Genomic DNA, 144,179 nt, shown 5'->3' on the forward strand with positions numbered 1-144,179 from the left:
TGCTAAAACGTACAGTTTACTTATATCTTGTATTCCATACATTTTGATTGCCTAGAAAGAGGGACACCTACTGTTACATTCATTACAGAATATTGTATTCTGTATTAACGTTAGAACGTGGACAGCCCATTAAATAACATTTTTTAAATGTTTGTCTTCTATCCTTCTCCTTTATTTGTTTCATCGTCTCCATTTCTGTAGCTCATGATCCTGCTTAAAACGGAGTCTGTAACTGATGCTCCTTTTTTTCATTGTCCATTTCACTGGACATGGAGATTTCGGGAGGCCATTTTCAGCAACTTTCAGGTCATTTCTTCCTTTTTTACACTTTTTTAGACTATGGTTGACCAAACTCTTAGACAACCCCCACAGCACTTTGAGTCTGTGATGGCGGCATGTTGGTGCTACACCACCATCAGCAGGAAACTGGGTTATTTTGGGTGTTGCACATAACATCAAAATATACATAACATAAATACCAGGACTCTTTATAATATTAATACAAGTCATCCATAGTTGCAATTTACAAGGACAAGACAAAGTATCATTTTTGCATCAAAATGAATAACAAAATATAACCCAGTAAGGCTCAGAGCATAAAAAGTATGCAGCACACCCTTGAGAAATAAGCATTTGTCGGCCCGTACAAGCCACCCTCTTAAAGCCATGCCTACGATCATCAGGAACATTCACATCTGTTCATGACTCCCGGCGTCTGCCATCACTCACTCATGGCTGCATTACACGAGCCAGGGCACCCACTACAACATCAGCAGGCCCACCCATTTCTCCCATACCAAATTTGATCCACAATCAATCTCACCTATTGCATGCACACTCAACATCCAAATGGGGAACCACACTCCCTCACCCTGCTTCTACTAGGATTGCTGCACCCAACCCGGCCGACTCCACCCCAAAACTGACCAGCACCAGCAAAGCCTACAGGGTATCAAAGCAGCCCACTGTCAACCCTACGGTGAGCACCATTACACACGCTATGAAAAATCAGCCTGTCTATAGTAACTCGACCCAGGCTGTCCTCTTACCTCCTGCTCCATCTTCCAAGGCTGACTTGATTGTTGCTGGTGTTAAGAAAAGTGTCTGTATATTACCTGTATCGCCCATTGCCCGGCTTGCTAAAGGAACACTGAATGATGCCTGTAATGTCAGAAATGCTTGCATTCCACCTGTTTCGCCCATTACCCGGCCTATGAAAGGTACTCTGACTGTTGCCTGTAATGTTAGAAATGTTTGCACTGCACCTGTTTCGCCCATTGCCCGGCTTGCTAAATGTACACTGACTGATGCCTATAACGTTAGAAATATTTGCACTTCACTATGCCCCGCAGCTTAAAGGCACACTGATCAATGCTTATACTAATAGCAATGTTTGTACTTCACATATGATGCCCCACGCTTCCCCAGTCAAGGGTACGCCACACCGGTTGCCTAGTGACTCCTCCTCTCCCAACCTCCTACCTACAAAAAGGTGAAAGGCAGACGACTGCATCACCCACCGTCCCAAGCTTACCTTAACTCTGATTAACACACAGTAACTAACTGCGCATGCCCTAGACATCCATGACCGCCTAACATTGAATAACCCTGATGGCCTAGCCATCACAATCTTGGCTATACACAGCCTCAGGCCCGGCCTTGTCCCTTGCCCTTCCAATAGGCTACACTATCTCAACGCTAGAGGAGGCGGATGGGCCTTAAATCGCAAAAGAGCATTAGACCAGTAATCACCTCTCTCAACAACAACTTGAAACTCTCTCACTTAAAGTGACCACCGTCCCCTCGAACATCATCCCGGTCCAGATTGTATACCGCCCGCCAGGTCCCATGCTCAGGTCCCATGCTCACATACGCTGAAGACCTCTTCTGCATCCTAGGCGACAACATCAAACCCTTCTCACAAGTACTTCATCTAGGTGACCACAACTTAGGATTTAATGATTCCACCGACCCCCCAGCAATCGCCCTAACCATTTTGGGCTTCAACCAATGTTATGTTATGTTAAAGGTACTTGTATAGCACACCCTCACCAACGGAATTTGTCCCCAGGTGCTCTGGCGGGTCTGTAAACAAGAAGGCCGGTTGGGTTAGTCGGGAGGAGGGAAGGAGGAGACTGGGAGAAGTGGTGTGCTGTTGGCAGCTTCAGCTCGGTATACACCGAGTGTTGGGCTTTGGTGCTGGTATCGGATCGGACGAGGCCTTGAGTGCTGTGGGTGATGATTATGTGTTGTTGATGCTGTGTGGTAAAGTGTGTGCGGATTGCTGGGAGAGAGATAGTTGTGTAGCTTTGTGTGGGTTAAGTATGCAGAGGACTGAGGGTTGGGTTAGTGGGGTCTGTAATCTGGTTCAGATATTTATGGTTCCGTTAGAGTTGTATATCTGTGGGTTGGGTTGTTGCTGGTTCCTCGTGGGCCGAATCGCTTTGTTGGTGCTGCTCTGATCCAGCTATATCATAGTGAGTATTGTTTCGATTTGTAGATGCGTCGGAACCTTCTGGTGTGGGACTTTGTAGGTAATACCTATTCTCAGGTTATGTAGTGTGACACTGGCCGGTCGAGGCTTTGCATTCACAACCCAATGCAAAACAAAGGACACTCCCTAGAATGGTTAGCGGACCTCAACTGTCACATCTCAGTCATAATCAATTCTCAATACCGTTGGTCGGATCACCACATCATCACGTTTGCACTCCCCATCGGCACTCCACCTAAACTACCCACTTCAAGGCTACCCCCTGCGCTAGCATGCAGTTCACGCAAATTAACCAAATAGAACCTCCTTCCTTTCCTTAACACCCCCAATCTAGAGACCTTTGACAGCCTGACGCCAGGTTACAATTGGACATTTATACCCAAACTCTGACCACCGCCATCAACATCATCGCCACATTAGCCCCAAAAAAGCAAAATAGTGTACTGAAGCATCACCATCACCATCACAGCCATCATCATTACCTCCTTCACTATTGGCGTAGTCCCCTCCAGTCTTAAGGAAGCTTGGGTACTCCCCCTTTTAAAGAAATCAACACTCGGCCCGGCCTCACCCAATAACTATTGGGCCATTACCACTGTCCCCTTCCTCCTAAAAATACTTGAGAGAGCAGCATATATCCAAATACAACATCATTTAGAGAAATCTACATTCAGGGAATGCGCCAATCTGGTATCTGCCCAGGGCATGGGACAGAGTCTGTTCTGTTAGACTGATGGATGAGTGCAGGAATGAAGGGAAACCTGCCCTGTTGCTCCTCTTAGACTTGTCAGCATCATTTGACTTAATTGATCACAGCATCCTATGATAACACCACACGTTCTCAGCCTAATTTTCACAGGAAGCAGCATCCTGGATCCCTTCTTTCCTTGAAGGTAGAATAATTAAGGTTTTTGCTGAGAATGCTTGTGCAACACCTACTGCTATCAACTGTGGTGCATCCCAAGGCTCTTGCGTCTCACTTACGCTCTACAATATATTCACGAAACCCCTCTTCGACCTCCTTGACTCCCTTGGCATAGCCTACACAAATTACATAGATGACACACAAATTCTCCTCGCCCTCTCTTGTTCTTACTCCGATGACGCTGCTAGGCTAAACTCCATCTATGCCAACATCCAAGCCTGGATGGCGACCTATGGCCATGTTAGGTAAGAATGCGGTATAGGTAACTCACCTTTTGGTACATGTCTGTACTACATATGTTGGTAGTGTGACAGAGCAGCCAAGCCTATCTCACGAGGGGTAGATGTGAAATGTAAAACGGTACAGATGAAATCAGTCACTACAAGTAACCAAGCAACGTACTCAAGGTTTCAGTTATAAATATTTATTTATTTATTTAACATAGTTTTAAATAAGCGTTCTTTAAAATGGCAAATTATTCTAACCATACAAATATACTTTGAAATTACTTTTCAGAATCAATAAAGCCAGTGAAAAATCTTTGGATATGCTCAATACATTTCTCCTATACCCGGAGGTGACTTCAATCACAAGGACAGTATTTACATTTATCACATCAATATATTTTGTGGATAGATTCTGAGATGCAGAAAGGAAGGTTTAAGGGAAGTAAAACGGTTACAACACTTATTCAGGAAATGTGAGGACAACTGAATCCTCCAGTGAAATCTAGATAAGCCTTTCTCAGCAGTAACAGTGATTAACAAGCTACAACCTATGGGGGGATAAGCAACAGACAAGTCTATGGATTTAGAAGAATGCCTTTAGGAAGCCAGGACAGCCAAAGTCATTTGGAAACAGTCTATAGTTCTGATGCACTTCTTCAATGTAAGTCTTGCACAGGTAGAGAGTTCAGAACAATCACTTGTAGGGACACAAGCTGCTAAGCCTGTGCAAAGAGAGTTGAAATCAATTCAGAAAGTAAGCAGCTTCAAGTCTCAACTAGGGCGGCATGAATTAAGGCAAGAAGTTAAGTACCCCCAAACCTGAACATGTACTTTTAGTTAGAGGAACGGGGTTCCCATTCTGTCTTGCTACAGCCAAGCACACCCTGATTCTTGAGCCTTAGTCATGGGAACAACAGAGAGGACTTCTGCAGGGCTACTGCGGCAGTACTCATGAAGGTCGTCGGCAGCTATGGGTTTTCTTCGTTTCAGCAGCACTTTGCGGTTTCAGCACTTCGCAAACAGCACTGATGCAGAAGGATGAACACTGGTTGAACTTTCCTTTTCTCCCTCGGCCCTGCACTGTGGTGAAGGGACTCTGGATCAGGATTGTCCTTAGGAGGCTCCTGGAGCTTTTGTCTGGATTTGATCTGGTCAAGTGGCACAGCGAGTAGAGCGCTCGATTGACATCAGTGCAGAGCCTGCGAACGCAGGTTCAAATCCTGGCAGCGCCAAACTCAGCGTTTCATCCTTCCGAGGTCGATAAATGAGCACCACACACCGTGGGTAATAATAAGCAGCGCTCAGATACCTGAGGGTTCGTAGCGCTATATAAATGCCAAATTATTATTATTATTATTATTATCTGCGGCAGACGCTGCACTCGACTATGGACACTTGACCCCCTGGCATTGGGCTTCTGCAGCAATGGAGAGGCACAGCAAGAAAAAACTACATTGGCAAAAAATTGAGGAAAGCGTCAATTTCAAGTTTCTTACACGGGTACATAGATGTATCTTTGGAAAAGCCCCTGCCTACCTTAAATCCAAACTCATTCCATACGTGACCATCAGAAAGCTAAGATCGGCAGATCAAGGCCTGAGTGCTGTAGCTCCCCACAGACACAAAAAATGGTCCAGGCAAATCCTTCCCACTCTCAGCGGCTGGTCTATGGAACAATCTCCCGGTTCAGATTGGAATCAAATTATCTGCGTTTTCACAAACTACTGAAAACACACATCTTTAAATAAAAGCTAAGAATCTAATTCCTCCCAGCTCTTTATTATTTCAATGTCCTGTGCTCTGTGTTTTGCACTCTTTCCTTTGTGTTCATGTCTCTGTGCCCCAGCCTTTGAGCTACCGGCGCAATACAAATAAATAAACAAATAAATAGCTTCATCATCAGCCTACTCAACTAAACTACTAAATACCGCCAAACAATTCATCTCAAGTGACAGTTGCCTGATGATTGCCTGGGCTGTATTGGGTGCCAGGCTTGACTATCACAATATCCTCTTTGCTGGGACATCTACCCAAAATATAAAGCAACTCCAGATCATTCAAAATAATGCCCAGTGTGCCGCCTTGAACATCCCCTTATAGGAACACATCTCAGCTGCCCGCAGAGCTGCTCACTGGCTTTCTTTGTTGGCATACACTCACAGATTGGTGCAGACTAAATTCAAAGAACCAAAGTTGGTGGCTCCAGTTATCCAGTCATGACAGCCAAACACTGTCGCGTGCCCCCCCCCCCCAACTGAGAGCGGAGGAATCCTACTGGGTCTTCAGTAAATCACTACAGACCTTGCTGTTTGTCCAACCAGCTGACCCTGCCACCTGCATTAACTGATAGTTCCCTGAAGTAACCACCGTCATACTCTTTTGGAAGTCCTATGTATGCTGTTTATGTTCCTTTGGCCCCTGGGCTTCATGTAACTGGTTCTTGCTAGCGCCAAGATGCCTCAGGGCTTGTGTGTGCTATACAAACATAACATAATATTTTGAAAACAACAATTGAAATACATTTCATAGTAAGAATCAGACTTGATAAAAACACAATCAATATGAGAGTGTCAGGTGTGGAATGCTGTTTCACCATTCACTCAGCGGCACACTAACTTTCCTTTACCTGGTGAGAGCGGCTCATCTCTATTGGACTCCTTTTCCCTGGTTGGAGCTGAGGAGCGGCTTTGCAATCATCCTTCTTCTTTGGCTATCTTCCGCCCATAAAATCAAGGCAGGAGTGCATTAGCGTGTGCGTTCATGCTTATGTGAGTGCTATTGGAGTGTCAGGTGTGTCAGTAGCCCCTGCTGGAGCAGTGTGGATTGCTGTTTCACCATTCATTCAGCGGCACACTAACTTTCCTTTACTTAGTGAGAGCGGCTCATCTCCATTGGATTGCTTTTCCCTGGTTGGAGCTGAAGACCGGCTCTGCAATCGTCCTTCTGCCTTGACTGTCTTTCACTCATGAAATCAAGGCATGATCTTGTTAGCGCGTGCTTTCATGCTTCTGTGAGTGCTATTACAGTGTCAGGGGTCCACTGACTATGGGACTAATGAGCGCCCGCTTCCCCTTATCATTGGGGTAAGTCGTTATTCTTTTAGGATTAACACCATTAAAAGTTATGGTACGGAAAAAAAGTGGAATATTACATCTGAAAATCCACTCATCCCCTCAATGTAAGTTGCTGGGCCTATTATAATTAGATGATAGAACCAGCAAGAATGATAGCTATATAAACTTAAGTGAAACTGTATTTAAAGCAATACAATGGTATCTGTTGTATTATAAAAAGACCCCATACGAAAAGTTGAAAGATATATACTTAAATAAAATCAAAGCTTGGGACTGGATCAGTAATTACAAACATATTGAACAACTAAAAAAGTATACATATGTCTCTGATATAGTACATACGTTTCTGCAAACATATCATAATAAGATGCCCAAACCTGGCAGTTAGATACTTTTGATTAAGGATGAGAACTAACCAGCTTCCTTTACTGACACTGATGAGGGCACAATTAAAAATACCACAAGACGAAAGAACATGTAGAATATGTAAAAACAAATAACTTGGAAACACCTCAACATGTTCAATCACAATGTCCTGGGCTGGGCACTGAAAATGTAATAAACTTAGGTCATCTAGTACATGATTATGATTATATCAAAAGTGACGCTTTTTGGGCAAACTTCTTGAACACGGAGTCACAGGCAGTACATATAAGGTGGTACCAATTGTTTGTTTGTTTGTTTGTTTGTTTATTTATTTGGTAATGCGCTCCTAGCCCGAGGGCATTTGGGCGCAGCAATACAAGATGACTCGAAGCTTAGTTACACAGCCTGACATAGGCTATTACAGAAAAAAAAAAACGGTGGTTGGTTACAGTAGGTGATACAATGCATATAGAATATCCAGTTAAGCGCAATGAGAGCAGTTATAGCAGGTTTGTGCTGTTACCACTAGGGTGAAGGACGTTGCATGTCGTTGTTGTGCAGCCATTTGCGAGCGTAGGATCTGAAGCTCGTGTAAGGTAAAGGGCATCTAAGGTCTGGTGGGAGTGTGTTCCATGATTGAGCAGCTCTAACTGGGAAACTTGCACCGCCCGCTGTGGTGAGTTTGAATCTGGGGACTTCCAGAAGGAAAGTATTGGCAGATCTCGTCAGTCGGTTGGAAGGTCTCCAGTTGATTCTTTCCGCTAGGTAGTGGGGTGCTTGATTGTTGAGGCATTTGGACGTGAGGGAGATAGTTTTAAGAAGGATTCTGTCCTTTATCTTTAGCCAATGGGCTTCAATCCGATGTTTGGAAATATGTTCTCTACATGGGATGTTCAGAGCTGCTCTCAGAGCATTATTTTGCAGTCTCTGGAGTTTGTCGGTGACCGACTTGTTGGCACCTGAGTATAAGGCGTTGCAGTAGTCAAGTCTGGACATGACAAGGGCATTGGCTAGGGTGAGGCCGCTGGCACTGGACAGGAAGGGTCTGGTGGCACGGATGAGTTTGCATGTGTAGGTAGTAGAGGAGGCAAGGGAATTCACTTGCTTTTTGAGGGTGAGAGCTGAGTCAAGGTAAAAGCCCAGCGTTTTGACCTCACGCATAGCCTTAATAGTATTATTATCAATGTTAAATGAGGTGTAGTCCGGGGTAAGTTTGGATAGTTTGTGGTCTGAACCGAGGAGCAGGATTTCGGTTTTATCGTCGTTCAGACAGAGGCCATGTGTGGCCATCCATGCTTGAATGAGGATGTAGATTTTGTTCACCAGAGCCAGGTCCACTTCGTAGTTACCCGAAAGGGGTATGAGGATCTGGGTGTCATCTGCGTAATTAGTGTAGGAGACACCCAGACTGTCCAACTTGTCAAACAATGGCTTGGTGAAGATATTGTACATTGTGGGTGAGACACAGGAGCCCTGTGGGACTCCGCATGTGATTTGGATGGGGTCAGCACAGGTAGAGGCGGAGAACACTCTCATAGTCCGGTTGGCTAGAAAGGATTGGACCCAAGCTATGGCGTCTCCTGTGAAGTTGGCAGCCAGCTTGAGGTGGTTGCATAGGACCGCATGGTCCACCAAATCAAAAGCTGCTGACAAGTCCAGTAAAAGTAGCAGCGCTGTTTTCCCATTGTCCTTGAGTTCCTCAATTTTGGTTTTGAGGTCTATCAGGGCAGTTTCCGTACCATGGAGCGGGCGGAAGCCCGATTGGCGTGAGCCTAGTAGATGATAGACTTCTAGGTACTCTTGGATTTGGATATAGGCTACTCTGTCGATTATTTTTAGTAGGAAGGGCACTGTGGTGATGGGCCTATAGTTCGTCGGGATAGAGGGATCAAGGGTTTGTTTTTTGAGAAGGGGGAGGACCCAGGATTCTTTTAAGTTGGCTGGCACTGTGTTGGATTTGAAGGATGAGTTAATGAGCTTGGAGATGAAAGGGGCTAAGTCTCTGGCAGCGTCCTTTATTATTTGCGCTGGGCAGCTGTCACCCTTGCAGTTAGAGGGCTTCAGTGAGAGGATGGCCTTTTCAGTGTCGATGATGGAGATCGGTTTAAAGCTAAAAGGGGGGATAGTGGTCGGTTTGGTTACTGGAGGCAGTTGTTGGTCAGTAAGAGAGAGGGCATCTTTTTTGTTCTTTATTTTAAGTTGGAGGGTGGAAATTTTGTTAGCTAGGGCATTCTGAATATTCGTGCACCATATCTTGTCCTTAGGGGCCGTGTCAGAAGGTTGGATAGGGGATTCCATTTCACGGAGTATGGTAAATAGTTCTTTAGTATTCGATTTGGCTTTGGTAATTCTGTCATTGAATACATTTCTTTTGGTGTTGATGATTTCAGACTTGTAATGTTTTGTAATTTGGGTTAACTTGGCTTTGTTGTCGTTAGTGGGCGAATTGCGCCAGATAGTTTGGAGTTTTCGTTTCTGCTTTCTAAGGTCCTTAAGGTGGGGGGTGAACCAGGAGTTAAGGTGGGCTTCTTGCTTCGCTTTACGTAGTTTTGCAGGTGCAATAGTGTCTAGTGCGTGGGACATAGCTTTGTTAAAGGTGTCTACTAGTGTGTCTGGGTCGGTGTTGTCCTTCAGATCGTTAATAGTAGGGAGGAGGAGGGGGATAAGTTTTTCTGTCGTAATATCTTTTTTATTTCTTGTGGGGAGTGGTGGTATCATTTTGATAGTCTTAGGGCTGGGGAGGTCAAGTGTGGCAGTGAAATTTATTAGAGAGTGGTCAGTCCATGGTTGAGGGGTAATGGAGGTGATGACTATGTTGCAGTTAAGTTCTGAGACCCAGTCAAGGGTTCTGCCTTTAGCATGTGTGGGAGAGAGAATTTTTTGGGTAAGGCCTTGGTCGTTTAGGATAGCTGTTATAGAAATGGCATTTTTATTGCCTGGTTCGTTGAAGCCAATGTTGAAGTCGCCCATCAGCAACATTTGCGAATGCGCCTTTTGGGTATTGTTCGCTATGAGGGTAGTAAGGTCATCTTCAAAGGTTCCCAGGGCACCTGGGGGCCTGTAGATCAGGTGAATGGTTAGCGTGCGGTTGTTGGAGAGTTGCAATTTTGCTGATAGTATTTCGCAGGAGGCGCAAGGGTGTGAGGTGGTGAGTCGGATAGGCAAGGTGGTTTTCGCGATGATTGCTAGGCCACCACCTTTGGCATAGGGTCTGTCTACTCTGTAGATCTGGTAGTTGTCAGGTATGGCTAACATCAGTGAGGGTCCTGCTGCCTCATGGAGCCATGTTTCTGTTACAGCAAGGAAGTCAATGTTACTGTTGTTCAGAATGTCAGCAATTTCAATTGCATGTGCTACCATGGATCTGGCATTAATAAGGGATCCAGTAAGAGTTAAGGTGTTGTTAGGTATAGGATGACTTACGAAGCTTTTTGTGTGTTTGTTTTGACTCTGACGTGTCTTTTGGTGGGGGTGAGTAGGAGTTAGGATTGGAATTAGAGGTGTTGTAACTAGGGTTTGCTTATCCATGTGTGTCTGTGAAGATGGGAGTCGAGCAGTATTGTCCGTACTGTTTCTTTTAGGTTCGTAGATACAAGGTAGCCTTGCCCTGAGTCTTAGGTTTCTATCAGTAGGGGGGCGAGAGCTGAGGGTAGCAAATGTCATGATTGTAGCTAGGATGGTCAAGGTCAAGTTTCTGCACATGGTGGATTGGAATGGTCTGCAGATGCACTTTGCTTTCCTTGTTTGGTTGAGGTGTCTGGCTAGGATGGTATAAAAGTATAGTGCAGGTAGCTGGTTGAGGCTGGGGCTGCGTCTTTGTGATAGAGGGTGTAATGTTCACGAGGCACCGTGTGGGCTAGAGTGCATAGTCTGTTGATGAAGATAGGGCACAGCACAAACAAGGTGACCCGCTAGCGACCATAAGGCACAGCACAGTTCAAGTGGTCCGTTAGCGACCATAAGGCATAACACAGTTCAAGTGGTCCGTTAGCGACCATAAGGCACAACACAGTTCAAGTGGTCCGTTAGCGACCATAAGGCACAACACAGTTCAGGTGGTCCGTTAGCGACCATAAGGCACAACACAGTTCAAGTGGTCCGTTAGCGACCATAAGGCACAACACAGTTCAGGTGGTCCGTTAGCGACCATAAGGCACAACACAGTTCAGGTGGTCCGTTAGCGACCATAAGGCACAACACAGTTCAAGTGGTCCGTTAGCGACCATAAGGCACAACACAGTTCAGGTGGTCCGTTAGCGACCATAAGGCACAACACAGTTCAGGTGGTCCGTTAGCGACCATAAGGCACAACACAGTTCAAGTGGTCCGTTAGCGACCATAAGGCACAACACAGATCAGGTGGTCCGTTAGCGACCATAAGGCACAACACAGTTCAAGTGGTCCGTTAGAGACCATAAGGCACAACACAGTTCAGGTGGTCCGTTAGCGACCATAAGGCACAACACAGTTCAAGTGGTCTGTTAGCGACCATGAGGCACAACACAGTTCAGAGTTCAGATGGTCCCTTAGTGACCATAAGGCACAACACAGTTCAAGTAATCCGTTAGAGACCATAAGGCACAACACAGTTCAGAGTTCAGATGGTCCCTTAGCGACCATAAGGCACAACACAGTTCAAGTGGTCCGTTAGAGACCATAAGGCACAACACAGTTCAGGTGGTCCGTTAGCGACCATAAGGCACAACACAGTTCAAGTGGTCTGTTAGCGACCATGAGGCACAACACAGTTCAGGTGGTCCGTTAGCGACCATAAGGCACAACACAGTTCAAGTGGTCCGTTAGCGACCATAAGGCACAACACAGATAAGGTGGTCCGTTAGCGACCATAAGGCACAACACAGTTCAAGTGGTCCGTTAGAGACCATAAGGCACAACACAGTTCAGGTGGTCCGTTAGCGACCATAAGGCACAACACAGTTCAAGTAATCCGTTAGCGACCAAAGGGCTCAAGTGCATAGGATCATGGGTACCTAGATCAAGTTAACAAGAGGGTAGGTACAGTTCAGAAACATCTAGATGCGAAGAGGCACAGATGGGCGACCAACAGCAGTGCAACGCAATTTGCTGGGCACAGTGTAAAGTGTTCTAGGGTGTAGCCAGGTGGCACATTTATAGGCAGGGGCCGCCGAGATATATGCGAACGTGTGAGGTGGCAACAAGTTAGGTTAGACAAGAGCGTAAGTAATACTCTGTAAAATTATACTTTCTATGCAGCAGGTGGCTTACCTGGAGCAGCACGGGCAGAGTTTGTGGCCCTGGCTCCTGAGGCTCCAAACAGGCACACAACAGGCCTTAGGATGGCCTTTGGGTTGGCCGGCGATCCGCCTGCCGGCGGTTCCTGTAGTGAAAACGAGGTTTAGCCTCGCTTTCGTGCCGCGATGCGCCCGGCATGGGCAAGTCAGGCACTTGTTGGGACGGGGTCAGGCAGGCCCTGTCCCTCGGCGCGCTCGCTTCCTCTTTCTCCTCGGGAACCTCTGCTGGGCTGGGGGGCTGGGGGGGCTCCTGCCCTCACCCCTCAGGATGGATGTTAGGAGTGGAAGTGCATCCAAAAAAGTTTGAAAATGAAAAGTCTGGCAACAATGTTGAGAATAAGAGTGATAACTAGATGGTTTAATTTAAAGGAAAAGAAAATGTGGTGAAAATTAATACAGAGAAAACTTGGGTAAATTTGAAATATAATGAATTATCTGATTCTGAAAAGACAGATGCATATTGTTTGTTAAAACCCACTTCACTCGAGTTCACAACCAAAGCTCTCAATCTCTTATTGACAAAAATATATGCTGTATCCTCAATGTCCAGGTGGCCAGGTGACCAGGTGGTCCTTGAGGCTATGCTGACAGGAGCCACAGATATAACCACAACACCCTCAATTACTCGCCCTCCTGTGCCACCGCCCCTAAAAACAGCTTTTGAAGATAGCGGGCCAATATCCATCTTGACCCCTTCATCATCTGTCAGTGACAGAGCACTATTATCTCCAAGCCCTTTCATACATAACCATGAAAAGAAGTATTCTTTCCACCGGAAATGGTAATTGAAACCGAAACCCAAAAAAAGGTACACAGAAACCCTTCCAAATGGTTAAATTTGGCTCTAGGAAAACAAGTCCAAAACCAGGACCGAAAGCATGAAAAAGACCGGAAAAAATGAACTCTGAGCCAAGCCTCATGGAAAGGAGAGAGCCCACGAAAAAAGAAAACAATTATAACAACCACCCTTCATGATGGCTCCACTCACCAAGTCTTACTAAATGTTCTCACTAAACTGCCGTGCAAATGGTGTTGCCCTCTCAAAATGTTTCTGATCCACATTCAAACTCTCTTTCTTCATTCAGCTCTTTAAATCCAGCTTATTCTCATTGGAGGGATGGCAAAACTGCAACAGAGAATGAAAAACCTCTGGGGTCTCACAAACCAACTCCCCAGTTAAAAAAACAGGGTCTTGCAAACAGCCTGCAGGGGGGCTTGCAACAATTCTCTAAAAGCGATAGCAAAGGTTTGGGCAAGTGGACAATTTTAGAGGAACTCAGCCCCTTCCTAAATTGCACTTGTCTCCTAGCCATGTTAGGCCACATCTTGACTTGATCAATTCCACCAACATCACCTGCATTGAGCTTCCCAGGATGGGCAGCAACACAAATTGGGCCCTAATCGAATTCTTCACCTTCCTGATAGTTCCTCTCCTAAAACTTAACATCGCTGAGCTGACAAGATTGGGCTTGTCCCTTACCATTGATCGAAAGATATGACTACGCCAAACCAAGCGGTACATCACAATCTATAAAAATGCTCTCATCACAACTGATCCCAAAAAAAAAATTGTCCGAATAACATTCCAAGTGCCTCACATGCACAAACTTCTGGTCACTGAAAATTGCTCAATTGACCACTTTAATAAAAAAACAAAAAAAAAAACTGACCTTCCATCGCTGAACACAATTTGAAGAGGAGGTCATGAAATACTCAAGGATATCAATCTTTCTCGTCCATCCCAGTGGCTTAGAAACAATTGTAATGTCCGACATTTTTTATTTCTTTAAGCCTTTTACTATAAATGGTTTTAGATCATTTTCTACTTTGCCACTCCATCAAACGGAGGGCGAGCTAGCGGTGGCCTAGCAATCTATGCAAAGTTATCCCATGAATTGACTGCCGTTCCAGTCACAGTGAAATCTCCTTTATTATAGCCAGCCATTTGCAGACCTCGGGGTAAACTTGTATCTATATTGATCACAAATGTTTACGACCCACCTGGGGGTGCCTATACTAAATTTATTCAAGCTGAATTGTATACAATTATTTTGGCATGGCATGACATTTTACCTACCTGCACTATGATTATAGATGGTGATTTCAACACCGAAAGCTTGAGCTCCCTGCATCCCCAGAACATCACATCAAAAATTACACAACCATGTTTTCCCAGTCTCGGAAAATAAAAATTACACTTGGACAAATGGTGTAAATAAATCACACTTAGACTATGTTATAGCTGACCCCTTATTCACAACCGAATGTGGCTTGATCTCAATTGATTTTAATAAGCTGAGCGACCATGGCAATTTAAGGTGGGTCTCTAGCCTTGATACACGCGACCATGCGCAAGTGTCACAACAAACACACAGGACAATCACCTACGCTGTAGAGAAGATGATATCAGAGCTATTAATGATCTCCTAGAGCACACTCTGGGAGATCTAATCGAAAATTGGTTGACAGCTAATTGGAACCTGAACCACATGATTTGCACTATGGCCATTAGTCATAGGGAAAACACTAATAAAATGGCATAAAAGAATGGGACCAAGGGAAATCTCCAATTTGATCCACGGATTATGTTTCTGTACTGGTATTTAGAGCCTTCATCCATTCATTGCAGTTATATTTCCATTTGTTAATTAGGCAATTGTGCCCAGCATTTGCTTTAGTTCTTAGGCTATCAATCGGTGGAGTGATGTCTTCAATTAGTGTTTTACAATATAAGTCCAATTATTTTCAAAGTACTATGGAATGTAGCAATTGCGTATCCACCTCAAATCATATTCTTGTGATTGGTAGTGAATGCGGTAGGGATAACACTTTTCTCCAAAAGAGACCTTCAAGTATATACAAGGTCTGCCATGGGAGGTTTAAAGTTGCTTCACCTCCATATGTTAGTATCAGTGTTACTTTTTGCCGGTAGAACGATACTAACGGGTGAAGCGAGAATTTGCCATACTTCTTGTAGAGGATCAACGCTTATCTAGCAAGGGAATCTACTTTTACTTTTAGAGCCATTACCCATTCTTGCTCACATATGCTCGCATTCAACTATACTCCAAGGTATTTGTAAGTGTACACCTGGGTGAGTATGGTTAAATGGAGAAAGTTTGTCCATTTTTTTGGCTTTTTCCTCCTCAATTTGCTCCGAAGATCATAGTCTCAGATTTAGTAATGTTAATGTCCAAGTTGTTAACTTTTACAAATTCAGCTAATCGATCAGGTCTACACTGTAATCCGATCTGAGTTTTAAAAATAATCAGATCATCTGCGTATATTACCATTGAACAGGTGTATTGTTCAAGATTGGTGGATAAGACTCCCTCTTGACTGAGTGCATGCTCAGAAATGTATAAATGAAACAGCGTTGCAGCCAAAGGACAGCCCTGTTTAAGGCCTCTCCTGGTGTCAATTGATTCTGTGACTGCTCTTCTGGTTGATAGTTGCACTTGAACTGAAGTGTTCTGATAGAGAGCACGGATGGCATCTATGATATCTGTGGGACATTGCCATCTACGAATGTATTGCCACAACGTCTTTCTATGGACTGAATCAAAAGTTTGCTTTAGATCAAGGTATACCACATATCATTTGGTTTTAGTTTTTATGGATTCAAACTTCAGTATATTCAAAATTAATAGATTAAAATTGGTCCCAACACCTTTAATAAACCGTGTTTGATGTGGGTCTCTTCTGTTGGATAATGTCGTCCAAGTGGTAAGCCGTCAGAGGAGCATGGTAGCAAAGAGTTTTCCTATGGGATCCAACAGGGTAATAAGCCTGTAAGTTGCTGGTACTGATCTAACATCCTGTTTAGAGATCGGGATGAGAACCACTTTTTTCCATGTGTCAGAGACTTGTTTGATCTTGATTATCACTTAGAAAATTGATCAACATAAGTCAGCCTGTACCTCTGGATTGAATTTGAGGCTTATGTTCGATAGTCCATTCGGGCCAGGAGCATGTGAATTATTTAGATGTTTTATTTGTGCTTATATCTCATCCTTCTCCCTTTGAAGATCCCATAAAGTCGCTACTGTCTGTATAATGCCATAGGTATCTTTCATGATCTTTGAATCATCTGTCTTAGGCCAAAAATCGTATTTGAGCCAGGGGACAAAAAGAGATGCATAATGTGAGATCCACTGTGCTTCTCTTAATTAGTCTTATTTCTTGCTTCTAATGGTTATTTAGCAGAGACCATAGATTGGGTATTATGGTTTGCCAATGCAGAGAGCATAACTTCAGCATCCAATTGTATGCGATAAGCTCTCGACATCATTAGCCAATTCCTGTATTTCTGTTTAATCATTTTTTGATGTCTCAATCATTCCTCTATAGGTAAATACTTTGTTTTCTTCAAAGCATAGCATTTGCATTTTCTTTTTTCCACAAGTTCTTGATGGTATATATGGTTGTAGATAGGCACAGTTATTCTGGGGTTCTGAGATGTAACTCTAAAGGGGACAAGTAGCCAATCACAGTCTAGGCAATTGTCTCTCACTCGCGAGCTGATGAGGAACTTGGTATTAAAACTTGAGACATTTTCCAGTCTTAATCACTGTCGATTGTTGCCAGTATGCAGCGAATAGTGAAGGTAGAGGCAATAGGGCTCTTTGCGATTGTGGTGTTTTCCATGATAGTGATAGCATCCTTTGGTCACTCTTGGAGGTACAACTGATCTGCAAGGAGTCCAATTCCTCAATCAATGGTGCTGACGCAAAGACGTAATCCAAATAGGCGTACAAGATACCTCTCTGCCAGGTTGGCTATGCAGGTATATCACCCTTCAACTGGCCATTCAGCAGAAATATATCCTGCATTTTCATTTCTTGTAGCCATAGTTTAGCTGTAACAGGTAAATTATAATCTGCAATCGATTCTCCGCTCCATCAAATAAGTGCACATTCAGATCACCACAAATGATGTGGTTTGATATTGGATATCTAAGTTGTATTTCATCAATGGCATTAAGCAAAGTGTCCATGAAGCTGCTCTCTTTTATCCCGTGGGGCTCCAATATAGATTGCATATGACCAGCATCTGTATAGGAAGATCACATTTCTTCTGAACTGAGATAATAGTGAGGTAATAGTGATCTGAATGAAGAGGTTTTGGGTTAAGTGTTCCTTTAAGATTAATCACCAATTTAACGAGTGTCAATAACCCAGAAGAGTGGCGCCCCAAAATTTGAGTAATTGCTGGATTAAGGAGTACTTGGTATCCATCGCACAAAGGCGGATGTCACAGCCACATTTCTTGTAGGCATAAATTGTCAAAATCCTGCAAATCTAGGGTGTCTTCCGGCAATAAATGGGTAAATCCCTGCGTGTTCCAAACACAAAGTTTCAAAGGAGATGGATCAGTCTCAAATAATGGCTATTGTGAATGGTTTCAAGAAGTGTGCTGGAAGATAGAGTGAGGTGATACAACCTGTTTTGTCACTCTACTTGTCATCGGAGGATGCAAAGGATGGAATTTGATCACTAATTGCAGATTATGAGAGTTTTCTTCTACAACAGTCCCAGTTTGAGACAAAGGTTGGTCATTACATCTTGATATTGGAGAACGTGAGGGATGAAGCAACCTTGTATAACAGTCTGCTCCATCTTCCTTCCTGTGGTTTTTCGAGTCTTCCAAGGTCTAGGATGCTATCTCAAAACCCAAAGGTAGGAATGTATCACTCTGAGCCAGTATTGTTAGTGAAGTTATTCGTGCTGGAAGTTGATGTGTCGCTCGGTCTGTTCTGGCTTCATGGACAAATTCCACTATTTTGATATCATTTGGTTCAATTGAATGTAATGTTGGTATTGCATGTAGAAGCTTCAACACATTTCTCCGATTTAATATCAGACCATCCTTTACTTTCTCTAATCTCTCTATTCTTATAAGTAAAGAATGGTGATTGACGTCTTTAGTCAGCTTCTTTGATCCTATAGAGGGATTTCTTTTATCGATTGGATAGCGCTTATCTATCACTACTGATGTCACTCTTTTTGCTCTATAGTCAAGAATATATTAGGTCTCGATGCTGCAAGATAATCAGATACAGGACTCATGCATCAGAGGCTATCAATTCAATTTCAGCAGTATCATAACCAACAAGATCTACCTTTTGAATCTGCTCTTGAGTATCTATTGGTTCATTATCTGAGGTGTAAGTTGATAGTTCCAATATTGCACTTCTAGTTGCAAGTTCTTCCTCAGAGAGAACCTCAGAATTGTAGGTCATGTTATGTATTTGAGAGTTGTTTCTTCTATTTCAGTCCTTCGTGTTATAGTAGGCTGTCGTATCTCTACAGTTGGAAGTTAGGATTGCACAAAAATGCCCTTTATCCATTCATTCTAGATTTTCTATTATTAGGTAAGTTTTTGGGTTCCTTAAGCCCAGTGTTTTGCGCAAAAGAAACCTGCCTCAATGTTGTTACTTGTTTCTGACAGATGGTAAATGAGTCCTTCGATACATTCTCGTCATTGGAGATAATGAAGAAGCAACCATGGATTTAAGGGGCTCATCTACTTCCTTACTTCTTTTGGATATCTGCAACCTTAGATATTTCTTTTGCAGAAAGCTGGAATCTGGTAATAACATCCAACTGTGTTTTGCATCCGGTCATTATTATTTACTCTCAAGAGGGGGGTAGACTCTGAGTTTTGATGATCAATCGCTATTGACGATTGCTTTCTTTTCCTTTTACAGTAGAAAAGCCACTGAGTGGGTTCCACCCAGGCAACATCAAGGGAAATATTTGAGCTTGAACTTCTCTTCAGACTAAATTATTGGAAGTTTGAGGGTTTTTTCTTACTGTAGAATTCTCAGCCACCGTTGGAGTAAGATGGTGAGGGCACCTTTCAGAACATAAAGATTTGGCGGTTTCTAATAAAGCAGTCCTGATGGTATCTTTTCTGACTAGTCGTCTCTTGCTATGTCAAATAGTCTTGCTTGCCACATATTAGATTTTTCTCCCTCAAGATCCAATCTAGTTTGTAGATTAGCTGCAAAGGATTCCAATAATATTTGTTTATAGTGTATAAGGGCAAGGAGAGTTGTTTGGTCTTTCATTGCTTCACTGTACCTTTCGTAAAGTTTTAGAAAAGGTGCCGGTGAAATTGACAACATTGCCTATAAGATGTTTTGAAGCTCTAACATCGATTAGGTAAGCGTTGAGGGATGCTATTTTCATGGTGGGAAGCCATTGTTGATGTAGAAGATTGTTTTAAGTTGTCTGATCCTGTTCCGATAACACTTAATGCACTTGTGATTCATTCCAGACAGACTCTGCCTTAGCAGACTGTGGTATGTTGTCCGCAATCAGACTTGGGATGTCAGAGTTCTGAATATAATTTCCTTCCACAGCTTTTGCTACTTTTACTCTTGCCAAAGGGGTTGCTTCTGTATGTTGGTATGTTGATCTGTAATTTTGCAAGGGCCAGAGGTGGGCTTTGTTTTCGTGGCTTCATATCACAATTAATAGATGCACTATGCACCTGAGTTTGCAGATTTTGCAACATCGATTGAGCCGAATACAAGAGATCTTTTTTCCGCATTCTGTATCAGGCTGTTGATCTCTGCAATATCTAGTGAGAGACGTTCTGAGCACAGTGCCGGAAATTTAATTTTGAGTTCTTGCAAAATAATAATTCCAAAGTACTACATGCAGTTGAGGATGCTGACTATACCACCACTAGCACCCTAAACATACTTTTTATCACAGAGACATGGTTCACCCGCACGTATACACAAATCAAGGATGTCCTCATCTCCACAGGCCATAGCATCCAACAAAAGCACAAAACAAAACAGGTGACGGCCAGAATAAATTGATTTGGTGTGTTTTTTGTCCTGCAAGGGTTACACTATTGCTGGACTTCATTTATTCTGTTTTCTGCTGTATCATTGCATTTCTTTCTTTATGGTCTCTTTTATTTTTATTTATTTTTTCTTCTCTGTTAATCATATCATTTAATGTACCATCTCATTAATTCATTGTGAAGTGCATCAGCGTAAAGCACTATAGAAGCAAAATTATCAAACAAATAAACAGCATTTAGGACTAGGCTTTCAATATTTTGTCACCTCCCTTCTATACGAGACCACAAGCAACCCCATACATTTCTTGACAAAAGCACCAATGAGGAATGCATGGTGGAGTGCTTGGTTTTGTCCACAAGACCTTGAGAACATGCACCCTCGATGAGTACACCCCACGTGCAACCATGAAACTCTTCATTTCGACTACCCACTGTAAGGAACTCATGGTAGCAACAGTAAAAGACAGACACAAGTTGTCATGATTCAAGGGTGTTTATTTTAAACAATATGCAGGTAGGAAAAAGTCCTAATCTAACCTAAATCTAAGATGGGAGCAAGAATCAGCCATCAAATGAAAAATATGGCAAGTCCTTGTGGTGTCTGGTCAAAGTAAAAGGGCCTATAATAAAAAAAATATATATATTGCCAGTCGTACAACTAAAATAGACAGAGTGTGGGATGGGGTGTTCAGTAAATAAAGAAGTGTTCTTAAATTATTAGTCAGGATGGGCTTTAGCCAGGGCTCGCCCTTCCCCACATTATGAGCATTGGATAAGGTGACAGTCCTGTGGCAGTCCTGTGCACAGCACACACTCAAGCTTTCCCAGCACGTGCTGACAATTCCTTGGCAAGTATCAGGTTCTTCCTTGGGTAAGTCTCTTTTTAATAAAAAGTCTCTTGCCTCCAGGGACCTGATGGGTTCCAAAAATAATAAAACAAAAGTTCCTTTCAAATGTTTGGTGGCTGATGCCTTCACCCCTGGATCCCCCTCTTCCAGGCGCCAACCCACAACAAGTTTCTAACAGAGTCAGGACCTTCAAGGTTCACATATCTTGAGGTTCGGAGCATCTGAAACAACAAAACAACAAGTCCCTTCTCGATTGCACTCAGGGTGGTACCTTGTCACCCCTAAATCCCCCTCCTCGGGGGTTAGACCCATCTTGGATGCAAGCCTCCCTCCGCCGGGTTCACTCTGGCTTGTATTCCAAGATAGTTCTGTAACCAAGGTTCTTTTCTTTTTCACAATTTTTAATGTCCTTTTAACCAGTTCATGGTGAGCTTCCCTTTCTGGGGTTAACCCTTGTCAGCACTACTATTCATTGGGGCATCATATTCCACCCCTTTTATACACAATTTTGGGGTGTGGTTCTTCACTGCTGGGTCCACCTCCACTGGGCGCATACCCCTCTCGAATCTCAGCATTCCTCCGCCGGGTTCACTATGGCTTTTCACACGATTTTAGGGCTCTTCACCCTTGGGCCTCCTTGTCTGGGCACAGACCCCTCTCGATGGCCTCCCTCTGCCAGGTTCCCTCTTGACAATCTTCTCTCTCACCATGCAGGATTAATTTCCTTTAGCTTTAAATTGTATGCCGGTCAAAGACTTTCGACTGTACAGCGGATGTTGCTCAACCTCCGTCTGACCACTTTGACATTCTTCTTGCGGCTCTCACACGACCTTCTGGTTCTTGTTGTTTCAATGCAAAACAAAGGGGGGGAATCGGCCAGAGTCCTTCCCACAAGCACCCATGTGGCACTGGAACACGCTGCAGCTGGTCTTGAAGGTTTTGTTTGTGTCTTGTAGTTTCACCACTGGGTCTCCCTCTGTCAGGCTCAGAACCTTCTTGAAGTTCTTCAAGGTTCTCCCTCTGCCGAGCTCGGACCCTGCTTCCCAAAAGTCACAAAAAAAGTTTTGGGGCTACTAGTCCCAGAATGCACTGGGCTGATTTTTCTCCCACTTCATTGCTCCCCGAAATGGCATGTTCTGTCCTTGGGAGCTACAGAAGCCAAACAGGGATGACTGTAGGAGGTCAGGGTCTCTCCCTCTGCCCCTCAGAGACCTGGGTTCGCCTGCCTGGCCTAGGGGAGGTGTTCAACTGTGGGTACCACCAGGCAACCCCAGCTGCCCATGGTCTTGCCTTCTGGAAGGACAGTTTCTTCCTCCACGCTGCAATCTCCTCTCTGGTAGCAGGGCCAGTATTTGGCCAGTTTTCTTCTTCTCCTCCAGGCTTCCCAGGGTCTCTCCAGCTCATTAGGGCGCTTTCCTGCTCTATGGTACCTTGATCATCCCTAACTCACTCACTATGCTGTTTCTGGCTGCTGTTTTTATATTCCCAGCTGGAGTTAATTTGAGTCAGCTGTGAATAGTTGTCCCTCCCTGCCTGACTCTGCCTGACACCGTTATCGGGACAATATGGAGACTTCTCTTAGGAATCCATTGCCTATTGAGTCCTATGGGTAATACCCATGACTCACATCTGCCACTTCCTTGTCCCAGTCCTTGTGGATTTCAATAGGGGAATGGGATTATGGGAGTTGTAGTGTTGTGGAGAGGTAAAATTTTCACTGACTTTCAGATGTAAATTGGAGTTTCCTGTGGCTTTCTCTGTCTTTTCCGTAAGGGAAAGTGCTGAGGGGAATTGGGATTTTGGGGACAACACCCCACATGGATACTGATATTTTGTTTGTATCGCGCTCATACACAAGTGTTTCAAAGCGCGAAGAGGAAATGGAGGGGAATAAGGGAGAACAAACATTGATCTTACTAGAATCAGTGACATTGAGAACGTGCAAGTGCGTGGGAAAATCGGTTAGGGGTGCATTGTAAAAAATGGTATACCGTATCTCGGCCAAGGGCGCTCCTCTCTCAGTCTCCACAGACCCCCTTCTCAGGTGAACCTCCCCCGTTCGTAAACCCCCAGGGTTGCAATCAAGAGCGATGGCACTCCCCTGGCCATCTGAACAAATAATCCCCGGGAATAACCTGGGAGAAACACCTCAGGTTTCTCACACTACTCACCCACACTCAAACAGCTACTTTCCATCTGATCTACCAACCACCCCAAGCCAACATGGCCTTTCTCAATGAAAACACACACCTCATTACACCACATCTTTCAACAACATTCATTCTCAGACACCCCAACCTCCTTGCAACCCAAGCAACCAAGATTCATACAAATGTATCCTCGTTATCTTGTCCTCCGCAGACAGCCCCTTGGAGAATGTGAACGCCCAGCTCAGCACACTCAACAATGCCCTTACTGAGACCACCAACACCCAGGCACTACTGAAACATTGACTCACAGGACCAGATTGACAGCAGGCATTTCATCTACAGGAAAGATGAGATATGGAGAAAATCCCAGCAACACAGGGAGAACCCTCTGATCAAAACTTATGAGACTCATTACTTCATGCAATACAAGTTACTACACAACATCCATCATGGATGAATCCAACAAGAGCAAGCAGAGTGCTCTTCTGACAGTGAAGCACAACATCAATCCGCTGCAAGAATCTGCAATGCACAATCAACTGACAAATGCAAAGCCACCAGCAGCTACTTCACAGACAAGATTGGCACGATTAGGCAACATATTGGTATCTCCACACATGCCACAGACCTCCAACCCATACCTGCCCCCAATACATCAACTTGCAAGAAATTCTGGGAAATCACCCCAGAAGACCTGACTCCAGAAGACCTGACCCATAGTCTTTCATCCTGCAAACACATCAACTATCAATATGACACCACAACGCACCACAGAATATTACACCATTGATGGTAATTATGATGCTCTGCCCATCCTGGACAAAGAGATCCTTGCTTACTCGTCCTACTGATGCTTTCAATGTTGCCTTCATGTTGACCATGAAGATCTTCTCAATATCCTCATCACACACATGGGATTTGAATGAATAGTGCTGCGGTAGTTCACCAAATACCAGTGTAACTTAGACTCACCCAGATGGGCCCAAACAGATTCCACCCCTGCACATTACCATTTGGAGTGCTGCAGCCTGTCATATTCAACCTCTACATGGAACCTCTGGGTGTAGCTCCTTGCCAATACCAACATCAAGATACATTAAATATGTAGATGAGACATAGTTTTAGCTAAGGATCAATTGTATTGACGGCCGCCATTAATTCAAGACGCGCTGTGCCTCATCCAAGTCAGGATGCCATGAGTCTACCTCACGCTCAATCCTACAAAGACCAAATTCAGTATCTTAGGGGATCCCACCAAGCATGCATAAGACCAGAAATGGCTGATTCGAAGCTGAACAGTATCACACATGAACTCCCACCAAGTGCAACATCTCTCACATTTAATTACTGACTGTGATTTTTTATTCAAAACACACTTTGCCCAGAAGATACATACAGCATTTTACCATGGTGTGCTTCTCTACAATATCAAGCATTTCCTCCTTGCCTTAATTCCAAAAACGTTTACAAGCCTTGGTAAAATACTATTCGGGCAGTGGCAAAATCCTGCTAGCAGGAATCCCAGATGTCACTTTGGCCGCTCTGAAAGTCTGTCAGCATGCTTTAGCATGCCTTTCACAGGACTACAAAAATGCATCCACATCACTCCTGACCTCAAGGAGTTACACTTGTTACCCCTTTAAGTGCACATCATGTATAGGATTGTCTTCATCACTAACAGAGTAATCACAACACAAACCAACATTCTACATGGTTGAGATACTCGCCATCTCCAGAAAGAAAGTGCACCAACAGAAGGCAAACAGTACTAGGCTGAAAACAAAGAACTGCAATAGGGAATACAACCGGAAACAGGTTTTCCCTGCTTTGCACCCTGTTTCTGGAAGAACTTATCAATGCGGATGAGAATGGCCCCTTCTAATATAAATGCTGGACGCTTCAAAGATCATCTCACAAATTGCTAATTACTGAATCATCTGTTAGGTCATCACCCTGGAGTCCCCAACCTAGCTCGCTGAGAGGTTCAGCATCACAAGGGGCCTACGATCCATCAGACGCAAGGACATTTGTAAACGTGAACTTTGCTGGTGCAGGAAACCCCAAAAGGCAGGACTTCTCTGTTTACACACTCAGATTCTGGAACCTCTTCCACATTAAAACTAGTTTCACCCACTCGCATCTACATTTCAGAAAGGCACTCATGCCCATCCTCTTCAAGGAATGGCTCTCCCTTAACGCTTAGATCCAAACGCCTTCCACTCCCCACTTAACCAAGACTGGGAAATTGATTTGCCCATGTTTTCTCCCCTGTTCCATGTAGATCTGCCAAATTACCTCCCTACCTCCACCTCCCATTGACAGCTCCTGCCTCTCCCATGTTCAAATCCCCAGTTCCTTGGATTTACCCCTTGAAATCTGCTTCCTTCACATGTACTTCTCCCCTATGGCGTGTAAAACAATCCATTGCGTCCCAAAGCCAGGTCTGCTCTCAATAAATACCCAAATAATAAAAAAGTTATTTCTCCTCTCAACACTATCATCTGCCTCAGCTACCCTTGCACTCATCTTGTAACCTCTGGGTGCAATCCCTTTTTACAGCACTCAGTTGCTTTCTGGCTGGCTTTGCTCTTTATAAATGCCATGCACACATACATGGATACATCAATCTGCACATCTCCTTCACAAACCACATAGCTGTAGTCATCAATGCACCCAACCTTCACCCCGACTTCCTATGCTATTTAAGCCACATCTTTGTCCCATAAAACGTACATAACACAGTTCAAGCACATATTCCTTCCAAACTGGACTACAGAAATGTCCGCAAAACTGGACTACTCAATAACCCCCATACCCTCTCCAAGTTATACAGAACACAGAAACAAGAATAATTCTAAATCTGCCAAAACATACATATGTCACACTAACTCACTCCCAGTTAGATCCAATGTTTAACAAAACTCCAAATAATCAGGCAACAAGCCCCTAGCTGGCGGGCCATTATCGCATGCAGTAATGCCCCCAGGTCCCATAAGTACAACAAAGGCTCAAGGGGCATTACCTTGTGTGGCAATGACCCGCAGGTGAGGGTCTTATTGCCATTAGTACCCCTGCTTGTTAGTCCAGGGTGCTAATGGTGTTTATTTCGGCTACGAGACGCGTCTGCTTTCTCTTTCCGTGGCGGCCATAGTACACAAAATGGCCACCATGGAAGGAGAGAAGGTACTACATTTAATCTTAAAAAGGCCTTAAAAAAAGTCTTAAAAAAATGACAGAACACCAGTGCAAGGGACGCACAAGAACGTGTGCGGGCTTACTGTCTGGTAAGGCTCACAAACACACCAATTTGTGAGTTTGTTACACTAACAATAACCTGTGCTGGGTACTAATTGCTTTTAAAGGCCACTATAACATCTAAGCAGCTTTATGCCGCAAGATCCCTCAGAACCTTTACGACAAATTCATGTTAATCACCCACACAAACAAATGTGTGCCCTGCATATACCACTCGGCAACGTGATTTGCACACAAAAATAGGTCTTTGCCCATCATGCACCCGGAGACGGGAATGCCCTCTCACTCCACATCTGCACCACATCTTTCCTTTGTACACACAAGTCCAAATCCAAGAGAACCTCTTCGTTTTTAGACAGATACATTTTACCTCTAGACACTACACAAATATAATCACTATATGATTTTCGGTCACTACGAGTAACTCTTCGAATTTCCATATTCTTTGGTGTTCATATCTGGTCTGATCAGAATGATGTAACATTTGGGTATGAAGATACAGCCCAGCAGCCCAGTACTGGAAGCCAAGATGGCAAAGATCTCCACAGCTACCATGTACCTGCCCTTAGTGCTGAGGTATGCTGGGATGAAAGATACCCAGACGCTGCAGAACACCAGCATGCTGAATGTGATGAGCCTGGCCTCATTGAATCTGTCAGGGAGGTTCCTGGCTAGGAAAGCCACCATGAAACTGGCAAAGGCCAGCAGTCCCATGTAACCAATCACAGCATAGAAGGCAGTGCTAGAGCCCTCGACACACTGCAGGATCATCTTCCCAGTTTCAGACTGCATGTCAGTGTGAGGGTGAGGTGGTGAGGTCAATAGCCAACAGAGACAAATGAGTACTTCCCCCAGAGTGCACAAGAGGACCATAGAGGCAGATATTCTGGACCCCAGCCATCTGCTCAATCTGCTCCCCGGCCTGGTGGCATTAAAGGCAATGACAACAGTTAGGGTCTTAGCTAATACACAAGACACAGAAACAGTGAAGATAATCCCAAATGCAGTCTGTTGGATCAGACAGGTACATTTTGCAGGACGTCCAATGAATAAGAGGGAACAGAGAAATGTCAACATCAGGGCGATGAGCAATGTGTAGCTGAGATCCCTGTTGTTAGCCTTCACTATCGGTGTGTCCCGGTATCGGAGAAAGATTCCCAGCACTCCAGCTGTTGTTGTAGACAAGATAACAGCTACAAAGGCCAAGCCCATGCCTAGGCTATCCTGGTAGGAGAGGTAAACAATGACCTTGTTAATGCAGCCGTTCTTCCCTGTGTTGGACGACTGGTCCTCAGGACATTTCATGCAGTTTGCCATGTCTGCAAAAACAAAATAAAGATCTGATTACAGGAGGCAGAGTTTGACTGCAGCTGACATTGCTGGCTCTGTTTGCATTACAATACAGGTCCACAAGTTATCTTGTAAGATAGCTCAGTGAGTTACACATTCACTGCAACAACCTTTTGTATAAACTGAAGATTACAGTTAGTAGTTACTACTATTAATGGAAGGCAACATTAAAACACATTCTATTATTACCACTTGTATTGTGTCTGCCCAACATGGGATTGAGGAGGCATTACCGGTGCGCATGAATTGTAAGTGAAAATACATGTGCGATCAATTTTCTGGGACTTCCTAGATGCACTCCCACCATTCCTGTCTTCCCAGACGTCGATGGACTGGAGAATTGAAGACACTATGTAAGTCCAAACCCTAACTATGTACAGATTGGCCATGGAAGATATTTTATTGCAGGATGGTGGTCCATCCTAACCTTGGATGAAATATCTAAAGGAAGCCTTCACTTTGTTAGGCCATTGTGGCTGCTGGTCAGAACCTCAGCTCATCAGTAAGAGCTCAAAAAAACGGATCAAAGAAGCCCTTTTGCATGATGAAGTAGGTGCAGTTCTTGCTGATATTTCAAGCAATGAGAGCGGAAGGAGGTACTGGGAGCTAAAGTAGATCCTTGGTTATGAAAGTTACTTGGATATTGTGTTCCCAAAATGTTCCAGGGAGTTATATCTTAAGCATCGCCTGGGTACGTTACCTTTGGCTGAATTACTGCTTAAGTGGAATTGTGTGATGTTTCCAACAAATGCTTTCAAAATGAATGTCCAGAATTTTCGTTGATTCTGCCATCTTTACCATGTTATTAGGAGAAAGCATCTTAAGCCGCTATTCAGGTGCAGAGCTGCCAGAACCACAAAGCAAGCGCTGGCACTGTGTGTAAACGCGAAAGTGACCTTAAATTGCACTCATTTGTACATTATTTGGCGAGGGCATGGAGGGTAAGATTACGTTGCATTATTTCACATAAAAGTAGGGACGAGATTGTGTGTCGTTTACTGAACCTGGTTTCTTTGAACTTAAGAGGCTGCCATTTTACTAGAAGTACATTTTAATTGGGCATAACATTTTTAGTCATATTATGTACCTTTTAAGTCTGTGTTTTAGAAGATTTAGATGAATTCATCTGAATTTTTTATGGACACGTCTGATCTTTATCATTTTTATTAGTCGTGATTTTGTGAAGGGTATGTTTTGTAATTGTTTTGATAATTTATTATGACATTGAAAAAAGAAGGAAACAAGTATCATTAACCAAGGAGTTGTAAGAAAGGTAAACGAAGTAAAAAAGGCGATGGTAAATAGTGATTGTATATTAATAGGGATATTTATCTACAAATCGCCTAAGTGGAAGAACATGGTGTCCATTAAGTTAGATCAAAACTATATAATTGGGTTGAGATTGGATAGCCTCAAATCACTCTTATGAGGGTATGGGTGGGTACCAAATTAAAATTAGACCTACACAACAAACACAATATGATACAGCACGCAGAATATTCTCTGAACTCCATATTCGCTTAAAGTATTGTACCTTGATTCAACACTCATGTGCTTGCAAAACATGTATAATAACAGTAATTGAAAGCATACAAGAATAAGGTGGTAAAGGCATAGGGCAATGGTTCCACTCACTCCAGGACTCACAATATAGGAGTATTACCTGACAGGTAGGTATTACGCCTGGATAAGTCATAGAAACAAAGGAAGAAAGGATTAAAACATGACCAGAAAGAGGCCGAAAGAGACAATGAAAACAGACAGTACACTTAGACTTGCCCTAAGTAGGATCCATGGCACTTAAGAAAGCAGGAGAAACACTTTCAGTTACTTTTACACTATTATTTACTATAATAATACAGAATTAACTGCCGCGATTTATTATATTATACATTCTATAAAGAAACAACACTTCAGTGCACCATGTGGGAGCGAGTAAATATGTCTCAGTTCAGGTAAGAACCTTTGTTAATATGTTTGAAGAAGTGTGAGAGCTTTTATGGGTCTCAAACAAGAACATCAGAAGAAACAACCAGCCACAGGTCCAGTGGGGGCTCTGAAAAGAGTTTGTAGTGATGAATTGGTACAGTCAGCAGTCATAGTTCAATATCAAAAAGACACCAAGATTGCACGCCTTGGGTGAGGGAGCAAGACGGTCAGATGGGAAGGGGCTAGGAGAGGGGAGGTGTGGCGTTGGAAGCTGGGAGAAAGATGATGTGCCTTTTTTAAGAGTTCAGCTTGAGGGAGCAGAGCCATCAATCTACATTGCAGTGAGAGGGAAAGGAGAACAAAACTTGATTGTCATCCGCAAGAAAGTGATAGTGAAATTCAAAGAATGAGATAAGTATTCATAGGGCAGTGGTATAGAAGGTAAAGAGCAGAGTTCAAATGACTGATGTTTGGGAGATATCGACAGGGAGAGAGGTGGGGTCTGAGGTCTGTGAGTCCCAACAGATTTTAAAGGATCAACCCTCCAGGTAGGATGCGATCCAAGCAAGAGGACATTCTTTAAAACTGAGGTCCTGGAGAGTACGGAGGAGAGAGGTGTGGTCAACATTGTCAAAAGTGGCAGAAAGGTCCAAAAGGAGGTGTATAGAAGAGAGTTTAGAGTGGTGAACATGAGAGAGAACGTGGGAGACATGCATGAGTGTAGCCTCAACAGAGTTTTTACTATAGAAGCCACATTGAAGTATATTTCCAAGGTAATTTTCCTCAAGGTACTCAGTGATCCAGTTGAAGAGCACCTGCTCAAATGCACAAGTACAAGGAATGTGGAAGGGGAGAAACTGGGAAACAGGGTGCTGGGACGTTTGGCTCAGCAGAGGGTTTCTTTAATTGAATTGCGGATTATTTGAAGGGGGCAGGTAGACCAGCAGAGAGAGAGAGTGGTTAAAAAGCTCACAAAGTCATGGGAAGTGATGTATGTGTGCTAATTGAAACGGTGGAGGTTGGGCAGAAGTAGTCAGACATAGATGTGGTAGAGGAAGAATGGCAGTGGACAGAAGGATGGTTGCTGAGAGAGAAAGAGAAGGGCTGTGACATGCATTTTAGAGATATTAGAAGAAAAGTGTTCAGTAAAGTCATTAGCAGAAAGGGCTGAGAGGATGGATACTGGCTTGGGTGGTGTGAGCAAAGAGCAGAGGGAAGAAGAAACCTTTTAGGAGTAACTGCAAAGGGAAGAGATTAGGTTTGTGAAGGAGGAAGATTTGGCAGAGTCCAGTGTAGCGGTCAGAGCAGCAAGTGATTTTTGGCCAGCTAGGAGTATGGAAGGTGTTCCTAATTTGCACCTTCATCATAGGTCCCATTTCCTCTTGGATTTGAGAGTCTGAATTTCTGAGGTGATCCGAGACTGAGGATGGGGATGGGAAGTTGTTTTTATGTGTCAGGGATAGTGTTGGTCAAATTAAGTCATGAGTGCATAGCTAAAGTGAGAAAAAACATAGTGAATGGAAGAGGCATGACTCTGAATGGGGAAAGATACAGAAAATGGGTCATCACATCATTAAGGTAAGGTCACCTGCCTGAATTTCCTCGTAATAATTGAAGAGGGGAGATCAGTAGAAAGTGGAGGGACTGAGATGATAAATGAAATAATGGAGCGATCCGAGGGTGAGGGGTCAATTGAGAGGTTGGAGGAAGGGAGTGAATTAGCAAGAAAGACAAGGTCAAGAGAGATCCAACCAGAGTGGGTAGGCTGGGTACACTGGTCATGCGGGAAATAGAGGGAATGGCCAGGAAGGAGGGATTTAATTTCAAGGCAGATCTTCAGTGGGCATGGAAAGGTTAAAGTACCCCAGTATGACAATAGGGATTTTGGTAGGAAGTTAGTCAAGGAGAAGGGTTCAGACCAGGAAAGAAGGAGTTGAGAGGATCAGTGGGACCTTTCCTCTGTCTTTAACACAGTCAATCATACCATCCTGATTAACCGACTCTGCGAGAACCTGGGCATCACAGATCAGGCTCTGGCGTGGCTGCCCTACTTCCTCACAGATCGACCCTCCCAGGTCCAACTTGGGTCCTTTATCTCCACCACCTTTCTCTTCACATGTGGTGTCCACCAGGGCTCTATGCTCTCACTCTGCCTCTTCAATGTCTACTAGACCCCTTTGGCTCACCTGATATTCAATTTCTCTTCTAACTTCCAGTGTTATGTGGCTGACACACACCTCTCTTTCAGGCTTCCCTCAGCCTCCTCTCCTTCCTGACTGTCAATCTGCGATTTAAGAATGTTTGCCTCCAAAAATCTCTTCCTCAATGCCAGTAAGATTGAGATACGTCTCATTGGTGCACCTTCATCCTCTTTCCCTCTCTCACTCTGGCTGCCCTCCATGTGCCCTCTATCCTCGCCTTCCTCAGAGGCTAAAAACCTTGGGGTCATCTTTGACTCCACTCTCTCCTGCTCTCCTCACATGACGGACCTTACCAACAAGGCTCACTTCCAGCTGCACTTCTCAGAAGTAGTCTACGTTTTTTCACCTTTGCCTAGAAGCTCACTGTCTCCAGAGCTCTGGTTCTCCAGGCTGGACTACTGCCACAGCCTCTTTCTCAATCTGACTAACTCTACACTCCGCCCCTTTCAACTAAACCAGAACAGGACTGTGAGACTTTTCCTTGGCCTCAAGCCCAGGCACTACATCTCACCAGCCCTGAAATCTCTGCACTGGCTCCCGGTGACTGCAAGGATCAAGTTCAAGACCCTTTGCATCATCCACAAAGCTTTCTGGGCACGGGGCATGCACTATATCCAACTCTCTCTCCCTAAATATCTTTGTTCTGTAGCCCTTCACTTAGCTACCTCAAACTTTCTGAGGGTCAAATGCTTCTCTAACCAGACTCTGGGGAGCAGGTCTCTTTCCTTTGCAGGTGCCTCCCTCTGGAACGGCCTTTCTACCCCTCTCAAACTTGAGACGGACCACCTGAAGTTCCAAAAGCTGCTCAAGACCTTACTTTTCTCCTCTGCCTTCTCTCTCCCTCTTACTTGCTAATCTTCCTGTCTGCCTGACCTGATTTGTTGCTGGGTACCTCAGAGTCTCACAGGCTACCAGGCCCCTCCATCACTAGTCTTCCTGCACTGCCTCTCGGCATACCACGCACATAGGGGCTGCAACTAACACCTATTGCCCCCTGCTTTTCATGCACTTACCCAGATCAACGCTGCCCTGGCTGCAATTACGCAGAGACATGGTGCCCTGTTTGCACTTCCCCCAAGCCTCATCCCTCCACTTCCCCCTCTCCCTTTCCCCCTTGCACTTTTGTTGTCGCACTTGCACGATCGGAATGACACCAGGGCTAGTAGTATCATTTGTCCTGTCTTCTCTTTGTCTCCCCCTTCCTTGTTTTCTGGTGCCTAGAAACACTTGTGCATAGGCAAGTTAAAAATACCATATAATAGTAATATAGAGCCATAACAGTGAGAGGAGTATGAGGAAGGAGTTTAATAGTGGCATATTCAAATGAGGAACAGTTGCTGTCATAGAGGGGTCAAGGGGGAGTGTTGAGGGCCTTATTAATTAGGGACCCGGCACCACAGCTCTTCCAAACAGGTCGGGGAGAGTGGGAGATGGTAGCAGAGTCAGTGTGGAAAGCTGCTAGTGTAGCAGAGACATGAGGGGAGATCCAGGTTTCTGTAATCACAACAAGTGAAATTTGAGAGTGAGAAGTAGCCAGTGATTCCATCTTATTCAGAGAGTGGGTGCTCCTTCAAAGGGTCTTCACAGTTATAGAAAGCTTTGGTAAAACTGTACACAGAGTATAACCTATGAGTTATTGACACACAGTGTGCGCATAGTATTGTGCCCTTCTGAACAATAACAGCTGCAAAGACATCACTCACCGGTGCTGTTTGAAAACTCTCCTTCGGCACACGGCACACAGTCAAAGCAGCAGGTGGGCATGTGCTTTATAGGAGCTTTTCTGTACCCTGGAAGGCAGCTCTCACTGCAGACAGAGCGAGGAGCCTGGGTTGAAAAGGGAACATTAAAAACATTGGAAAAAAGTGGGACACTTTTTTAATAGAACAGCGTAACCCATTTGGATGTTCCGGAAAAAAGTTAGGCACTAGCAAATGAATAAACACTTGGTAATGCGTGAACATTCTCTTGTACTGGGCATGGGAAAGCCCAGCATTTCTTATTGACTTGAAAGAAAGCTCAGTGCATTTGAATTAATGAAGATAGCCCACCCACCGACTCATGAATGAGACAATGACAATCAAGGTCTGCACTGAAAGTGGCAACATTTAGCCATTAAAGGGTACTAACGCTCCAGCTAGCTGCCATGTTATAGAGTATGGCCCTTATATTGTGTACACTTATCTAAATCAGTTTTTCGTGATTTTTCGCTATATTAGAAAGAGATATCTCATGCTGCTATTCAAGTATAGATCATTTACATCTTTAAACAACGCATTAGCATTATGCGTCAATTCAAAAGATGAACTGGCAGTGCATTCAGTTGTGAACTATCTGATAAACACATGGAGGGCAAGATTCCGTTCCATTAACCCACACCACCAGGGGTGCGGATTGAGTGCCTATTCTGCGAATTTGTTTTCTTTGTATGCGAGAGTCAATGCTTTTATTTGCTTTAATTACTACTGATTCCTGTATTTGTATGCATATTCTGCAGTTAAGCGGTGTTCAAAAAATGCCCAGAAAATGTGAAGACGAATTTCCTATGATGATGTTTTAGTCTTGCTTTTTAATAATTGATGATACATTTAATTCTGACTTTAGTAATGTTGGGATGAAAATGGGGCCATCCCACCCCCCTAGGCGCTTTCAAAGATGGTGAACACCATATAAGGCAATATAACGTACAAGGGGGAGCGATCCACCCCATCAGGCAACATCTAGCATATCAGCAGTGCATAGCGGTAGGCCCCTAGCACTAGAAAGGCCCACTGCTCGCGACTCCATTTTGTATTAGGCCAGAACAAGACCAGGCCGCAGGCCCCCACTGCCAGCGCTCCCAAGTCACAGAGCCCCATTACTGAAGAATATGCCAGCCCCGCTCGAGCCTTGTTCCCACGGAAGTCCATTTCCCTCTCATCCCTTCAGTTTTGCAAATATTTAGTATCACCTTCAGGAATGCACCCAAAACAGACCGCGAGACAGTACCAGGCCCTACCCTGCGTTCATTTAACTCCACCAAACTACCATTGAGCCTCAAACCACCACCCCTCCAGGCCGGAGCTGTTCTCACACCACTGACTTGACCCCCACACCCTTTCATTCCTGATACTGTGCCAGACCCCCCTAACCTCCACAACCTGTCCACCAGCAATCGAAGCTCATGCCATCATATTTCTCCCCAGCAGCAACACACACCTTCCATGCTATGGGGCATTCAGAGGGGTAAATCAAATTTTAAACACCAGAGGGGAGACCTTGGGTGCAGGGACTGCAGCATCGATGGAGCCCTGAATGTGCGGGTCAGCATTCCCTTTCTCTGGCACACCTTTCCTGTGCTGCCTAGATGCTGCCTGCCATAATGAATGTACAGTCCGTTATAGTTGTTTAGTTTAGTTAGATACTGTGTAGTTCATCCAGGGCCTGATCAATGACACCCAGGTTATCACAGAGGTGGTTGAGCATAAGGGCACGGTTGACCGCGTCGAAGGCAGTGGAGAGATCGACTAAGATGAGGACCGTGGGGAGATTAGAATCAGGGTTGTAGAGCAGGTCTTCACAGATGTTCAGGAGGGCCATTTCCGTTCTTCTGGCTGCTCTGAAGTCATAAAGGTGAGTCAGATACCCCTCTTTCCATTGCCCCAGTGTTCTGAAGTGAAAGCACAATTACACAATAGACAGATACCTATTACATTTGTTCCTATCTAAAGTCCTGAACCCACTGCATAAACAGTACTTACAAAATTAATTTCAATTTTATTATTATCACATGTTGTATAACATTAAAAAGGCAGAGATTGCCACATACACAGTATTGCACATTTTATAACAATTTGCCAATAATTAAAAAGCTATATAAATCTCAAAAAAGGTGCAGTAAGCACCAATTCGACAAAGGAGGGGAGGAGAATACAACAGGATTTTATATTATTCTGACCACTTTGTTTGCATGAAAAAAAACCCACAATTAATTGGCATGGGTATTCTAGATGACTGTCTGCATGTTCCGGCCGTTAATTTATTCCAGACACTATCCCTAGTGTTTTTAAACTTTCTTTTCTTAGGCCATCTTCATGACAGAATTTCTTCAAAGTAAGTCGAAAACGACTTTGTACCCCAACAGTAGATTTGTACAACCAATTTGTTGTCATCTGTAAGTTCTTTTTTTCAAATTTGTAGCCCGCAATTTTACATACAGGACCATCAGAGGAGAAAAACACGGCACTGCTGCACAACCTCTTTAGCTGCTGTTGTCCACCAGGAGAAAGAATACTGATTCAATGCTCATATGCAGTGCCCCGTTCACAGAGAGGACCACATGTTTTCAATCACGCGCAGATTGACCTTTTGGCTGTCACGGCAATTAAGCTGGCGAAGCAGAAAACATTACTCATTCATTCCGACGCTCGTCACAACTCTCGGCGGCAGTCTCGGTTCAAAACCGTCTTCTATGAGCATCCGCATTAACGCTGTGCTACTCCGCAAGCACGATAAAAAAGTTGAGAACTTTACCTGCTTTTGGTAATACTGCTCTGAAGTCAGACTGATGGTCATGAAGACAGCCAACAGAATCAGTGTGGAGGTTAAGCTGAGAGATGGCTAGCGTTTCCAGGAGTTTGCCCAGGAAAGGGGTGATAGAGATCGTGTGATAGTTAGCCAGGCAGGAGGGTTTGGCTGTGGGTTTTGTGAGAAGATGGTGTACAAGAGAGTGCTTCAGAGGGTAGGGGAATGCTCCAGCAGTGAAGGAGTGATTGCAGAAGTCAGCCAGGGCAGGAGCAAGGGTGTCAATATTGCCCTTGATGGTTATGGACGAACAGGGAGGAACCTTTTTTGACAAGATTTTCACAGATCAAACTTGTCTAGAAATCTCATTGGGGAAAACAGAGGAAAGAAAGAAAAAGAGGGAGTTTGGGCAGCTGAGGGGGGAGAGAGGGAGCAGAGTAAGAAGCGGGAAGAGGAGGAGAGTAGGAAAGGATGAGAGGGTGGACAGAATGTCCTGTTTTTTTTTAGATGAAATGAGAAGCCAGGGCCATCCAGAGGTCCTAGGAGGGCACAAGAGAGATAGAGACGGAAGCAGGATTGGCCAGCTCCTTGCAGATTTTAAAGAGTCTGGCCGAGTTGTTAGATGCTGTAGAAACGCGGGCTTGGATGCAAGCTCTTTTCTTAGTGTGGAACGACAGCCGATATTGCCTTTGGAGCTGGCGGCAGGCCAGTTTGTCAGTGGATGCACAAGATGCTTGCCATTTCCACTCGACAACCCTACACTTGCGTTTAAGGGTGACGAGGTCAGAGTCATACCAAGAGTTGTAATTGGCTTTGGGCTTCAGGCGGATCCTCGTGACAGGGGCAAGAACATCGAGGGTGTCAGAGATAGCAGAGTGGAGCTTTGAAAGGGCAGTATCAGGATGAGAGTCAGCCAGAGGTGGAGGCAGAGGGGAGAAAGTGGCAGCGAAAGCCTCAACTGATACAATCTTCATGGGCTGGATGACCGAGAAGGTAGGTGACAGTGCTGGAGCTGGCTTGGCCTGCGGGGTTGAGAGGGAGAGGTGGGAGTAAAGGAGAAAGTGATCGCTCTTGGAGAGTGGATTGGTGAGAGGGTTAGAGAGGGGGAGGTCAGAGGAGATGAGAACATCCAATGTGTGCCCTGCAGAATGAGACGGGTCAGAGGGAAGAATAGAAAAAAGTCTCAGAGATTGGGAAAGAGTCATGAGGAGGGGCAGGAAGCATCTAGGTAGATGCGGAGACCTCCACGAAGGAGGAGTTGAGTGGTCGAGGGCAGGAGGGAGCAAGAGAGGTCAGTAGATAGTGGCCACAGTGAGAGAGTGGCCAGGAAAGAGGGAACACCCACAGACAAGGCATTAAAAGGAGGTATAGGCTTGTAGAGGCAGGAATCTAATCAGAGAAAATCAAAGCTACACCCCCACCAGTGTGGTTGCCTTTGGGAACGGAGAGGAGCTTGTAGCTATCAGGGAGAAGAGTGTCAGAGCTTGTGACAGAGCTGGCTGTGAACCATGTCTCGGTGAGACCAAGTACATCAAGGTCATGTTCTTCCAGGAGATGGCAGATATCAAAGGAGTGTTTGACAGCTGAGCAAGAGTTTAGGGTGGCAAGGTGGAGAAGGTTGCCATCCTTGAAAGACTTTCTGGGAGGAGTACACATTAGATGTACTCCCTGCGGAGGTATAGGAGGAGCCTAAGAGAGGGCAGAAGAAGAAGGAGGAGAGGGCGGCCACGGTGGAGGAAGAGGGTGCCAGAGAAGAGGCAGAGGGTTGGGGCAAGAAAGCCGAAGATTGGAGAGAAGAGATAGCGGGATCTGAAAGGAATTTGATAAGACATGGGAAACGTCTGTCGAAGAGGAGGAGTTTGGTCTGAGGGACCAAGATGGTACCTTTCAGGTAAACATTAATGATGACCTTAGAGGAGTGGAAGGAGTAAAGGAGGGCCTCCTACTGGGTTTCACCATTAATGGGAGAGGATCAGTAAGGCGAGAGCACAGAAACCATATGAAGAGTCCATAGGTCTGGGAAAGGAACAACAAAGAGTATGTCGGTGAGAGTCTGTCTGGAGGAAGGATTGGTGAGGGTATCAACGATAGGTAGGCCTGGCTTAGAGACCAGGATATCCTTTTTGAACTTCTTCCTACCAGACTTAGTGAGAAGGCAAGGGTAGTCGATAGAGAAGCAGTTGGAAAAGATAGGAGAGACAGAGACTACGGTAACTGAAGTGGAGGGGGGGTGGGTGACAAATGAGGGAAGAAAGAAGAGGGAATGGAGATGAAAAGGGGGTTGAGGCAGAGGAGACAAGAGAACTAGGGTGGGAAAGCATGCAGGTAAAGCACAGTGGTCACCTGGCACACCATAATTTGAAAAGTGCGGCAAGGCAGATGAAAGCGGTGGTCACAGGGCACATGGGCAGGCTAACACATGAACCAGCAAGGGCAGGCTAAATTTCATTTTCAAATACGGCAGGCTAACACATGGAAAAATCACAGGCAGGCTAAATTTTTTCAGCAGGGCAGGTGAAACAATTAGTGACTGCAATGCTAGTTTAGTTGGAGTCCAGAATGAGAAGGAGTGAGAGGTTGAACAGTCCAGGTTTGTAGGAAAGGATCGATGAGGGTATTTAAAGCAAATGAATTGCAGAGAAGTTTTAAATGGACCATTTCTTTCTGCGGGTCCCGATGACATGAACATTTCCTTAGCACTCATGTGAAGCATGGGAGGAGGTGTAGAAAAGGGCACCCAGGCCCGGCCAGGCAATGGACAGTGGAACAGACAGGGCCCTAGGTAGTGGGCCTTTGGCGATGGGGGCTGGTTAAAGCCTGCCGGTCCCCGAAAGGCCATTTTCACAGTCTTAGTGTCCAACAGTATTTAAGGAGACAGGAAGCAGCCTTCAGATGACTTGACCAAGACAATAGATGCAGCCATCTTGGAAATTGCCACAAGGATGGCAATGCAAAGCACAAAGGAATGCATCCTCACAGCACGCAAATCCCCGGAGAGATGAAGGGCACCAGAAAAAATGAATACCGAGCAGAGCAGCGAAAATATGCATCATTTAAAAGTGGTTTAACAAATTTAAAACACTTATTTTTTTTTTCACTTATCAAGTAAACATTAAAAAAACATAATGTGGCACTATATGTTCAGGCTCCACAGATCCTCCTAACTCTCTACAGGATGGTTGGCGGCCCCAAAGAGATGACCCACAAACAGGTCTTCTCTTGTCATGCACCTGCTCTCTCGAACTCGAGCCCAGTGTTGGCTTGGAATGCCCCACAATTCTTCAGTTTTGCAAATCTCTCAAAACATGGCTCTTTCAACACCTGAACAAGGACTAATTCCATTGGATGCCAATACTGATGCACAGAGCTCACAGTAATGCTCTGCTTTTAAAAGATGGCAGCCCAACAACGCTCCGCTGCTCTAGAGCTAGGTCTGAGCTTCAAACGATAAAAATAAGAAACATAAAAATACAGTAATTGAGTAGAGACTTGGAAGGCGTGAAAAACGGGAGGTGGGTGGAGCAACTGAGTGGCAGGGCCTGGACACATGACCAGCAGCCCACTCAATGCCATCTGTCTGCAGCTGGCATACATTCCTAGAGTAGAGGATTCAAAGGCAAGAAAACTGGAAGTGGGTGGAGCAACTGAGTGGCAGGGCGTGGTCACTTGACCAGCAGCCTACTCAGTGCTGTCTCCCACTACAAGCACCCATCCAATGCAGACCAGTCTTTAGTTTGCCAAAGCATTTGGCTTGTGGCCAAGAAGATGGCGTAACATAGCAATTGCACGGTTTATAGTCATAAAGTCGAATGTAATAATGTCGAAAGTCATAATGTCTAAAAAATTCGACATATTTTTTTCCACATTATGTTTTAGACATTTTTGTAATTCGACATTATTTTTTGACATTATGACTGCACACCAATTGCACATACTGTTTGTATTTATGTTTAGATATTTTGCAAAGCAATCAATGCCAACTAGACTGTTGGCCTCATCACGAGTTTGGTGGTAATACAGTGGTTTTCCCATCGAGTGGTATCAGCACTAATGCCAAGCCCTCACGGCGGATAGTCCACCAGATCACAAGTTTGCGTGCCTGCGCACAGGGACATGGCGTTAGCGCAAATAGCGCTCAATGTAAAAAAGGGCCAAGAACCCGTAAATCCAGCGCACCGTGTGCTTTCGTCATCCCACGGTAATAGCGCGCGCCATAAGCGTGCGCTATTATCACATGGGAAACGCGTCAACGCCGGAACGGGAAACAACGCAGCGGCCATCTTGGAAATCACAATCCGTCGGATATCACTGCCCCTGCAAGCCATCCAACCCTGGGAAGAGTGAAATATGTCACAGGAGCGTACCAAGGGCAAGCCAGCCCTGAATAGGGTCAGGAAACCAGAATTCAGTGACCAGGAGCTGGCTGTACTTGTGGAGGAGGCAGAGATCCACCATGATGAATTACAGCAGCGCAAGACAAGCGCCAGCGTCGTACACAGATCTGGCGGCACATCAGCCAGAGGGTGTCTGCAGTGGGGTGCATGCCCCAGGATGGGAAGGACTGTTGCAAGCGCCTCAATGACTTGCGTGTCAGAGTATGCGGCATACTCTCACAACACAGGAGTGCAAGCAGGGGCAATGGAGGTGGGCCAGCACCACCACCACCCGAGCTCACACCCTGGGAGAAAAAGATGACTGTGGTAATCGACATGGGCACCATAGAGGGAGTTGGTGGAGCCGAGGCTGACACTGGTATCCAGCCGGCTGCAGGTGAGTCCCACCCCAAATGCATGCAGACCCTGAGTGAATGTGCATGAAATGTGTGTGAGGCACTGCAGACATCCATAACAGAGCCTTTGAACCACTGAACCGTAGAGTCCCCTAGACTCCCCTGCACGTGCACTGCATCAATACAAGGGCCCTGGGACAGACATCCATTCCCATGGCACAGCTACGTAGAGTGTGAGTGTGCATGAATAAACCTCCATGACCATGTGCATGGTGCATCCCCATCTTGCATGTGATGATGACATACAAACATTTCCGTGCAGTGTTCCTCTACACTGTCACATTCCACCAATCACTACATGGGGATTGGACACAATGCAAGTACCATGCATAATAGCTACTGCCTACAATCCCACTTGATGCTATGAACTGCATTATACTAATGTAGGCTGCCCTGAACTCAATCCACACCCTATGTACCCCATAGGCACATGGCGATTGTCACAGGATGACGGTGAGGAGGCCACTTCATCACAGCACCCGAGGCAGCATACCTCAACCAGCACCACCACCCCGCAAAGGGGCCACCCGGAAACAAACCGACGCTGGACCCATCCCACATCACCACACCGCAACCCAACCAGACGGCTGCAGCACCCACATGGCCTGAGGGTGTCAGCGCCTACCTCACCCCAAGCCATCATGCAGACTTTCGAGGCAGAGGGAGTCACCTGTGGGTCAGAGCCCAGTGAGTGACAGACACCTCCAGCTGTGCCTCAGACAGGACTGTTGCTTTTGTTTTTTTGTTTTTTTTGATTGGCTGATTAAATCAACCTTTCAAAATTCAAAAAGAAACAAGTTTCTTACAGCATATTTCTTACACAACACACCATACACAAATGAAATCACTAATCTTCAATTATATAAAACCTTATTGATGTACAAACTAATTAAAATATTTTCAAACCAAAAATACGTCAGTTTTAGACAAATTAACATAAATAATACATAACACAGAATTATTGTTAAAAGAAGTTCAAACCAGGAAATCCACATATAACAAATGCACAAATCTCTTATAACACAGAGTCATATGGCAAAATTGTTTTTATGAACTGTGTGAGTGCAATGTGGATAACAGTTTGATTGCTTGTAATTAAAATAGTCCAGATTTCAAAAGAAGAACGATCACATGATAATTGCAATAGATTGCGAAAATAAATTTCTCGCAAACTGACAAGAGCAGAGCATTCAACAACTAAATGCATTAGGGTTTCCACTTGTTTGCTGTTTTTACAAAACTGACAAAATTGTTGGTGTTTAGGAATTAATCCACGTCTTGCCAGGATTTGATTTGTTGAGTGAAAATTTAGACGTGATCTTAACATTTCTGCATGTACAAAGTTGGATGGGCACTTTATAAGATAATGGGCCATTTGTTTGAATTTTTTAGGTGGAAAAAGATTTAAGTCATAATCCACATATTTTGTACACAATTGATATGTTATAGCCCAATCGTGCCAATATATATTTTTTCTCGCTTTGTCTGGATTGGTTAGTAGCAACTCAATCGAGACGTTAGCTTCAACCACCATCCTCAAAATGCCCTTAACCCACTCTTTAGGAAAAACATCATGAGATGAACACATATACACTGCCAGCGATCTCAGAATATTCGTGTTGTTAAATCCAAGCAGACATTTACGGTAAAAGTTGCACAACTTCCAAACAACCAATGCAAACAACGAGATCAGACCCAACTCGTATCTCAATAGGCAAATCGGTGTACACAACGGTAATCGAAAAACTGCTTTCCAGAATTTACCTTCCAGGAGATCCCAAAAGGCCCTTTGACGTGGTAGAAAAGTTTCGACTCCGTATGAAAGAATCAGAACAACTTTCTGGTTAAAGAAGGTAACTACATGGGTTGTTGTGAATTTTCCATATTTATGCAGAATTATTCTTGCTTGCGATGTTAAAGTCAGAGTTTTTGCCCTTAATGTGTCTAGGTATATTTGGTTTTTTACAGAACCTGAGAAAGGCAGATCCAAATATTTGTAACTAGAGACAATTTTTAATGGTGATTTCTGCAAAACCCCCTGAAAATTTGGCATTTTTTTGTTTTCCTTCTTTTGGCAGATCACTATTTGCGTTTTGCTCACGTTAATTGGGAGATTGTTATTATCAACATATGTTTCCAATTTGTTTAGTAGATCATGAAGACCTTTTGGGGTTTGCGAGATTAGAACTAAATCATCGGCATAGAGACCCATATGATCTTTTGAGACCCTAATTTAGGAGCATCAGAGATTGCTTCTTCAAAGGAGATTCCAATGTCTAATAGAAAAAGATTGAATAAAGTCGATGCTAAGATGCACCCTTGTTTCAGGCCTCTTAAAGTTTCAATATTCGCAGAGAGAACACCATCAATGGACAATCTAACTTGCATAGTTGTATTTGAGTGAAAAATTTGGATTATGGTTAGCACTGAGGATGGACAGCCATAATTTTGCAATTTCTGAAAAAGTAACAATCTGTCAACTGAGTCAAACGCTGACCGAAAGTCCACAAATGCCATATATAATGGTTGTTTTATGTCGCCATATTTTGACTTTAACACATTCAACGTGATTAAGTTCACAGAGGTCCCTAAGTCCGCCACAAAACCAGTTTTGTAGTATGATGCGACTGTATAATTTCCCGCGGGCATCCAATAAAGCTATCGGTCTATAGTTCTCAGGCAGACAGCAATCACCTTTTTTATGGATAGGGACAATTAAAGAATGTTTCCAAGAGACAGGAATCTCTTGGGTGTTATTAGTATGCTCAAAAATAAATTTGATACAGGATCGATGACCAGAGTTCTGGATGTTGTTTGAAAATTTTATTGGACAGGCCATCTGGACCTGAAGCTCTGGATTCATTTATTTTGTTAATGAAGAAGAGTATGTCGGCCTTCGAGATGTTAATGTGAAATGGGTTGTAAGAAGGTATACTGATCGTTTTCACAGAATTTGGAGGAAGCGCATACATTTTGGAAAAGTAACTGATCCAACTAGCTTCCGGCACACTCTGAATTTGAGACATTGTTTGTACCGGGGATAAGGCATCAGTTAAAACCTTCCAAATACAATTTACTGCGGTGTTGTCGCCGCCAGTTTCTATATGAGGTTTTAACTTTGGTAAGAGCTTCATGTCTCGTGCACAGTGGAAGTTTTAAAGCCTATTTTGTGCTTCCCTGTCAAACATGTGAGTGTACTTGGGGGCCAGAGTTTTACGTGCCCTAGTATCAGGAAAATATTGCATGAGATCATAATAAGGAATGGTAATGGATGAAAGACTATCTCGTGAGTGACAAAAAGCTGCTCGCAAGGAATTATCACATTTTGTAAGACTAGTTTCATTCCACCGAATTCGATTTAACGAATTGGAAACAGACATATGACCATTTACCGGCATAGAGGGAGTCTTGATATAAGAAGCATCATCTACCCATTTGATGGAAAGAATGCAATGGTCACTATTTGCATTTGGATTAATATAAAAAGTTTTGATTTTGGAAAACAACCTGTCGTCTATATAGATAGATACGTGTAAGCTATTTTATCAGTATCAAATTTGCTTCCATCAAGCATACAAAACCCTCTATTTGACATCAATTGCTCCCACATCCTTTGTCTAGAATTTTCTTTCACCAACCTTTCTTGGACACAGTGCAGATTAAGATCACCGTCAATTATTGTATGCTGGATAGTCGGAACTAATACAATGAAGTCCAACATGGTGGACAAATCAACTAAAAACCTCCGGATTTCAAGGCCTTTGGTATTCCAGTATAAGTTTACGATCGCGTACAGGGTCTTTGCTATTGATATGATTGTAAGTTGAGAAAAAGAGTTTGGAGCATATGTAAATATTATGCTTGTATGAGAGGATAATTTAGCACCTGTCATAAAACCAGACATTGGCCGACCCTTGTCTCCTTTTATTGCTGGCACAAAATGTAAACCATGGTTGTCCCAAAGAGGGACAGACATAAACCTGGTTTCCTGTAAAAGAATCACATCATAATCAATGAAAGGGTCTTGCGTGTTGTTAATTAAATGATGAAAACCATGCGTATTCCAAGAGGCAAGAGTAATAAACCGTTCATTTTTGACCTTGCACGGAAGTTAACTTCTGGATTCACAATTACAACAGCATTGGGAGGGTATAGCCGCAAGTGTATCAGCCTCAGTAGAACTTTGAGAATTTGTGAGTTCTTTTAAAGCCGATTCAATCCAGGTTTCTGCACTCTGTGGTCCCTTAGTTGGATTAGAAGGACCTAATAGGAGTATAAACCCTAAATCTAGTAATTGATCTTTCGCATCCCATATGCGATTCCTAACAACACGGGAGGTAAGCCAAATACAGGCAGTACTTACTAGATTATCATTAAAGAACTCTACCTGGGCAATATCAGCAGATCCAATGTCCTGTAACATGGAAATGTCAGAGAACACTTGTAAAATGCTATGGCGGTTTGATACATATTGAGGATGTGGCGCAGGCCGACATCCCAACACTAAAGCAACATGAGATTTTTTTTATCTGCTTTTGTTTTCAAGATGGACTTTGTAGCGGATTTCTTAGGGGGCAATAATGCCTTAGGGAGAACAAAATTTCTTGTCATTGGACGTAAAGAATTTAGTAACAATGCTATTTCAGCCTCCTGAGTAGGCAGAGATGGATCAGAAGTTGAATCATTTTTGTCAAGATCACTTTTAAAGGTCACTGATCGTTTACGCTCAGACGCCTGAGAGGTTAAAGCTGAATGATTGCGTAACTCAGGGGTTGGAGCTTGGAGTGTCGGTAAAGCTGTAAAAGCACTCATATAGGCATCAACTTCCTTTCTGATTTCTGATCTACGAGCCGCTAGCAACTCTTGCTCGTGATCAGAAGATGGAGTCAGAGAGGAAGTAAAAACTTGACTCGATTTGGGACTCTTAGTAATTTCCTTAACAGCACTCCGTGACCTCACACATTTGTTAATAGTCGCTTGTAATGGAAGCTGAATCTTAGAACAAGCTAGCTGCTTTGGTCGTAGGGGCTGAATCTTAGAGCATGCTTGCTGCTTTTCAAGAAGTTCATAGTTCTGAACAGCTTGAACTAGATGGTCTAGTGGCGCATAAGGTTCCACTACAGTAGAGTTTTTGTTTGCGCAGTCAAGCTTTAATTTACGTAGTTGATTCAGTTGCGTATATTTTTTAGTAATAGCACATGAGATTTGCTGAGACTGCTTTTTAGGTAGGGTAAGCATATTAAAGAATTGTTTGTAGCTTACCGAAGCAATTATTTCAGTTTTTTTGATATTTTTCGATTTTTTGGATGGAGCAAGCGCCTTAGTTTTTTGTTTTACCTTGTCAGCCGGACCAGGTTTAATTCCTGAAGATGAGGAATTTTTACAAAATATTGTAAATGATTCTTGTAAAGGAGCATTATTCGTCGCACCACCCGGACTCTTGTTGGTATCCGGGGTTACTTCTCTGATGACTTGACCAATATAAGGAAGTGAACATAGAATACCTGAGTTGTCCACAGTAATTGGAGACATTGGGTCTCCCACCTGTTGATCTAGACTCAAGTTTTCCACCCAGTACTGCGGGGCTATTGGAAGAACAGGATTTGGATCAGAAGTTAGGTCAACAACAGGATTTGTAACAGCGGTTAGATCAACAACAGAAGCAAATATTATTGGTGAAGAGCACTGGTCAACGGTCATCTTAGGGTACAGTGGAATTTCCTTTGGAGCTGGTTGTTGATTAGTATTTCTTTTAGCCTGCCAGTTTAACAACGATAACAATTGAGCACTTTGTACGTCTAGTTTGGTATTCAGCGTATTAAACAAAGTGGTAATTGGTTGCATCGTTAGATTCATGGCACCCAATGTTTATTCCACCACTTTAGACATATTTTGAAGAGGTTGAAGTTTTTCTGTTGGGGAGCATTTCCGTGGGGTAGGATGGAGAAAAGAGGATGTTAAATTCGATCTTGTACAGCCCCCAACAGAAAATAACTTTGGTGAAAAGGACAATCCCCCTAAAGTTTGGTTTAACAAAAAGTCAGATTCAGGAGAAGACAGATCAATTAGTGCCACTTGGTCGGGCAAGTTAGCTGCGAAAGAGCTGTGTTTGGTCTCTGGTTTTGGGGCCAAAGAATCCCCTCTTAGGACTGTGCTGTCGGATAATGAGACATGCACAGTCGTACCACACACCTCTTGCATTTTTTGTAGGTATATTAGAATCGTCCTGATTATCGACGTTGGAGGACTGTGGGTTTAGTTTTTGATTAACACAGTCCGGATAAAAGAATCGTATATATTTTGAGTTTGAGGCGTTTTTCTTACAAATTGATTCACGAGAATTTACTCGATTTTTTAACTTAGATACGGGGGGGCTACAGTACCTGACCCTGATGCCCAAGGGGTCGTGACACAAGGGACTGCTTTTTCTGCGAGCAGTTAGAGTTCGAAGGCACTGTAGGCACTGGGAGCATTCCATCTTTAATACCCAAACTTACCCCACGAGGGGTTGAAACACACGGGACTGCTTTCGCTTTTGCCTGCATGCAGCTTGCATCTACAATCAATGTTGTCAACGGCGGCATTCCAGTCCGCAGGTTGTAGATATTTTGTTTCATGATGCCTCACGCGGCAGCCGTATCAGTCACCGGAGTCACACAACTCAGGTCTTTAGATTCACAAAAAGTTAGCGAATGCAAAATCAAATAAATAAGTCAAACCGCAACGTTTATCCCCAAGCTCGCTTTGCTCGCAACGCAGCGGCGAAGCGGAAAAGCGGGTCTTGATGGGACTTCGCAGGTGCGCGCACACGGTGCGCGCACATGGTGCGCGCGCGAGTCCTGTTTTATAGGCACGCCCACACAAGGAAGCAGAATGCCTACAATAAAGCAAATGCCAAGTTTAGTATATAATTATATATATGTCTAACATATATAAGGACTTTAAAGTTCATAATAAGTGGTGCTGAGGCTCCAATAGTCTTCACCTTGTGGATAATTGAGTTCAAATCCAAATCCACACACGGAGAGCAGCAAGCAAAGCGGGACTTGACGGTAGTTCGCCGGTGTTGCATTCCCCCAGATGCAGCGACACCGAAGGAATGGCCACACCACAGGGGATCCCAGGACCTGTCACACAGGGAGCACAAACCCCACGTGTGCATGTGCGTTGTGTCCGCACGCCAGAGCATATGTAGACACACCATCATATGGCACCCCAGAAGACCGGCACTCAGACCACAGCAGCCCCATCCAAGCTGCCAACATATCCCCATGCAGCCCCGCCAGCAGCGCACAGCTGCCAGGCCGGTACCCATCACACCAGGGGTAACTTTAGTCACGGGAGCAGCTGTGATGGGACGACTGGACATAATTGAGGTCAAACAGGCAAAAGTGGAGTCCATGGCCAAAGTGCACAGCCGGCACATCAAGGCCAGCAGCGGGTCCATATGGCATGGCTGCAAGTACATGGCCTGAGACAACGCGCGCACATGGAGAGTGGTGGAAAAATGCACCTCAGCCCTGACAGGTTTTGGCCAAAGGGTACGGGAGTTGTGCGAGGCAGTGTCTGCACTAGATGAGCAGACAAGGGAATCAAACAACCTTCTCCGCTATCAAACAACCTTCTCTGCCAGCATCTGCAAGTCACCGGGTCAGTCCCATCAACCTCCACTACACCCATGGAGGGATCCCTTGAGCCTTCACCTAGGTGCCGTTCATTGCGCTGAGATCCCACACACCAGATGGGCCAGGACATGGAAAGTGCCCGAGAACATCATAGATGGACATGGCATTGTTGTGGGTGCCCTGAGAACATGCACCTACCTGCACTGTTGTGGGGAGTTAACTGGGGGAGGGGGGATTGTGTGCTGGGTGTTCACTGGGGGGAGGGGAATTGTATGCTGTGTGTTCACTGGGGGAGGGGGGATTGTGTGCTGGGTGTTCACTGGGGGATGGGGGATTGACAATCTTTAAATAAATAAGCTCAAAATTCATACAAAGCATGGACAGCCATGATTGTGATAAGTGCTCTTTAATGTTCAAGTGACATGGGCAAAATTAAGCCATCACCCGTATCAAAAATAATTTTCAATCAAACCCTGTCTGGCCAACCTCCCCTCCCTCACCCCATTCCTGTGTACACGTGCAACACCTTCTGGCGCATCATCATCTTCACTCCCATCCTCAGGTGGCTGCACATGAACAACGGGCGGGCAGTGCCACATTCCTGCGACAGCAAATGTTGTGCAGCATGGCACATGTAAGTACAATTTTGTCAACTTTTTCAGGTGCATACATCAATGCCCCTCCCGTACGGTATAGGCACCAGAAGCGTGCCTTCTCCAGTCCAAATGCCCCCTCCATCAGATGTGTGTACATCCAAGGGCAATGTTGTATGCCTGCTCAGCTGCAGTGTGTGGATGACGCACAGCGGTCATGATCCATGTGTACTGGGGATATCCAGAATCTCCTGCAGGGGAGAGAATGCAGGTATGAGGACAAGGTAGGTTCAGTGGGTGCACAAGGCTCAGTCATCAGTGACATTGTCAGCAGGATCAAGTTTGTGTCGAATAGGTCATGCTATCTCATTGCAATGTTGGCATGTACCCTTTGACTTACAGGACATGCATGGTGTGAGGTTGCCATGCAGCTGTGTATCTATGTATATGTGAGTTGTTATGTGCATCACACTCATGTATTACATGTGGGCTAGTTATCATTTGGTCACTTACATTGTGGTGTGTGCTGTGCTAGGGGCAGCATTGAATCAATGGAGTACTTACAACTTGCAACGCCTCTGTTTTTAAATGTAACAGTACTCTGTCCCTTGTCACTGGAGGAGGGGACCCTTCTATCTGTTTTTTTCATGCAACATGTGGTTAGCCCATGTGTCATTGGCATTCCCTCTGGCTGCTGTTGCGTTTGCTGATTGTCACTATTTTGTACAGTTCTCCAGGCATGTGATTGGCCAATCAGGGGTCAGTGTTTCAGGAATGTATACTGTAGTTATTCAGAGTAGCTTTGTGTAGTGCTTTTGTGGATGTGCCTACTTTCGTGTAACATTGGCATGACTGTTGGGTGGCCAGGGTGGGATGTCTCTGCTGTGTCAGGGTGGGAAGCTATACTGCAACACACACAGGAGGCCTTGTGGTAGTTGGGCTTCCATGCGTGACTGTGCTGCCACATGTCTTTGCCATCCAGACTGGGTATGTTCTGCTGTGTTGGACATGTCCAAGGGTTCTCGTGTGAGGTACATGCATGGGAATGTTGCAGTGCTGGTGCTGCCTATTGGCAGGCAGGGATTTCACTGTGTATGTCCAGCCCCACAGATGTCATTTAACATGCATTACGGACTACATTTGTACTCACACAGCATCCATGTGTTTTGGCCTCAGTGACTTTCCATGTACGCTGGCAGGGTACTGTTGCACAGGACCATGTAGGTATGAGTGGATCCTGGGTAGCGGGCACAGCAGTGGCTGAAGGTGAGGTCAGGGCTACATGTCATCTGCACATTCAGGGAATGGTGATTTTTCTGGTTTCTGTAGGCTGCCTCATGTGCCTGGGGTGGTACGAGTGCTACATGTGTGCAGTCCAGGGCTGCTATTACATTCAGAACTTCAGTTGGTTCTCCTGTGCCTGTGTGACTGGCAGTGCAATGTGCTCATTCACATGGAGCAGTAGTACATCCAGCACATGTCCCAGAATGTCACTGAAGGTGGACTGGGCCATGCCATGCATCATGGTAAGGGTGTGTTGGTAGCTGCCAGTCCCGAGGAATTGTAGCATGGACACAAGCTTCACAAGCGGGGGCACTGCTGTGCTGATGGCTATACAGCTTACAATGTCATCCTGGATTGTGTCCAGCAACTGGGTGATGGTGCCCTATCCAGCCTATACTCGGTCACCAACTGGCCATCAGTCAGGGCCCCGGGTGTTGGCCTGACCCTGGGGATGGCTGGCCGCCTTGCTGGTGCTGCTCTTCTCCTCCTTCTCCTCATCCCCACCACACCCTGTTCTCCCAGGGCCCTGGCCTGGTTGGCTGGCCTCTGTAGCTACAGGCACAGCAAGTAGATGTCCACATCAAGGCTCCCGGCTCCAAATGGCAGCATGGTGTTTGGAAGTGTGCATTGGTTTCACCTGGGCCCTTATTGCTGTCTCCTCCCTGCTCCTGCTGGTTTAATGGTGTTGGGGAGGGTGTGTTGTGCATGGGTGGGTCCTTTGTATGCCTCTGATTTGCATTGATTTCACCTGGGCCCTTATTGCTGTCTCTTCCCTGCTCCTGCTGGTGTACTGGTGTTGGGGAGGGTGTGTTGTGCATGTGTGGGTCCTTTGTAGGCCTCTGATTTGCATTGGTTTCACCTGGGCCCATATTGCTGTCTCCTCCCTGCTCCTGCTGGTGTTATGGTGTTAAGGAGGGTGTGTTGAGCATGGGCAGGTACTTTGTAGGCCTATGATTTGCATTGGTTTCACCTGGGCCCTTATTGCTGTGTCCTGAGTTCTTTTACCTTAAGCATTTGGCTAGGGGTATTTTTGGCACTAATAGCACCTATGCCATACTCGTGATTGCTCTGTAACAGCGCAAATGGATAATGGTGCTTTTACAGCCGACGCTTTTACAGCCGGCTGTACCTGCTCCGGCAGTAATGGCATAGGTGGTATTTGTATTCGTGATCCGACAGATCCTTAAATCCAACCGTGATAGCGTTATCGCCAGATTTTAGGGTTACCGCCACACTCGTGATGAGGCCCTGTGTATTTTGAAGTTAAAGTCGTAGATCAGTATTTGTCAGGTTGTAGAATCATGTTGGGTTGGGGAACAGCAGCTGAATAGCCACAAGTGTCCCTAGTTCCCAATGTGGCAAGCTGGCAGGTGGGCGAGAGTATATGCATGTAAACATATCGGGATGGGATAGGCATTGATGTCTTGTCTGATTTGAGTATCATAGTCATGTAGAATACTTACTCAAGGTCCTATGTTCAGTCACTGGAGTGTCATGGGAAGTGGAAGTCCTAAAATACATCAGGTTGAAGAGCGTTGAGGATCAGAGCTTAGAGTTTATTCCACGTGCCACATGCCATTCCACACATGGGGGTGGGAGGGTATTGATGCTGCATGTTTCTTCAGGCCATACCAGCTTCTTCTCTGTCCAAGTTACCGCTCCTGTGGCATAAAGGGCCTTGCCCTATCTGCAAATCATACACTGTGTTTCCTGGCATGCCACTGAAGAAGACTCACATATACGTGAGGCAGAGAGCTGAGTTCCTCTATGGACTCAGGAACATTTAGCAGCATGTGGTGGGAGGACAAACTGCACAGAGCTACTGTTATTGCAATGTGGCCCAATATGTATTTTGAGAACGAAAATACACTTTATTTTCCCAACAATGCGCAACTATGCTACTGCTTATTTTGTAACTTTTTTTTATTTCATTGTTTTGGTTATACAGTAACCTTCACAAAAAAACCTTTACAAAAAACCTTTACAAAAAACAAGAATATTACATTCACAACACAAGATCATCAACTAATAGTACATTACAAATTAATCACAGCTAAAAGACCATACCTATTTAAAACAGAGTCAGTTCACAATATTTACAGAATAGAAAAGGACTCATTTGATCATTCTTAAAATTTCATATTACATGACTAAATATAACTCGATAACCTCCGAGCTAATGAGAAGCCAGACCAATTTTTTGGTTATACAGTAACCTTCACAAAAAAACCTTTACAAAAAACCTTTACAAAAAACAAGAATATTACATTCACAACACAAGATCATCAACTAATAGTACATTACAAATTAATCACAGCTAAAAGACCATACCTATTTAAAACAGAGTCAGTTCACAATATTTACAGAATAGAAAAGGACTCATTTGATCATTCTTAAAATTTCATATTACATGACTAAATATAACTCGATAACCTCCGAGCTAATGAGAAGCCAGACCAATTTTTCAGAATTCAAAACTTCTAAGAAACATGTAATATTTCATTACATTTGCATTAATAGGCACTCACCGAGCCACTATCTAAGGAGCTTTCTAAACCCAATACATAGAGCGTAGACCTCAACCTTATAGATCAGATTTTATCTTTAGAAAACGCAGGACCGCTAGTTGCAACCTAACCCTCGTCCCGTGTGACAAACCCAACCACAGTGCTTTAAGATTAACACTTTCTGCATTGGGTACAAGTTTAGAAAATAATTCAATGCTTACTTGTCTGAGGCCCACACATTTGGTCAATAAGTGTTCCAATGTTTCATCCTGAGCGGCATGATTACAAAATCTACATTTGGCAGAAGATGCATAATAGCCTGCCCTGACATTCATAATCAGGCCAGTCTTCAGAACATTAAAGCGGAATCTCAAGGTCCTGTCTCAGCACTTTGCTCGGGAATTTTATTAAGTATGGTTCAGTTGTGCCTATTTTTTTTTATTAGAGATCAGGTGACAGTGCAAACTTTTATTCTGAATTTCACTAACAATAATGTTCCAGTCCGAATGCTGCAGAAGTCTCTTGACCTTCATGGGATTCATGATGAGTGGTTCCCTGGAAACTCCTACTTTATCAAGAGACTCCAGGGCCTCCCTTTCCAAATCTCGAAGAACTAGCTATGTGGCTTCCCTTACAACCAGGCGCCAACCCATGATCCCATACAGGGTGTTGACCTTTCCCACTAACAGTTTCCTGTACAAGGAAACTCTTTGCCACTGAATAACACCTAAAATAGAAAACAGTCCTAGTTCATAGCAGATAGCTGCTACGGGTACACATTTCGGTAGATACCAGACAATAGTTCTTAGCAGGCAGGCCTCATATTTAAGCAGTTCCTTTCTAAACCAGCAAGTAGCACATTCCAGCCAATAACAAAACTGTACAACTGATTTACACCGATACATGTTAAGGCAAGGTAACAATGAAAATGTCCCATATTTGTTGTCAATTTTACGAAGTTGGGAAGCTAATGGACTGATTTTCTTGTCCAAATAGTTACATAAATTTACCCTTTTGGCATACTCGAATATGGCATAGCCAACGAAAAGCGTGACATACTGAAAGTTTAACGTGATCAAGAAACCAAGCATAACTAATAACGCTTTTCCTATAACTTCAACCCAAGATGACAGTTTTTGTCTGATTAATAACCAATGAATTTTCCAGAGTGTATTTTTTAAAGGAGGACAGCACACGTTGAAGACCTATCAGCGTATGGTCAAACAAAAGTACGTCGTCTGCATATGCAGACCACACAATCTTAATGCCCTCCACTTTGGGAGCTGCAATAGCTGTTTCTTCCAAATATGGGCCAACATCAGAAAGATACAGGATAAATATAGTTGGTGCAAAAATGCAGCCCTGACTGAGGCCGTTGCCCGTCATAATTTCCTCCGATAGTGATCCCTCAGTACAGAGTCTGACCCTGATTTTAGTTTCAGCGTGAAATTGGTGGAGAATCAATAGCAGTGGTGCAGGCATATCTAATGCATATAGTTTGCCCCAAAGAGTGGTTCTGTTTACCAAGTCAAAAGCAGATGTCAAATCAATTGAGGCTAAATAAATGGGTTGGCTGCCCTTGATCCTAGTCTGATGCTGCATAATACTAATCAATAGGCCCCCAGCATCCGTGCCCACTGATTTCCTAAAACCAAATTGCATGGGGGAGAGAACTCCTTGGGCATCCATCCAGGCCTGTATGTGTTCGAGAATTAAGGACGTAAATATTTTGGAATCAGTATCCAGCAAAGCGATAGGTCTGCAGCTATGTGGATCAGACCTATAACCCTTCTTGTAGATGGGTACCACATACGACAAATGCCTACTCATCGGGAATATCCTGGATATAACGATGTCCTTAAACAGAAGAAACAAAATCTTTGCCCAAAGAATCGGATTACCCTTGAACACAACATTAGCTAGCAGGTTGGGGCCAGGTGCTCGAGATGATATGAGTCTTTGGATATCAAACAGTGTAAAAGGAATGTTCCATTGACAGGAGGCAATGTCCTCCGGGACCAACCAGTTAGTAGCAGGTGGGCTATAAAGGGAACCAAAATGCCCTTCCCAAACCATGGAGGAAATGCACACTGCTTGATCTCAAACTTGGGTGTCACCTCGCCTATTGATAAGGGTCCAAACAATTCTGGTATTTGCATTGGATAGTGCCCGGAGCATAGTTTCTACATCCTTCTGAAAGAATTTAGCTCTCAGAATACGGGCTTTGGTTTTCCATTTATTTTTTGCTTTTTGTATCTGATCCCCAAGTTGATGACTAAATGGCATTTTTAAGAGAAGACGGATCTCCAGATTCCTTCTTTTTTGAGCAAATACATAGAAGGATCAAAAATGTGCCTATGATTCTGGCCTAGACTCTTGGATCTCTTAATCCCACTAGGTCCCAAAATAACACCCTTAACATAGCAATTGAAGTCAGTATGAGTATAAATTCTGAGTTTCTTGTCAAAATCATTCTTATCAAAATCCTGAAAAAAAACCTTCAGATATTCAAGATATGGTCACTATGCCAGTTGATTCTATTTCTGACGTTATTCGACTCCATAGTATAGGGGAATGTCACCTTGGGGGGGGTGCGCTGGATACATCAGCAAGGAGACATAGGGCAGTATTGTAAAATCTGATATCACATTAAATAAATGCATATTTATAAAAATATAATCAATAGTAGAGTACTCGGAACCATTTGTTCATGTGTAGCGGGTCGCACCAGTACTCATAAATTCATTTACACAGTACAAACAGAAAGTGAGACCACACCGCTCCCTGCAATTGCTTTCTGGAAGAGCCATTTCCCATGGCATACATGATAGGCCCCTCATGCACCCCCTTTAAACCTATTCCCACTTCAGCATTGAAATCCCCCATGATCACGATATTGAGTATTTTACAGAACATTTGGCATTCCTGAATCATACCATCGATCAATATAATAAATTCATTCAAATCCAAATCGGGACACCAATATACATTAATAATGAGAAGTTGGCCCAGTGGATCAGGGAAGGGAAAGTGCAGAAACATGGCAATACATCCCTTATGAATCGAAAAAAGCTTAATACACTTGGAAGCTAGCGTGTTTCTAATTGCAATGAGCAGGCCACCAGAAGGTCTACCTCTTGATTTCTTAACTGCCAACACTTGATGTACACAATAGCCATCCAGCACCAGTGGAGTAAGAGCCCAGGTTTCCTGAAGACAAAAAATACTGGCTTCACATAGGTACCTAGTGCTAACAGATTCCAACCTCAAAGCTTTATTTCCCCTTGAATCCCATGATATGATTGTCTGAAAAGAGACAGTTTATGGTTTCTCATTTAAAGATTGAAGTTTTGCCAGAGATTCACTCAGTGTTTGCGCCAGCCATTTCAAATCTGTTTCTGAGGTATGGGACTGTAGATTAGCCTCCTCAATCCTGTTTTGATAGACAGCCACTGTAGGATCTTTTGGTCAAAACTGAAGCGGTGTAAGGCGTCAGTTTCCAAGACCACCAGTTCCATGGCCTGAGAGAAGACCAACCTTGCATAGTGAAATCTGAATGGGTGCATAAAGTCCACCAATTTAATGTCTCCAGATGAGATAATAGATAATCTTGGGATCTCACTAAAAAGGGATAGAACTCTCTGGCGATTTAACGAACCGGGGCCACCCTGAGGAAGCATGAAGTATAACATAATGCAGGGGGAATCCATAAAATAAGGGACTCTCCAGTCCACTTTATTGTGTGTTTCATTTGTTGTTTCCTGATCATCAAACTTGTGAGCGATGTAATTATCCCCCCCAATGGACCGCTCAGCTCTTGACAATTTCTCCCATTCTTTCACTGGGTGGACTTTCCTACTCCTTTCAGATACGAGTATCTCTTTTTGCTGTTAGCGCTTATCACTCCTTCACACTCTATGCTCCAAAGCTCGACTCAATTTAAATTCTAAAGTCCACCCTGTACTGCATCACAATTCCAGCCCTTCACGCTCCTGGCTCATACCAGTAATTTAGGACATTCCAAAGTGGCTATATTCAAGACCACTCTTAAGAACTACATTTTGTCTCCTCTGGGGACCCCACAATTCTCCCCAGCCACCATCACCACTGGACCTCAGGACTGCATGTCTGCATAGATCTGTAAATATTGTAATAATTGAAGATGTATTTATGATCTGTTTTGAGCTGTCCTCATTGACAGTGTCTATCTACTCCCACCACAAACACGCGATGAACCTCAACCTCATGAAAATCCTAATCAGAACCACAAAACCTCTGTGGAGGGTTTGCTAGAACCAATCAGAGCCTTTAATCCCTTGATCGATTTGACTATGCAATAAAATATCCCGCTCACTTCCTGTTTCTTGGTGGGATTCACTTCACTGTTAGAGTGAGGAGCAGGGTAGATCCCCACCAGAAGAGAGCAAGAGAGTTATAATTTAGCCATTTGGACCATGTTGTGCTTTGTTTGTCCGATTGGTGGTATTTTTTTTTATTGCACCAGTTTTGGGAAGTTCCTTTTCACTACCCATCTGTGAAATAATTGTGTCTTTCTGAAAGTCTTTCTGACACGTGAACATATTTAACCCTTTGTTTGTTTTGTTTGTTTGTTCCCTTTCCCACACAGTCCCCACTCCATCCAAAAAACCAATCAAATAAAGAACCTTTTTTATGGGTATCATTTCCATTTCCTTTCCGGGCTCCAACCCCACACAAATAAAACAAAACAAAACACCCGTGAACTCCTTAGTGACACTCTTTTCCTTATGTCCTTACAGGTTACCTTGCACCTCTTTCCAGCTGTGTTTATTGTGAGAGCATCTTAAGAGAGGGATAGACAACAAGGATACTAGATATTTTGGACGGCAAAGTGCATGTTGGGAATTATGTGGTTGCAGAATATGCACAGCCCATTGAGATTGAGGCTGGAACATTGTGTGAGTATGTAATGAATCTGTGACATACTCTGAGGGATGACACATGTGCTCTGGACAGTTCTGTGGGCAGTGGTGGCATTAGTCACATGGTAGATGGCTGAAAAGCAACAGAGATGAGGAGGACGTGGAAATGAAGTGCCACTCGGTATTATGCAGTCATCGGGGCTAGTGTCTCAACTGATGTGCAAGGCCTAAGCGTTGGCAGGTCACTGAAGGATGAAGATGTTGGTTATGCAGCAGGAGGGGGTGGCTACAGCAAGTGACATGTTTTTGTGGCAAACTGTGGTGAGGAGCAGCTGGTGAAGAAAAACGACAAGCTGGAAGCGGATCAAGGGATGAAGGAGATGAAGCAGAAGAAGGAGGAGGGCCAGCAGGAGGTGGAACATGAGGAAGGAGATGGATGATCTATAAATAGCACCGAGATGTGAAACACAAGGTGGCGGATCTAAGGAAGCAGGAATAGGTGCAATAGTACATGGATGCTTTGAGGAAGAAGAGACAGCAGGAGATAAACTATGGAGATGCAGATGGGGGACGGAGGATGCAGGGCAGCAGGAGCTGGAAATAAAGGATGCACAGCAGGAACAAAAGGGCCACCACACGGTACACAAGAAGGCAGAAGGAGGAAGAGGAGTAGCAACAGCTGGTCTAGAAGAAGCCAGATGCAGAGCAGGAGGAGAGAGATGGGACCAGACATGCGGGGTGTGAGGAAGAGTGGCAGGAGGCAGAGGAAGGCTGGCACCTACAAGAGGAGGAGTAGGCAGACTATTTTGTAATTGATGACTCCCTTCAACTAAACATGTGCCAAAGGTCGGATCACAACACATACTCCTGACCAATACATCTTTAAAATTGACTCTTCGTGGGTTGGCAGCACCTCCTACTGCCTAAGGGGAAGAGAAATGCAGGGGAGTGCACCTTTGTTGGCAGGCGCAGTAATACTTTGTGAAGTAAGGAAAGTAGAGAGTCTGTTCAAAATTGGGATGCACTGCAATGTATCACCACATTCTGAGGTGTCAATCATCCTATAAGCCTTGTGGCATCCATTGCTCCCTACCTGCCCCTGTGGTATGGAGGAGGAATCTGCCAGGGTATAAGATAACAGGAGTAATTGCCTGACACCCTTGCTGCTAATTTGGGGCAGCCAGCATGATCACCATTTAAACCATTCAGGAATACGCTTCTTGCATTGTGAGGTGGTGATCAGTCCAGTGCATTCAAAAATGCTGTGGATGCTCTTCTAAATAACCTTCTCCTCAACATCCCTCAATAATGTGAGCAAAGACGGAGGACCAGCAGTGACTCTATAGAAAAAGGTTAAAGAGGCAGCTGTCATGTATCATGGGGTCCCAGGCACATTTTACAGTTGTAGCATTGGATTAGTAGTGTGACCACAATAAATATTTGTGGTTGCAGCTATGACATTGCAGTGGATCCTCCAAAAATATGTGTTTTTGTAAGTATGACAAAGGGGTGAAGAGCCAGAAAACCATAAATGTGGCATGCCTCATAGCAGCGATGTGGCTTTAGCGTGTGTTGGGAGTATACACTGAGAATCATCCAGGTTAGAAGCATCCAGGTTGATGTTGAGGTCTCCAAGGAGGAGAAGTTGTAAAGAAGAGGCAAGGAGAGAGGAGGAGTGGTCAGCCCAATCAGAGAGGAAGAGGGCAACCAGGCCTGCTGGCCTGTAAATTCTGGCAGCAGTAAGAGAGAGGCCAGGAGCAATAGAGAGCCTGCATGCCAAACATTCAAAGGAGGAATAGGCCTGCGTAGCAATCACAGAAACAGGGATCCATTCTGGAACGATCAGAGCTACTCCACCTCCTGGAAGTTTGGTTCTAGGCTTGGAGAAGATCTTGCAACCATTGGGGTGGAGAGTGTTGAAACTTGTGACAGAGCTGGCCATGGACCATGTCCCTGTGAGACCGAGGACATCCAGATCAAGTTCCTCAAGGAGTAGTCCGATGTCGGAGGAGCAGTGGTCGAAGTGAGCGGGAGTGGTGCTCCTCTACTTTTTCAAATTAAGGTTGACTGTTACTATACTTTCATTCAAAAAAAGAAACCGTTTATCAATGGTTTCGCTTCAAAATAAAAGTGTAGGAAGCAGTTGAAACTTGCACTTTCTGTGCACTGCACTGAACGTTGCCTCAAATAGCAGGTGCATGTGTTTGGGGGTTTGTATTGAGTGTGGGAGTGGGCATGGTGTTGGGGTTTGTGGGGAGTTGGGGCAGGCCAGCAGAGAACATAGTTCCACTACTTCTTTTCGCACACTTCGACCACTGCGGAGGAGTGTTTGACAGCAGAGCGGGAGTTGAGAGTAGCGACATGGAGCAGATTGCCTTATTTGAAAGACTTACAGGGTGGCGTACAGGCAAGAGGTATGCCCAGCAGAGGAGTTAGATAGTGAGAGTGGGCAGAAGAAGAAGAAGGAAATGCCAGAGTAGACAGAGAGGATGGAGAGGGTGCCAGAGAGGTGGCTGAGTCAGAAGGTGGCAGAGTGGCCAGAGAAGATGAGGAGGGTGCCAGAGATGTTGCAGAGGAGGGAGGTGGCGGAGGAGCCAGAGGGGTATAGGTAGGAGTATGTTGGGTGTGTCTAGAGGAAGCGCTGGTGTAGATATCAGCATTAGGGAGGCCTGGGTTGGAGACCAGGATGTCCATTTTGAACCTGTTCCTACCAGACTTAGTGAGAGGGATAGGATAGGAGATAGAGTAGCAGTTAGAGAAGATGGGAGAAACAGCAATCACCATAGAGGGTGCAGAGGAGGTAGGAGGAAGGAGACAGGCATGGGGGAAGAGAGTGAAGCACGGAGCCCTGTATCACACAACTCAGGATGCGCAGTGGAGGGGCGGGCCACATCAAAGGAAGACACAGTGGAAGAACAAGGAACACACAACACTGAACTGCACATCTTGCAGGGGGATCTACGGTGGGAGTGAGCCTAAAGAGACCCAGTGGCAGTGCCACAGTTACCACAATGCAAACACCCAGATTCAACCTTGTCAGAAGGGGAACAAATGCTCAGTTTTTAAGTACAGCATAATGTAAAACACCCAGATTCAAATTTCCTAGAAGGTGGAAAGAATGCTCAGTTTTTAAACACAGCACAATGTAAAACACACAGATTCAACTTTCCTAGAAGGGGGAAAGAATGCTCCGAACATTGGGGGGGGCTAAGTAAACAGGTTACTGAGATGTTGATTAGAGAGACAATGAGGAGTTAAAAAGGGGCATGGTGAGTCAGATTGTAATGGTGCAGGGAGTACTGCATACCCCTAACTGATTAGTTGCAGCAGGTCGATGACTGCAGGCTCCTAGCTTCTCTGGCAGACACAACTGGAGCTGTCCTTAGCCTCGAGTCCTTTGCAGAGGGGACTTCTTAGAAGGCCATCCGATTAGGGTCTAGTTCACCAATGGGAGATTGGGGGCGTGAGAGCAGGCGCTGCGGCTCAACAAGCCTAAAATAATGTTAAAAAGTAAAAGTACAGCAATGTGCTGTTAGCCTAGGCGATGCAGCGCTAGGATGATGCCTGAAAAACTACAGAAGTTGGAGCCCAGTGGCTCGGCTGCACTTCATTTATTGACACAGGGGATGACAAGGAAATGAGTTGAACAGAGCTTGGAGGGTGAAGACCCTCGATGACAATGGGCCCTGGAGCGCATGGGTGGTTGGAAGGAAGGGATCCTCAATGACAAATGGTCCGTTCACCAATGGGAGAGCGGGGCAGTGGGAGGGAAGAAGGGAAGCATGGACAAAAGGTGGAGGGGGCATGAGAGTAGGCGCTGCAGCGCAGCTGGCCTAAAATAAAGTTAAAAAGTAAAATCACAGCAATGTGCCTTTAACCTTGGCGATGCAGCACTAGGATGTCGCCCGAAAAATTACAATGGCTGGACCACGCTTCACTTACCCACACAGGGTAGGAATTGAAATGATGCATTACCTTGAGGATACATTTCTTTATGTATAGGGCAACTGGACGCTGGCAAATGGCGCACAACCGAGAAGTGCACCAGAAGTGCTGATTAGCCGCTGGGACCCCTGCCTCTTGTGGATGCTATTGGGCATCAACTGCTGTTGGTACGCTTATGCCCATGTCATTTATTTGTATACAACTTTTGCTGATTCCTGTCACCCGAGAGAAGTAACGATGCTATCCTGTCCGCTACAGATTGCGCCCTGGTTTTTCCACCTATTGTACAGCAGCGCCCTCAGTGTCACGGCCTGCATGCATGCAAGAGCGAATGCATTGTCAATCCCGACTCGCTAATATCTGCTGGGTTTACCAACAATCCTCCTATTTCACCTCGCTTCACCCCACCATTGAGAGCATCTCCCAGTGAAAGCAAAAACAAGGATTGAGGAGCGAATTAACAATCATGAGACTAGCAGAAGCGAACGAGAGCTCATATCTGGTAAACACATTCCTGCCTGCGACTTGACGACTGAGGCATCAGAGCAAATGATCTAGCTCCAGGACTGTACAGCTGCAATATTAAATATCACCGCCCTACAGACAACAGATCCAGCCCTAGCTCTCTCCATGTGCCTAAACTCGCCTGCAGTTCAGATTTTCAATCTCCCACCATGTTTGGTCTGTCATTTCAGAAGTCATCTACCCTTTCAATATCATTTACAAATCCTATTTCTATCAGTCGAGTCTCATACACCTAATCTTAGCCTGGATCGCAATTACAAAAGATAATAGTGAGAGCAAGGCAAACATAACATCGGCATGCACGCACAACTTGATCTCTCAAAGACTAACCACTGGCTGTGAGCACCCAACACAGTACTAGGCTTTAATACGTGTGCTTCAAATACAGAGAGAGCTGTTTTGCCAAATTTTACACAAATAATTTTCCCCCACTATTAGAATATCTCAGATATGCCCATATGCAATCTTGATGCAATCCAACCTTCAAACTCTTCTGAAGTTTCAGAAATGCAATTGAGGGGTGGTCAACAACCGTACAACATCTTTGCATGAAAAAGGGACAAGTTGAAATGTAAAGATGATTTTTCTGCTAAACCTCCTCCTGAGGATATAAAAAAAGACAAAAAATATAAAATCATCATGACCCTCATCGAAGGCAAGCTTGAAATAATTTATTTTGGCCATTACCATTCCTCAAAAAACGAACTAATAATGCCAGCCAAGCGGCGGTGAAAACATTTCAAGAATTTTGCACAAAGTAGTAAGGACTGTGTAGCCAAAAACCGTCAGCCTTCACTTATTCATCCTTTGCTAGAAGAACTTGTCATAGCTTTGCTGAACAAAGAAATCTGAACAAACCACCAGAAAATATAACTCAACCAGCACAAATCCTAGCGGCCGCCACTGGAGATGCAAAGAGTCACCAAGTATCAAGACAAGACATTCATTTATTTAATATACCATCAGCCACATGGATTTCTATATATATCATATCAAAACATCCATGATCACAATACATTCAAATAACATCAATTATTCCAGCTATTTGGGCGTAGGGTAGAGTACCGGTACATTGATCCTGTGCAATCTATCATGATTAAAAGTTCATTAAGTCAAGAAAGAAAGATTCTAAAATAATAAAACCATCATTCATATCCATTAAAAAACCAAAACACAAAAAGATTGGTTTCATTATCAGGATACAATGTTAAACATATCCACACAATTCCAATATAATTAAACTAGTTAGAATATCACATTTTCATCAAATCCATTAAAAAACTTAGTCCACAACAGTTTTAAGTCTTCCAAATTAACATTATTGTTGTATGCTTTCAGATAGCTGTGTCTCAAACCCACTAAACTTACACAACCTAGTAATAAATGCTCAAGGCTTTCTAATTCGTGTTTGCCACACAGGGCCTCATTACACGTAGTGCGGTAAGGGTTTACCGGTACCGGTAAGGGCACCGGTACCGGTAAACCCTTACCGCCTTACTACGAGGTCCCTTTGCGGGTTGGTACTTTAAAAACCAACCCGCAGAGGGACCAGGGTGCTAATTAGTGTACCGCAATTTGCAATACCGTAATTAGCACCTTCTCCATTCCCATAGAGCCCTATGGGGCAAAAATGGGAATGGGGAAGGGCAATGGAGGAAGGCGGAATTACCGCCTTCCCAACCTTGGACTAGGGCAGTAATTCCCCTTTCCTCCAAGGCGGTACCGGTAAATTACCGGCATCAACCATGGTGCTAGTAGCACCATGGTTTACCGCACTACGTGTAATGAGGCCCACAGTCTGCAATATCGATCTTGCCGTGCTATTCCCATCTTGGCACCTTGGGTCAATAAAGCGTCAATATTAAATTTCAGTCGTAAATATTGCTTTGCAATTGCACTTTCAAGATACGCCGCTATATATGATGGTTTAAATTCACGGCGAGAGATGTTTTCACAAAAATTGGTGCTATGGTTATCAGATAGAAGGTTACTGTATTCTGTTCTTTACTAAGTTCCAATAGTTTTGCTTTTAGTTTTGACTTTATCACATGCACCGCTGCATTGGGAGACCACCCACAGCACCCTTCTTGCCATTTCATGCATGTAGCTAGCATATTCCCCAAGGTGCCCATTTTGTGAGAGTTATCAATTGCACAAAAGACATCTAAGAAGGTACCTATCATTGTTTCAGGCTCAGATTGAAGCAATCTATCACAAAATGTGATTGCCTTCACTGTTGCATCCAATACTATTCCGACCATGTCAAACTCAAGATATATATACTCCACAGGGAGAGATGGTGGCAAACATAGGAGCCGCCTCAAAACTACCGCCTCATAACGCTTGAAGCGGCTCCCAAACTTGCCTCCCCGGATTTTTATTCTGTAAAACATAATCAAATGTACGTTAGTGTGATATAGCAACAATATTGTTTCAAAAGACGTTCCACTTTGTTTGCTGACAACATTTCTAATCATGTTAACAGCTTTGTTACACTTCACCCTGGCCTCCTAAATACTTATAACTAGTTACATTGTCCAGTTTTAGCACGTTCAACAAGCAACCAGAATTACAGTGAAAAGGTCATGGTCTTACTTTTGTCAAGGTTAATAGCTAACCCGTTCTCTTCAGCATATTTCCCTAAAGCATCGATCAAGCTTTGGAGACCGCAGGGGATGTGATCTAGCAAGACAAGATCTTCTAGCCAACTGGGAAGATGATGACCCACCTTTACAGGGCAGATTGCTGAGCTGTCAAACAAGCCCCAAATCAGAAAAGTAAAGGTTGAAAAGAGTCGCGCGACTATGCATCCCTGCTCGACTCTGTGACGAGTCGGTAATGAAGCTGATACATTTCCTTCCCCATCTAACCTTATCCTCACAGCAGTTTCCGTATAAAGCAGCATTAGCCTTTTAAGTAGGCCTAGTCGGATGTCCCAGGGCAACAATTTTCTCCACAATCTATTTCTCAGTACTGAATCAAATGCGGCAGAAAAGTCTATAAAAGCTGCATATAAATGTAAATTCCATCTTACCCATGCATACGCTATTGAAGTTACCAATAGCAACATGTTGGGAGCCATGTTGGACTTTTTTAGGAATCCCATCTGATTCGGTGGCAATATCTTATTTGTACTTATTCATTCATTTGATTCCAGCAACAGCACCTTGGCAAAGGTCTTGGATGGCACATCCAACATAGCAAGTAGTCGGTCATTTGATGCCCTTTTTGTGGACAAGCAGGATATGACTGTCTATCCATGATGGAGGTATCTTGCCAGTTCTACTGATACAAGAGAAGAGGAAATGAAAACATTTGGCCCATTTATCTGCCTCAATCCTAACTAATGCCATCAGGGCCTGCTGCCCGAGATTTGTTGAGGTGCCTGATGATATTGACAATTTTGGGGCTGGTTTCTGGCACGCCTGGGTCTGTTTGAAAAAAAAAAGCACAAAAAAAAGAAGTGAAAAAAATATATATTATTTTGCAGATGAATTTAACTGGTCTGCTGTTAAATCTGAGCTACCAGTTTAATGGTATCCACTACAGAATAATTGCTCATTTTACTATAGCCGATATGATAGCCCAGTGGGTTGAGCACTCGCTGCTGAGATGTGTGTGTGATCTGCAGGTTCGAATCCCCAAAAGGCCATCTCAGCCTTTCATCCTTCTTAGGTCGATAAATGAGTACCAACACAGGTTGGGTGATATTGTATGCATATGTGTTCTATAAAAAAGAGCTTAAGCGTAAGTGCTATACTATAACATTATCATTTGTCCTTGGATGTCTGCTTGCATTCACAGTAATATGACAATATGGATGTGTACACACAGATATTAATGATACATATGGTGATCCATGTAAATCATAACCATATTTTTCGTAGTGTACTTAAGAACAATGCTATTTGATGCCATATCCTGTTTTGCCAAGGGGTGTCAAGGGGTGAAAGGTCGTGTTTCATCTCATCCCAGGACGTCACTTTGGGGTGGGGTCAAATGACATCACTTCTGGTGATGTCATCAGAGGCCAAGGGTCATGAGGCGAGGGGTTGCACACTTTTTTGAGGCGAGGGGTGGGCCACTTTTTTTTGGTGTCCGGGCCTATTTCTTATTCCAGTCTGACCCTGTCCTGCGGTGCCATAAAACACCTCACTGGGTCCAGGATCAGAACTCCCCGCCCCTCGCCCGCAATGACACGCTGGGTGTTCTCTCTGCTGCCTATCACACACAGTGCCAGAGCACGGACACCTTTTCATCCGGTGTCTTTGTCACTGTAGTCCTGGGTCAAGGGCTGTGGCGAGGAAGGGGGGTGCATTGCTGACTGCCCCTGTTCACAATTGCTCTATCTTCCTTGCTTGCATGCAGTGGCAGACCACACCATATTGTTACCACTGCATTCAGTGCCCCAACAAAACCCACCTTTCTTTTCACAATGCATGCAGTGCCAGCAAACACACCATATAACGTTCTTCCCCACAATACATGAATTGTTAGATCACCTGAACTCTCCAACATAATGCATGAAACGCCTAAAGAAAGCACCCCCAGAACACACGCACCTTAGCTCCCTTTAACACTTGAATGCAGTGTCGAAACACAGCCAATCTATTTCACTGCATCCCCAACTACATACACTGGGCCTCATTAGGACCCAGGCGGACTTCGCGGTGCTAAATGCACCGCGAAGCATGGCGGAAAGCCGCCGATAGCGCCATGGGGGTTGGCGGATTTACCGCCCCATTCCGACCTCGGCGGAGCGGTAAATCCCCAATCCCCATTCTGCCCTTCCCCATTCCCATTTTTGCCCCATAGGGTATAATGGGAGTGGGGAAGGAGTTAATTACGCCACCGTAAAATACGGTGGCGTAATTAACAACGAGGTCCCGTAGCGCCATGGTTTTCTCCGCCTGGTAAAACCAGGCGGAAAAGGCCGCCATGGCGCTACGGGAACTCGTAGTATGGCGGAGAGGTACGCCATGCACTACGCTGGCGTAACACCCTCTCCGCCAGGGTCCTAATGAGGCCCACTGTGTGAAGACACACCCTTTCTCTCCCCCATCAAGCGCATGTAATGCCAGAACATAGACCCCTCCGACTCCTTTCACCCTAATGCCATTGCCGCACCTGCCTTCTCCCTTCACCCCTTGGCCACAATGCATGCACTACCACACACAGTGCCTCACCCACTGCTCCCCACTGTATGCAGTGCCACAACGGCACCCGTGTACCCTCCACTGCCCTTCCAATGCAGTGGTGCCTCCCTTGGCCCTCCCCCAGCGCTCCATCGCCTCTGCATGGAGAGCTGCGCGTGCCGCTGCCACGGATTCCCCCACTACCTCGGCCGGTCAATGCCAGGGTGCACTTTTGTTGCCAGGCCGCTGTGTCAGCATGCTGTCCCTTCTTGGCCACATCAGTCGCCATGCCGACACTCTGTATCGCCTCCTGTGAGATATTTTTGGAAGCATTTTGATAACAAATTATTCACCTTGAAAGACAAGCCTATTCCCAAAAGGATTTTTTCCCCCTCGTGGCAATATTGTAGCACTTTTGTATATTCCTGGCACTATACAATACTCAGATAGTCCAATATTTGGAGAACCAACATATACTGCCTCGTACAAACAGGGGGCGATACACAGCCTGGAGGGAGAAGGGGGGAGAGGATAATGGAACTGCAGCACAGCATTGGTAGGTGGAGGGGAGTCCTATAATATTAAAATACAATCATTTCTTATGCTGTTGTTGAAAGGCGGAGCTGGGGGAGAAGAGGCGCGTGTCAGGTCAGGTCGGTCGGGTGCGTCCATTTATCTTTCTGTGGGCAGTAAAAGAAAAACAGATTTATAATATTCCAGAAGTATTATAGATGCTGGTACTTCTGAGACTGTGCTAGGGCTGAGGCAGTTAAATGTTGGGTGTGCCTACATAACCTTTTGTTCTTCTGACAGCCATCAAATGTCTGCCACGGAATTGTGTAATGTATGAAGACATGGGTTTTAAGCATAAACTATGTGGAAAACAGCCATTGTACAAAGGCAATTCACCCAGGTGGCCATTATTAAACACATGTCCACATTAAAGACCAGTAGAGAAGAGGAGGAGTCAATCACATGTCACATGTGCCCAACGGAGCCCTTTAACTCGCTTAGAACAGTAAAAGGAGAGACATTCAAATGGGGAAGATTAACAGGTGCAGGCTTCTTACAAGGTAGTACTTAAGGCCATTCTCAAATGGTGTCGACTAGCATGGCTTTATTGCGCCCCTGACAAACTGGTCAAAATACAATGAATATTTCTCCAAAATGTGTTTACACAAAGTGCAAAATGTAAGCACCACACCTCTCACATCAACATCGTTTGAGGGGCACCACCGACACCCTCCTTGGGATCAGCTTCACCCTCACAAAAAGCCAAAGATTTTTCATAATCTAGAAAGGGGTGGGCGGACTAGTAATCGCTCTTTACCGCCAGAATATGTGTGATCTAATTTTCTTTTAACGGGATCACCACTACCAACATCTGAATTCGGCCATCTTGAAGGGACAGGTGGTTTAGCTGGTCCTGGAACACCAGACAAGTATTTGCAGCATGTAAAATATGATATCAGCTTGCAAATTTTAAAAGTAGACTGTCTGCAACTTCTGCTACAGTGCCTCACTCCTGCGCATAATGAACATGCCCAGGCCGGGGAACAAACTACACGTGCACTGCTGTGCAGCCTCAGCCTTCATTTTTCTAGAATGAAGGAAAAGCCAGACAGCGATTAGTAACTCTGGGACAACGTGTGTTATTGTGGGGGATAGAGTGAGACAGACTCTGAGTCCGACTGCGACTCGACCGCCACCTGAGACCTCAGCTACCATAAGGTAATTCAAGTGGCATGGCCCTCCTATCTTAGGTGCAGGGCGGCATGGGGAGGGTGTATTAAAGGCAATGTGCCACTGCTACGGTCAGATATGCAATTTCTAAACACGTGCAGTGCGTTGCAAAACTGAAGGGAATCCTGGCCTCTTATGTTTCGTGATGAAACTTTAAGAGGTCAGGTTTCCCTGATCAGTTTGCAATGCACCGCGCATGTTTAGAAACTGTATATCTGATGTTGGCACACTTTCATGAATTGAAAATCCTGAGGCCCTGCCGCCCTAAGGTTTTTCAATTCATGAAAGGGTGTCCCTGTCAAAGAGGAACATCACATTGGAACAGCTCTTTGTTTGTTCCTTACTGTTGGGCAGCCAGGGCTCACATTTAAGCTCCAAACATTGGCCAACACGGGCTTGCAAGGCCGCACAAACAAAATACAGAGGCCATTCACTGATACAGCGGAAGATCAAGGGTGCACAATGGGAGCTGGTATTTGTTAAGATGGATTTCTGGAACAGGGTAACCTTCTGTATAAGCCTGACCAATCAAGGTAGCTTGGCGGCGGTCAAGACTAGGTCTCAGGAGGGATGAGGGTGACTGAAAGACCTCAATGAGCACACAGAGTAAAGGACACTTACAAATCACTCCCTGTCAGGTGTAGATATATTAAACATACATATACATGTATTTCAAGGCCTTTGAGTTTCAAACACACAATCAAGTAATACTATTTAGACCAACACAATACTATCAAAATACATATATACAAGACCAATGGGGTCTAAAGGGTTAAAGCACAAAATGGGTCCACAACCTAAAGGGGAAGGAAACAGGCAGTGCAAATAGTCTGTAGCCCTTTCTACATCCAACACACTCCTAACTAAGAACCAGTCCAATCCCTAAGAAGAGAGGAGCCTAATGCTCAAAAGTACAGGGATTGCAAACACACGCAGTAGTTCCAATGGGCAAAACAGGGTCCCCTCAGGGGTCTCTAGCAGCTTGGAAGGTGATGAAGAATAGATTTCCACTATTCGAGGAGGGTCTGCACTTGAGGGCAGAGTCGATTCCAAGAGTTGGGAATAGTTTGCTAGTTTGCACTATCAGTGGAAAGGAGAGGGGCCCCCAGGGGCCACTCGTGTGTAAAAATGAATGGAGGTGCTAGGGACCACCGGTTAGAGTTGCGATTACTCACCGACCCCGGGCACACTGCAGAACAAACTTTGTCCAGGTAAACAACTTTGGTTGCAGGTCAAGTGCAGCACTTTGGCGGCTCTGCAGCTTTCAGCGACAAAGATACAGCGATGATTCTCAAATGAGACAGTGGCAATTTCTCTGCTCCTGGTGGACGGATTAGGCAAGTTTCACGGCAGCAGGCTTCAGGGCAAGAGGGGCACAAATGCAGCGCACATGCAAAGATTGTCACCACGGCTGGGCGACACGGTAACAGCGTATGATCCAGTTCTGGCACACTCGCCTCACTTCAGACCTGGGAATGCCAAGTGTACGAAATTTGGTGCGAGGGTGCCGTGATCACAGAGCAGTATACCAAGTTTTGAGGGCCTCCTCGAAACGGTGGCAGAGACAGAGCAAATGACCTGCGTAAGTTGGTCAGCCCACTTGTTAGCCTAGGGACACTTCCAAGAAGGCTTACTTACTTGCAATCAGATGCAGAGGGGTTCCACGGGACGACAGCGGGCTCAGGGTGCCAAACCTTCCAGCGGGTCACCAGCGGTTCCTCGACTCAGCTTCTTAGCTTCATGATACTTGGATCAAATGCTTTGTTCAGTGAGAACTCCAGAGATCAACATGGTACGGCTGTTTGGGGGCTTCTCTTATCCATAATCTCCTTCGCGCCAAAATGAAGAAGACCCAATGGGAGATCTGCTCACATTCAGGCATGCCATATGTGGACCAATCACGGACCACGGTGGTCCCAGGCATTCACAGCACTCTAGACTCTCTGGCACCCAGGATATGTTTTGGGGACAGACACCCCACCCCACTTCCTGGAGGCACACACACAAGGCATTAAGAAGCCTGCAAAAGCTTGGCGTTTCATGGGGAAATGCATGCCCAAATACGAACTGACCCGGGTCGGCTCGAACTGGGGAAGGCGAAGGGGCAAGATGGCCAAAGGACAGGACAAAGAACCATCATGGCATGGCAATTTTGGAGCCAGGCCACCTATTTGTGCCAAACGTGGTTATCGCTGTTTACCTGGCAGGAAAGGGTTAAAATTATATGAAAAGATAAGCTGCCACCAGCCCTGTCCGTGACACATCTATAAATCTCCTAAAACATCCTTCGAGAGTAACTAGGGCCTTTGGAAATGACCAGAACACCCAAGTACACTGTACTGAAAGGTACATTGTGCACTTGTTACATGTTGCAGAAAGGTTGCAACAAGTCAGACTATGGTGTTAAACAGCAGCAAAAAATGGGGGGTACACAACTGGAGGGAAAATTTTACATAAATGGAAATCTTTCCTAAAAGTATTGACATGTACGTGCAGTTTCTCTACAAATGCCAGAGGAAGGGCGTGATGATTATTTTTTGCTGCTTATACTAGTGCCCCGAAACTTTCAGGTTACTTTGAGATTGTTTCTAGTTTATTTCCTTAGAGTTGGATCACGCTGATTGCACCTGACATGTTTCTGTGCAAAAAAAAATTACAAATTCTATGAATGTATCTATAAGTGCTTCGCAAAATGAGACCTGGTCACCCAGCTGGAGGTGACATTTATTGCTGTCACGCTTTGTCCCTCTTTGCACTCACTCAACATGCTTAGCATACATGGAGCAACAAGAAACTCTGTTAGAACATTTACGATTGAGGCATTTCGTTATAGTGTACACTAACAACTTAGTCACTTCTAGTTGATCCCAAGAAAACCTATAGAGAAAATAATGCACAGTGGGGGGGGGAGTCACACGATTCACCCACGATCACACAATCCCTGTACACCAGGCCTGGCTTGCAAAGTGCAGACACTGCCTGAGATATCAGCTTGACATTGTATATGAAATCCTCATGAAACCATATAAAGTAAAAGGAGGATGAGCCAATCTCAAGATTTTCCATAGTAGTGTCTAAGGTAGGCAAGGGAAACACTTGATGTATACTCATATCAGTAGGATTTAAGGCACATCCCTCCACCTCTTCCCACCTGATCACACCTGCTTGAGGTTTGGATGGTACCACACCTAAAGCTTGGTCTCTGACATGAGGGCTACCTGCATTTCGCTAGTTCAAACCCAGCAGCAGCCAGTTCACTTAACCTTTCATAAATTCAGTACCGTTCAAATGAGGGTAATAATACCTGCTATTACATTGCCTAGAAGCTTAAAGCATCTAGCATGAAGCGCTATGACCAAAGTGTTATTATATTCCATAAAACAAACTATTACCAGCCCAGACCTGAACTCTGTCCCTGCCCAAAATAAACAATTTGTTGGTGCCAATCCTCCACATCACTCAAAAGAAATCAAGCGCTAATCTTCAGTAAGCTTCACCCTGTTTAATTCAGCATGGCTGTTTCTGTCAGCGTACTTGAGTGGTTGCAGTGTGATCATATTTTTGGGGAATAGCCTCGGCAGTACGTGAATTTACTGAGTCTGTCCCCCATCCAAATATCCATGCTCCTGACTATTTCTTAAGAGTTAATGCTTGCAGGTTTCAATGGGCCCTTTTAAGGTTATGAATCTGGCATGCATGTTCCAGCTTATTCTGAACAGCTATATGGAGTGGTTGGTCATGCAAGGCGGGCAAGAGAAAACCTGTGAAATGTAAGCCAGGATATCGAGGGTGCTCTGAAGACTGAGGAGAATGTTTACAGATGAGAGTTGTGTGCGCTGCTAGCCATGGGGGAATGGGAAGCGAGGGGCTGGAGTGCAGTAGAGTGTGGGATTGCAAAGTGAAAAAGGGTAGAAAGGGTGCAGAGGACAGAAAAAGAGAGGTGCAAGGGAGGGGAGAGATGGGAACAAGACCAGAATGCAGATGAAAGATAGGGATGGTTTGCAGCACGGGGGTGACCAGTGTGTGCTGGGGAGAGAGGGGTCCAGGAAAGACCAGAACACAAGGAAACTCGTTTAGGGCAGAAATGGCATCGGAGGTGCTTTTTGTTTTGCAAATGAGAGCGAAGTACAGACAAGTGAGAAAGTGTAGAGGGCGGTGACTTGGTGTGGGGTGCAGGGAAGGGACTTGGGAGAAAAGGGTGTACAGCAGACAAGAATGTGGAGTAGAGAAGTTTACAGAGGGGAGATTTGTACAAGGAAGAATGGTGGCTTGCCTCATTTTCCCAGATAAAGGGTGCAGTCACGAATACATTTTCTTCTAATACTTGATCCAGGGTCACGAGGCCTGCACGAGGACGATTAGAAGTCATTTGTTGAAATAATTGCAGATATATACACTACACCATATCTGTCTGTGCATTGATTGGGCCTGATAATACACACATTGGCCCCCCTCCCCCAGGTGCAGGCCGGCATGGGGTGGATTTGTTAGAGGGAACGTGGGAGCTCGGGCTCGGCACTCTATCACTGCCCCAGTGTCATCTGCACTCCTGTCTGGTTCCTCTCCACGAAGAGTTAGTCATAGTAGGCTGTTCCTGCATCAACTCCCTTTTCACTCAATCCTACCTGCAGCAAGGTCTGAAGTCAGGACTAACCTTAAATGAGGTATATATTACCTCTGACCTGTCCTGTAGTGGGAGCTGGTGCCAGGGTGCGTGGCATCTTGCCTTGCGACACAGCGTCATGTTATTTGGGCTATTTTAGCAACCTTCATGGGTTTTTGGTGGATGGATGCCACGCAGGCCGCCGGCTCATTTTACGCCATAACCTATTCCTTTATAAAAACACTAGAATGTTCTATAAAGGGCACGTAAAGTGCTTGTTCTGGTTTAGATAAAGCCACTGACTTAGGGATGTTTACTATAAAGCCCTGTGTAGTTAAAACTTAATTGGAGCTGGGAACATACTACTGGTGTAATACAAATGGCTTATCCATTATGCCTTCAGCCACTCTAATAGCACTATGCATTTCCTTTACTGAAGTCCTGCTAAAAACCAGCAATGGCAAGTGTTTGCTTGTGTATACGTATTGGACATTTGCCAGGCTCTTCTAGTAAATGTCCAGGTACTTGCACCATTTTGCAGCTGCCACCATCAGTGGGTACCTAATACCACTATGGCGGGGCTTGGCAAGTATCTTTTCCATGCCTACATTAAAGCCCAAACGGTTGGCATTTTTGGTAACTGAATAATGTGTTTTAGACAAGTTTTAATAGTGGCCGCCATAAGCAATCTGGGTGACCCAGAAAAAAATAAATCAGAGCCTCGAGATTCACAACAGCACTTAACCGCTATCCATGTAAATCCAGTGAATACCCTGGTGCCGAGGTATGATTGCAGCCCATACACTGCTGCAAATGGGCACACTCATGTTCCATCATTGAGGGTTCAAGTGGAATAGGATGGGCTGGGATAGGATAGGATGGGCTGGGATGGGATGGGATGGGCTGGGATAGGATAGGATAGGATGGGCTGGGATAGGATAGGATGGGCTGGGATGGGATGGGATGGGCTGGGATAGGATAGGATGGGCTGGCGAAACTCCATAAAGCATCTGCACTCAAAGCGCAGGTGAAAGTATTGTAAAAGATCTCTCTAAATGTCCATCGCTGGGAAGATTTTATACCATGAACTGCTTTTCTTTTTCTTAATTTTCTTCTGTTTTCTTTACTTCTTTTCTCTTGTTTATACCTTGATGATATATGTAATTTAATATGTACTGCTATTTTAATGTTGTGAAAAGTCGAGTTCGTTGACTAAAATACAATAAATACATTTTAAAAAAGCAAAGTCCCCAAGATGTCCCCTGTCCCCCCACCGCAGAATTTATGGGTCTCCTACGCCCCTGGTAGATGTCAGTATCATACATAAAGGAAAGTGATCACTTTCAGTCCATGGGTTTATTGCCATGTCCTTGACCAATTTTAGGCCTTGGGCATTTACACAAATAAAATCAATGGTAGAGGTATATTTGCCGCTAACTCGGGTATATGCCATAGGTGCATCAATCAGACAACACCTATTCAATCTAATCACCACATATTCATCAAGTAAAGCCACCCACTCCTTCACGCGTTTACTAGCAGCATCTCATGGGGATGCTAGGTTCTGATAGATAGTTCTCACTGTTCATTAGGCTAGTGAGCTCAATTGAAGCATTAAAAGCTGCAACCAGTATAAAAAACAGTGGGTTGTAGCATGTTAGTACAGATCTGACTGTAGCCACATTCACAGTAGTCGCTCGATTTTTGGGGGATCATATACATTTATCAGCACATCTGGACTAGAGCAGCGGTGCAGCACCGCTTCCAACACAGTCGGTACAGAGATGTGTATTTCCTTCAGAGTCCATGGAGTAAACACTGAGATGAACAAACCTCCTTTAGGACGTCCTTTCAGGCCTTTATGGACAACTTGGCAGATGGTTGCACGTCCATGAAATTCCACAGTCTCACATAACCATGTCTCTTGCAAGACAATTATCGAATAAATATTTAGGTGTGCTACTAAAACCATGGTCACTAAATATGTGTTCCAAGATACCACGATCTGAGTGTCATCGTGACTTCTGAGGAAAATGTGATTTAAAAATCACTGGTAACCATTGCCAGTATCCTGTGTCGTCATTCCCAGTGGTTGTCTAAGGAAGGGGGGCTGGTCATGTTCATTGTCTCCTCTGGCTATATTATGTGTTGGATTTGAATTTGCTGTCTGTGCAATTGCATATGAACTAGACTGTGTCGGACATCTCACACTGTTTAGATGTAGGCAGCATGAGGGGTGTGCAGAACGCTGATCAGTTGCTGCACTAAGATGTGCTAGCTTATCTTGCACTGGCTTTAACTGCACTGCACTGTCAGCATAAAGCCTCAATATCTTGTCAGGAAACTGATTAGGTGAACATCAATAACCCATTTTAAATATTTCATCCTGAAAAAATATGATGAAATCTACCAAAGAGTCAGATTTAATACGAACGTTAGAGATGTTCGTAAAACTATGGTTGACTTGATCGACCAATAAGATGACATCTGAGCAAATGATTCACAGTGGAGCAATGCTAAACAAACTTAGAACGACTGCACGATTTATGGGCTGGGGAGATCCATCTCAGAATATGGCTTTTAGTTGAAGCACATTAAGCATATTCTCAGCAGTTAAATTAGCATTCTTCTTAGGGTTAGTAACTACTGGTGCTACGTCATTACCACTTTCACTTCCCCACAAGAAAGGTAGACTAGATTGGACTGTATTTATGTCACACTGATTGCCTAAAGTTGGATTTTCTAAGAAAATATGCTTGGGGCTAGTAGATAGTTCATGATCGGCTTCAACACTCACACACTTCCCAGCGATAGTCAAGTTGAGGACCTGTGGAGTTGGGGTGGGGGCAGTGGTTGCTAAAGTGTTGTGCTCTACGCTACTCGGCACAGGTGTTACTACGTTGGTTGTCTGTCTAATGGTGGCCGTTTCGCAAACATCACTGCTTGAGATACTACTTTCCTTTTTCGTTTGTCCACTTTTTTATTGTTAGCCAAGTATTTAGCTACAGGTACTTTTACAGTAGGTTCCACATCACTCCGTTTGCACAGGGTTTAGCATTAAAGATCAAGGGGACTGGTTGGATCTTAGTTGGTAAACAGAAGCTATGAGTCTTGGACACGTCTCCTTCCACGATTAATGTTCTTATGGAGTAATAGTGATTGCACATCTAATTTATTTTCTATTCTTTCGTTTTTTTCAATAAGTGTTACGAGCAGGCGTTCAAATGCCTGGGACATTTCATCTGATAACAAGCTGCTGTTGCTCGCAATACTTTCTGCACGAGGGAGCGGTGGTCAATGGGGGGAACTTATTTCCCCTAAACTACCAGGGGGAACAGTACTAGCCGGAGGCCCGGGGAGGGGCATATGAGAGCTGCTGTCGCCGGGCTGTGACATTCCAAAGATGGGTTGTTGGGGACATTTTCGTCTACTGTGGCGCGACCTTCATCATTTTCAATGTCTAATCCCAGTTCTACTTGAAAGGTGGAGATCTGTTCATTGTCAGCAAGGATGGAATGGAATTATCTAGCAAAGATCCTAGGAATTCCCGATCTGTTTCTCCGATATGCAGGTCAATGTCTAAGGATGGTGAGATGATATGATGCGAACATGCAACAGAAATACAAGGGGCATGAATCTGATTACTCGTCTGTGTGATTACCAATGCGTGTCTTTGCTCCATATTCAATTCTGAATTAGAGTTCAAAAGGGTATGGACATGCCTGCATGCTTAGTAGTTGGCGATTGGTCGCTACATATGTCAGTAGGTAGTTTTGAACATGGGTGGATAAAATCTTGCGTGACTGGAACCCTTTCCACAGGACAATGATCCAAATCACTATCAGTCGTAGACATGATGAGGGTGTGTACAAGTTTTGTCCCTAAGCAGCTTAATGAAACGAGCTGAAATTCGAAAATCTGTGGATCAGTACTTAGCTTTGTAATTCAGTCAGGGGATGCACAAAAACAAATCTATAGGGAAGAAACCAGCACATCTGTAAATAACACAACCGGCGCCAGGCCAAAGCATATAATAAAATCATTGCTAAGAAGGAGGCATGTATCCCTTCTAAATCCCAACCCTTCCAATGTCATTGATTGATCATGAAATGCTGTCCTCTCCCATATATTGCAATGACCTTTGCAGGGAAAGTGTCCTTAGCATATTTGGAGACATCCCGATCCTCGAGGATATAATCTCCACTGATATTGACAAAGTTGAGTTTTTGAAATTAAGGTGACCTGTCTATTGTTATATTGTGGATACCCTCAGGAGTGGTTCTGAATGCCATTTGGAAGGCCAAGATGGACCTTTCCACTTTGGGTTTTATCATCGCCCAGGACTACCTAAAGGAAAAAGAATTAGTCCTTATACTTGAGAACAAGCGTCCTTATTACGCACAGGCTCAAATGCATCAAGCCACATAAAACCATACATAGGACAACAAGAGAACGCAAATCCAACGCATGTCAGGACTAGATTTCCAGCATAACAATACAAGCAGAACTCTAAATGAAATATGTGTTTAGCCAATTGGAACACACATGGTTTTGTGTGTTTCATGGCTGACACCTCGAATCTGATAAATAATGTTTACATTATAGCCTTCCAGGAAACATGGCTTGTGGAAGTACTCTCCTGAAATCGCCATTGTATAGTTTTAAACCCTGCCAAGATTACTCTTAAAGGTAGGCACACATCAGGTCTCATGGTAGCAGTCAAGATCGGTGCGAGTTTAGCAATTCAACCATGGGCTGCCGCGAGTCACTTTCTACAATATAGCATACGTAGATAGAGTCATAGCGCTACTCAACATATACAGGAATCTGGCTGATGTGTCTGATGTCAGGTTCTTTACGGAACTTGAGAAGCTGTTAGATATGATTGCTGAGTCTCCAGATATTTACATTGTTTTCCACAAAAGGGTATCCTTGAAAAGCATAAATTTAATCATGGCCAATTGAGCCTTGTCGGCTGATTTGCCACCTCAAAGCACTTGATGACGGGGCATCCAAGAAGGCATTATTGATTACAAGTTGATTTGACAAAGCAACTAAATTTGAAGTAATCTGACAATTACATAGTGACCATGAAATGCTCACCCTTTTCTGTACTTGGGAGCAACAATTATCTAACATTCCCAGCTATAAGTACCAGGAGCAACTTTCAGTTAATAGTGCGAGAACTCGATTTCGGTGGACTGACTCCAAATTACAACTGCTGAATGCACATAACTTGTGAAACCAAGTTTTTGCTGATGGCAAGATTGGGGGCAATGATAATCCATACACGGTGGCACTACACTTTTTCAAGCTACGTTCAACTGTAGCCTCTAAAGCCAACTTTAAAAACAAACATTGCTTTGAGCCTGAACCTAAAATAAAAAAAGCAGACTTCCAACGTAAAAAAAAAAACATGCTTCACTCCTAACCCCGATTGAAAGAGTGGCGGCTTCAAGATTTATAAAATGCATATAATGAAATTGGACAAGAGGTAGAAAAGCGTGCCTATTTCGACATGATGGAGAAGTCATGCTGACAAGAATTGCCAGTAAAACTTCAGCACAAATATGGTCCCTTCTGAACCAAGCAAATTATGTATCCCAAATTTCGACCCAGATTAATGAGGCAACAGAAGAACAATGGCTGGCCCATTTTAATGCCGTACATGCGCATCCAATTTCTGTTTCTAGCCGACACCTTAACATGCTATTGGAGAAGTTACAACTGGAGATCACTGAGGAGGGTATTGAGTACTATATACAGGGGATGTGCCGAATAGCATATTTAGTATTCGGCCGAATACCAAATAGTTTGTGTACTATTCGGCCAATGCCGAATATGAAGCCGAATAGTTGCTTTAATTAATAAATCATGTTCCAAACTTGAAAAAACACACTTATTAAAAATAAATAAAGCACCATTTTAAATGCATTCTATACTTGTATTTCTCTTCATTGTAATCAATGCAGCATCTTTATTTAAAGTATAAAAGCAAGAAAAAAAGCAGATTTCACCTTCATTGTCTGATTACTCTGAGTAGGTGTAGGGTGTTTTCTCTCTGCGTGGTCTAGGGAGGTAGGAGGCCATGCAGGGATTTATGTTTGGTAGGGATGGGCAAGCAGAATTCTAGGTAGGGGATTTGTGTTGTTGGGGTGGGAGTTGGAATGCCGTGTATGGTATTTGTGTAAGGTGTTTGGAGGCCCCAAGTATGAAGTTTGTGTAGGTGTTGGGGAGGCAGGAAGCCAGTAATGGGGCTTGCACTGTATGCCTGCAGAGTGTCAGCAATGGTGTCTTTGGTTCCAAGACTTACATTCTATTTTTGATGGTTCAGCCCACGTTTGCCACTTGGAGCCAAACTGAACTCCAAGGCTCGCCTCTGACTTGGCCCATCTCAGGAATTCTCTGGCTCTCCCAACTCTCCATCCTACAAATTGCATCAACAGAGCATAGCTCTCTCTCTCATACAAAGTCCTCACACATATCTTCCTAATCTTACTACCGTCTAAGGTAGTAAAAAATCTGGCAGTCCTGATGGACAACACCCTAATCTTAGAAGCACAAATAAACGCAATAAGCAAGAAATGTTTCTTCCCCCTTCACACAACAAGAAGAATCCTACCTTTCCTCTCCTTCACCCACAAAACACTCACAATCGTTGCCCTCATCATGTTGAGAATCGATTATACAAACAGCCTCTACCTTCGGGATGCCAAAATACCTCCTGAAGAAACAACTCACCCAAAATGCAGCATCCAGACTCCTCCTCAAACTATCCAGAAGAGACCACATCACTCCAGCGCTAAGAATACTACATTGGCTCCCAGTCAAACATCGCATCAGTTTCAAAACAATGTGCATAGCACACAGGGCAATCAGCGGACAGAGAGCTGAATTCCTACATAAGAAAAAAACAATCTACAAGCCAACAAGACTACTCAGATCAAGCAATGAAATCCGCTTGGAGATAAAACCATACGTCAAGAAAAAAAAAAACTTGAGGCTCCTCCTTCTCCCACCTGGCTGCAAAAACCTTTAACAACATCCCGAAAGAAATAAGAAACACGAAAGATCACCTACAATTTAGAAAACAAATAAATACCTGGCTCTTCAACACCGCAGAAACAAATTGAAACAACTAATCAACCAAACAGGAAACACAGAGAACCTGTTGACAGAAATTAGGATGTCACAGACATCGCCCAGAAATGGCTAAGGGAATGTCCTATAATAACAAGAGAGACAACGCATGGTTGATTAGGACACATACGACAACCCCATGAGGGCAGAATTAACACTCCTGCCCAATCCCATCCTACAACCTCACCCACTCCATGAACACCACCAAGTGCCAATCATGAATGTTAGCAGCTGCCACTCTGGCCGGAGCTATGGACGTTAGCGTGCGCAAAGACCGGACGGAGTTGTAAATGATGGCAGATGCCGTGCCTAGACGTTGCTACACGTGTTGGCATGTACCTCGCTTGGATGACAGGGTCGTGAGCGGTGGCCTGTGCGAGCAGCTGGGTAGGATTGTGATTGACGACCATTGCCACATCTGGATATAGTAGCGGTTGTTGAGCGAAGCCACGTCTGGACTGCATCGGGAATGCCACTGAGGCCAGACTAGGATGGAATTGCAAACACGAGCTAGCCCCACACATAGACAGGCCTAATGGTGAGCAGGGGCTGAATTTGGGCATAGTTGTGAATATTGGCGAGTATCATTTATGGAAGGGATAATAAATATCAGCTGATCCTGGAGCTAGGTTGACATGCAGTAATGTTCGCGCTCCACACCTAGTAAAAACATGGAAATTCAGCACATCGCTAATAGACAACGATTCCAATAACCTATCCACTAACAATTTCACCCCTACGCCTACACCTCTCAAACTCTAACCAGACACAACCACAACCCTATACCACAACAAACCGCACAAATTTCACTACACCGCAGCAACAAAACAAACCTCACATAGACTCACCCAAAAGCACACAACATCTACCAACCGGAAAACACCCCAAGCCCAGCGAACAGTGTTAACCGTGTTGTGGCTGCCAACAGCACATCACTGCCCTCTTCCACTTTTCCCGCTTACTCCCACAAACTCACCCCCCTTCCCGTTTCAGAGCCGCCAGAGCACCAGGGGACCGCTCCGGTGGTGATAGTGCACGGTACAAATATCCTTTACCATTAACATTAACATTAACATCTTTACCCTCTGTCACACACTGGTCCACTTTGAAACTGGAGAGATTACCCAACATAAATTCCTCTGAGAGGCCTGTTAGGTGGGGGCGTATTACTCTGCCTGACATAACCGAGCCCTGCTAGTCTCCACTACCTATTTTGAATTCTTAATGTTTCTCCATGGGCATGGCCATTAGGAACAAATGCTTCTCACTTTTCACTTATCCTCGCCACTCCTTCTCGCCAATACACAAACATATGCACCTTATAATTCCTGATAAAATATCAGATAATGTTAAACTCAGGACTCAGGACAGACCTTAAAAAAAGAAAACTATGACGTACGCAATGGCAGGTGACATGACAGGAAATGAATGTATCCTAATGTGAAATATGCACATTTCTTTCAGTTTGTCTTTTCCAACTGAAGAAAGTGCACATTGCATGTACAAAGTCGCCAAAAGAAAAGATGTTCCTGTATTGTTGCTGGCTAAGCATAAAAGGTAAGCAGCTTTCATGTCTAAGAATATGTAAGAAAACATGCCCTTAATAACAGATTACAGTATAAGATATTTTACAGCTGTGTGAAAGCAATTTGTCTGGTCTTGTGGCTAAGTGTCTGGTTAAATTCTATTCATTTTTGCAAACTGAATTCTATATTTGCCTTTCTGAGTTCTTGTTACATTGTATTAAAATGAGAATGAGAAAGTATTTGGCAAGAGCCAAATAGCAAGAAACTATTAGGCCGGAGCCGAATAGCTTTTTTTCAGCCGAAATTCGGCCGAATACTTACTCGAAGCCGAAGTGAGGTACACCCCTACTATATGCAAAGATCTAGTAATTCAAGAGTACCGGGCCTGGATGGCCTGAACACTGCTATGTTCAAGGCCCATCTGAAGGCTTGGCCCAGTATTCTTAATAACATGTTTTGCAGTGTGTTAAAGAACACTTCTATTGCAGATCATGGAGGCAATCTATTGTGGTCCCTATTTTTAAAAAAGGCGTCTGTTCCCTTACGACCAACTATAGACCGATTGCATTGTTAAATTCTCCTGGGAAAAATGTTGGCCGGTTCATCTAAGAGATTTTAACGGACGACATGAGTACAGAAGCGTGATCCCTGTCAAACGGGATTTGTAGCCGGGCTCGGAACTGCGATTAATTAAATGACCATTACAGCTATAAAAACACACGCGTACTCCATCAGGCAGCCGCTCTATTTAACATTTGTAGACTTCCGCGCTGCATTTGACTCCATTTCCAAGGAATTATTAATGGAGAAATTACACAAGGCACACTGTCCCTCAACCATAGGTGCTCTTATTGAGTCAGTGCATACAAACACTTGGATACAGGTAGGATTGACACTAGAAGGCATTCTTTCTTCGCCTATTCCCACATTTAGAGGCTCGAAGCAGCCGTGCATCCTTGCTTCAGCCCTCTTTAACTATTTTATGTCTATTTTGCGGGAATCGTTTGAAAAATGTATAACAGATGCCCCAAAGATGGGATTGAAGCAGTTACCAGCATTATTATATGCAGACAATCTGGTTTTGTTATCTAAAACCCCCAAGGGATCCAGAGGCTACTTGATGCCCTGGCAGCCTATGTGGAGAAGAATCATCTTTCAATCAATTTGGACAAAACCAAGATCATACGTAGGATGAAGAAGGGTCAAAAATCATACTTGCCAAATATGGCAAATTCTCTGTGACTCCAGCTGTAGCTTATTATAATCAGAAGGTGGTTCTATATGGAGATGAGACAAAGAGGATTTTTCCTGAGCTCTGTCTGGCGAGAAATGGAAGGGAAATACTGGAATTGTGTTTTAAATCTTCCCCAATGCCTGCCAGTGGCCTTCCTCAGATATGAGCTGTGTTTAATCACCATGCACAGTACATATCTACGCTGTCTCTGTGCCCTTGTTAGGATATGTATTCTGGCACCTAAGTCAGCCACGTTACTTAGTACATTATCAACTTATGTGTTCTACTCAGAGCACACTTTCATGACTAAGCAGAAGATGACATTTATCAAAACAATGGCAGATGCAGACGTATCTTTAGATCTTTTGTTGAAAAATCTGACCAGGGCCCACTTGAAATTGTTCCAAACTGCTTGGATTGTCACACGTGAGCATCACCAGGCCTATAGAGGCTTCAGGAACAATCCCTTTCTTGATAACACATTTCGCTTAATGGAGATGGATCTGACGAAACACCCATCACCTGTGCATATATCTGCTTTTTGCTTTTATGAATGAGATTTAATTTATGGCCCATTAACGACGTCCTAGAAAGACGGAAAACTATCAGTAAAAAAGATAATATATGTCGGTACTGCAAACAATCGAAACAGGTTGAGACTCTCAAGCATTTAATCTTGAAGTACCCCATGCCAGGAGTGTTGCTAGGTCTGGAAAAGATCAGGGTCTAAGCTAATGTCGGGACTGCCGGGACTCGGGGCTAGCTATAGCCTTTTGGTTGTAGCCCCAGAGCTTCTATCCGGGGCTACAACCAAAAGATTCGGGGCTATAGCCCCCTCAGCCCCCACCTAGCAACGGCTCTGCCCCTGCTAAACCTGAAACTATTGTTTTACCCGTATAAGCACTTCCAGCCCCTTAGAATTGTTACGCCAGATATACTGTGGCAGCTCATTTTTTGTACTGGTTACAACTCTAAGGATGGCTGTGGTTGGCTTTCTACAGGCCTTACAGCTGAAGTAAGAGTTCAGAGAACTCACTCATTATGGACTCGGAGTAATACATACAGGTGGATCTAAACTATAAATGTAAGAGTTATTTATGTAAATTAGTATTCAGGGATTAAGGCGAATAAATTGATTCTTGCTTTAATGCGACAATGAAGAGCCACAATAGCAGCAAGCTGTGTCTTAAGCTTGTGGCTAAATTCAAAAAATGTCCCCATGATGAAGAAGCGTTTTGCTCTCGATAATATAAGAAAGGCGCAACTTAAGCTGGGCCAAGGAACAAGTGTCTGAGAGTCTGGCTTGTTACAGTAATAGAAACACTAACATCTGTAGTCCAAATTCATAGCCTACTGCAATCATGGGAGTGGAGGCTATGTATTCTGGATTTCATGTTTGTGGGAATGTATTCTGGATTTCATTTTTGTGGGAATGTATTCTGGATTTCATTTGTGAACAGCCCATAATGTATGCAGATTAGTTAAAAAAGGAGAACCTATAAAACATGTTATTAAATTATATAGAATTCAGAAATACTTCAATATTAGTGTTAAAGGTTTTCAAGGTGGAAAAATCAGAAAATGAACATGTGTACGCCTTTACAATCTTCTGCATACGATCACAATGACAGAAAGGGCACTTATATCCAATCTTTTCAATTTTATTTGCAAGGTGACACGTTTAATCTGTTGAAATGTTTTCCTTATGCATTTTTCATGACATAATGTGCATCTGGCTTTAGAGAAAACCGTGTCTCTTGAAACCTGAGATGTTTCCTTCAAAATGCATACAGTTCACAGGTCATGTCAAGGGAGGGTTTATTAAAAAGCTTTGTGGAATGGCTCTTTTATGGACATTGAAGCCCTTGTATGATGAGGTGCTTCACAGCAGTATGCATTTTGGAAGCTTTTTGGGCCATATGAAATCAAAAGAGCTAAAATACTGACAGGAGAGAGGCAGAAATGTTTGCAATTCTGTAAACAAGCTGTGCAATTATGTGAACTGCAGTGAACTATCATTTAGTTATGGACTTCTTTTCCATAAAGTAATTGGCTGAAGAACTCTCCATTGTCCTCCATGCTGTTCTTATTAATGTTACAGGCCTGAACGTAAGGAATACGTAAGCCAGCATACAGGTGATATAACATGCAGGTGTGCAAGATGCAACTGTTCACACTCACCTTGTTCATGCTGCCCCCCTCAGTGTGCCATAGGATGGAGCTGTCTTTGATGAAGAGTTGATGGTCTGGTGGAGCCATGGGGTCAAAGTGTCCAACTTCAATGTTTGTCATGGATCCATTAGGAAAGTAAACACAGTTCATGATATCATACTGAGCCGTAACCTCCCCTTTAGCATCAAATGATAACTACTCTCCAGCAGGTGTCTTGCTGTGTAAATTCCAGAGGTACCTATTAAGCTGATAAAAAGCAAATGAGAATTCAAGCTATACAAAAAAGGTAGCAGGCGCCCCTCTCTCGAAAGAACAAGGCATGATAACCTGTTCAGTGGTTATTAACCACATTGAGAGTTCGCATCCATTGCTTTTTGCTCACTGTACCTTCACAGATGGGAAATATCCATTTGCATATCAGTCTTTGTCCCGCCCACAAGGGCAGTCCAGCACCGAAATGCTATGGCAATTCCTCTTTGAACAAGAGTACCAACAGCAACCCCATACACGTGTTTCAGACTTGTTGGGCCTCATCAGTGAGTTGAAGCTTTGCCTCTCTGAGCACGGTGAGCAGGGAGTCCACGTCTGGTTGCCCCCGGGTAACCTAGCGTGACGAACCCAAAGTTCCTTAAAAATATTTCCAAAAAGGTAGCTGGCGCTCCTCTCCAGAAAGAACATGGCATGATAACCTGTTCTGAGGTGAGAGTTTGCAGCAAACGCTTTTTGCTCACTGTACCTTTCACAGATGGGAAATATCCATTTGTATATCAGTCTTTGTCCCGTCCACATGGGCAGTCCAGCACCGAAATGCTATGGCAATTCCTCTCTGAACAAGAGTACCATCAGTAACCCCATACACGTGTTTCAGCCTTGTTGGGCATCATCAGTGAGGTGAAACTGAACCTCTCTAAGCACAGTGAGCAGGGAGTCCACGTCTGGTTGCCCCCAGGTAACCTAGGGTGACCAACCCCAAGTTCCTTTCAAAAATACAAAAAAGGTAGCAGGCGCCCCTCTCTCGAAAGAACAAGACATGATAACCTGTTCAGTGGTTATTAACCACATTGAGAGTTTGCAGCCATTGCTTTTTGCTCACTGTACCTTCACAGATGGGAAATATCAAGCTATATATATATACATGAATTTTAAAAACTAACACTGACTAAAATATGTTCTTTAAATTAGCACATTTGTTTATTCAGTCAAATAATCAATTCAGCCTTTGATTTTCTAAAATCTTTGGCAATGACAGTTGGTTTAGCCCGTGAAGCAGCATATTGTTATTAAAGAACCAGGAAAGTGTCAATCTTGTGCTCTAGAAGAGATCAGTAAAGCAGGAGTGATCTTTCCGTTTTTGGCGTATCTCAGGTTAGCCCAAGATAAATTTGCATTTTAGAGAAATTTTTATACCACGATATATAGATGTATACCAAGATTTATAGTTACACGCAACTTCCCAACTAGACAAACCTTGTTATTATTCTAAGTTTGAGAGGTTTTTGCGTTTGAAGCCCATGCGTCTAGTTTTTGACGTAGGTGAGAACCCAGGATTTTTCCAATAGTGTCCAGGAGGGCAATCGGGCGATAGTTAGTTGGTGTCGCTCGATTGCCCCGCTTGAATATTGGAACCACGATTGCCTCTAGCCATGAATCAGGCATTTGCTTTGTTGCTTTGATTGAAGCAAGGCTTCAATCAAGATGGCCCATTTCCGAGCATGTTTTTTCAACATGATATTGGTGATCATGTCGGGACCTGCGGCATGAGAGTTCTTCAAGATCTTAATCATGTTTTCTATTTCAAGAACAGACATCGTCACCTCCCAAACAGCTCCGGATAGCTTTGTCTCCGTTTGACGTTCTTCTTGGGGGCGCTGATAAACTTCAGAGAAGTGCTCTACCCAGGTTGCACTGTTTATTGCGTTAGATATATGAGCCGAGCATCGAGAGTTACCAGAGTTTAAGATGTCCCAAATCTGATGGGTATTTTTGGTCACCAGTATTTTCATCATTAATTCGGCCTTGTTTTGTTGAATAATCATCTTATGAGATTTTAGCCAGTTACGATACACCTGGGGCCTGTGTTTAATTTCTTTTCTTATCTTCTCTGCGTTGTTGAAGGAGCTGGAGAGCCTTTTCAGCAGTCTTATGTCGGCTATCATCATTTTCTTTTGATTTCTCATGTTGGGATCTTTGGGGGCAGGAGGCCTTGCTATCTGTCTCACGGGATGGTGATGCTCCCTTCTCATGAACTTCCACGGCACATTCTTCACTGTGTGCAAATGCCTGTAATTCTTTGGAACAACAGAAGAGTTCATGGGCTCTGTGGTACCTGGCCAGTTTGGGGGTGTTGTACTGTATCTATTTTTTCAAAGATATCAGTACCGGTACATCATTAATAGAGGTTTTTTCTCCCAGTGTGATACCTACATTTTTGTGTTTGTGTTCCTATCTCTTTGTTTATGAGAATCCCAGAAGCACACCTGCAGGTGGTGGGAGGGGGGGCAACAAACCTTTTCCGCTACCCCCTTGCCAACACCTGAAGAAGAACCAAAAAACAACTTGCCAGCACCCAGTTCCGCATCCTCCCACAAAAAGCGTGAACATCTAAAAAGAGAGAAGAGGTCGAACTACCTGTCCCAAGATTCAGCAACCGGGCAGAGCAAAATACTAGATGAATACCGACTCTTTAGCAAAGCAGAAACTTTTTTTGCCTCATTGATGCTGCCCAGGGTGCAAGCAGAGGTCAATGGCAAATGGCTGCAAATTGTCAGCTGGGAACTAATACAGCTGGCAAACGACACTGAACAAGAGTTCAAGATCATAAAAGTGGAACTCCGGACCCCTAAGACTAATGACAATGCAGAATAGGTAGGTCTTGGACATACTGCTATTGGAAGGAGGGGTGTGCAAAAAGATTTGTGATTCTTGCAGCACATTCGTACCTCCGGAAGATGCTGAGAATCGCTCACTGTCACACATCATCAAGGTTGTGCACAACTTGGATGTATGCATGAAGAAAGAAGCTGGCATATAGGATGACGACTGGTTCGACTTGGCATTTTCTTGTACTTCATTGTGGCTGGGGGCGATAGTAAAGATGCTGGTGCCTGTCATCATTCTTATTTCGTCATGTATGTGCCAGATGGAATTTGATGTTGTGCCAAAGCAGTGCCAAACAGCGCAATGATATGACATGATAGTTTATTTATATAGCGCCTATACATAATCGGCCTCATTACGAGTTTGACGTTAGCCATGCCTGTAAAACATGGATGCACCGGCACCATTAATAACAGTGCTGGTGCATCCACAGGTTTTGCTCGCGGGTGCCGCACAGCCCGCCAGGTCAGACCTGGCGGGCTGTCAGGCACCCACGAGCAAAACCCGTAATTGGGCGGTACGGTGTGAACAGTGCCGGTGCCTTACCAGCACCGTTCACACCGTACCACCAGGGTCGTAATGAGGCCCAATGTGTTTCAAAGCGCTTCAAGGCAAGAGAGGGAACAAAGGAAAATACAAAGACATTCTTACAGACAATGAACATTAAGGATGTGGAATTAACTATCATATTCGGCATGAGGACATTTCAGATAGTGCAAGAGCTACGACATTGATAATGAAGCAAGGGGGAGAGTGGGAAGGAAATGGAGATAGACAGGTGACTAGCGTACAAGGCCTGACAACATTTCTGGTAGAGCCTGAGAAAAACAAAAAGTGAGGGAGAGGGGTGCAGAAAGGGATGGGAGAAACAAACCAAGCAACTATCGTACTAGGCCTGATGACATTTCAGATAGGGGAGGGAAAAAACAAGTAAGGGGAGGGAGATGAGGGAGGAGACAAGTCTGGTGATGATGGTCTTGGTTGGGGTAAAACTCAGGGCACCTTGAGGCACCACAGAGACTGATACCCAGACAGACAACCAAAGCAGATCACGTATGGTTGAGATTTACCACCCCTTAGACCCTCCTAGCACTGTCACCAAACCTCCACCAGACCTCGAGAACTACACCAAACATTGGGTTGACCTAGCTGGGGATGGGGGTTGCCTTTACATGACGTGTACACAAGAGAAATACACCCATGCTGGGGAAAGCTTGGTAAATGTAAGTAGAGCATGGGTCACAATTAAAGATTCACTGCTGTACCTAGAAGCTAAAATACTAGATGAAGAGAAATCAAGAAGGAATTCTGAAGAATATAGACAGACTCACAGGCCATGGGGAAACCTATTTGGGAATGTATTACTGTAGAAGTTACAAAAGGGGGGGTGTTGGGGAGGAGACAGGGTCTTCCCACCCCATAAGCGATACCGAATAGGCTGTTAGAGGACACATTTGGGTAGCGTGGGGAGGAGTGTTCACACAAAGGGGAATGAACGATCGTTGTAATGCATTTATTAGGAGTTATAGGAGAAACACAAATATGAACGCCATCTTAGACAAACGGCAGACATCCTACAATGTAGGCGCAAACGCAGCAAATAATATTAGGTGCTTGAATATTAGGTCCCTCACATGAGCGTGAACAATATTATAGGCCCTTTTTGAAGAGGTTTAAACCAATTTAGCCAGATAGCCCTTGTCCAACAGTTTGCGAGAGATGATATTGGCACTCAAAACAAAATCTTCTTTGAGGCTGCTATTGCGTTTAAGTCTCAAAAATTGCCCAAAGTGCAGATTGGTGACGGGCTGGACTCTTGCGGAATCTGTCATGGTGATGGGTGTACCTTCTTTCACGGTTTGGGCTTCTGTCGGACTATTGAGGGAAATAGTGTAATTGTAACGGTGTTTGGTATGACTGGGTTTTGAAGGCTCTCTTGCCTCTTTTATCTATCAGCTCTCTTGATTGACATCCGTTGGTGGATGTCCAAAGGACCCCTACTGCACAGTATTGAAAGAATTTTAAAATGAAATGAAGTGTTTTCCCCTGAAGAAAGTTCAGCCATCTAAAGGCACTAAGAACTGCAACATGTTACATGTCGGGAATAGATATACTGGTTGTGACACATTGGTTTTATGATTTTGTGATATGCTGCTATATTTGTGTCTATGTATTTGTCTAAAAATTGTAATTTTTTTATGAAAATTGAATAATGTCATTGTATTGTATTTTATACGATCAGATATTGTGTTAGGTTAGGGTCTTGCTTATTTGCTGTTTATAATAAATTATTTAAAACTTTTTGGATATTGTGGTTGTACTGTATCTATTTTTTCAAAGATATCAGTACCGGTACATCATTAATAGAGGTTTTTTGTCTCCCAGTGTGATACCTACATTTTTGTGGTTGTGTTCCTATCTCTTTGTTTATGAGAATACTTATCTATTCATCCCCTGATGATAGAGATAGTGAGGAATAGGTTTTTTTTTGTTTACCTATTTGAATCAGTGCTTCTGGGGTTACCAGTAGTGCTGAGTGCAGTGTGGCCAGCAAACAATAGTCCCTCCATGATGGTGGGAGGTGCACATATGATTGTCAGCCAGGCATTCAGTAGTAATCCATCACTGCAGCTGTGCCTTTCTTGATATAAGAAATGAGTAGATTTGTGTTGCAGTGTTCATTAGACCCTACAGGTATCGTTTCAGCACTGTTATAGCAAAGGTCATATGTTTCTTCTCTGTGCACCTTTACTGGTTTTTCTATTGCTTCACTCCATGTTAGTTTAGTGATATGTTCAGTCCAGAATTGTGTGCATGCCGCTTCCACCCTTGCCAGGACCCCTTCTTCGTATCCCACAAGGTCCTCTGCCATGCAGCTCACTGTTGCTTCTTGCCATTTATTATTCAAGTCTTTAAGTCCTTATATTACCAAATAAGGTCTCTTTAGGCATTGTTTGCTTTTTGGATTGTTGTGTTTCAGTCGATCAGGAATATACCACTTTGAGTCTTACATTGTGTGCCTGGAACATGCCTCTCAGCCTACACCGCGCAATGTGTACTAGGCATTGTGTCTCTATAATTGGTGCTTCCTGTGGTACTAGGAACTTCTGTGCTCCTGACACATTGACAAGGTCAGTAGGTCTCACCTGTTTCTCACAGTCGCTCTCGCTGGTGGTTACATCGGAATCAGACAGGGCAGTTGTGAGTTCCTCTGCAGATCCCTTCTTCTTGAAGAGATAGGGTGTGCTCCGGGAGATTGCCACTTTTGTTGGACCATGAAACAGTACCAACATGAAGGGCATACTCCCTGCGCAGCCCTGAAAGGGGAAAAAGGCAATAGGCACAAAAAAAACCTGTTTGGTGTTTTTGAGTGGAATAAGGTTCAATCCAGAATCCAGTTAAGAGTATGAGAAAGTGGCCCTGGAAAAGGGATGAATCAGTTAATTAATTAAAACAATATGTCTGAACAAGTCGGCACTGGATGAAGGGATGATCTTGCTCTGGAAACCAGTATAAGATTCGGAAGCCTTAGGCACTGGCTGATGGGCGGCAGACAGGAGCCAATGCAACATGTAGTGGAACACAAACTGAAAAGGAGTTTCAGATTGGGAGGAAAGCACCTTAGGAAGAGTTCCCAAAAAGATATTTTAAGAGAGAGGAAAGAACCAAGTCAGTATGCACTATTGCAATAAGGGGAACAGAAAACAAGAAACAGAGCATGCCAGGAGAGCGAGGAGGAAGCGTTCAAAATCAGCTCCAGCCGGTACGTGAACGAGCACTGAAAATGAAAGTAAGCCAAAGAGACAACGACCCAAGGTAATAAGCAGAAGCGCCCCGATCCCACACCGAAGGGAAAAATCAGCAACAGAATCGGGGGCAGCCCAAGGGAGGACGAAAAGAGAAAACCCCCGAACAGAGAGAGAAAGAAAAGGGATAGCACGGAAGAGATAGAGGAACAGGAGAGAGAGCCGGTGGCGGGGGGGCCGGGGGGGGGCGAGACGAGGCTCGCGACTGGTGGGAAACAATGACTGAAGAAAAATATAAAAGCACAGTAAGGTAGCAGGATTGTGAAAGTATCATCAGGAGGCACAAAAGGCAGGGAAGTTTCACCAAAGGCAAAACAGAGTGAGCAGGAACGGAGTGATGATTCACCTAAAGTTGCAATGCACAGAAGGGCAGGGCCAGAGGGTTGAAATAGAATGTAATGCTAGAAAGACTAGACCGGCACCCAGAACTCTGATGGCATGTTAATGGTGGATCTTCCACCTTGTCCAGTGCTTCCACGATCCGGTCGTCATGACACGCATGCAGTATTAATGAACACATGTAGCAGCTACCATTTGGAAGCAGTCGGGGGCCTGGCAATATATTCTAATATTCCAGCTGGAGGGGGGGGGGTGTTATCATGTGTCAGTATCAGGATGTCGCTTCGGGGTGGGGGTCAAATTACATCACTTCCTGTTATGTCATCAGAGGTCAAGGGTTGTTTGATGTCACTACTGCTACCTCAGACATTTTGGTGAAATGACGTCCCTGAGGGGGCGCTTGATAAAAAGACTGTTGCAGTGTTCCAGCCTAGTTAGGACTAAAGCTCTAGAGATGTTGAGCTTCTGGGAGAAGGTGAGGAAAGGTAGAATGCCTGTTAGTAGGTAACGCTGAAAGTGGGCCTTCTTGACAAGGTCAAACAATGAAGGAGTGAAGGAGAGAGAGAGGAATCAAAGATGACCCCAATGTTTTTTGCCTCACTAAATGATGATGGTAGAGGGACCAAGGGGGGTGGTCAGAGGGTAGTAGGGGAAAAGTGCACAGGTGTCCCAATTAGAATGATCTCCATTTTACTGTCATTGAGACAGAGCTGATTAGCCTCATACAATCCCTGGATGGCAGTTACACCATCAGCGATGAAAAACAGAGAGGAGAATGTAGTAGAGGGAAGTTTCAAGGTAATTTGTGTGTCATCAGCATAACACTGGAAATTAGGAGAGAAGAAGGAGATCAGGGGAGCCAGAGTGACGAGATACATATTGAAGAGCCACAGTGATAGGATACAACCCTAGAGGATGCTGTTGGTAGACAGTGAGGTGGTGGATGAGAAACAACCCAGTTGCAGCAGGGTAGGGTGGTTAGTGAGGTAAGCAAGTCAGCAGGTTAAGTGCCCAGTCCATGATGTGGAGGGTATTATGTAGCCATTTAATGAGGAAAGAATGGTTGACTGTGTGAAAGGTGGAGCAAAGATCGGGGAACGCTATCTTCAAGTGGGCTACAATCATAAATCCCATATACACGTCAATTAAATCATTCCACCATATTACACATACTGTATACTCCCCCTACAGTACCTATAATTATTATACATGTGGGCTACAATCATAAATACCATATGCACTCAAGTGGGCTACAATCATAAATGCCATATATGCTTCAATTATATAATTCCACCATATTACACATACTGTATACTCCCCCTACTGTACCTATATTTATTATACAAGTGGGCTACAGTCATAAATACCATATGCACTGATGTGGGCTACAATCATAAATGCCATATATGCTTCAATTATATAATTCCACCATATTACACATACTGTATACTCTCCCTACGGTACCTATAATTATTATACACATATTACTAAAGTGTATGTGGCCAGTGGCCACTGGCTACAATCCCTACAATAGAATTAAACCATATAACAAGTATGTACAATACACCTTCATAATAAATAACTTGCCCTGAACCTCCTACCATCCAAATGTTGTCTGCGGAAACCAAAATTGATTGCAGATTTGGCGATATCTACGCGCCCTTTTTTCACCTATAAAAGCAGATCCATATCCTCTAATTTCCACTCCCCACCATTTCCACGCCGTCTTTCTGCCACCAAATAATCACAAATGTGTTTTTAAACCGGTTTGTTCACAGCATTGTCTGGACTACTGGGTCGCTGCGGAGCTAGTGCACCTGCATGCCTTTTTCCCCCTATCAAAACAGCTCTATATCATCTTCATACCACACCCCACCTTTTTCAGGCCCGCTTTTGGCCACAAAATAACCACAAATGTGTTTTCCAAACTGTTCACAGTGTTGTCCCTGGACTACTGCGGTGTCCGTGGACTCAACATCACCTGCACACCCTTAATCATCCATCAAAACAGCTCCATATCATCTTTATTTCACTCCGCAAACTTTTCAGGAGTTATTTCGGCCACCAAATAACCCTAAATGTGTTTTCCAGATGTTTTCCCCACTTCACTATTTGCGGACACAGGATATCTTGAAGATTTAATTTATAGGGATGTTTTTGGTTTCCAGTACTTGTTCCAAGCAATGTTTGTGTACATTGCTGTGTTTATTTGGTACATTTTATCCTTTCCTGCACAGTAGTCCAATTATTGCCTTATAACGATGAAGGACTAGCATTTGCAAACACAACTGGTCCGGGGCGTTTAAGTAAATGTCGTCAACAATTGGTGGCAATTGGAAGAGAATATTGAATGTTACATTTGCATACAAATGCATTCCAGTTGTGTTGCTGAATTTAAATGGACCAGAATGTTGTGTCTCTGCATCCTTTGTTGGGCCTGCAGTTTTATTTTCAGAAGATATATTTGTCTCTTTGTCTTCTGACTGACGTGTAGTTGAGTTTATACCAGACAGTTTTGTGGTTGTATTATTTGATGGAGAAGTAGTTGGTCATTGTGTCTTTAGCGGTATTGTTGGGAGATATGTCATAGGTTCTGTTTGCATTTTTTTTTTAAAGGTTTACTTTTTTGAGGTACAGGGTACATATCTAGATGGGGTAAACAGTGCAGATAGCCTGTTGTTTTCTGGGATGCAAGGAATGTCAGCATTGACTTTATTTGCATCAAAGTTAACTAGGAATAGACCATTGAGTGTACGCAGACATGAACGTGCTATATAACTAATACATTCATTAGAGACTGTGCTGCCAATGTCAATCAATGTATGATCTAGGGTTAGAGCTTGCCATTTGTGAATAGTGACAGCATATGCAAGAGAAGGAGAGAATTGTTCTCTGCATAAGTGCATGTCTTTGAAAAGAAGGAAATGTGCTGTTGTGCAGCCATTTCTAACTTCTGCAAGTTTGTCAAATGGATGATGAAAAACTGAATGTTGTTGTCATGTGGATATGCTTGGAAGCCAACAAAAGTACCAACTGCTCCATTGACTAAAACTTGTTCTACATCATGGTTACGTTTTTGAATTACTCTGCAGTTTAGACACAGAGTTAATATTTTTTCTTATTTTCTTATCCAGCTCTGTTGGAGATACATGTTTCTATTTAGTCATGTGTTTGCTTGTTGATACATAGGCAGTGCCATGCCGTGCACTTCTAGTTTGCTGTGAAGCTGATATGCACTATGGGTTGCATCTCTTTTTTTAACATTGGCTCGTTGAATTGACTACAGCTTGCAAGCGTTGGCATTAAGGACATGTATTTAATATTTTGTTGGTTTATTGCTCCATGAGATCAGGATCAGATGTGTTTTGCCCATATAGCTCATGGATTAGTCAACTATTTAGATGGATTTTGTATCTTTAGTAAGCAGACCAGTTCTAATGCTTTTTAAACCATTAGAATAGGTGCGGTCTGCAGACAGACGCATGTTTTGAGTTCTCTATAGCGAAAATGTTGCTAGAGATTTACATTTCCAATGCTGCCGATGTGTTACAGCATTGTTTGTATCCTAATGTTTTGAAAATAGATTGTACTTTTACTGGTTTGAACTGTAGGAGGACTCCAAAACCAATAACATTTTTTCCTCCAAACAGTTGTTCATAGTCGTTTTTTTTACTTCTTGCATTCTGAGGTAAACTAAAGTGAACATGAGGTTGGCAACCATGCTTGCTTCATCAGGAGTGCATTCAATTGTTTCAGAAATCTGCATATTTCAGTAGCAGCTTCTGCTGATAATTTGTAGTATTCTCATTTGTTATGGTGTTCTATCTGGGAGGAGCAGTAGTTGGTGTAATGCTATGCCTCCTATGTTGTAGGTAGCTAAACCTGTGGGGGCTGTTATAACAGCCATAAGGTTGTTGTTTATTGAGTTTTCTAGAAATGTGCTGATTATTCTAATTAAGAACGTTTTACCAGAACCAGCTTCACCAGTTACATACAGGAACAGAGGTTTATAATGTTTACATCTGCAAGTTTTAGTTTCATGTTTAAAACCATGCTCAATTTGTTCAGTATGGGTTCAGATACAGTCTCCAGTGCAAGAGTTGGCCAGGAGGCAGTGCAGGAAGTTGGCAGGGTGAGCAGGTACCTAGGCCCAGGGGACAGAGGGTAGCCAGGTGCACTTTGAAAGAGAGAGAAGATCAGCAGGGGAAAGGGGAGCGAAGGCAGAAGCAAAGAGGAAGGTCTTGAGGTGCTTCCAGAACCAGAGATGGTTCTCCTCAAGTTTTAGGGTGGCAGGGAGGCTGTTCTAGAGTGAGGCCCCAGCCGAAGATAGAGATCTACCCCCAGCTCATTTCTTTGAAAAACGATTGACCAGGAGGGAGTTAGAGATAGAAGAGCAAAGAGATCGAGAGGGAAGATATTTGCAGAGGGATAGCTGAAGGTATTTTGGACCCAGGCCCAAGAAAGCCTTGTGGACAATGCAGAGGGTTTTGAATGTTATCCTTCCATCCACTGGGAGCCAATGGAGAGATTTCAGAGATGGCGAGATGGTCTCATTTGGTGCGATATTGTCTTTTTTGGGAGGGCTACATTTGGGCTGTGTCATACAGGCACATATTTTCCAAAGCAGTTCTTCTGTTTGGGTACTATGTCTCAATTAAATTGTTGTTAAAAATGTCCAGGCTGTTGGGATCATGATGTTCTTGGATGCTTCGTGTCTTTAAATGTTGTATGTGTTTTTAGGGGTTATGACTTTTACACTATGTCTAACAGAAGACATCCGGAAATTTACTTGTCCTCTTTTGCACACTGGTCTAGCGAAGCCAAAAATAAATTTGGTATAGTATTTATCTTTGCTTTTGTATCTGCATCGGCAGTATTTGCCACACTTATGCTTTTGGAAGGGTAACACTTGTGTATGTAGGTCCCTTTGTCTGGTTTTGGAAGGGAAGTTGCAGGCAATGTATTTTTGCTATGAACTCTAAAACAGTGGCTTCACTGGCATCGCCAAATTTGGGAGCATCTTTTATCCACAAAAGCATGTGGATGCGTGTTGCTCCTCTGGATTGATATTCATTTCCCCAAAAGAAGTGTTTCACTTCTCTGAGCGAAGGGGTAGATTTATTGCAGATGAACTGCAGCATGGCAATGAAGCTACAGTGAAAGTATCTTGATACATTGGGCCTCATGACGACCCGGGCAGTAAGGGATTACTGGTACCGGTAAGGGCACCGGTACCAGTAATCCCTTACCGCCCTATTACGAGTTCCCTTTGCGGGTCCTTCCTTAACATCGGGTTTTACCAGGCGTTAAGGACCGGACCCGCAAAGGGACTGTGATGCTAATAACGGTACTGCAATTTGCAGTACCATTATTAGCACCTTTCCCATTCCCATTGAGCCCTATGGTGGCTCAAATGGGAATGAGGAAGGGCCCTGGTGAATGGAGAAGTACCGCCCCCGCCAACCTTGGTATGGGGCGGTAATAGCTCCATTCACCAAGGCGGAGTCGGTGAAGTTTTGGAGGCAGCCATGGCGCTAATGGCGCCATGGTTACCTCCAACCTCGTAATGACCCCCATTGAGAGAGTCAAGAGAACAGAGTTCTCCTGGGAACAGATTACAGAAACACTGCAATGGTGCAGCAGCTAAATTGCACGGTATTAGCACTAGGGCAAATTATTAGAAATCTATTGCACCATGACAAGTGAAGTTTGGCATGGTATAGGCACCTTGGCAAAAATTACCCTAGAGCAAAAAAGATACATTGTCGCTGCATTATTGCCACAGGGCAGAGTTACCCATAGTGCTAATACGGAATGGCACCATGCCAAACTGCACTTGTCATGGTGAAATCAGTGATGTCATCAATGAAATTTGTGATGTCATCTTTGATGTCCTGGGAGTTAGTGTTAGAAGTGGACGTGGCGCAAGTTAAGGTTGCTTATCTTACCATAACTGCCGAATTTCAGGGGTTTTTCGGTTTTACTTTGAACCATAACGTCCCTTTAACTAAGTTTTTTCACTGAATTTCATAGGTTTTTAGTAGCGCAACTTAACCATAATGTCCCTTTAACAAAGTTTTTTCACTGAATTTCATAGGTTTTTAGTAGCACAACTTAACCATAATATCCCTGACCTCATATATATGTAACATAGAACATACTATCCCCCTTGTAGTGATTTTCATGTCCGCGGACTACTGCCATGTCCGCGGACATATCGAAAATCTGAGCGTGGTGAATGTAAATTTAAATAGTGTGCCCCATTTCCCCTTTGAAGTTGGCTCTGAAAAGAGACGTTTTTTTTGTTTTTTTTACAGATGCTTGGCAGACACCTGTTATTTTGTATTTTTTTCTGTTTTTTTTCTTACTTTACTCCTGAAAATCTTCACATAACCTTCTCCAAAGCAACCCTTACATTCCAAAATAGAAAGGCATGTCCCGTAAAAGATAAAGAGATGCCATCTTCTTTAAAATTAACAGCATTACTGGCATCAATATTCTCATTATTACAGAAGAACATACCAGCTCTAAGCATGAAGGCACACATGCCTCGGTTGATGACACACCTAGCAATGTTTTGCTGAGGACAAAAAACTGAACTATTGTCCCATATTGCCCTAGGTAGTAATCCAGAAAAAATTACTTTCGCATTTGGAAGGATCTTCATTACGGCTTGAACCAAGCGTTCCAAATCAGCCAACAAAGTAGGGGGACTGACGTTGCCCAAATGGAAAGCACCATAGTGCAAAACTACCACATGCGGACTGTTCATCGTGGCCATATCCTCACAAACTTGTACAATTCCCTGTACATTGCAATCAGGAACAGTGCTCCACACCACCTCCACTCCTTTCACATCAAAGTTCTTTGCAACATGCCTGCATTGAGCGTACTGTTGTAAACCATGCACAAACATATCTCCAAGCACCAACACCCTGACTTTCTCTACTTCTGCCATGTTCACCACACACAGTCTCTTTCAACACAAATCCACAACCTCGACATCTGATTGGCTGATCCGTACAGTCTTCTTTCCATGTTGGATTTCCTGGAAAAACCCAGATGTAGCACGCCCTGTCCACGAACAGCCGCGGTGTCCGCGGACGGCGTCAACTTTACTCTCTGTGCCGTTCCCTCATTGCATACAGCTAAGCAATCACACAATACGAATAACGTCCTCAGAACACCCCCATTTTGTGAATTTTCGAACATTTCAGGACAATTATCATTTCATTATTCAACATATTAACATTACAAATATTATACTTTTATCTTGTACTCTGCACACAATGCTATGTTTCTCCATTAGTAGCTCAGGATACTAGATAGAATCCCATAATACAATGCTATTTATATCAATGCATCGTTCAAAACACTAATAACGGTATGATATTTATCGCAATATCCTTGACACTTTTTTCGCAACATTATAATAAAAATCCCTACTACACAAATTCCATGAAAAGTACATACACATGTGATGTCATCAATGATTTCATCAATGACATTTGCAATGTCATCTTTGATGTCCTGGGTGTTAGTTTTAGCAGTGCACGGTGGTGGCGCGAGTTATTTTTCATAGCTTACCTTAACTTGCGATTTTCACGGGTCTTTCGGCTGTACTTAGAACCATAACGTCCCTTAAACAAACTTTTTTAATATCACGCAAACAATATACAAACATGGCGTGCAAAAACCAACTTCTCACAGATGGCTTTACACAGAATGTTGCAAAGTAAGAATTTATGCTCGTTCACAGTGAAGGTCAGCTGCTTCCATTTTTTTCTCGGGCCCCGGAGAGGCTCACGAAGCGGACTATAAGGTTGTATTGTGTTTTGACCTTGACAGACAGAGATTGTGATGAAAGACTTCTCTTGTAGGAGTGTTGCTAAAACGTAAGAGAAAATAAGGATGACATTTCTGAAACCATAACGTCCCTTAAACAAACTTTTTTAATATCACGCAAACAATATACAAACATGGCGTGCAAAAACCAACTTCTCACAGATGGCTTTACACAGAATGTTGCAAAGTAAGAATTTATGCTCGTTCACAGTGAAGGTCAGCTGCTTCCATTTTTTTCTCGGGCCCCGGAGAGGCTCACGAAGTGGACTATAAGGTTGTATTGTGTTTTGACCTTGACAGACAGAGATTGTGATGAAAGACTTCTCTTGTAGGAGTGTTGCTAAAACGTAAGAGAAAATAAGGATGACATTTCTGAAACGAAACCACTTTTATATATTATATCACTATGCGAAAGATCGTTTGCACACGCAGAGATGTATTTTGGGACTGCACTACTCGCAGATAATGGAAATTGCAATTGTACTGTAAGTAACCCTTTAGATTATTTTATACCAAATATAATTACAATAGCGTAGCATTAAAGACCGCTCAAGTTGAACTTGTTCGTTCAAAGTGGCATAATGTTTTCTACCGTGCACTATCACCGCCGAATTGATCCCCTGTCGTTTAGAGGGCTCTGAAAAAAGCAGACGACACAGGGTGGGTTAATAGAAATAATTTAACTTGTCTATAGGCGGTCAAGCGCTCTACTCGCTATGCCACTTCACTGTAGCCTGTCAAGTGGCACAGCGAGTACAACGCTCGCTTTGACATCTGTGCACAGCTTGCTTGCTAACGCAAGTTTGAATCCCGGCAAGGACAAACTCAGCCTTTCATCCTTCCGTGGTCGATAAATGAGCACCACACACCGTGGGTAATAATAAGCACCGCTTAGATACCTCACGGTTCTTAATGCTATATGAATGGGAAAATATTATTATTTTATTATTAACATACTCCGTTGCACTATCTTCGATAGCAAATAGTTTCACGCCCTAAAATGATGATTTTTAATGAAGATCGGCTGGTGAGACTAATTTATGTTTTTTAAAACAGGTATGTCGCCCCATTTTGCCTATGTCACGATTTACAAACTCCAGCGGATGGGGTCTTCAACTGCCAGGTGCAGGTCCAAATATGCAACTTCATGACCCTCACCAGTTTATGGGACAATCACCAAGGACCAATAGGCCCTTACGCAGTATTAGCGGCTACAAACAACATACCAACCAATAGAGTGGTCTAATGGCTCATTGTTGGAGCAACCTTCCGATTATCAGAGCGCCCATTTACTGCTTTTATCATAAACCAACAGCCTATCTACCGCAAAGGAACAACGCGTGGCTCAAAATAAACTTTTGCTCATCGACAGCAGAGACAATAGCAAATCGCTGAATATTCACTAAACATTTCATGTGAAATAAATGTACTTTACCAAATGTACAATCCTGCTGTTTACTTTTAAACCACAGTTTCATATTCCGAATTGTGGTGCACTGAGTTGTAAGCTGATCTAACACTCTCTGTACCGCAAAGGAACATCGCGTGCCTCAACATGAACTTTTGCGGACCGACAACAAAGACAAATGCAAATTGCTGAATATTCTCTAAACATCTGATGTCAAATAAATGTACTTTACAAAATGTACAATCTTGCTGTTTGCTTTTAGATCACTGTTTCATATTCCGAATTGTGGCGCGCTGTGTTGTGACATAATATGTGTTGTCTTCCGGGTTCTGTGTAAAGTCACTTAGGACTGGAGAGGTCTGGGCGCGTTTGATGACGCACCCTGTAACGTCACGGAGAGAGGCGGGGAATATGAATGCTTTGATAATATCAGGCTTAGGGGCGGGAGATATGATTTAGTGTCGCAAAATGAAGTCAGCCAGGTCAATAGCGCCAGTCATAGGATTATCACATAATGTCGGCGCACACCAGCCGGATTTATCGTTTCTTTAGTGGACAAAAAGTCGGTTGACACCCATAGGAAATTGTACTATTAGAGGACAAAAGGAGTGGTCTTAAAACACTTTCACCCTGACAACGAACAATACAAACAACGTTCTCAGAACACCCCCATTTTGTGTAATTGCAACCATTTCGGAACACCGCAAGTGTTCTTAGACCACATTCAACTAGACAGATTACAATACGGACAGCGTCCTGAGGACACCCCCAGTTTGTGTATTTACAAACAATTAGTAAGTACACCGCGAGTGTTGCTAGCTCATTTTTACCTTCTTTGCGAACAAAAATTACACATACTCTGTCCTCTAAACACCCCACCATTTAGTTTATTTACAAAATGTCAGATCAGCCGTGTTCTCCGCTGACAAATCGAACACAACAAAAACATCTAGCACATAAAAAAACAAAAAATTGAACCTATCTCATACTCCCCCACCCTCCCCAAACACTCTTACACACCAACACACGGCACTAAATACAATTTTGTATCCACCTTTCACCGCACTGTCGGCGGGCGTCCGCGAATGCAAGATGGCGGGCGCCACAGAAAATCTGACGCGCTCCACGCCCCTCGCCGTCCAATCAGCGAACACGTCGCATGTCCGCAGACATGATGCAAGGCCATGGGCCAATCGGGGTACTGTCCGCGGAGCGAACAGGGAAGTCCGTCTGCGAAGCGAACACAGATATCACTAATTTTTTTGCCTTACGTTTTGGTCATTTTGTAAAATACTACTGGACGGATTTACACCAAATTTGCAAAAGCATGCTTTCGGGACCAAGCCCCCACTCCTGCCGCAAATTTGGTGTAAATCCGTCCAGCGGTTTGGCCTGTGGCCGTGCGCAAAGTTTTTTCCCATTATGTCTAATCCTCACCAAACTTTGCAAAGAAATTCAGAGTGGGCCATATACTTTTTTTTGCAAAGTTTGGTGAGGATTCGTCCAGAGGGAGCAACGTTATAAGCCACCCAAAAAATGCTCTTCCTATGGAAACACCAACTTAACCATAACTAGATGGACGCTACTGCGTCCATGTAATACGCGTATAATGCAGTTATAGCACATAGATATGGTATATGATATGGCATTTATAACGCGCCTATACACAAGTGTATCAAGGCGCGACGAGGCAAGGGAGGGGGAACACAGGGAGGACAGGACAACAATCTTACTAGGCCAGTGACATTGAGATTGTGCAGACGTAGAGAAATGGAGAGCACAATACCAAACACAACCAGGAGGGCTGCCAATGTCCATAATGTATTGTAGGAAGACAGTCCCAAAGCCCAGAAGGGCATATTACACACCAGGGAGAGAGACAGTAGCAACACACAGAGATTATTATTATTAGGGTATTTACTGAGCTTCTGGAAGCAATGGAATGTTTTACAATCCTAGGGGGAACGTCCATCTCTTTAGAGCAAAGCACCAAGCTAGTGGGGATCTAGCAATAGGGGAGGGAGGGCAATTGTCACCAATGGATCTAAAAGGAAACAGGGAGGAAACAGTGGGGATCAGATACCCCAGTCTCAGGTATGGACCTAGGTTTTAGGGAGTCGCCATTTCCTTTTTTTTTTTAATTTTATTGAATCAATTAGTTACCAAAGGAAACTTTAAATGCATTGTGGAGATAAAAAGAAAAGAAAAGAATTGAAAAAAAGGAAGAAAAGGAAGAAGAAGAAAAAAAAAAAAACACAGTTACATCAATTATATATATATATAGGGGGGGAAACAGTATAACTCGAGAAAAATAACTAAATGTCCAAAATTGTAAAGGTTTCTCTCATAAAGTTCAACAGAGCCAGGGTCGTAGATACTTTTTCCCCCTTCTCAGAATTAGCCACCTGTCCTGCAAGGTTAAAGTGCTTAAATTTGAAAGGTGCGTCCCCAACCATTTCTCTCTGAACTTAGTTAAGGTAACACAATTCATCACCAGATGCTGTAAGGTTTCAGCCTCTTGCCCACAGCCTCGACACAGCAGACTGGGTTTTTCCTCTTTTTTGGTTCTTCTCCCTAAGACTTCTCTTGTGTGGAAGAGGTTTAGTCTGAATTTTAAGAACCGCTGTCTTTCCGTATTTGAGGGAAATTTATCCAAGTAAGGGTGGACGGTGCCTCTGCAATAGTGCTCGTCCATGCCTTGGGTGATTGATGGAAAAGCACTGAGCCTGTCCAGGGTGGCTATCCAGTCCCAGTCCAAGAGTTTTCTCTTTACCATGAGCGGATTTAACATGAGATTGTCTGGTTTTAGTGCTATGGTATTCAGGATTTATAAACAAATTAATTGCCACTTGGTTAGGACCGGAATCAATTGTCTTTTGATTGCTTCGTTAATTGCCACAAATCCACTTCTTTCCTGGGGGTGCAGACATTTGCAGAGGAGTGCCAGGGATTTCCAGACTGTAGATATGTAAAGGGACGATAGGCCTAGTTCCTTACGCACACTTTCCATTGGAGTTGATGTCGGTAAGCCAAATACTCTTTTCCAGAATAGGCCCTCCAACATTTTCCAAACATCTGAATTGATGAAGAAATTTGCCTCTGCTGCGTAAGTGAGAATTGGCACAACTTTCAGTTTGTAGAAATCTATCAGAGGACGAAGGGAAAAAGAACAGTATTGTCGCTTGATTAACAAGGCTTGCGAAGCTAAGTTCATAACTTTACTTCTAAGCCTGCAGATACCTGGACCATCTTGGATGCTGTTGTTTAAAGTTACTCCAAGGTATATCATGGACGAAAACACTGGTACTTCTACCCCGGAAAGGTACCACCTTAGATTTTTCATGCCGATGATAGGTCCCAGCCTCAAGATCTTTGATTTTTTTGGATTTATACGGAGGCCGTTTCCTTGTGTGTATGACTCGAGTGCCTTTAGTTGCTGCTGAAGTCCGATGGCCGTTTGGTCTAGCAACAGAAGATCGTCCGCAAATAACAGCCTTCCCACGACGGTCTCCGCGATTTTTGGGGGGAAACACCTCACTGCTTCGAAAGCTTCCTGCATGTCGGATATAAAAAGGCAAAAAACAGCAGGAACCAACCGACAGCCCTGTTTCAGACCGTGCATGGCCACCACATTGTTTGAGAGGTTGCCCAGTCTGTCCAACCTTACTCTGAGGGTTGTCCCCGTGTGTAGTGCTTCGAGAGGTTCTCTCAGGTTGGTCGGACATCCCCATTTCCTTAATTTGTGCCATAGCATTCCGCGATCAACAGAATCGAATGCCTGTTCCAAGTCTATTGACGCGATATAGATGTTCTTATATTTCTTGGCCTTAACCATGCATTTGATTATGTTGATGAGTAGCACATTTAAGGATGTTCCAATGTCCTTTCGAAAGCCTGATTGCCAAGGGTCCAGATGGACTGCCAGCCGACTCCAATCATTTAGATGTTTCAAGATTAGTGCTGCAAATATTTTGCCGACGACATCCAAAAGGGCAATCGGTCTGTAGTTAGTGGGCACGGACCTATCTCCCTTCTTAAAGATCAGCACAATTATGGACGTCGTCCAAGATTTAGGTAACTTTTTTAGTCTTGTTATGTTGTTATACAAATCCAGCATGAACGAAGCCCATTTTTCCGGGTCTCTTTTGAGGATGTCGTTGGTGAGACCATCAGGTCCTGCAGCCCTTGAAGAATTGGACTGTTTAATAAGGTCTAGAATATCTTGTTTTCCAAATTTAGAGTCCCAGGGCTCATTCGATGGTAAGAATGGGGCAGGACCACAGATTTTCCCCATAGAGTAAAGGTTCCGAAAGTGAGTTTCCCAAACTTCTGAGGCTATTGGATTTACCATTTTTGAGTCGGAAGGGATGTTTATTTCATTGATCAACTTCCTAATACCAGTGATGTTTTTAGTAGATAGTAGGTGAAGCATCTTCTCACTGTCTTGTTGCATTATTTGATGTTTGTGTTGCTTAAGCCAGTTCCTGTAGGTGTTTCTAGCTTTAGTATACAGGACTAAGTCAGCTGGTGCTCTAGTTTTAACATATAATCTCCTGCCTTTTTTAACCAGTTTTTTTTTTGTCACTACTTCGTGATCATAGTGGTGCCGCTTGCATTGGTGAATTTCCTTGGCGACTACTTTTGGGTGAAAGATCTTCAGTGTTTCAGCATATTCTATCAGGTTTCGACCTTGGTCCTTGATTAAAGAATCCAGCACCAGGGCCATCTCTTTTCTTCCCATGCGTAGTCTATTGCCACCAGGAGTTGACTCAAGAAACTGGTTTGGTAGATGTTTGCCTGGTACAGACGAGAGCTTGTTCCAGGCCTCAGATTTGAGTTCCAGGATGTTGTGATCACTCTGGATCGTGGGGATCACTTCCAACGATATTAATTTGCCAAAGAGATTTTCTGATGCAAACATATAGTCCAGTGTACTTGATTGGGCACCCCGTTTCCATGTGCGGGCGGCTGGTTTGTCGCCCGCCAAGTTACCGTTTACCAAGTATATATTTCTGGCTAGTAGTTCCTTCTCCATGACCACGCCTCTCGTTATTTTTTTTGAGGCGTTCAAAGGCAGGAACTCTATTTTCCTCTGCTTCTTGTCGTAACATTCCATGTTCAAGTCACCACATAGCAGAATTTCAAGTAGTGGGCATTCAATCCTGGCGTCGTCTATGGCTTCCAGTAGGACTTCCATAAGTTTGTCCTCATCTCGGGCTGTCGGGCCCCAGTATACGTTGCATATAAGCAACTGCCAGTCTGAAGTAAGTGAAGCTGGTTCTGATGTGGATGAAATCCTAGTAAGTTGGATCCAAGGGTTTCTGTTTAAAGAAGAGAGCACTTTTATGCCACTGGTGCGCTTTACCCCCAACAGTAAACCCGAGCTCGGTCTGCCTTTTGAGCCCTTTGTTGCGGGGTTTAGATATAGCTCAAACCTGTCCAGAAGAGGTAGATCACACAACCAGGTTTCTTGCAAGCAAAATAGGTCGTAAGAGGACAGGTGTGTTGCTGAATTGCCAAGTAAATGCACATAACCCCGTGTGTTCCAACTCATGATCTTTATCCCTTTTGGTTTGGAGTTGGAGTGGGCACTCGTAGATGGGTGTTGGCGTTATGACTTAGCAGATAGGACCCCAGCGAGCCAACTCCAGTCATCTTGACTATTCACCAAGTTTAGTTCTGCTTTTTCTGATTGAATATGCACTTGGTCTCCTCCACTATCAACCTCTCGGGTCCCTCTACCACTATTTCCTGCTTTCATCGGATGATCCTTATAGGAATTGGTAGTGGTACTTCGGTGGTTGTGTAGTAGATGTTTCTGAGTAGCTACACGGTCGGATCTGTTTTCCTCCTCCAACTCCCTAAGCACGAATCCATATAAGTTAAGTTTTGGGCCCAACTCTAAGAGTACATTTTTAGTGTTTTGATCAGTTGTGTGAAGAATCTCACTGTCGTGTCGCTGTTCATTATGAAATTCAATCCAGTCTAAATCCCTCGATTTTAATTTCGCCAGAAGATCAAGGGATTGTAAGAGCCTCATAACGTTAGCCCGATTCATAATTAAGTTGTCTTCGTAGCCTAGAGTTCTTTCCAATAGTATTCTGTAGTGTTCCTTGGCATTTTTTGCCCCCGGTCCATTGTGGGCATTGTGATTGTTGGGCCCACATGTCGGTTTTCTCTCAATCGTTTCTGCCCATGACACTGTTCTTTTTGTTTCCTTTGACGCGTCAGGGCTGACTCCTTTATTACTGGTAGTTTCCAGGGATCTCTGGACAAGAAAGTTCCGTCTGTCTTCCAGTGTTGTGTAAACCAAGGCGTTAGATGGGTGTATGTCTGCCCTCTCTTTTTCTGTGGGGTTGGCCGATATTTCTCTACCGGAGTGCACTCAAGTTTTCCACTTGAGTTTTTTATCGAAAACCGAGTTCAGAATCGATAATGTGGGCATTGAGGGCTTTTTGAAGGACACTAGCCGCACCGCCCTGTCTTTAATCGTCTGAGCCTTCGTCTCCCCTTTAAGGTCGACTTCTTTTATCTTGCTGTATATTTCTGGATCTTCTTCCTCGATACCACTTTCTGTTCCGGAGGTATTCGATCCTGACTCCCCCTCCTATGTGGTGTTTATGTCTGAATAAACAGATAAGTCCATGAGGGAGATGTCCATGTTGTCATTTGTCGACGTGATGTCCAGTGGGCGAGGGGACTCATCAGGAGTTACTTTTAGGCGGGCAGCAGGAGCAATTTCTGTTTTTTTTATTACTGGTCTCTCATGAGTTGGCAGTTTGCAGGGATGTGCCAAGTTCCTTGGAAGGGATAGACCAGTTGCAATTTTAGATCTCAATGTGGGTTTTCTTGTAGACAAAGGTCTCTGTCCTATAGGTTTGTCCGTTGGTATGACTATTTTCCCATAGTTTTTGTCGCCTTTCTTGTTTACTTTAAGTAGACCTTCCTTCATTGGGGATAAACCTGATTTTGGTTTCTTAAATAAGTCAAATAATTTGATGTTGCTAGTTGTCACTGGAGCCTCGAGCTGATCCCTTGTAAACAGGGGCAGAGTATTAGTTGCAATGGAAGATGCTGAACATCCTTCCTTCGGTGCTAGCCTACCCTCCTTCATTACTGGGCTAATTGCCCGCACAGCAGGGTCCGTGTTGGTAGAACTGTCCTTGTATTTGGTAGTGGAAAGTTCCTAAAAAGTACTCTTTGTAGACAGAACCACCTGCTGGTTATGAGTCTGTTCCAGGGAAGTCGGACCACTCTCCGGGCCACCTGCACTCCCTAACCTGAGACTTGTCCTTTCCAATCTTCTTATTTCTTTTTCTTTTATGATTGGCTCGATGATACTTTTCAAAATGTTTGTCGTATGTTCGTCATTTTTTTCGAGTTTCGACTGAATTGCCGAAACAAAGCCTTCTATAAAGATCATTTTAGAAAACATCATTGCGATTGTTGTCGTATGGTCCCGAAGCTGATCATTTTGCGACTCAATAAGTTTCATAAAGGGGGCCATTACAAGAGCAAAAGCTGTGATCATTCCAGGATCGATTTGGGGATCCTTTTTAGAAGGAGCATCTCCTTGAGTTGATTCCAAGACAGACAAGAGATCTTCGTCTGTGGGAGAGGGTTGTCTTCTTTGCCGTTTACTTGGAAACAGCGATTGCTGGGGGAATACTCCTTTATGGAATCTTTGTGGGGGTCCCTGAAGTAAAGTTTTGTTGACTGAGGCAAGAGACCCCCCCATTTATTTGGTGATGACCCCTTACGCTCAGGGATAAATGTTTAGGACCCTGGGGTGGTCATTTGTTGGGATCTAGACCGTGGCGTAGAGGGGTCCAGAAGACACTCTTGAATAGTCACCCTGTTTTGCTGGTTCGTGCTTGAATAGTTTGTGTGGAAATCGGTGTTCAGTAAGGAAATCCCGAAGGGTTTCCAACCGTTGTCCGATTTTTTTGCTGGAGGCTGATCTCTTTTGTTCCCATTTAAGGAACCGAAGACAAAGGGGTTCACTACAGGAGGTGCGGTTGGCCTTAGAGAACCCGTCTCATCATCATAAGGTGTGCCCAAGTCCTTTGGGGAGGAGAGAGTAGAATTTAAGGGAATCGAATTGGGTGAAACCTCCCACACTGTGGCCTTGGGGGACAGTCCTATTTGTGGTTTCGCGTTCTGGCCCCTATCGTCAATGACCACCGTGCTATTAAAAAGTCCCGATTTTCAATTTCTATGGGGGGCACTGATGTATCCGGGGTCTTGGAAGACTGTTGGGGCTGTAGGTGAAGCTGTGTGTGGGAGCCTTCCCCTTCTCCTATACTTGATCCGTTCACCACCTCCTCAGCCGTTTCCACATTTGTTTGTAAAATATTTTCGAATGAGGCAGTGCTGCATGTAATGGCTACCTCGGGGTAGCAGCCCACCCCTGTCCTATATGGTGAGAGCTTTGAGACCGGTGAGTCCGCCATTGTGAACAGTTAGTCAGTAAGAACAGGCCGAATTACTAAGATTTCAGAAGTACCAGGTTGATATACAGGTCTTTTCAGAATAAATAGATCTTGCAGTTACCTTGCTGCTTTCTTGTCTCCCTGCCACAGTCTGCACATAGGCGCACTTCCCGAGTGAATCTGGCACCACCAGCGCCTAACAGCCGCACAACAGCTGATGGGCTTTTCCCCGCCGGGCTTAACGCCGCGAGGGTGACTCACGGCTGAATAAAAGGTCCGGATAAGTCACGTGATCCGTCATGTGATGCAGCGTGGCTCCGCCTCCTCCAGGAAGCAGAAGGGGCCACAGCAAGAGCTATCTGCAGCTCGCAATGCTGTGAATAGCAGGGTAGATTTCAAACTGCAAAATGAAGCTCCAAGGTAATACAAACACACCGCTCAGCTGACTCACGGCTGAAAAAAAGGTCCGGATAAGTCACGTGATCCGTCACGTGATGCAGCGTGGGTCCGCCTCCTCCAGGAAGCAGAAGGGACCACAGCAAGAGCTATCTGCAGCTCGCAATGCTGTGAATAGCAGGGTAGAGTTCAAACTGCAAATCGAAGCTCCAAGGTAATGCAAACACACCGCTCAGCTGACTCACGGCTGAATAAAAGGTCCGGATGAGTCACGTGATCTGTCACGTGATGCAGCGTGGCTCCGCCTCCTCCAGGAAGCAGAAGGGGCCACAGCAAGAGCTATCTGCAGCTCGCAATGCTGTGAATAGCAGGGTAGAGTTCAAACTGCAAAACGAAGCTCCAAGGTAATGCGCCATTTCTTGAAGAGGAGTGTCTTGAGCTCCTTCCTGAACTGTAGAAGCCAAGGGGCGAGTCGGATCTTGAGGGGGGAGAAGGTTCCAAAGTCTTGGGGTGTAGACCGGAAAGGCCTGTCTTCTTATTTTTTCCTTCCTGCAGCAGCAGAGTTCAAATCTGCACATGTCCTGAATTCTGGTTGATTGTAGGCCTCTGAAGATGCTGAGTTTCTTAGTGAGGTAGTGTGGGAACTTCATGACAGCATTGTAGATAATGGTAAAGATTATGAAGATTATAGGGCTTGCAGCGGGAACCAATGCTGTTCCGGTTGGCAGGGTGATGCGGTTGAATTTGCATAGTCCTTCAATGAATTATGCTGCAGCATGCAGTGTATGTCCTTGGTATGCACATAATATAAATATTTACAAATCCCTAATAAATCAGGAGGAATCTTCAAAAAAATAAGTGATTGGTGGACCCTATACATGTGTCACAGACCAGGTGTGTTCCTTGCAGTGTGACTTGTAGGAGATCTAGAGTTGAGAGCAGTGTCCCATATGAAAGAATAGGGAAAGCCAGGTAAGTCTTAGTGTCTTTGCACACGTACACACACGTACATAGAATTTTGCAATCTTATCCAAGGGACAACAGTGGAGACCCAGAAGATTAGATCCAGTGCAGGGTGTAGATCCAGCATCGCCAGGAGCCGAGAAGCAGAACAGGATTTGGCCATTAATCTTAACAAATGGGGCAATTCATTAGAAGTCCATGGACCACAGGGACCCCTGAGAGTGAGTCTCAGAAATAATGGATCAACCAAAGGGCCAGCAATAAGTTCTTACAGTGTTTGCTTCCAGAAAGTCAGTCCCCAGAACGTGAAACAACACCCACAAGAGGCAGCCTCTTTTTAAAGGTTGAAACTAAGGATTGGTACCCAGAAATTGGCATCCAATGGTCCAAAAGAAGAAATATTGGTATTCACAGGAAAGAGACCCACCTTCCAGAAGTGAATTCAGCAATGCTGATGGCTCCCTCAGGACAGAGGAATCTGCACATGGCAGACTCTGGGGGCCTCAGCAGGCAAACGTGGTCAGCACAACAGCAAAAAGGACTCCTGCAGCAGAACATTAGTAGATGCAACTACAGACCTCCCAAGCAAGAAGATCTGGCTGGTTTACGGGGTCCCTACACCCTTTCAGGTGTTGAAAAGCATTCAAAATTAAAATGGTACACTCTGGTGGGAAATAACAGTACAATGATGGAATACGGACTAGAAAATGGCCTCAGAATGGAAGGCCTGATCCCAGCAGATGGGCAGGACCAGTAGCAAGATGATTAAATGTCAGTATGGACACCAAGCAGCCAACAGACCAAACCAGAGCTTTGCCCATGCCACTGCATCTAGCCAGTATGGCCAGAAGACTGACTAAAAATGCATCAACAGCAGGAAATGGCCTGGGAATGGCTCCTCCCTAAAACCTAGGTCCATACCTGCTTACCTTCCATAAATTCAGCACCACAAAGCTCAGAAGAAGAGCTTTGCTTATATATCCCATCAGTTACAAAGCTGGCTTCAGCCAGCCCACCAATCCTATAAGGATATTTAAAACAAAGTATAGGCAGCCATCCATTCAAGTTACCCTCAAAAACAGTCAAAGACCCAGGGTCAGTAACACAAGAAGTGTAGTGGCCTGCCCGTGGTAAGGAACTGCTTTAAAGCAGTACAAACCAACATGGGTGCTGCAATTGTTGGCTCACAAGAGGCCACATTGGCAGAACAAACATTTTAAGGCTTCTTTTTTGGTTTCTCTGAAGAAAGGAAGCCTTTTAAACAAAATGGCCCAAAGTAGGATAGCATAAATGTGTATTGGGATAAGAATGCTGTAAACGGGCTTGCACCCCTGGTGAAGCCAACATTAAATATTAGCTTCCAACAGATAACCACCTAAAACCAATGTAGGGTGACGAAATCACATTAAGGAAAATCTGTGGTGCCTGTAAGTGAGCAGTGGTCAACCCGCCCCCCTCGCCATTCTGTGCATGCCTCATGCTAAATAATAGCATGGGGGCAAACCAATTGTTAGACCTTTGGTGCTATATGAAGACTCCATTTTGTTTTGCACAAGACGCCATCTTTTCACTAGGCCTGAAAATTATCTCTAAAAGCTATCTCTCCCATGCCCAGTGCCTTGCACACACAGCCCAGGTCCCCTCCACCTCTCTGCCAGCTCAGTTTGAGACATGTTTGCATGGAAGACCAGTAGATTCATTTGTTGCAAACAGTGTAACATCATATCCTCGCAGTGTCCATTCGGCAGAGCGTGAGATCAGAGCAGACCTCTGCACCATGATCCATCCATCTCCACTAAACTGCTTAAGCCCCCTCTGACCTCCACCCTGCCAGACCGTAGCCCACAAACACAAACTCCTTTGATTCCAGCACTCATCTGACCTGGCCTCACCCTGACTATGCTGAACCCCCAATGAAATTCCGACCCTACATGGCAGGATATCTACTCCGGTGGTCGGTCAAAAGGCCAAAAAAAAAATCTCGAATAACAAAAATCTCGAAAAAAAAAGGCTGAAAAAAAAATATGTAATTTTTTTCTTTTTATATATGTATTTTTTGGGTCAGGTAAGTAAAAAAAAGGGTTAAAATAAAAAAAAATAGAAAAAAGGGGGTTTGGGAGGTGAACCCCCATTTCGAAAAAAAACGTCATAAAAAAAATTCGATATTTTTTTTCGGCCTTTTTTTTCGAGATTTTTTTTTCGAGATTTATACGTTTGGTATTATGACTATAAACCATCTACTCCATTATTCTCATATTATCAATTCCTGTTTTGTTAGTTTAGTTAGCTAGGATTATGTCACTCATGAACTGACCTTCACCGCAAGGATGAGCCCAGCTGACCCACGTGCCACCAGAGCAACACACGAGCGAGAGCCAATCCAGCATGGTTGGAGAATATAGACCTATAATATATCACTCTACCCACCAATTGTATGGCGGAATTTTGCACCTATAGTTTGCGTCATCCATGACGATTTTTCTCTTTAAACTGTGCTTCCCATGTATTTTTTGGCAGAGCGCTCTCAGTGCAGCAAATTTCTCTGCATGCACAATTTACTTATATAAACCTTGTTTCACTTGCAATCCATCTCCTGGTATAATTTCCTCTGGGGTGTGTCAATTATTCTGCCTTTGGAATAGTGTGTGTAAAGAGGTATAAACCTTCATGCCTCAGAGGCACCCCTCGTAATGGCCTTCTTATCCGCATCAAATTCCATACATCTTAATTTTGACAGAAGACCCCCTCATCACCAAAGTAAATTTAAACAAATACAAATGAAAGCAGAAAAAACTAAAATAGTAGTGGTCCTAGAAAATTAGACTGCACAACCCCACAAATTGAGTTCTGCCCTAGTATTGAGTGATTAAACCTTGCCCCTTTAGAGGTAACCATTTCTGGCCAGGCTGTCCAAGGTTTCTCCGCACCTCGGTTCCATCCCTCGGCCTGTCGCTCTGCGTCACACTGTAAGAACTGCTCCTTCTCGTTCACCACCTTGCTCAGAGTGTTTCTCAGTGTTCTGCCTTTTAACCATGTGGAGAGAGCTAATAGCTATCAGGGCTCAAGTCAAGGGTACACGCGGCGTGAGACGGAGTCCACCCACTTTTTTCAGAGGGATGTCCTCTTTGAATTTATGTATTAAAGCCAACCACAGAGATTGAACGCAAATAACAAACTAAAGGTGTAATGTCCCATTTCGGTAATGCAAGTCCCGGGAAGAACATTTGTATTGTTTGTTGCAGTTTAAAACATAGACTTTTAACATTTTCAAAAACACTATTATCATCTCTTGGTTTTACGTGTGTGTTGATTTTATGAAAGGCAAATGCCATTCGTCCTGTGCAATGTGGGTGGTTATGTAGAGCCAATTTAAAGAAATGTGCATATTTCATATTGGTATGCTAATTTCTGGTGACATCACATCCCAGTGCATTTGCTGATAAGTCCCCCCACTCTAATTTTTAGGACTTGACCCCTGATGGGTACCAGGTGTTTGTAATTAAGATCAAGTGCCTGACCCTGCCTGATCTTATTAGTGGGACATGTCCAATGTATTGCATGGGTGGTTTTCCTTTTAGCCTCAGACAACCCTCTTCCTTGGCTCAGTGTTTGTGTAGGATATGTGGGATCTGGGAAGTTGGAATTTCCTATAAAATAGGATGGGACAGGGATATTTGGAGAGGGGGATACCATGTCTTACCATCAGGTGTTCCTCCCACTCCCGATGACCCCTCACCCTAGTGATCCTCACGCACTTGTCCACACCCAGGGTATGGATCCAAAGGCGATGGCTATACCATGGCCACCTGAGTAAGGGATCCCTGGGGTTTAGGCAGTGAAACACCTCTGGTTTTTGATCTGAGAATGACAGAATCAAATAATCATAATGTTGGAATTGGCTTCTAGATCTGCTAGGTTTGCGACCCACTACAGTGTGGATTAACATGTCTTGATGGCCCTGACATGCCTGAGAGGTCTTTTCCTCTAGCCCCTCTCTCGCTGGCTGGCTGGAATGTAGGTGCCCGGACCTGAGACCAGAGACATTTGGCGGCTGTTTTGGCAGCTGGCCAGGATAACAACTTTGGCGGGCTGCCGTATCTATGTCTGGCATCAGCCCCCTGAGGTTCTGGAAGAAGGGGATTGGCTAGTTGCGTCGGCCAGGGAAGCAGAGCTGTCTTGGGTCACAGCTATTGTGGTAAACCAGAGGGAGATTGGAGTGTTCATTGGACTATTGCTCCTACGTCCTGGGTCCTGGTGCCCTCAGTGAGTGCAAGCCGCACCCTGCGGAAAGCAGGAAAGCAGGGTAAACCCCCTCCCCCCAGAAGAAAAGGTAAACCTGCAGCTAGTGGCAAGCTTGTGTCAGTATTGAAAATGGAGGCAGCCAAAAAAAAAAAAAACACCTTTCTGTTGTCTTTTTTCCCCTCGTCCCATTTCTCATTCATCAACACCTTCATCTTCATCACCTTCCCTGAGCCCCTTCCCATTTGGAGGCCGGACGTGTGTTGTGCTGTACTGTGCTGTGTTGGTAGTGGAAAGCTGATAGTTGGCAGCTGTTAGAGCCATCAACAGAGACGCAGTATAGTGCGGAAGACCATCACAAAAAACAGAAAAGGGAGGGGCACCAATCTCACGACCTGGCAAACAGCCAAGGAACAATTGACTGAGTGGCAAGAAGCAAAAAGTTTGCGAGTCTCGCCTCCTGCCAGCACAATATAGTGGTGATTCATAGGGCGCCTCACATGGTTGGGAGAGGGGGTAATGCCACACTTGATGTATCATCAGCGTTACTCTCAATGAGATTCAATTGGGTTTTCGTCCAAGACTTGCGACAAGTGAATATTTATTTGATTTTGGGAAACTCAACTATATCTGAGGTGCACACCTATATATCTTGCATTCATGGACCTAAGCACAGCCTTTGATAAGGTAAATGGGGGTTGTGATTGGGTCACAGGGTTGCCCGGTGGGGCTAACAGACTTGTTGATTGGTTTGCATAAAAGCACCCAGGCCTGTGTGAGTAGTGGTTCCTCAGGCCATTGCACTGCTTACTTTCAGATCCAAGCAGGAGTATGACAGGGATGTGTAACAGCTCCTGTCTTTTTTATCTCTGTACATCAATGGGTTAAGGGAGGCCCTGATACATGCCACCAATGATGTGCCGAGAATCAATGGGAAGCCATACCCAGCCTTGACATACACTGAAGACACAGTTCTGATTGCTCGCACACCAAGAGCTCTGCAGGACCTTGTCCGTCCGTACACAGACTTCATGGCATCATTGGATCTGAAGGTTAATGTTGCCAAGTTGGCTGTCATGTCTGAGTCACCTGAGCAGGAAGAACCCTAAATGGTATCAATCCATACAAAGGGTGTAGTATTCCTGAGGATAATGTTTTTTGACTACTTGGGGATACGTCTCACCCAAAACCTGAAACCTGCGGCTTATATCGAGAAGCAAGGTGTCAGGTGCAACAATTTCTTGGGTCAATTTCTTGCAATCAATTTCTTATGTCAATGTCCAACTCTAAACCTCTAGATTTAATAAAGACTGTGTGTATAAGCAAAGCAAAACCAGTTGCAAAATATGGAGCATCGCTTTGGCGCTATGGGAACACACAAAACATCAAAGTCTCTGAGAACCATTTCCTAAAATTCATCCTTGGCCTCCCCCAATCAGCTCCAAACTATGGTACCCATACTGAGCTAGGGATGCTGTTCTTGTCTGACAAAATGGAGCTAGAGTCAATCTTGCACTGGCTTAGATTATGGAAAAATCTGAAAACAGCGGTAACACACTCTTTCATTAAAATCTGATAGCAAGAGGTGGATCTAGCAACGTTCCATGGCTGCTACAGATAAGGAAGTGGTTGGTAAAACTGTATGCTGAACAGCTGTTATGAACAATCTCAAGCTACAAGCACTTTCTATTTCTAGGGCTGAGAGAGAATACATGGAACTAGAGAAGGGCACCAATAGAAATCTGGAAATTATCTCAATAGATGCAATACAAAACTATCCTGGTGAGAGAATCCTCCTAACGCAAACACAATTTAACTGCCTCCCAATAAGGTCTACATTGTCCCAATGGTCAGAGGGCAGGGAGGGCAAGGCATGTATGGATGGTTACGAAGTAGTGGAGGCTACTTTGCATTTTGTGCTGTTTTGTGTAATTTTTAAGGACATCAGAGCAAGAACATTGGCTCAAGTTTTAGAGACAGACGATTTGCACAATGCATACAGTCCTTGTTATATCTTCTCTGGGCAGGAAACCTGTGTGTGAGCTGGTCATTATTATCTTTCTTGAGACAAGCTATAGCTAGGAGGGCATTTGTGTTATCTCTCAGCGGTAGTTGATGGGTCCGCCAACACCGGCTTAGCTCACAAATAAGGTACCAGGTCGGAGATGCAAAAGATTTTAGTAAACCTATGTAGTTGTCTCTCCTTATACATTCTCACATTGGCAACAGATGCATTTTTAACCTTATTGTATTGGCATGTACATACAGAGTTTGTAATTAAGTGTCTGCTAAATTTTACATTGTTTTAGTGATCTGTAGCATTCTTAATGTTTGTATGCATATGTGTATACCTTTTTTATTCTTTTATGGCAATTTGTCGAAATAAAGTTTTTTGATTGAATTAAGATCCAAGTGCCTGACCGTGCCTGATCTTAATAGTGGGACATGTCCAATTTATTGCATGGGTTGTAATGCCTCAGCCTCAGACCTCCTCTTCCTTAGCTCAGTTTTTGTGTAGGAAATGAGAGGGGGTCTGATAAATTGGAATATCCTATAAAATAGGATGGTACAAGTGTATTTAGAAAGGAGGATGCCATGTCTCCCCATCTGGCATTCCTCCCCCACTCCCTGAGGACTCCTCACCCAGGTGATCCTCCCGCACTTGTCCACCCCCACGGTCTGGATCCAAAGGTGATGGACGTGCTTGGGCCACCTGAGTAAGGGATCCACAGTTTATTGGCAGTGAAACACCCTCTGGTTTTTCACAGGTATGAAAAAAGATAACAGAAAGAAACAAGTTGGGAATATTTAGCCCTCAGTGTTTCTTAGCAGACCCTATTTTGGAAGCAAAAGATCTGATTTTTGAATCTACCCTTGGCATGTGAATGTGTATTTTACTCATTTGTTTCAATTGCACATCAATTTGGCACAATGGGCTTCATTACAATTCCGGTGGTACAGGAAACAAAATGGCAGTATGGAATTACTGCCACACTACCTCCACTTTCCACACCTGTGTACTACAAGTTCGAACACCACGGAGTGCACAAGTGCATCTCAGGTGCTGTTAGGCTGCAGGAGATTGTGGACTAAGGACCCTCTGTTCAAGCTCCTTTGTCGTGGATGTTGCAATTTCTGTTAAAAGTAGTAATTGTGTACTAATTACTTATCCCGCAACTTGGAGACCCCACTGGCCACCTAAAGACTTTAAAAACAGTTGGGCACGCGCAAATCAGAGTGCTGTTAGGCTGTTGGGCTGTGGCGGTTGCGGTTAGGTTGGTCCATTCCTATCAAGAATTTCCGTTCAGCTTGTGTCCACTGCAAATAATAATGGTAAGCCTTAAGTGATTCTAATTTAATGCATTTTTCTATAAAAAAGTGATTAGTTGCTTAACGTAACGCAATTACAAAAGTGTGGTACTTGGTGATGCCAAGCTTGGAATGAGCAACACTCACTACCCATTCAGTATTTATTTGTTACAAAACAGAGAGAGTGAGTTTCATTGTCCATTTGGTATTAGCAAGTCGTCTATTGGGCTCTGAAGCAGTGGTTGATTAGTCGCTCTGCGTCACACTGTAAGAACTGCTCCTATTAGATTGGCATAGTAAGTAGAGAATGCGTCTGGCACACAAGAGATATCAACTCCAAAGTAACGCCACAACAGCAGCAAGGCGGTTTTGTAGTGCAATTGAAGGAAATAAATTGATCTCTAAGAAGAAAATGAATAACAAATCACATAGTAAGAGGGTGACACTATGGGCTTTTGAGGCTATGTGGGAAAAATACAGTGATACCAACACAGGCACTAGACAAAATTACATCTTACTTAAAACCTCTGAGTAAGATGGCTGCTCAATCTATGCTGCTGGAGGTCCATCATCCTGGAAGTGACTGTGAGATTGTGGAAACCTCTGATCTCGACCTAGTAGATAAATATTCACTGTTATAAAATATTTAGCAATTGCAGGGACAAAGAATGCCCTCACACACATAGTAATGCTCCTCAAGATAGTGACACCCTTCGACTAACCTGGAAAGAACCCCTGACTTATATAGAAATTGCAACAAAGGCTTTTGCTTATTTCCTATTGAAGATGACTCTTTAGGCCTCATTACATGGTAGGCGGAGGACCAAGGTGCTATTAGCACCTTGGTCCATGCCGGTAAAATACCGGCACCGCCTTGGTGGAAAGGGGAATTACCGCCCTATTCCAAGATTGGCGGGGCGTTAATTCCCCCTTCCCTCATTGCCCTTCCCCATTCCCATTTTTGCCCCATAGGGCATAATGGGAATAGGGAAGGCTCTAATTACGGTACCGCAAATTGTGGTACTGTAATTAGCACCCTGGTCCCTTTGCGGGTTGGTTTTTAACGCCTGCTAAACAGCAGGCGTTAAAGTACCTACCCGCAAAGGGACCTCGTAGTAAGGCGGTAAGGGTTAACGGTCACTGGTACCATTACCGGTGACCGTTAATCCTTACCGCCTTCCGTGTAATGAGGCCCTTTGTCTTCATGTGAGTCCTCGTTGAATGAAGAGATAGGTGAGCCGGAATATATAAGCATTCTAAAAGCATGATTTACATTACATAGCTCAATCCAGAAAGAACAGCAAATTATTAAAGAGGATGTAATTATATTAGTGGATGTTATCTTGCTCACCACAGATAAGGTTATGGATTTTCCTCCAACAGCATATAATGGTCTTAGGCAATCAGAAATGCTTGCAACTGTAAAGGATTTAACTGTTGCCAGCCTGATCGCAAAGGACTCCATTCTCACTGTACATGAAGATGTACTGAGATCTGCTGACAATGAGAGTGGCTCTCCCGCTGTCGGGTTGGACAACAAACAACGTTTGGTTAAAAATACCATAAAACGATCTAAAAGGAGAAAACTGAAACCCCCAAAATACCAAGAATAAAATCCAAAGGAGAGGGATGTTGGGTTTAGCTCAAATATCACATGATAAAGTATCATGTGGAAACAACTGAATATTTCCGGTTAGCAAAGAACACAATGACAGGATTGAAATGGAGGTTATTGAAACAAATTATTCGGACTGTGAGAAAAAACCTTCCTTAAATATTGTGAATATAAAGAAGATACTTTGTCCCACTGAAAATTAAACACAAATGATTAAGATCCTGGACACCTTTGCCTCCACTCATAGCTTTCTTAAATAGAAAGAACGCCCTAGGACCTAAGCATCAGATACCCAAAGTAAATATGTATCTAATAATTTCGATAGTAAAGTTAGATGGTTCATCATGCTGGTCAGACTGGACCTGCTTCCTACTCTCTCTCGTGTTGGTGTGTGGTAATATAGGCTATGAAACTGTGAAATTGAGACGTCTAGACATCTATTAACAGGTTGTGAGAAGTTACATGAAATATATGTCAAGGTTTTCCAGAAATTAAGATATACACTTAAGAATACTTCTTCTGATCAATCTTGGGGGTTGTTATTTTCAGGAGAATGCACAATTTTGAATTTTATCTTATACCATGTTTGGCTGAAAGTACAGGAGGTGCTACACATTTTAATGTGTTTTTATGAATCTATTTGATTTATGACATGGATTGAATGTTGATATAAATAATAAGCACATATGTTCTTATTCTTTACTTTACTGATATGTGCAATATTTTTATATTTGTTGTTTTTTTATCTCTTGTTATGAGGAGGTGTTAAAACGTGTATTTAACCACAATAACACTCTTAAACAAATGACAAGCTCAAGGGTAAAGTGAACGGTTTACCTCGAGCTGGACCAGTGGGTGTATCTCTGCAGAATCATCACTCCTATTCTCTTCGGGATTGTTTTCATTGTATTTTGGTCAAAGTTCAACCTTTACAATATTAGATACTAAGTCCAAGATAATCAACTTTAAATAGATAGATCACAAAACAATAGGAATAAAAACTGTGATTTCTTATATAGAAAAATAGATAAACAAATACACCTATTACAAAATGTTTTCATATAAGATCAAACATACATAAATGCATGAGCATTACAAATTTGAAAACAATGAATTTCAGTTTAATAGTCAACCGCTTTATCTCCCAAATGTAAGCTGTTATTAAACCCAATAACTGCAAGAACCACAGAGGTAGATTACCCATCAATGTATTTCAGCCACATATTTCACTCTCAAAACAGCACATTTTTTCAAAATGCCCCTAAATTGCAAAGTGCACCACGCTATAAAATTTGGACAATACATTAATACATGCTTTGGGGCCTCAGATACCGTATGATCTTTACAAAACCTACAATAAGAGGACTCAGAATCAATGCCTGCACCCTGAATGATCTTCACACTTCATACACTTTTGCCAATCACTGGAGCATGAATGCATGGTCCTGGAGTGATCTTCACTCTTAATATGGCTTTGCCAAACATTGGGACAAAGATGCAGGGTCCTCGAGTGATCTTCACTCTGTATACGGTTTTGTCAATTACTGAGATGAGGATGCAAGATCCCCGAGTGACCTTTACACTTTATATAGTTTGTCAATTACTGGGATAAGCATGCAGGGTCCCCGAGTGATCTTCATTCTTCGTTTACTTTTGACAATTACCACAACGTGTATGCAGGTTCCCCAAGTGTTCTTCACTCTTTATGCCTCTGTCCCCGGGTCTCCCACTCTCCCCTGAACCTGTATTGAAGGGGTTCCACGTCACTGGGTCAGCGTTCTCTTTTTCTTCTCTGTGGTCGATCAGGATGATTCTCCGGTTTCTCCTGTGTCCCTCTTTCGACATGCTGGTTAATTCAGCAATGGAAGGGTTTCATCCTCTGCTCCGTTCCATGCCACCACCTTACTCCTTTTGGCTGTTGGTTAGGTACTCTACCCATGAATAGACCTCCTCATGTCTCTTAATAGCGTATTTCCTTCCAGGCATGACACCGACAAGGCTCTTCTTCACTGACGTCTCTCGAGCATCCCTCCTGGAACTCTAATGGATTTCCTCTGCTCTGTTCAGGCAGGTACTTCTGTCCCTTCTTATCTGCTTTCCGACAAGCAATGCAGTATCTCCTGTGATTTCCCAGCCTCCTTGATCCAGCTGGTTAGAATATCCCGGGTCTGCATTCCTTGTCTACTTGGCCCTGCTCTGTTTATTATGTATTACTGGGGTTCCTCTGGCTCCCAGGGAAAGTCCCTCTTTTGGTTCAAGGCTATATTCACCAAGCCTCCTGTCACTACTTGGCAGACAATCACTCTTCATTGCTCTCATGTTCTTACTTGTTGCAGTACCAGGTTGATGTTTTTCTTCTTTTATTATATTAAACAAAATAAATAACAAATGCAAGATGAATTTAGTGGTCAATCTGTTGTGCTGGTTTTTGGGGATAGTAATAACAGAGTTCTTTAAGGGAAAAGCAGAACTTATCCTCAAGAGCGGAGTCTCTCCCTGTGAGGTCTCGCTTACTGCCACCCCTAGGGGGAATGTTGCATAGTGGGTTCACCTCCCTAGCTTTGCAGGAAGTGGCTCCTCTCTTGGGACAAGTGACTGAATCGCTTGAATCCCTTGATTGGTCATGCCATGCAGAAAGTGTCATCTTTTAGTAGGAACACTTCTCACTGAGCTGTTTTACTTGCGTTTACCCGTTGGCCTGCCGGGCTGCATACAGTTCTTTGTTGCAGGCACACTACCTCCTGGAGTATTTTCCTAGGATTGGAACTTGCAGGAATTCTCTGCAGCACGTACATCACAGTCATTATCGTACTTTGACTGGAAACTGGTAGGAATGGAACCAGTAACCTACATATTACTCTCACAGTTATTCAGAAAACGATTTAGACCATGAACAACATACATGCTTCCTGTTCTGATTGGCTAAAATATTGTCGCATCCCAATGAATTTCACCTGCAGAATAAGTGTTAGAGGGAGCTCAGAGACAATACACCAGAGGAAAGCTTTGTCTGTCCTGCACTTGAAAGGCAGACACATTTTCTCACACATACTCTGGCTTCTTTTAATCAAAGAAGTGACTGCAGACTTTGTTTACTTCCCGTGTATGAATGATTCTAGGCACACAATCAAAGAAACACTTACAGCTGAAAACCAAAGATGAAGATCTGTTTTTCAGCTGGAATTCTGATGAATACTTAAACAAAGCCGAATTTCAGTGCACCCCTAACAGCTATTAATAAAGATGTGTTTAGTGAAAGTTATAATATTATCAAAAATGCCCACCAACTCTTCACGATTGCAAAATTGTGGAAAACCGGTAAAAGTATGTATTATTTACTCGACTATTTTTAATTCTATAATTCTATATCCCATGAAACCCTATCCTTCATCTTTGCCATAGATGTTGCAATCATTCAAATTATGCTTTTACATATGCCTATTTGAATATTGTGGCTCTGTTTCATATCACTTAAGTTGTCAGAGATGTTGGAAATACATGTCAGGAGTTTATGATTCTTCAGGGATGATATTCAACACACCACAACAACTATAAAGGGGGTTCAGCCATTGGCTGAGTAAATGGCCACCTGAACAGGAAGATGTGCCCTCAGATGAGGCAGGCATACGCACCCTGAATGTGGGGACTGGCAGGGGTGATTTCCAAAGAAGCAAGAGTGTCACTGGATACTGTTAAAGTACGTCTGTGACCTCTTAAAGGAGTCAGGGGTCAGGAGCACCCCGAGCAGCAAATAGACTTCCGAGACGGAGCCACAGGATCGGCTGGTGAATGAAGTGCAGCAGTAATCTGCTGTGGCAGGGCCTGGTAATGAGTGTACCTGTGTAGCCATTTCAGAGGATCATGAGGATTGGTGTAGGAGATTGGTGAGGTCATAGAGTGGCAAGAGAGCTGATGGGAATCCCTTATCGTGGAGTCAGAGATCGTTAGGGCCTGGTGAGAGATTGGTGGTGACCCCGGAGAATGGAACATATGAGCAGCGATCCCTGTAGTCTTCTTGGAAGGTAGCCCAATCCAATGGGTGAGAGCTAATAGAGGAGTGTAGAAGGCACAGACGTAATGTGAGTCGTTATCATCCAATCCCACAAATGCATGCCTTGTGTAAGTCTTTGCCTTGGTTCTGCATAAAGACCTGCGAGGAAGGGTGGCATGCTTGCCGGAAGATCACATGTGTTCCATGGAGAAGACCTCAGGACAGGGTAAGGAGCATGGTAGACATGGATTACAGATGGTCTGCAAATCATCTGAAAGCAGTACACCAAAACAACTAGAAAAAAGGGTTTCAAGTGGAGTGTTTGTTGCTGGATGATCAAAGTAAGACAACCACGTGGTCAGCAGCCCTGAACACATTAAATGAGAGAGCAGATGAGGGGAATGAGAGTCTCTAAAAAGCATAGCACACATGTGTGGAGATCACAGCCAGATGCACCGGGGAAGGAAGGTATTTTTCCCCCTTACAAAAAAATAACCATCTATTGTTATGCCTAACTGAAAGAGGGCACATGAAACATTACAGAAGAAATGTGCTCATCCACACATTCTATCAATACTACCTATGGGGAAATACGGAGGCATTTAGTAGACTAGAGTGGATGAAAGAAAAAAGGTCATAAAGGAGGTGCACAGTGATCTAGCCAACAGAATAGTGCCCTCAAAAATATTATTGTCCCGAGGGTTCGGGCATGTGTTTTAAGCATACGTTGATCGATCATACAAAAATTTCCTATGCACCTTACCGTAGTTTTACTCTTTTTTACACATGCGGAAACAGGCAGCAGGGTGCGGCCATCTTGTAATAATCTTATGCGTTGCTGCATCGCCCAAGGTGGACTGCCCTGGTGGCACTAAATCATATCCCCCGCCTCTGAGGCTGAGATCACTAGACGCTTACCGCCCATTTCACAACACCAATGCACATCTCGTGTCAACATTCTCTGCGATTCAGCTAATGGCGTGTCTCCATGGAAATGTCAGGACGCCTCTTTCCTCAATAAGTATAAACAGACCGCTTCTCATCAGACAACATCAGATTTGCTTTTCCAATCATTTCACTGTCTTTTTTTGTATTCTGTGCCTCGTTTCTGTTCTCTGGTCAGCTACCTTTGTTGCTCGTAGCCCATGCAAACAGATACTAGTACCATTACTATCCATGTTTATTTTGCCCGTAATGGCAACAATACAGCCCCACCTGTACGAGCTAGAGCATTCTGAGGCGGAATTACTCGAAAGAGAAAGATGTGCAAACGATGGGGCTTTGGACGACAGTTGGGAGGACGATTCAACAGATCAAGCCTAGTCGCATGGAAGACATTTCCACCTGGTGTACCTGCAATCAGTGTGCAGTAATGCCAACCGAGGAGGAGAACTGCTGCTGCCGAGAAAACTCTGGATGCTTGTCCTACATATCGGAAGGCGAGACACAGCCGCAATGCATTACTGAGCTGCATGACTTCAGGGCACACTGCCACACACGGTCTGTGTTGAGGATTATGATGGTGCTTATGCACAAACTTCGAGCAACAGTTCGCCCTCGCAATCCAAGTAACTAGTAAGTGTATTCTAGTTGTGATGTCACTTAGGCCACTACCATTTCATGGTTGTCTCCTATATTTTTGTAACTTTGATCGATCAATGCCAAATTAATGTAGTCTTGCAATTCTATACATCACTCGCAATTTGGGGAAATCATAATGGTCAATGCCACTGGATACAAGATTGCATTTTCAACTAAGGTTCAATACACTTATCTTGTTCATTTAAAAACAGTTTGTATCTTTCTCTTTCACTGGTGGTACAGGCTGGTGGCCTATCATTCGTTTACATGGTGGCTTCATGGGAGGCTTGGGCACTGCGTTCAACGAGTAATACCCGCCTGTGTCGTTGGTGCAATTAGAGAAACTATCCCCAGTGACAACGATCAGTACATGGGATTTTCCCACACTGCGCTGCAATGTGCAATGCACGTTAAAAGCTTGGGGATGTAAACGCAGGCGATGAAAGGACGTTTTACCCAATCCACACAAGTGTGTCTCCATTCAGCAGGGTTCCAGCCCTTTCCTGCATGTCTCAGGCCCCTTCATCCACGTCTCCAGAATCAATGACTGTTAGCACCTGTGGATGTGCCCTCCCAATGGGGGCTGGCGGGGGTGGGAACAAACGAGGTGCCAAACCCCATGTACACTTCAAAGGTATCTTAAGCGCATTGTTCACCTGCCCTCCTCACACCCTGTGTCTCCAGGCAGGATCCCCTGAAGCAGGCCACGCCCCTGTAATCCACATAAGTGTGTCTCCATTCAGCAGTGTTCCGTGCCTTGTCAGCACTGGATGTCCGCTTCCAACGGGGGCTAGCAGAGGTTGGAATGGCCAAGGTGCCAAACACCATGTACACTTCAAAGGTATCTTACTCGCAGGCGTCATTATACACATGGCCTCCTCAGACCTTGTGTCTCTCGCCAGGATCCCCTGAAGAAGGCCAGGCCCCTGCAATCCACATAAGTGTGTCTCCATTCAGCAGTGTTCCGGCCCTTTCCTGCACGCCTCAGGCCTCTCCATCCACCTCTACAGAGTAAATGACTGTTAGCACCTGTGGATGTGCCCTCCCAATAGGCAAACACCATGTACAATTCAATGGTATCTTACACACAGGGATCATTGTACACATGCCCTCCTCAGACCCCGTGTTCCCAGGGAGGATACCCTGAAACAGGCCGAGCCTCTGCAATCCACATAAATGTGTCTCCATTCAGAAGTGTTCCGGGCCTTGCCTGCACGCCTTGTGCCCATCCATCCCCCCTCCATTATCAAAGGCAGTTGGTACCAGTGGATGTGCGCTGCTAAAGGGGGCTGGCAGGTGTGGGAACGGCCAAGGTCCCAAACACCATGCACACTTCAAAGGTATTTTACATGCAGTGGCCATTGTACACATTGCCTAGCCTGACCCTGTGTCTCCAGGCCGGCTCCCATGGGAGCAGGCTGTGCCCCTGCTAGCCCCATAAGACCATGCCATATACACGTCATTCATTCACATACACACCCACTTTTCTAATTCTTTATAAACCACTTGATATTTATCATGAGAACATCTTTGAGCAGTGCAACTCAACTCGTGAATATGCTACCTGAGAACTTCAGTGACCACTGCGAGTCAGTTCGTCATCGTGCTACCTGTGAACATCTCCCTGTTCTCCTGCTACTAACTACCTTGCTTGCTGAATCTAACTGTTTGTTGGTCAAGGTAAGGGCAGGTCACCTAATAATATCTCCTTGAACTTTACCTTGATCTTTAAATTTAAATTTCTATCTATTTCAAACAAATGTACTCAGTAGTGTAATGTTCATTCATCTCATTGCCATTGACTTGAGTTTAATTTGTTATGTTATCGATATATCAATTGGGATCAATTGTCATCCTTCGCGGATCGGGTCTATAAGCATGTTTCTTCTTGATGCACGATAGTACATTCAAGGGACGAGTAACATGTTATGATTTGCTTCACATCAATGAATTGTGTATGAAAGTTATCCTATAATACAGCTGGCTACGCTACACAGGTTTTGCTTTGGTGACCAAAACATAGATTGCATAGAAAAATGTATGATATAATTCCATCTTTCTCACGCTTTTATGCAAAGTCATTTTCTAATAATGTTGACCTCTTTTTTTTACAGAATTTCCAACAATGCCTGCATGTACTGTTTACAGTTGCCACTCATAACAATAACAAACATAAAGGCACTACAATGCATGTTTTCCCGAGGAATTTAGATCTAATAAGAAAATGGGTCAGATATAGCGGATTTGTGCCAGAAGAGCTGGAAAGTAGAGCCCATGAAGTCTTGGGGGACTCGAGGGGTGATCGATTCCACATCTGTAGCCTGCACTTTGCCACAAATATGTACAGCCAATCACAGTACACAAAGAAGCATCGACTCAGAACGTCTTGTAAATTGCTTCCAAATACAATTCTGGCTCTATTCATGCACACGCTGCCTCAGGTGAGTCACGGTTCCTGATTTAGCTGTAGGCCTTGGGGTAATGAAGAGGTAACTACATGGACGGATTGGTGTTTTAGGTTTAAATGTCGCTTAAAACACTTTTCATATATACAAGATTGTATTGCTTTATAACTAATCCCCATTTTGCTAAACATCTGTCCTTGGTTTTAGGAGCATCATAAAAAACGATTTATGGGCACAGATACATATGATATAGTGCTCTTGGAAATAAGCATAATCTTTTTGTAATTGGTTGCTTTACATGTCAATCTTTTAGGTTAACATTTCTAATTCAAATCTAATTTTGAAAGATTCTGCCTACATCTCTTTGCTGGAGTCAACAACAACTTTGAGCGCGCATCAGGTAGTTGTATTTATCTATTCAGTTCCAGAATGTTTTATGCATGGAATTTGAGATAATATGATCAAATTTACGTATCCTGTCGTTTGTTTACATAATGTTTCATTTATGGGTTTTTATTGACATGTACCATTGTCTGCATCACATTGTGTGTGTTCAATTTCACTTTTTTTCATCCATACTAAAACAAGTATTGTGTTACAGGGTCATGCTGGCACTTCGACTACAATTACATCATCCTTCGGAGCTGATACAGAGCCAGAGGTATGCGTACTGACAGCTCCCTCGAATGAAAGAAAGTAGGTTATAGATCTGATACCATTAGACAGTGACATTATTATAAATGAGCTCTTTTGCAAATTGCTTTAGTGCAACATTTCAATCAGCGGGTTTCACACAGTCATCTTTGATCAAGTAAACTAGCCATCAATCACGTGAAATTCGAAATGTATATTTTGACTAAGTGATGCACGCTGTGTACAAGGGTATCTGTGTAAGCAATGTGAGTGATGGAATAATTTGATTTCAAATATGAATGACTTATTTTTAATTAATACTCTTTTCTAGGGATGTATACAAGATTGGGATATAGAAATGGAGGCATGTGGATCTGAGTTGGCGGGCCAGCTTGCTGGTGCAGTCGTTACAGTGAAGAAGAAGGTTTCACAGAAAACCAAGAAAGCAAGGGTAACTAACAAACAATTTCATTTTCAAACAGTGTTATGTGCTGTTGCCTTTATAATATGCTTTTTTTAAAACCTAAAGTGCCATATACTGTATGTTGGAATTACATTGAACATGTTTTTCCAACCCGTCTTCTAGAAGCCCAAAGGTGTACGAACTATGCAGACACAGATAGCTACAGAAATCAGAGATGCTGCTTGCCAACCATTTCACCATGGAACAACTATTATTTGAGGTGCAGCGTGTTCAAATCAATAAGCAGAATTGAGATGCTTTTGCCCCATGGCCAGAAAATGAATTGAATGTGACCGGCGAAGCCAGCAAAGTGTTGTTGGACCATTGCTACAATGCGAGAGATCCACCAGATGAAGATGAAACTGAATATAATGAAGATGCTTTTAAATTAGACGCAGACCACTTGACACAATCGACACCCGCCAAAAAAGGGCCAACCAAAAAACAATCTACATTGATGTTTTCTCCGATTCGTGTTCAAGTAACAGAAGCTGAAATAACAGAAACTGAAGCATCAACACAATTGACAGAGGAACTAGCCAAAGATCTCGACTACAGTTTGTGCAGTTGGGCTGATATGTCATTCACAGTTGAGTCAGAAACAACATTCATGCAGGATGAAAGTCTAATAAAGGAGCCCAAATACATTGTCATCATCATCATCATCATAAAAGTTTATTCGGAAACAAATTATCCATAAACCGTTAACAGAATAAAAATGCATACATTACAAAGGTCAATTCAACGTATTAAAAAAAATCTAGAGTATAAATTTACAAACAATACATACAGATTTAAAATGTGCATGTGTGTAAATCAGGTAATATCCACAAAGAGCAGCCAAACAATTAATTATGATTAAAATTTCAGAGCTCAATCAAATTCTGTGCCACGGTTTTGGATCGCCGATACTAGGCCCGTCTCAAATACTCCACCATACCCCAAGCCACTGGAATCGTAGCTGCCGACAGCAAATAACATAAGGCAGGCTTAGCCTGAAACATGCCGGCCGATCTGAGTAGTGGCAAAAGTGTTCTCCGTCTTAAGTCTATATAATGTGGGCAGAACAATACAAAGTGTAGGAGATACATTGCATTTGACAGCTGCTTCATGGAGATCATAAGGATGCTGAAATGTGTGCATCCAGTGAGAGGGGAAGTGTGCAGGAAGCCATTGGTGAATGTGACTCATGTATCACAAGGCAGTAACCTCAAAATACAAACCACCTGTGAAATGCTCCATGCTAAATTTTCATGGTCCGCTCAACTGATGCTGGGGAAACTGCCAGCTGGAAATATACTGTGTGCAGCTGCTTTACTTTTCAGTGGCTCTAGTTTCGTTAAGTTGTCCAGTTTCTGTCAATTTGAGGGACTCCAGTTCCTTTCTAAAACACAGTACTACAAATATCAACATCAATATCTATTCCCTGCTTTTAGTGAAGCTTGGAAAATTGAACAAATGTCTATTCAAAGTACATTCTCCAGAAAATGCTAGCTGGTGATGGACAATGTGACAGCCTTGGATTTTCAGCAAAGTACTGCACATACCACTTTCAGGACATGGAAAATGAAAAAATTGTGAGTTCGGTGGTCGTGCAGGTGTCCGAATGTAAATCCTTAGTGGCCATGGAGAAACTTGGTTTATAAAATCCCTGGAAGATCTCCAATCGAGGAGAATGCAAATTGACCTCATAGCCATGGACAGACACGTTTCAATAGCCAAGACAACGAGAGAGGAGTTTCCAAATATTCACCATCAATTTGATGTATGGCACGTTGCCAAATAAATCAATAAACAAATCTCATCTGCAGGAAAAAAAAGGTTCTGAAAATATTTTACAGTGGTTCCAGTCTTTCAGCAACCATCTTTGGTGGAGCTCCAAAACTTGTAATGGGTCTGTGGAAATTGTACTAGAAAAATGTCAGTCACTAATGAATCACTATTCCAACGTTCACAGTTGGACAGAAAAAACAATATTTCCACCAATGTGCACATGGTCCTTTGTCGCCTGAGCAGGAACGGAAGAAGACATGTTTGATTCCATTTTCTCCTCCACACAAAGCTCTTGAGAAGATTGTATTTGATAAAACTCTATCAAGAGATCTGAAGGGACTCACAGAATTCTGTCACATGGGAGATTTGGAGGTGTTGCATAATATGTGCCTAAAGTACAGACCCAAGAGATTGCATTTCAGCACACACGGGATGAAATATAGGACTTTACTAGCGGTATTAGCGCATAACGAGAATGTAGGGTGTGAACAATCGAGGAGTGTGGGAAACTTTGGGATGCTTTGCTACACAATGGCCTTTACAAAAAGAAGCAAAAAATGGGTGGTCAAGTCAATATACGAGGAAATGGAATTCGATTTTGTGAAAGACCTTATTATGACTCTTGGACATACATACTCACGGAATTGCGCTAGATTTTGTTCTGAGGACACATACATTGCCACAAAACATTGCAAACGTGCCCTTTCCACCTAAAGCAGAGCTCATCGAACAGTTCACTTCACTTCCAGGTACAAATGATTACCATCTGTTTTTTTTTTGTCAACAATGCGTATATACAGTGTCCAAATAAAGCATCTAATTTGTCTTTTGAAATCTATCCTCTTTGTCACTTTTTTTCAACAGGTACCATTTTTACAAATGTCATACAATGTAACGCTGTGCTTTCACACTTCCCAATTTCATCAAGCTACTGTGGGACCTTCACTGATCGTGGGAGGGCCAGATGGATAACAGCATGAAAGCAACTTTGGGGTTCTGCAGTTGCCTTCTCAAACAGTTGCCCAAATAGCTGAATAACTACTCATCCCACAAAAGGGATGACACCTAGGCTAGATAAGATACTCGGCATGCAGGAACTAATGACCGTGAGCAAAAGACGCATCCAAGTGGGTTGTTGTTGAGAAACAGCTACACTCTGACCAATATATTCATGGGGGCATGTGTTGGGGGTTGTTGCTAATGTAATGAAGGAGTGGCTCAGTTGAGCACCCAGACCCCATACATTATACGCCAAAGTGACACCCTGCTCTTGCACTCATGGGGGGTGCGTCCGTTGCCCTTCTGCAGCCAGGGGGAAGAAGGCCCTGACATAAGCAGAGGTGGGGCTATTGCTAGACACACATTGACTCCATTGTGTGTACCCTCGACTCCAAGTTTGGAGTAGGCCTCATTCTGGCATTGCAAAGTTACCCATCCCCCTCAGCAGCGCCGCGAACAGCGAGCACTGACAGCCCCCAATTTTTTCCTCCTACACCTGTGCCTCCTAAATCCCTTTCTCATGGATTCACCGAGACAAGATGTTGTCAACAAAGAATGTATTAATTTAATTATTCCTCTAAGATCACTGTCCTGTGTGTGTCAGGGCCAAGCCATGACGTGTAGTTGTACATTCATCTCAACCAATGTTCTCCTGCACCTCTCACCCCTGCTGCTGGAAAATTACTGCTTGTTCAACCTTGTGCCCCTCCAAAGCTATTCTTTTCATATACCAGAAGTGTGACCCTTCCTTGCTGACCACCCCATAGTGCCTCCCAATAAAACAAGACACCAGTCACAGTATATTCTGTCCTAAACTAACATGTGTCACTCCACCCCCTCTCTAGCTCTGATGTGCCAGACCTGTCAGCTATCAATCCCGACCCCCACTAGTTGCCTCAGGGGCAAGACCCCCACACCTTTCACCTCGCTAGTGACCCAAAGTGGGATAGTACAAACACATGTGTGGAATTCATAGGCCTCTAAGATATACTTAAACGGTATAGTGATGATCATTATTTAATGTATGTCTAGGATAAGTCTGTAGCTCAGTGTGGGAAGTGAGTGCCTTCAATATAGTATGTCTTATCACAGGGGCCGATCTTTGATTTGCAGCCCTCTGAGTCTTACGATTCCAAACGCAGTGGGGGTAGGTGTCAGTGTTACCAGAATATGTGACCAAAACAGAATAGGTATATGGAGGTTGAGGTTGAGGTGGTGCAGTGTTAGGGTCTGGAAACCAGATGCGTTCACGGAAAACTGCGGTCATGGGTTCAGAGCACCACGGCCTGGCAGGAGGGGTTTGCAGCAGGGCTTGCTCGGACATCAAGTACGAGCACATTTTGTCAGGGCTCGAGACTTGCTCCTTGCGAAAAAAAATGTACGTGATTTGCCGTGTGAACAGGAGATGGGCTGCGCTGACAGGTGGTGTGGGCGGGCTGTGGGAGTCGCTGGGAGAGTGCAAAATTCTCCAGAGGAACAAAGTAAATCACTAGAAATTTTGCGCGCCATTGGTGGATGACAGCAAACAATTTATATGTTTTTCAAAAATATTTCTAATGCCACTATGGTTTGAAGGGCTATTGGCTCCCATTCTGAGTGAAGGTCAGCAGCTTTGAATTTTTGCTTGAGAGCTGACCAAACCCACACATCATACAATTGTTTTTCGACCTTGAAAGAAAGGGGGGATTCTGAAAGGAATGAATTTAAGGGAGGGTTGTAATACCATCAAATATGATAAGGTTCACCATTCCAAAACTGGACAAAGGAACATGTGATTTCATTTCATGAAAATGTGTTGATCTGAACAGAGTCTCGGTGTTACACCGAGAGAATGGAAATGCCGAATATTTAGTAAGTTTTACTTTCGACGATTTTATAGACGAACAAGTCAATGTATCATTAGCCAACCGTTATTGCTGGCTTACATTGTACTTGGTTGTTCTTTGTGGCATATTGCAACGACACGCAAATACAACCTGTGTGTGTACTTGTCTTTGTCCCGGGCACATGGGCAGTCCAGCATCGAGATGGATGTAGTCCACTACTGGGTTACCCCAGGTTCCACCAACGCCAAATTCCATGCTAATATTTAATTAAAATGCTGTCTATGTGTTCTTCAAATTATGGCGTCAGCTTCCACATCCCATTTCGAGCTGAACATACTCCATAGCACTAACCTCTGAAGCAAATCGTAGACTACTTTCCACGTTGTTTTCTCCGTGTTTCCATTGTTTCACGTCTGTGTTCATGTGTTCATCATTAGTTTTAGATCAGCTACTGAGACACATTTCTGTTATGTTTTTCAAACAGCTACATCCTGCCTTTCTGCGATTGTCATTGATTCCAGATACCAACTGACATGTTTTTTAACAGGCAGCTGCAGATACACTTCGAATGGCTGGATCACAATGACACTTTTTTGGGACGATTGCCACGGGCCGATATGCCTTACACGGTACCAGCGATAAGGAGCAACCTGAGATTGTTTACAGTGGCGTAGCTCCAAGCTGATGCTCAAGCATTGCGATTCACGGAGCGTCCAATGCACTTCTTATACCCAAAAGGAACACAGCGTGACCCACGATAAACATTTGTGGATCGAGAACAAAGAAAAAAATTATCCATTTGCTTGAATATGGCAATCGCTGGATGTTCAGAGCATTTATTGTGAAATAAAAGTACTTTATAAATTGTTAAGTTTTGCTATTTCCTTTAAAAGTATAGTTTAATATTCAAAAGTGGGAATCGCTGTGTTGTGAGATGATGTGCGTTGATATTCTGGGTTCTGCGTCAACTAACGTTAACACGTAGGTGTTGACTGGCCCGTTTAGCTACACTGCCCAGAAACGTCAGGTAGGTGGAGAATATCACTAGGTTTGGTGATGTCAGCCTCAGGGGTGGGGGATATGTATTAGTGACGCCAGGGCAGTCCAACTTGGGCGATGCGGCAACGGATAAGATTATCACAAGATGGCTGCGCCTTTCTGCCTGATTTCATATGTGTAAAAAAGAGGAAAACTACAGTAAGGTGCATAGGAAATGTTTGTACGATCGATCAACAAATTCTTAAAAACACATGCCCGAACCCTCGGCCAATAATATTTTTGAGCAGACTATTCCTTTAAGTGTTTAGCTGGGCGAATATCATGAAAATGTCATGACTGCCTCATTCCAGTATTGAAGACTTTCAAAACGCCTTAGGCTGGCCAACCTACAATCAATCAATACAGTTGAGGGAACGCAGGCAAAAAAAATGAAGTGGGTGCAAAAAGTTCTCGGGTCATCTTGATGATATCCATCCTGGACCAGGACCCAGAGCTGGACACCGCAGAGATGCCCAAGAGGTCAATTAGCCAAAGTTCAATGTTAAAGGATGTAAACTTGAGAAGCCAGATATTGCTAAGAATGGTTGAGGCTCAATGAAGGATTTCTGGACCACACTGGATGCCTGACATGTGAGCACACAGGAGTTCAAGTTCTTGCTTTGGTCAAAATGGTGCTTTTGGGGTGTCACCATTAAGAGGTGAATACAGACTGGTATAGTTTTACTAATGGAAGGTCGGAGACCTTTGGAAGAGGGCACATCATGAGGATGACCTCTTATGTTTAAAGTGATGGGGTTGATCATGTGATGGTATTATATGCTATTTAATATCTGTATAGTGCCCACTGCTCGAAAGCGTTGTGGTGGATGAACGCTGTTTGGAAGGCCGTTGTCTGATCAGACGTGTAATGGAAAGAAACAAAATGATCTTGTGGGGTAAGGCACGTTCTAATATGGACTATATTGGTAAAGTGAGATTTTAGTGATAGTCCTGTTGGACTTGGGCTGCCACTGAATTTTGAGAAGGTGATGCGGAGGGTTGAGTGGCAATGCCCTGGATTATCTTGCTAGCTGCCTAGTCCCTGAGTTAACTCAAGTCTATTGAAAAGACACTAGGGGTCATCTCAGTGATGGGAATAGAGGACCGGGGATGGTATACACATGTTTGATCTACGTGAATTATTTCTCAACTCAAATTCTGAGCTCTTCAGATGTTCAGCAGGTTCTCTAGGCTTTTACTACCTATTTGGTAATACCAATTGAAGGTTCTGTTATTGAATGTTAGGGGGTTGTACAACCCCCCACAGGATAACCCTATGAAGGCATCTAGAAAAGCAAACACTGGATATAGACTGCATTCAAGTGATGTATCTTAGAAAGATGGACACTAGGAGACCTACCTTCAACTGCTTTGCTCAGCAGCACTTTTCCTCAAGCATTAGAGGGGCAGCACATGTGTGAATTCCTTGTGTTTCTGACTGCCATGGACTAAACAGACCATCATACTGTGACTTTTGATTATGGAGCGCAAAACTCATTCTCATCAGCTTTAAACCTCAGTTCCTCAACTCCCTCCAGTACCTCCATGATGCTCATACCATCTCTCTCACATGCCAGGTTCTGACCCCCTAGGACTAAACAGGCCTTTTTATTATTGAACGCAAGATGCACTCTCATCAGCTTTAAACCTTGGTCCCTCCTCTCCCTCCACTACCTTTACTACCTCTATGGGGAACACACCCTCTGTCTCCCGTTCTGCAGGAAACCACACCATTTTTTTGAGATCACAATAAATCACACTTCCTACTCTGCATACTCATGTGCATACTTCTTCTAAACACACCACACAGGGTTTGGGCCACTTTACCAATGATCTCACATAGTGTCTGGGTTAGGGCAGCAGCCTTGACTTGAACAGGTATTCATTGGCAAGATGCACATGTTTGCTCTGCAGCTGCTTCTGTGCTGAACACTATTTACCTTCCATGGCCTGTGTTCCTGACTTGGTCTCTCAGCAGCACTCGCAGCTCCAGGTCTAGGGTCAGACAGATACATGTCATGTAAGGCGTGTGCCATTGCATAGACAGCCATGTAAACCCTGTGTGTGAATCGAAAGTTGAAGACCTCATAGATGGACAAGTCAAGACTTTGTAAGGTCTCATTTCCAGAGCAATAGGGAAGGTGTGATATATGTTTGGGGTTCAGGTTTTCTCTATCCATCCATTTACACTTCAAAGCATCCCACCATAGACCGTCAAAGACATCATTGTCTCGAAACATGGATAGTTTAATATCATAGAGAAACTCCTTAAATCCGATTATTTTTCCAGTTTTGATTAAAAATGACAAGGTACCATTAAATATTTGCAGGCATTTTTCAAAATAATACTGTTTAAATGACGACCCAGTCACTGATGCAATCCAAATTTTATGAGGCACAACGTTCCAATCACGTTGGAGGAAATACTGCATCATTGATGTCCCTGTGCCGGACAAAATGATCACCTGCGCTGTGGCCTTCCGAATGGCCTTGATAAGGATTTTCGTTCTTTCCGTATCAGAGTTATTCATCTCACTGTTAAACCTATAGGTAAACTCGACACAGCCTCCACTCTGGGTAATCACCTTCCTTAGTTCTCGCATTGTTCTCTCCCCGCTGTCATCTTCAGAGGCCAGGATCCCAACCCAGGTCCAGGCTAAATGTTGGGTGTTTCCAGCGTAATGTGAGCGCTCATTGGGGACAGTCCGGTAGAAGGATGGAAACTCATCCTTCTCAGTAGGGTGAGAATCTAGTGCCCCATAGCTGATATGCTGGAAAGAGGAAATAGTTAAAGAAACGAGGGACTCAGATCTGGGGACACATCAACATAGAACAACAGTCCTCTGCAGATGGACACAATTATACAATGATATCCAGAGTTTCAGCAAACCTGAGTCATGGTAAACAGGAAACACAACATCTAAGTTTGTAGAGCAGGGCATGCACATTTATTTAATACGTTAGACTTAACATAAAACATACACGAAAGTTGTGTGTCCCACATAGGCTGCTGCCTCTTTCCAGCAGTGGTGCAGCGCCATTGAGTTGACCGGACTTCAGAGGCCCCACATCCCCAAAATGTGGGACTGTGTTGACCCAACCTGGCTGACCTAGAGAGCCGGACAGAACAGGACACAGACCATAAATGGCACAGACAGTAAAGCATTTCATTGTTAGAACCTACATATATATGCATACATTTTTAGGCAATTGAAATTATGATGTGGGGTTAGTGCTTGCATGCTATGGGAGTGGAAGGGTAGAGAGGGGATAGGGACCGCTAATTCTCACAGCAGCCCTAAAGTGGGTGCTTTCAAACTTAAAGGAGAGAGTTAAGTGCTTGTAACATTGAAACTTGGCTTCTATTCTCTTTCCCAAGTTCCTGCATGTGGGTGGGACAGTGACATCACTATCTTGTCATCACCCAGTCCCTAGCATCTGAGCATTGACCCTCCTCCTTGGATGAGGGTCAATGCTCAGAGGCAGTTAGAAACTGACACCTGACCCTCCATCAGCTCCCCACCCCCTGTTGGCAAAGCCTGACTCCACCCTAGTCTGTTTGAGGGGCAGGACAGAGGGCTTGGTGTTAAGAAAAGGGGTGTTTCTTTCTTCATGCTGCCGGGCATCCTTTTCAGCTGGATTCGTCGGCTTTAAAGGGCAAGCCATGACGGCCTGCACTGCGCATGTCCAGTGGGAATGGCTCCTTAGAATGCTCCTCGCTTCACACTGAGTGCAGCCCCACTATGTCCATCAGTAACAGGAGTCACCTGTTACTCATGGACATGGTGGGGAGTGTCATTGTTGGTGGGGCTCTGCCCCTCACACCCCCATGGATGAGCCACGCTTGTTTAATTTTTGAAGAAAGCGTGCAGCCTAATAACTAAATGTATATGCTCTGACCTTCATGGTGCTAAACTGTTAAGAAATTGTGTGTTTTGCAATTGGGTTTCTAAAATGTGATGCTGCTGAATGAAGGTTGGTAAGTTCTATATTATTGTGTAGACTTGGCACTGATTCTGCATCTGACACTGTGATGAATTCTCTGTTTTACGTCTACGTCACGCTGTCGATTTTATGGTGCTCACCTAGAACCCTTATCAGTGAAGGATCTGGAAATAGTTATAGGGCTACAGAATCCATGCCAGGCTCTAGGCCTAGGTCTCAAGCAAACTCTTTTGTTCCTGTATTGCGCAATGGGCCCCTTTTCTTACACAGATTTTTAATGCGATTTCGGCCTCACATTTTATCCCTGCAAGTTGGAAGATTGGGACCATTGTACCCATTTATAAAAAGGTACCACATCTCTACCATCATCCTATCGCTCCATCCCAGTGCTGGATGGGACATCAAAGATGTTCTCTGTGGTTGTTGTTTGTTGAAAGGTCTCTGAGAATAATCTCCTGCCAAAACTTAGCTTGCCTTCAGGCCTTGGATGGGATGGGAATGATCAATCAATGCGTCAATCTTTATCTGGTCCTGTCCAAATATGTTTTTCTATTGGGGACCCCTGTATACATGGCTTTTATGGATCTTAACTCAGCTTTTGATTATGTAGACAGCCAGGGGTCTTATGTGGAATACCCTTGATGTTATGGGCAGCCTGAGGCCTTTGCTGAGAATCTAAGGGGGTCATTACGAGATGGGCGGTAGCCATGGTGCTATTAGCACCATGGCTGCCTCCCATACCATGACCTAGTCCGTTCTTGTTCAATGGGGACTTAACCGTGTAGTCCGACCCTGGTGGGGACTTACTGGTGTAGTCCGACCCTGGTGGGACCGGTAAGTCCCCATTGAACAAACCTTTCCCCATTCCCATTTGAGCCCCCATAGGGCTCAATGGGAATGGGGAGGGCGCTAATAACGGGCATGTGTCTTGTAAGCCCGTTATTAGCGCCCTGGTCCCTTAGCGGGACCCGTAAGGGACGGGTGGTCAGACCACACAATCCTTACGGTCCCCGCCAAGGGACCTTGGAATAGGGTCTCCATACCGGTGCCCGGTATCCCTTACCTCCCACCTCGTAATGAGGCCCAAAGAATCCTTACACACCGTCTCTACTGTCTCTATTCATTATGGTCAAAGAGGAGATGTGAGCAGAAGCATCAACGTGGAAAAGGGGGTTTGGCAGTGGTGTGTGCTCGCACCACTACTTTTTAACCAACAACATGTTCCTAGAAAGACTTCTTGCAGATGTACCACAATGTGAAGGCACAAAGTTGCCCCTCTTATGCTATGGAAAGGTGGCAGCTCATTAAAAAAAAAAAAAAAAACAAGTCTTTCCAAACTCTTGTCAAGGGATATGCACATTTTTGTGACTCACATTAGATTGAAGGTAAATATTAATAAATGCTATGTTGTGTGTTTTCCGACCCAACAACTTCATGACCTCCTGAGTCTACTGGATGGACAAAGGTTAAAAGTAACACTGAGTTTTCAATACTTAGGAATAACCTTTAATAGTCGCCTGACCTAGAAGGATGACTTAGCCTGGCGTAGGCATAAAATTAAACCCTCAAAAGACAGTATCTTTAGATTCGCCAAAAATTTGAAACATTCATGTGTAAGCTAAATGCTTACTGATAATAGAGGAACGTGTGTGGCTACAGAATTCCATGATGGTGAATTGTGGGGTACGGGTCATTTGAACGGGTTTCAAGTTGAAGAGAATCGTTTTCTTGCCCGTCTTTTGGGAGTATCCTTGACCATGACACATTATATCTCCCATCTTGAAACCAGGCCCACCCACATTGCTGATATTTTACTGCTTAGGCCTGCTCCATTTTGGCTTCCCCTATGGTCAGACCTATTTTGTGATCATACACGCAGGGATGTCATTTCACCAAAATGCCAGGGGTAGTGGAAGTGACATCACATGATCCTCGACCTCTGATGACATCAGAGAAAGTTATGTCATTTCACCTCACCCTGAAGTGACATCACGGGAAGTGATGGAACATGACCTTTCACCCCTTCATAAAACAGGAAGTGGCATCACTTAGCATTGTTCCTGTGTACACTACGGAAAATATGGTTACAATATCACTGTAATGTGATATACATTTCATACTCAAATGGATTGTCATATGTATCATTAATATCAGTGTGTACAGCCCCATATTACCAACTTACTGTGAATGCAAATAGATGTCTAGGGCCAAATGATAATGGGCCGCATTACAACTATTGCGGAATACGCTTAACGGCGCCGGTAATGTTGCCAGCGCCATTAAACGCATTCCGCACTATTACAAGGTCCCCTCGAGGGACCCGATGTGAATGTCTGGATGTCTGGAAATAATAGAGTACCCAGATAAAGCCAAGTATAAACTGTGGACATACGACTGGATTCAAAATAGAAGATGTATGCAATTCCAAAAATGTAATCAAAATCCATTTTGCCTAAAATGATATTGTCCTATCTGATGCAATCACCACACCTCAGCCATTGTGCAGACTTCTTGTTCTTCAGGCTGAACATTTGGCCCACCAAGGAAATTCTTTATAAATGGAAAATGATATCACAAGAAGAGCTAAGCTGTAGATTTTGTAATAAGGTGACTGAAACTATAAAACATCTAGATTGTGTCGAATTGTTAGCCTTAACTGCCAGATACTTCAGATGCTATTTTGAAGAATGTGTATGCTTAACTGCAGACCAGTTATGGGCAGCATTATTTCAACCAGCAAAACATGTGTTAGATATGCACTACAAGTCCAATCCCCAATGTTATCCTATGGGAGTGAGTGAGTCTGGGGACAAGCGCCAAATCTGACTCCAAGTGGGTCTTTGGAGGGTTGGAGAGGCCCTCGAGTGCCGTGTAGGTGATCGTGACCTGGATCCAGCCTGACATCTTGGAGGGCTGGGGACATGAGGGGCAGGAATCATGACAGCACTCCCCCCAAAACCCCTCTCAAGGTGGCTCTTCTGTCTGGTCCTGGTTTGTTTGGATGGTTTTGATGAAATTGTCTAAGCAAGTGAGGTGCATGGATGTACTCACAAGGCTTCCATGCCCTGTCTTGTAGACCATACCCCTTCCAGTCTACTGAGTAGTATAATTTGGATCTGACGTACTTTGAATCCAGGATGTCCTTGACTTCGAATGCTGGCTCCCCGGCGACTACTACTGGCTGCGGTGGCGTTGCTACACGGATCCCAGGTTGAACAGGTTTAAGGAGAGACACGTGGAACACAGGAGGAATCTGCATGTTTGAGGGCAAAGAAAGTCTGACAGCCACAGGATTTTTCACGGAGGTGACAGTGAATGAACCCAGGTATCTTGGATGGAAAGTTCGGGTTCCTTTAATGGACACATGTTTAGACTCCAGCCAGACTTTGTCTCCCACTTGGTAGTCGGGGGCCTTTGCTCGGTGTTGATCAGCAAACTTCTTTTGGCGATTCTTAGCTTGAAGGAGGTGTTCAGCTGCCCTTTTAAAGGTTTGAGAAATGGTTGTGTGCAAGGTTTTGACTGCTGGCATTTCCAGGGTTGTAGGAAAGTCCAACTCAGAAGTACGTGGGTGCCTGCATACATGGTATAAAAGGGTGTCTGCCCAGTGCTGGTGTGTAGGGAATTGTTATAAGCCTATTCAGCGATCCATATTAGGTCGAACCAGCTTCCTTCAGCTTGGTGTAAAATGCAACGCAGATACTGCTTGAGCGTCTGATTTGTCCTCTCAGTTTGACCATCCATTTGGGGATGGTGAGTGGTGGATAGCCGGATGTCGATCTGGGCCATAGAGCAGCATTTTCTCCAGAAGTTAGATACAAATTGAATACCTCGGTCTGAGACTAAAACTGAAGGAAACCCATACGATGCCTTCAAGAAATACCTTTGCCAGAGTGGAAGCATTAAGGAGCCCCTTAAGAGGAATGAAATGTGCCATTTTTGAAAACAGGTCCACGAACACAAGAATAGTGTTAAACCCTTGACTGGGTGGTAAGTCAGTAATAAAATCAAGGGACAACGTGTGCCAGGGTGCTGGTGGGATTTCCAATGGTTGTAATAGCCCAGCCGGTTTCTGCTTGGATGACTTGTTTTGAGCACACACTTCACAAGATAGGATGAATTGGATAATGTCTTTACGCCACGTGGGCCACCAATAATTTC

The 144,179-nt window shown here is 44.0% G+C and overlaps 1 protein-coding gene across 1 annotated transcript; it reads right to left on the bottom strand.

Annotated features, from left to right (window-relative positions):
* Window positions 1-26,847: 26,847 nt before the first annotated feature.
* On the bottom strand, window positions 26,848-86,258 carry LOC138510672 (vomeronasal type-2 receptor 26-like). The gene is made up of 3 exons (XM_069626452.1): window positions 86,148-86,258; window positions 33,617-33,740; window positions 26,848-27,752 (listed from the first exon to the last, which is right to left on the bottom strand). The coding sequence occupies exons 1-3, from the start codon at window positions 86,256-86,258 to the stop codon at window positions 26,848-26,850; spliced, it is 1,140 nt and encodes a 379-aa protein (XP_069482553.1).
* Window positions 86,259-144,179: the final 57,921 nt, after the last annotated feature.

This window comes from Ambystoma mexicanum, chromosome 6p (genome assembly GCF_040938575.1).
Source record: "Ambystoma mexicanum isolate Mex_15411 chromosome 6p, UKY_AmexF1_1, whole genome shotgun sequence".
Classification (NCBI taxonomy): Eukaryota; Metazoa; Chordata; class Amphibia; order Caudata; family Ambystomatidae; genus Ambystoma; species Ambystoma mexicanum.

Excerpts from the sequence above, each read along its gene's own strand:
- LOC138510672 (XM_069626452.1), bottom strand. The coding sequence starts at position 86,258 with ATGACAAACATTGAAGTTGGACACTTTGACCCCATGGCTCCACCAGAC. Across the intron at positions 33,741-86,147 it reads AGGGGGGCAGCATGAACAAG|GCTCCTCGCTCTGTCTGCAG; the intron begins GTGAGTGTGAAC and ends TTTTCAACCCAG. Across the intron at positions 27,753-33,616 it reads AGAGTTTTCAAACAGCACCG|ACATGGCAAACTGCATGAAA; the intron begins GTGAGTGATGTC and ends TTGTTTTTGCAG.